This window comes from Oncorhynchus tshawytscha, linkage group LG05 (assembly GCF_018296145.1).
Source record: "Oncorhynchus tshawytscha isolate Ot180627B linkage group LG05, Otsh_v2.0, whole genome shotgun sequence".
NCBI classification, from domain to species: Eukaryota; Metazoa; Chordata; class Actinopteri; order Salmoniformes; family Salmonidae; genus Oncorhynchus; species Oncorhynchus tshawytscha.
The window spans coordinates 23,187,006-23,292,698 of record NC_056433.1 but is presented as its reverse complement, the minus strand read 5'-3'; the positions used below and the strand labels follow the sequence as shown (position 1 = coordinate 23,292,698).

The window sequence follows — 105,693 nt, the reverse complement described above, 5'->3', positions numbered from 1 at the left end:
ACTACATTCCTTAAGATAATAATGTACTTTTTAATTATTCATTACATTTTGAATGCTTAGCAGGACAGGGAAATTGTTTCAAGAGAACATCCCTTATCATCATGAGTCCGATCTAGGTACTCACTAAACACACATGCTTCATTTGTAAATTATGTCTGAGTGTTGGAGTGTGTCCCTACCTATCGATAACTTTCAAAAACAAGAAAATGGTGCAGCCTGGCTTGCTTAATATAAGGAATCTGAAATGATTTACACTTTTACTTTTGATACTTAAGTATATTTAAAACCAAATACTTTTAGACTTTTACTCAAGTAGTATTTTACTGGGTGACTTTCACTTTTACCTGAGTCATTTTCTATTAAGATATCTTTACTTTTACTCAAGTATGATAATTGGATACTTTTTGTACCACTGTATTAGTCCCAGGACATTTTTTTGTGTTCTGTCTGTGCTTTTTTTACATATAATTATTTTAGTTTTTTATTTAACAAGGCAAATTCTTATTTACAATGACAGCCTACCCAGGCCAAACCTGGACAATGCTAGGCCAATTCTGTGCCACCCTATGGGACTCCCAATCACAGCCAGATGTGATTCAGCCTGAATTTCAGCCTGGGACTGTAGTGACGCCTCTTGCACTGAGATGCCGTGCCATAGACCACTGCGCCACTCGGGAGCTACAGCACAAGTCTGGCTGACAAGGCCTATGGATTGTGTATGCCACAATGAAATAAACACATTATTGTTATTGGAAACTACTGCTAAATTAAAATGAGGGAGGACAAGACTGAAACAAGTTACATTTTGGACTGTAGTCCAAAATGAACAGACTTTGTACAATTAACAGACTTTGATTTGTTGGCTTTTTGATCCATCATTTGCTTCAAACGTCAGTTCAGATAATCTTCTTTTGTGATAATTCTCAACAGAGTTGGATATCTGAATTTGCATACCGTATCCACTTTTTTTTGTTGCTTTTTGGTCTCCACAGCCATCACTTTGATGTACATGAGGTTTATCCACAGCTAAAAGACAAAATTACATGTCTTCTATTGTATATAGAACTACAATAAAGTCACTGTAGTTCTATCAGCTCAGTTGGGTTGGGAGTTCAATAAAGATGAATGGGTATGAGAGATATTGGAATGAAACTAATGGGAAGCACTTTATCCACATTGACTCTTATGGGGTGATGAAAAAGTCAAACTAATTTTAAAGTATGGTTTCCAGTTGTGAGTTTCTTGTATAGCTTGGGACAGCACAGCTGTTTTATATGGCGGAGAGGAGAGGCTTTAAACTTTCACAAAAGCCAAAGAAGTGGCTGTTCTCCTACCAGTACATAACAATGAATCATGACTGAAAGAGATGATCAAATCCAGCTGACGTTCCCCACAGTACTGTCATATGTGAGCTCAGTAGAGCCAGTATTGATCTCATGTAAAGACAGTGTTTACATCGTGTGTGTGTAAGAGGGGGTATACTTTCAATATTGAATGCAAGGATTTAGAGGACATAACTGCCATGTGTGACATGACATTGCACTGCTATTCACAGTCACTGTCAGAGAATGACCTCTTTCAACTGACGGGTGACTTTTCTCCCCCAATGACCTTACAGCTAGAATAGACATGTGCAAGGAATCCACCTGATTTTCATTTGCATCAACACCATGCCCATCAACAAAGAGGAAGGGAGTCAGGAAAATACATGCTGATGGTGACAGTTCAATACCCTTTCTGTAACTCTTAAGGCAATAGGCAGGCAATGAAGATAAGACAATGAGCGCGATGACATCAAGAATCTAGGCATGATAATCACTTTGAACAGGTTGAGCAAAACAAAACGTGACCCGGACGACTAATTGATTATTTCCTTAATAAGTAAAGGGCTTGGGACACTCAAATGGAGTGGAACACAGAAACCAGATTAATTTACTAAACATAAGTGGGGTTAAACAGTAAATATGTGGTATTTTGGAAATGCACGACTCAAAAATGTCAGTCAGCAATCATGTAGTTCATTACAGGTTTACTTTCTATGCCTCTTGTAATGACATTATAAATATTACAAGTTCTTGTTCACACCTTTCATCTCATTTTCTCAAATTGCACATTCAAGCGTTCCTTTTAATGTGCCCGCAGAGTGAATATTCCACTATGAGGTCCACTCAATTATCTGCTCTTAAGAGTTTCAGCACATTTTAATAATGGTTGATGGCTATACATTAGTTAAATTACCATTATCCAAGGAGCAGTAAGAGACATTAGGGGATAATGACTTGGAGAAGGTCATTTTCAGAGCTTAGTTACATAAACAGAGAAAATTAGTTAAATATACTGAACAAAAATATAAATGCAATGTGTAAAGTGTTGTTCTCATGTTTCATTAGCTGAAATAAAAGATCCCAGACATTTTACATATGCACAAAAAGCTTATTTCTCTCAAATTTTGTGCACACATTTGTTTTCATCCCTGTTAGAGAACATTTGTCCTTTGCCAAAACAATCCATCCACCTGACAGGTGTGGCATATCAAGAAGCCGATTAAACAGCATGTTCATTACACAGGTGCACCTTGGGCTGGGGGACAATAAAAGGCCACTCTAAAATGTGCAGTTTTGTCACACAACACAATGCCATAGATGTCTCAAGTTAAGGGAGCATGCAACTCGCATGCCGACTGCAGGAATGTCCACCAGAGCTGTTGCCAGATAATTTAATGTTAATTTCTCTACCATAAGCCACCTTTAAACTCATTTTAGAGAATTTGGCAGTATGTTCAACCTGCCTCACAACCGCAGACCACGTGTAACCACGCCAGCCCAGGACCTCCACAAACGGCTTCTTCACCTACTGGATCGTCGGTGAGAAGCCACCCGGACAGTTGATGAAACAGGAATATTTCTTTCTGTAATAAAGCCCTTTTGTGGGGGGAAAACTCATTCGGATTGGCTGGGCCTGGCTCCCAAGTGGGTGGACCTATGTCTTCCCAGGCCCACCCATGGTTTGCCCCTGCACAGTCATGTGAAATCCATAGATTAGGGCCTAATTAATTTATTTCAATTGACTGAATTCCTTGTATGAACTGTAACTCAGTAACATTTTAAAAATTGTTTCATGTTTCGTCTATATTTTTGTTCAGCACACATTTGAAGTGGAGACAGCAATCGCAAGTTCTTGATATATTTATTCAAATAACCCATCAACTGGGACTGTTGCTGTCTCTACGGTGGAGCACTGGCATGCTTAATTACTTTCCAATTCAAAATCCTTATGGAAATGTATTAAATAATGAACAATGACCTAAACACTTCAATTGATTTGTTTTAATAATGGTCAAATGAGTCCTTCATTTACATTAAGTACACATTGACTAGAAAATGTAAAAAACAAAACAAGGGAGTTTAAATGAAAAATAAAGAACTCACAAACAGAAAACACACTAAGGAACTTTTGCATATTTGAGGATGGACTGATCAACTGCTCAGTCAAAGTTGACTACATACAAAATTACAAGTTTAGTGTTAAAGTAAGGGAAGCGCTTTCAACTAAAGTGACATTACCGTACCCTTGGAATTAGTTCTCTATGAGGCGGTTTCCTGGACACAGATTAAGCTTAGTCCTAGAATAAAAAACTTGCACAATGAAGACTCTCCATTAAAATAGTTTTTTAGTCCAGGACTAGGCTTAATCTACGTCTGGGGAAACTGGCCCCAAAGGTCCCCTCTCTGACTGCTCCCTCCCCAAGAAGCCATCACACAAAGTAAACATGAACAAGTCTTCCTCTTGCTTGGACAGTTTTGTTTGTACAGCTCTGTGTACTAAAGCAGACAGCATCAGTACAAACAGAGCACCAAGCATGAATAAATCACTTTAAAACATTTATTTAAATTGTGTTGATGCAGAAAGGACAGTCTTTCACCAAAGAAAAGGAGATAAATAGATACGGATTTGAAAACACAGTAAAGGGCAGATCAATAATGTCCCCTGATAATAATCTATTGAAGCATTGGTCTATAAATCAATTTTAACGAGAGAAACTGTGTAGTCTTAAAGTCTTATGAACTGCAAACGCTGAGCATGTCCCCAAAACATACATGCATACGGAGGGGGATGTGTGTTATCAAAACAGTCAGTTAGTTGCTAGTGGAAACTAATAAAGGTGGAAACTGTGCTAATAGAGGAAGGATGCACCGTTTTAATATACAGGCTCAGGAAGTCTTTATTGAGCGCTTCACTCTAGTCATGGACAGCCATGTTGGAAGCTACACAACAGGAGTCCAATATGGAGACACAGATGTCATTGTTGTTTACAGTGATGTTGAAGGCTTGGGACAGAATTGCTCTCTTCAGACACATGCCGTAGACTAGAGGCTAATGGTCTCTTCTGGACCAGATCAGCAATACAGTGACACCCGGGGACAATGGGTCTCATTCTTTTCCAGTGGTCAGTAAGTTGAGGGCCTTCTGCAGATTTTGCACCGCCGTGCCCACGTCTTCATACTGCAGGGCGCTGCCAGCGTACTTGCAGTACTTCTGAGCCCTGGTGTAGTCCTCTGGCGTGAGGCGCACGTCACCTGCCGAGACAGAGAATTAGGTGTTCCTTTGAGACGAGTAATTATTGAAAATGAAAGATACATTCTATGTGATCCCTTAATTAAGAGAGATTGTGTGTCTGAGTAACACACACCACCCGTTACTCTCTCACTGACCCAGCGTATTAGGTCATCAACTGAGTTATCACCAGCCTGACACAGCTCTCTGATTTACCCTTTAAATCAAAACATATTCCAAATCCAACCTCCCTATTCAATATCACCAGAATTTGAGACGCTAGCCATACGTCCCATGACTATTTTTCAATAGAAGACGCTATTTAGAACTCTTGAAGAACCATGTCAGTCAAGACCAGAGTATGTGAGCGGAGCGCGTTTCCCAAAGGCTGGAGTGTCGGCCTTCTCGCCCGCTCCAATTTAACTCCAGTACTGCTCCAGTAGCGCTCACTTCACCAACTCAGGGCATTTATAGCCCAGCATGCATTTGTAGGGTACTTGTGTGCTGCTATAGCCTCTTGCTTTAGCTACTGTCAGGAGTTTGCAAAATATTTTCATAAAGACACTTAAAATACTACACAGGTGCAAAATCAAGCTAGCTAGCACATTGTAGCTAGTTAGCAGACAGCTAGTACACACTAGCTTCTAAATCTAAATGTAATTTCACCACCTGTGCTGTTGGTAGAGATAACGCATCATCCTATCTGGCACCATTCAAGAATTTGGTCTCATCTCGTGTGTCTAACAGCGTGTGGCGTGAGAAGGTATCTGCTGGAGCCAGACCCTATACTCTTATTTTGCTTGGCTTCGAAAGGTTAGAGTCCTAGCTTAGAATTTGAATCTACAGAAACTCTAACTCAACCACTTAAGTAGGATTAGATCCAGCCAGATTATGGGTGATCTGCTTTTTGTAAATGATATTATACTGGACACTTTTATTCTATACACTTCAAGCAGAGAAAATATTTCATTTGCCTCAGTGTTTTTGGTAATGTTCCCCCCATACATTCGTCCTACAACACTATTAAACTAGACTCTGCTGAGTAAGCCATGTAATTATCACCTCTCATGCCAACCCAATGCTGTGTATTCTGCTCTCTATTCATTATGATTTATTAAAGCCACATTGCTATGACACTGCAATTGTTCATGTAGTCATTTTCTTTTCATCAGCCACAGACTGATTATTTGGGTTTGTCTGTGGTCATATTTTTCCCACCAGTGCTGGAAACCGAGAGCCCACAGTCTGTTTTCCATAAACCGTTTTATGAGGAGACCTGCCAGTCTCCCTCTCCATCCCTCACCCCCCCTTCGTCTCCTCACAGCCAAGAGGGGAACCATCTCATCCTGGCCACTTCAAATGAGCTGTAGGGTCTTCATGTTGTAAAAACTCAGCAGTCAGGATTTTCCACAGAGGTCTGTGGGACAGCAGGTGTGGCATGGTGTTTTTGGGGTGTGGGTGTGGTGAGCCCCAAGGTGCTTGGGGAAGGAAAGGGGGTACTATGCCGTCCCTGTCCTTACCTTCCTGAGTGGCACTCAGCAGTGAGGGGTCGACTGCCGGAATGCTTCGGGGAACAGGCACTGGTTTAATGGGCTCTCCTGTAAACAACACAGGGGAACAGGGAAGAGTTATTCTAGTCCACCCAGATCCTCTAGAGTCCAGGAAAAACCATACAGGGCACTTTCAACTTCTGCTACGCCACAACCAAGAAATGTGTTGGCTAGCGCTGTGATATGACTTTATGAAGTATAAAGAAGAGAAGTGGTTTGAATGCTGTTAGAGAGCAGAGAGCTGCTCAGGCCTCATTACATTTCTGACTCGAGCCAAATGGACGATTTACTGGTAAACTACAATGAAAACAAGGTCAGATTTGATGTAATCTGGAGCAATGTAAATTTTGCGCCTCAATTTATAGACCCCCCAAAAAACCTGCATTGATAGGTTCCAGATACATAGGTACAACAAAACAAGGGAGGCTACAAGGGAAATCTGCGCAGCTATATTTCATGTGTTTCTTCTGCAGGTCCTGGAGTCTGCATTGTGCCGCCCCTGATTCAATTAGCACCAGAGAACCTCAGGGGTCACTGCGTGGAGATGGGTCACTGAGGCTCTCATAGAATGCTTTTCCCCTGAGGCCTAGGGCCTGTCTGTGTCATTTGTGATTAGCTTACTGGCTTCCAGGCACAGAGGACACAGGCAGGCCCTGGGCATCCAAGGAAAAGCACCCTATCTGAGCCTCAGAGTGGACCCTGCTCCCACTGACCCCCTGCCCTCACCCCTGGCTTCGCTTTGGCTTTGATCTTTAAAAGGTGGAGAGAGAGGGCAGACAGACCTCTGGTACCACAGCCTACCAAGCCTGAGTCAATAAGGAATACATTTTGACTGTCCATATTACATCAACAACTACTTTAATGAGCCTGTGGCATATTAATAATAACCACTAGAGAATGAATAAACAAACATCTAGTTGGTCATTATCTGGTGGGGCTGTTACAAATGACAGTGTTTGCTGCTTTGTGTGAGGTAATTATTTTCTGGGTGATATGTGACAACACCCAAGTCAGCCACAAAGAAAGCAGTCATAGGGTTCATAGACACAACACTGTCCCTCCACTCACAAAGAGCTGCAAAGGAAAAATGATTAGGCCCTTTTTCTATGCTTGTCGACCATGCCAGAACATACAAAAACGGATCTAATGGCAAAGTTGATCCCACGGGCTTGAGCTAAGCTGTACTCAAGTTATGCCAGTGGATACAGTTTGTCTTAACTTCAACACAAGAACACCAGTCTATTATACATCAGGTTTGTGAAAACTTTCACAATGGTCAGATGAAGAATTAGTCAAATTAGCGGTTGGTTGCTGATCAGGATTGTAATGACATAGCAAGACTGCAGAGAGGAATTGATCAAGAGTCCATATGGGTCCTATAGATTCTGATGGTATTGTATCATTTCCTGAGGCTCCGCTGAGTGATAGGGTGGTGTGTAGAGGTCCCATACTCTACCTGCAGGTGTGTTAGCTGGACAGTGGGCTCCAGGAGGGATGTGGATGTTGTTGTAGTTGGTGGGGGGGTAGGGGGAACCCCCCATGGACCCCGGACCCTGAGGGTAGGGGGGACCCCCCATGGACCCTGGCCCCTGGTCTGGATCCCCAAAGCCGGGCTGGGAATGGGGTGGAGACTGGGGCTGAGCAGGCTGGGAGGACTGGTACGACGGTCCCCCTCCACCCTCAGCACCATACTCCTCATCTTGGGAGACAGGAAGACAAAAAGTGTAGTTTGTAGTCCCTCAGACTTTTGTCAGGGAACTCATATTGTAGATTTGCCCCAACATGTTTTTCAAGATGACAATACACCGACCCCATACCACGTCAGACATCTGATGAGGCAGAACTTATGCAAGACTGAGTGTTAGCTACATGAGGTATACATCTATAAATCTTTGCAATAAAATCAATTTTCCGCAGATGAACATGCTTGAAGACTACCCACTGAGTTACATCATTACCGTGCTGTGGCAACAATATCAGAGGCTGACTCAATATGGCTAGGAACTATAACAATTCAAGCTAGGTCATCAGAGTCCCTGCCCATCTTCTAACAACATCTGAAAGCCCAACCTCTTCAAAGAGTATCTTAAATAATCCAAGAGCAAAATAAATAAATAAATGCAAGAATTGTGAACTAAAGGAAACATTTACTTACTATGACATGTGGATGTCCAACCTATCTTAAGATGAATGCACTAAGTGTAAATCGCTCTGGATAAGAGTATCTGGTAAATGACACAAATGCAAAGTACGTGTTACAATTCTGTCAGGCTCGAAACACTTTTAGTCAAAGCCCAACAGACTGCTACACTTTATCTTAGTAATTCCCTTCCAAACATCACCCACATTATCTTTCAATCATGTGGATTTTACTCGCAATATGCCTTCATCTAAAATCGGTTTTGTTTAGTTCATTTTTCATTGAGGAGTCAGACCGTCGGTATGCTTAAAGTTTAAACTATGTGCAGCACCAGGTCCCAGACCGTGCAGCACCAGGTCCCAGACCGTGCAGCACCAGGTCCCAGACCGTGCAGCACCAGGTCCCAGACCGTGCAGCACCAGGTCCCAGACCGTGCAGCACCAGGTCCCAGACCGTGCAGCACCAGGTCCCAGACCGTGCAGCACCAGGTCCCAGACCGTGCAGCACCAGGTCCCAGACCGTGCAGCACCAGGTCACAGACCGTGCAGCACCAGGTCCCAGACCAGCCATCCTCTCCTCATGCAACATGAGGAATGAGTCACCAAGGAGCCACTCTTTTCTTTCATGCAACCACTGATGCAAAGGAATGCTACAGCTATGGAAGTGGATCTGAGCTTCCAACACACTGCGACAGCTTCTTGGCAAGGATTTGCTGAGATGAATTAAATGGCCACTTTGGGGCAATGTGCCAAATGCCTACATACTGCTCATTTGGAATGATGTACATACAGTACATAGGAACAGTAAGTTGTGGAAAAACATAAAGCATTAGCCTAAGTTTTGTTATGCAAAAGGGAAGCCTAAGATTAAAACACAAGTACTTGATTAGTGATGTATAGCAGACTAAACATATTTTACTTTAAAAGTCTATTCAGACAAAAACATGATTTGAAGTGCTGTGTGTACTGAACTTAAATCAGCTTGAATTGGAAAAAGTGATCTACTTTGTCTTTGAGCTACGATATGCACCATATGTTTATATAGCACAGTGAGCCAATTCCCAGAAGAAAAAGCTTAAATCCAGTACTGAAGAAAAAGGAAATTCCATTTAAAATGGGTAAGGCACCTATTCTTTAGACTCATTAAAAGTAATACGTTCAAAACATATTTTGGAGTGAGCACATTTAATTTAAAGAAAATATTATATTACATCCATACACTATATATATACAAAAGTATGTGGACACCCCTTCAAATTTGTGGATTCGTCTATTTCAGCCACACCCATTGCTGAAAGGTGTATAAAATCGAGCACACAGCATTAGCAGCAGAGTGGCCTTATAGAAGAGCTCAGTGATTTTCAATGTGACACTGTCATAGGATGCCACCTTTCCAACAAGTCAGTGTCATATTTCTGCCCTGCTAGAGCTGCCCCGTTCAACTGTAAGTGTTGTTACTGTGAAGTGGAAACGTATATGAGCAAGAATGGCTCATACGCAAAGTGGTAGACCACCCAACCTCACAGAACTGAACCGCCTGTAACACTACCGTGTTCCAAACTGCCACTGGAAGCAACGTCAGCACAATAACTGTTCGTCTGGAGTTTCATGAAATCGGTAACCATGGCTGAGCAGCCACACACAAGCCTAGGATAACCATGTGCAATGCCAAGCGTCGGCTGGAGTGGTGCAAAGCTCTCCGCCATTGGACTCAGTGGAGCAGTACAAACACTTTCTCTGGAGGGATGAATCATGCTTCACCATCTGTCAGTCCAATGGACGAATCTGGGTTTGGTGGATGCCAGGAGAACGCTACCTGCCCCAATGCATAGTGCCAACTGTAAAGTTTGGTGGAGGACGAATAATGGTACTGGGCTGTTTTTCATTGTTTGGGCTAGACCACTTAGTTCCTGTAATCTTAATGCTACAGCATTTCAACAACATTCTAGACGATTCTGTGCTTTGTGGCAACTGTTTGGGGAAGTCCCTTTCCTGTTTCAGCATGAAAATGCCCCCATGTACAAAGCGAGGTCCATAGAGAAATGGTTTGTCGAGATCAATGGAAGACCTTGACTGGCCTGCAGACAGCCCTGACCTCTACCCCATCAAACACCTTTGGGATGAATTAGAACACCAACAGCAAGCCAGGCCTAATCGCCCTACATCAGTGCCCGACCTCACTAATGCTCATGGCTGAATGGACGCAAGTCCCCGCAGCAATGCTCCAAAATCTAGTGGAATGCTTTTCCAGAAGAGTGGAGGGCATTATAGCAGCAAATGGGGGTCCAACTCCATATTAACGCCCATGATTTTGGAATGAGATGTTCGACTAGCAGGTGTCCACATACTTATGGTCACGTAGTGTATTTTCAGAGATTAAAAATCAAACATTCTATGTGCTATATTTGACACCACTTAGGACATACTGTAGGAAGTGTGAGATGAATGAAAAACAGACTATAACACATTTTCATATACAGTTGCGGCAAAACATATCAGCAAGCTAGCACTTTTCTTAAATAATTATGTTTCTTCTAAAATAAGTTGAAATTGGAATACTTTTGTTCCCCAAACCTTGTTATTGGATTTTCAACATTGCAGAACCAATTTTATTTAAAAATGTAAAAAAAATGTACATGGAAAAAATGATTGGCACCATGGAGCTAGTATTTGGTTGCACAGCTTTTGGCCAAGATAACTGCCAACAAATGTTTATTGTAGCCATCAATGAGCTTGCTGCACCCTTCTACTGGCAATTTGTCCCACTCTTTGGAAACAGACTGCTCTAATTCTTCAATGTTTGAGGGGTGCCCTCCACCAACTGCTAATCTCAGCTCTCACCCATAGATTTTGGATGAGATTCAGGTCAGGACTCTTCGCTGGACACTCCAGAACAGTCCAGCGTTTCTTCTTGAACCATTCCAGGGTGCTTTTTAATGTGTGTTTGGGGTTGTTGTCTTTCTGGAAGATCCACTGCCTTCTACACAGACACAGTTTTTGGACACTGGATTGAACATTGCACTCCAAAAGACCTTGATAATCTGCTGATTTCATGATGTCCTGCACATAGACAGGGGTGGTCTTAGTGATTTGGATGCCCCATGCAGGGGATTTACAACAGGTGTAGAGCCTAACTGGCATAGAGTTGAAGTCGGAAGTTTACATACACCTTAGCCAAATACATTTAAACTAAGTTTTTCACAATTCCTGACATTTAATCCTAATAAAAATTCCCTGTCTTAGGTCAGTTAGGATCACCACTTTATTTTAGGAATGAGAAATGTCAGAATAATAGTAGAGATAATGATTTATTTCAGCTTTCATTTCTTTCTTCACATTCCCAGTGGGTCAGAAGTGTACATCCACTCAATTAGTATTTGGTAGCATTGCCTTCAAATTGTTTAATTTGGGTCAAATGCGTCGGGTAGCCTTCCACAAGCTTCCCACAATAAGTTGGGTGAATTTTGGCCCATTCCTCCTGACAGGACTGGTGTAACTGAGTCAGGTTTCTAGGCCTCCTTGCTCGCACACACCTTTTTAGTTCTGCCCACAAATGTTCTTTCAGGTTATGTCGATATAGGACTCGTTTTACTGTGGATATAGATACATTTGTACCGGTTTCCTCCAGCATCTTCACAAGGTAATTTGCTGCTGTTCTGGGATTGATTTGCGCTTTTCACACCAAAGTACGTTCATCTCTAGGAGACAGAACTCGTCTATTTCCGGAGAGGTATGACGGCTGTGTGGTCCCATGATGTGTATACTGGTGTACTATTGTTTGTACAGATGAACGTGTTACCTTCAGGCGTTTGGAAATTGCTCCCAAGGATGAACTAGACTTGTGGAGATCTACAAAAAGAAAATCTGAGGTTTTGGCTGATTTCTTTTGATTTTCCCATGACGTCAAGCAAAGAGGCACTGAGTTTGAAGGTAGGCCTTGAAATACATCCACAGGTACATCTCCAATTGACTCAAATTATGTCAATTAGCCTATCAGAAGCTTCTAAAGCCATGACATAATTTTCTGGAATTTTCCAAGCTGTTTAAAGGCACAGTCAACTTAGTGTATGTAAACTTCTGACCCACTGGAATTGTGATACCGTGAATTATTACTGAAATAATCTGTCTGTAAACAATTGTTGTAAAAATTACTTGTGTCATGCACAAAGTAGATGTCCTAACCGACTTGCCAAAACTATAGTTTGTTAACAAGAAATTTGTGGAGGTTGAAAAACAAGTTTTAATGACTCCAACATAAGTGTATGTAAACTTCCGACTTCAACTGTACATACGCAGTGCGCAAGTTTCAAGTTTGGGGAAGATAATTTTCATCTTTATAATAAACGCATTACATTCATAATCGCATGTGGGGTCACTTTTGAGAATGGTGTTTTTCAGCAAATGGAACATTCTCGCGTATAGCCTACTGCAGTGTGCGCATTGCTGCACTTACAATGTGAAGAAATAGCCTAATAGTTTATCAACATTTTCAGCCAAACATTATCATCTGTTCAGTCAGGCTCACTGCTTAAAACAATTATTTTTTTATGCTAGTGGTTGTATTAATTTGGGATCTATTACATCCCACAACTGTCCCAGAATATGTTTGGAATATTTATATCTCGCACAGAATAGGTCAACTGTTGTACTATGTGGGATAGTAGATTAACATAGGCTAGTGCTTTTGCTGTTCATTAGGCCAACTCATCTTGAAGGCTGACGAAAAGTAAATGTGGACAGTTATTCCAATATCTTCAATATGCGGCTCGGAAAAGGACGCGCGCATCTTTGTCCCAGATGTGTCGGTCGTCACTTGTTGCCTGTGAGAAAGACCCGATCACGTGATGGAGAGCTATGTGAGTGAGGTGCTTTGGCACGCAGCTGGGAGAAGGGAATTATAATTATTATATTCAGCCCAAGGGCACAACGGCCACTTGCTGCAAAGGGAATGGATTTTTGTAAGGGGGCATTACGGCCACACAAGGGGATGCAGCCTGTAAATTCAAGGCATTATCAAGTGCTTGTCAATTTGTGAATGAGGGACTGATGAAGTATGTTCAGCCTGTGCAAAAAACAAAGCAGAGTGCATGCCTTTCACGCAACTTTTAAAAAAAGTTGTCATTAGAGTCACATTCTTCATACTATAAAATAATGCCACGAAATTCTAAGCAAATATTGCTGGCTGAATTAACTAGTGTAGCTCACAGCCATACTGCATAGCCAGATCAGGGCCTAACATAAGGACAACTCCGAGTACGATATTCTGTTCTTCTGAAATCAGAATAAATCTAATTCTATTTGTCACATGCGCCGAAATACTTACTTAAAAGCCCGTAACCAACAATGCAGTTAAGAAAATATTTAATAAATAAATTAAAAATTAAAAAAGTAACTATAAAATAACAATGAGGCTATGTGCGGGTCAATGTGCGGAGCTACAGGTTAGTCGAGGTAATTTGAAGATGTAGGTTAGGGGTAAATTGACTATGACTATCTATAGATAATAAACAGTGAGTAGCACCAGTGTAAAAACAAAGGTGGAAATAGTCCAGGTGGCCATTTGATTAATTGTCCAGCAGGCTTGGAGGTAGAAGCTGTTAAGAAGCCTTTTGGACCTAGAATTGGCACTCCGGTACCGCTTGCTGTGCGGTAGCAGAGAGAACAGTCTACGACATGGGTCTTGAGACAATTTTTTGGGCCTTCCTCTGACACTGCCTAGTACATTTTTATTTTATTTAACCTTTATTTAACTAGAGAAGTCAGTTAAGAACAAATTCTTATTTACAATGACAGCCTAGGAACAGTGGGTTAAGTGCCTTGTTCAGGGGCAGAACTTTTACCGTGACAGCTCGGGGATTCAATCTAGCAACCTTTCGGTTACTGGCTCTAACCACCTGCCACCCCAAGTATATATGTCCTGGATGGCAGGAAGCTTGGCCCCAGTGATGTACTGGGCCGTATGCACTACCCTCTGTAGCACCTTATGGTCAATAGACTACATTTTCTTCATATGATGTTTCTTAAAAGAGACCTGTCTAAAATAAATAATGGATTAATTGTGATGGTGTAGGCTATATTAAAATGGACTTATTAAAATGTAGAAGTTCCAAAGGTCTGCATCAGTGGCTTGCAGGCTGTGTGTGGAAGACAGGAGATGCTAAATGTGTTTATGTTAATTAACAGTCAATTATCGTGAGAACGGCAGTTATTTGCTTGACAATCACCTGCTGACAAAATTTCATGACCACCACAGCCCTAGCGGAGACCAAAGTTTTTTTCTCCAATTTCTGCTTATTTTAAATAGGGAATTATTTAAGAAAAGTGCAAGGGTGCCAATTTATTTGTCCGCCCACAACTGTATGCATCTGTGTCAGTCTTAAAACCAGTTTCTCTGCCAATATGTGTTTTTCTAGCCTATTGTCCCATTTCCCCCCAGACTCTAAGTTAAATAATATGGGTGGGGTAACTCAAATAAACCATCTTGGCTTATGTCAGTACGTCTGCATTTGTCATGATACGAAAAGGAAGTCTATAGGGAGAACCAGAGTACTGAGGGATAATATGAAGGAATGCGCAAGGGCCCAGATGGGGAGGGGAGGGCTGGTCCCCGAAGAGCTCTCTGAGATAGCTCTCCCTATGGAGCTGTGAAACAGGAACTGGATCGTTTCCCTGCAGACACTCTCCCCTGACTCCCCCTGCTCTGCTCCAGTCTGTCACAGGCCAGCCAGCCAGCCAGCCAGCCAGCCCTGCACAGCACAGCCGCCCCCTGCCTGGCCTGCACAGCCTCACACACTAAGCAGCTTTGTATCCTGCTTACTTACAGAGTGGGAACTTGATTGCCCTGAGATAAAATGTCTCTCCCCCCCTCTCTCTCTCTTTGGATCAGAGGAAACTCCCACGATTAGAGCCACGTGAGAGACAGATAGTGAAGATAAAGCCGCAGTTAGTCTCACATTATGTCTGAATTGGTTAAAGGAGGCAGAGAACTGGATCAGTGGTTGAGCGGTTTCGCTCATGGTCCACTTAATCTTGATTTGTGCCAATAACAGATGGGAGTGATGGGCATTTTAAATGGGTGTGGATAGGCTTGGAATATTGTTTCACATTTGAGTCGCCTGCTGCCTTGTGCATAGGACAGACAGTCCCAAAGTTTGAAAAGAAATGCACTGCTGACACTCTAAATTCAGTTCTGAAATCACAGACCATTGATCCACTGCACTGAAACTCGCCTAATATCCAAAGGATTCTCATAAATTATACATTTTCGAACCCAATTATAAGATTCAAACAAAGTAGCCTCGAAACATATGTGCTGATTCTTATCAGAGCTGAGCTGATGACAGTCCTCTGCTTGGCCAAAAGTCACTCTCAAAAATGTCACTGGGGACTCCAGAGGTACTGAGTGTTCTGAAAGAGCCATCCAATGATGGACTAGAAAAGAAACTTCAATACATTATTGATACCTTTGCCTATGACAGAGTGAGAATGTTGAGTATTTGCAGCTTTTGAAGTTAAATTGGAGAGAAACTCTCCCAAAATGTCACCCCTTTCCATACTTTGCCCTTAACACCTTTGTTATTTGAGATGTGACCTTATTTCTTATGAAATGTTAATGAATCCGTCTGTACTAGTTTCCATCTTTTGGTGGCATGGCTACAAAACAAACGTGCCTTCTCCGACTAGACTGGTGGGCAACATGGCATGAAGCTTGCACTTGTTTGTTCTACCCAGATGGAAGCATGGTGCGCTCTCTCTTCCATCAGAACATGTCAGTACCAGGGTTCAGCACCATGGTTGAAGCTCTGGGAAAATATGCTAATCAACAAAGTTGCTTATTGGCTTTCCATCATTTCAACAAGAGTGTTTTCCTCCATCCCTTTCCCATTGCTAATCATCTCCTCCTCGGAAGTGGAAAGTTCAGGAAATATGTATCTGAGACAATACAGTTACTGTGGCCTCTGAACAAAGCAAGATTTATTCCCACATGTTTCATTAGGATACCTAGTCAGTTGTATAACTGAATGCCTTCAACTGAAATGTGTCTTCCACATTTCAAATGTGTCTTCCACATTTAACCACTTTAACAGGTCAAACAAAAGGTGTTTTAACATAAGAAAATAATATTACTGGTTGTAAGAGTACAAGCAATAAAATGAAGAATAAAACGCTTCTCAAAACAACCTAATTGAATACAAAAACTCTGAAAATCTATCCCATATCAAAATACAGTAAACCAATCAACCAACTCAAGACTCAAAATGAAAGTCGAAAATACAAAATGACCACCTAAATTACAGTCACTGTTTATCATTGAAACATCCAATTTTCTTTTCCATTTTCACCCCACAGCATGTCTACATGTTTTCATATTTTCATTTGACGAGTAGCAGCGGGCCACCCTCTTCCTGAGGTGTTTGGCAGACATGTGGAAACAGGAAGATGCAGTGATAAGACTATGATGCGTGTGGACTGAGTTAGACGCAATACGAGAGAGAGGAGAGAGTATAATATCAGCTTTCTCTTGGCAATGTTACACCTCAGTGGGAATAACCCTGCATGTCACCACTTACAGAGGGAGGCCCAGATTCACAACAGGCGGGAGGGGAGGGACGTTGCTCTTCCCTAACAAAAGAGATGAACTACACCAGAAAGTAGGCTATGACTGACAACATGGCTAATAGGCTACACTGACAGTCATACTCTAACTTTTCTCACTTGTTCGACTGAAAACAAAAAAGGGAGCTAAAATAGGGGACAGGGTAGCGACACGTTGACTTAAGAGGTCCCGTCCTCAGTTTGTGCCTGCGTGCGGGTCGGCTCGCAGTGGACTGGAGGGCTACAGAGATGACTTAAATCTCTGACATGGGCTGCTCAGGTCAAATACACTGTAGCACATCCAGCAGATGTTCAGAGAGGAGGACAGTGATCTAACAGCTCTGCAGCGCCATGGTCGGCTTCTACCTCGTGGTTAGGAGGGTCCCCCTGCTCAACCTGGCCAAACGCTCTGTTCTTGGTCCGAGATCTAGTTGCTCTGAGAGTATCAGTCTCTGAAGGGTGTTAAAAACGTACACCGACAGACAGGCATGGAATCTGCACACAAACCAAGATGAAACTGAAGTATGTAACATAATCATACATTGTAAGACTGTTCTTAACCAGTGGGTTTCAGCCGTAACCTTCAATAATAGGTTTTGTAACATTATATAATTGTTACACCACAGCGGTAAAACCACCCTGCCTGATCCTCTCAGGATAAGGTGTTCGAAAGCATCATAAAATAAACATCAGCTCTCTCACACAGAGCCAACACCGCAAGTTCCACTGCGAGCCTCGGGTGCTACACTTGATACAGTGCCTTGCAAAAGTATTCATCCCCCTGGGCATTTATCCTATTTTGTTGCATTACAACCTGTAATTTAAATAGATTTTTATTTGGATTTCATGTAAATGGACAGACAAAATAGCACAAATTGGTGAAGTGAAATGAAAAAAATGTTTTATTTAAAAATGTTTTTTTTAATAAAAAATAAAAAACAGAAAAGTGGTGCTTGCAATAGGTTTTTTGCAATGAAGCCCCTAAATAAGATCTGGTACAACCAATTACCTTCATAAGTCATATAATTACCCCAGAGTCTGCAACACCACTAAGCAAGGGGCACCACCAAGAAAGCGGCACCTTGAAGACCAAGGAGCTCTCCCAACAGGTCAGGGACAAAGTTGTGGAGAAGTACAGATCAGGGTTGGGTTATAAAAAAAGATCTGAAACTTTGAACATCCCACAGAGCACCATTAAATCCATTATTAAAAATGGAAAGAATATGGCACCACAACAAACCTGCCAAGGGAGGGCCGCCCACCAATACTCATGGACTGGGCAAGGAGGGCATTAATCAGGGAGGCAACAAAGCTAACCCTGAAGGAGCTGCAAAGCTCCACAGCAGAGATTGGAGTATCTGTCCATAGGACCACTTTAAGATATACACTCCACAGAGCTGGGCTTTAATGGAAGAGTGGCCAGAAAAAAGCCATTGCTTAAAGAAAAAAATAAGCAAACATGTTTGGTGTTCCCCAAAAGGCATGTGGGAGACTCCACAAACATATGGAAGAAGGTACTCTGGTCAGATCAAGCTTTTTGGCCATCAAGGAAAACGCTATGTCTGGCGCAAACCCAACACCTCTCATCACCCCGAGAACACCATGTTTTTCCCATCAGCAGGGACTGGGAAACTGGTCAGAATTGAAAGAATGATGGATGCCGCTAAACACAGGGAAATTCTTGAGGGAAACCTGTTTCAGTCTTCCAGAGATTTGAGACTGGAACGGAGGTCACCTTTCAGCAGGACAATGACCCTAAGCATACTGCTAAAGCAACATTCGAGTGGTTTAAGGGTAAAGATTTAAATGTCTTGGAATGGCCTAGTCAAAGCCCAGAACTCAATCCAATTCAGAATCTGTGGTATGACTTAAAGATTGGTGTACAGCAACGGAACCCATCCAACTTGAAGGAGCTGGAGCAGTTTTGCTTTGAAGAATGGGGGAAAAAATCCCAGAGGGTAGATGTGCCAAGCTTATAGAGACATACCCCAAGAGACTTACCACTGTAATTGCTGCAAAAGCTGGCTTTACAGAGTATTGACTTTTTTGGGGGGGGGTGAATAGTTATGCACGCTCAAGTTTTCCGTCTTTTTTGTCTTATTTCTTGTTTGTTTCACAATAAAAAATATTTTGCATCTTCAAAGTGGTAGGCATGTTGTGTAAATTAAATGATACAACCCCCCCAAAAAATATATATTTGAATTCCAGGATGTTAGGCAACAAAACAGGAAAAATCCCAAGGGGGGTAACTACGTTCGCAAGCCACTGTAAGACACACAATGATGGCTAACCTTTACCAACTGAAGTACCACGTCACCCAGACGGAGGAAAGCAGGTCTAAAGGCTCCTGAAGGAAAGGCCAGGAGAAGAGGTATTTTCTTAACGGGAGACAGTGTTTGTTTGAGTCGCAGTGCTGATAGGCAGTGCTGATATAATATCAGTCCTTACCATACGTTTCCTCCTCATAGCCATCAGGGCCAGCCTGTGGGGTTTCACCGCTCTTCAGACAGTTGTGGATGTAAGTGGCCTTCCATCTCGCATACTTCCTGTGCTGGATGTTCTGAAAAAGGGAAAGGAACAAGGGAGGCAGGGAGGAGAGGGGGTAAATAAACACAGAAATATTCAAGATAAGAGATATGGAATTAAAAGCAATTAGTTAAACAATGGAGACTGGATGAAAGGCTTAAGGTAGGACTATATTTATTTTCCTTTAGCTTACGGTAAAGGGATGGAAGGGGAGTAGGTGAAGCAATAACTGTGGTCTAACACCCAGGTCACCAAATTCATTAGAAGTTCTATGCACCTAATTTAAAAGTTCTCCCCCTGTTAATCTTATCTGGAGATTAATTCAATGGAAATTCATTTAGGAGCTTCCTTTGGAGAAAACAAAACTTCAATGTTGAAACTACACATTCACAAGGGTTCTTCCAGGTGGTTCTTTCTAAATGACTTAGCAAAATGAATACAATGAAGACATTTCTTTCTGAAGCAACTAACTCACACAATCATATTTCTAATCTAAATGATCCCTGGAGATAACAACATGCTAGCCCTGAGGGGAAGTTTAGGATTGATGGTAGCTATGATTAGAGCTCACACTTAATAGTCTCACATACTCCCTCAAATCACCATTTTCTAAAAGTTTGGGTCCTCCACTCTCTGGTGATGAAATGTCCTTTTTTTCTGTATGAAATCCAATCCCCCACAATGCATCGTGACATGCTTTGTATAAAAAAAGTATATACAGCAATCAGCGAGCGGGCAACTGTGAGGCTCCATTGTCTGGGTTAGTGTTACAGAGGAAAAAAAAACTGAGTTGTAAAGCAGCCTCTCCAATGAGCTATCTGCAGCAGGAAAATGTGTGGCCCTTAGGGAGAGACAAGCAACTCAATGAAACATTGTCTGTTGTCTGCCACAGGCCACTTCCCTCAGTAGAAAAGCCATCTGTAGCCATGGAGAGAGAAGCTTTAATAAGCCCACAGCTGCTGAGATGGGGTCTATGGGTGTTTCTCAAAATGCATACTACCGTGCTCCGAGCACGCACATTGGAGCGCGGGTGGGTCGGAATCCAAATCAAAGTATTCGAAACAGAGCACGGAGGGTACTTCACAAATGCATACTCCGTTTGTACATATTTTGAAGCATGCATCGATGCAAGCTTCAATAGAAACTAAGCAAACAAATATGACTCAACCACGTAAAAAATGAAGCTACATTTCTTGAAATCAATGGCGGCCTTTATTTGAGCTGAAGCGAGAGAAAATACACACCTACTAAGGAATTAAATGTTGCCTATTCACATCTCATGTTGCCTGACCACAATATTTCATCTTGATATATTAATAAATACATGCTGTGTTAATTTTGGTATGTTTACCTGCCAACATACCGTAGATAGCAAGTCCAAAATAAGGCAATAGGGCTAACTGGCTAGCTACTAGTACTGTTAGCTAGCTATCCAAAAATAATTGATATCTTGTAAAATATACATTTTCAGTCACTTTTGCCTGTTAAACTATCTGGTTTGATATATTATTAGGATTCACATAGCTGACAGTTATGAAGTAAAACGGTTGCTTTGTGTGTGTGTGTCTTGTTTCGTCTCTATTGCCATTGTTGTCATGGCTGGAATACAGTTGGGGGAATGGGTAAGTCCATAGTAAGTCAATAAAGCTAACTGGCTAGCCATAAAGAATTGGTAGCTACACACGAAAAATGTACATCTACCTTGCATAACATTAGATTTAGGTCGTTTTTGCCTGTTTAACTAGCTGGATATCTAGATGATTAAAATTCACAAATCTAGCTGATATTTATGAAGTAAAGCGTTTGCTGTGTGTATATCTTGTTTCGTCCATTGTTGCCATTGTGCTGGCTGAAAGAAGTTCCAGTGAATGAGGGGGTGAAGCTTGAGGTAATACAGACACAGTAGGGTGAGTGCGAGTGCTTTTCAAATGTATGGTTGTGTGCATTCTCCACACTCTTGTCCTCAGAAGGACGTAGTCAAGAGAAAGTGGTCGGAGAATGCACTCGGAGCATGAGAGTGTGGAGCACTGTAGTATGCATTCTGAGAAACACTAGTAGTGTCTAGTTGTCTACAGTTCTAGACTGGAGAGGCTCTATATGTTACAAGCTGTTTCCAGGAACACGCCGTTTTCCAGTCAGATCAGTCAGTAATCTCACGACTGGAATGAGTAGATCAAATAGAAATTCCCCATATTTTCCCGTCTCTTGGATTTTCTATGTCTGAGAGCAGCCATAGACTGATGGACGGATGGCATTGTGGCTAGTCAGTTCATATTACCTCACACATATTAATTAATATGCTGAAATAAAAAGGTAGATGTAGTTACAGTAGTTTATAGGCCCTATACAGTAGGATGAGGGTATTCAATATAGAATGCGCTGCAGGTAGCCTAGTGATTAGGAGCGTTGGGCCAGTAACTGAAAGCTCACGGGTTTGAATCACAGGTGAAAAACATGTCAAAAATGTTTTTTTTTATTTTTTTACTTACCTCCTCCGATAACTCGCCGAAAACTGACAGGACATCTAACAAAAGGCTGGATGTATAGAAGGACTTAATCATATTCCTACAAAGAGAGACAAAAAAAAAAGTTAATTAAGGCATACTGAAGTCATTCGACCCAAGTGTTTTAAACCTGCCGACTGTGACAAATGTATTCTACAAGAATGGATTAGGCTGTGTCACAGAACATGGATAATTCTATAATTATCAAATACACTATATATACACAAAAGTATGTGGACACCCCTTCAAATTAGTGGATTCAATTTTTTTCAGTCATACCGGTTGCTGACAGGTGAATAAAATCAAGCATACAGTCATCCAATCTCCATGGACAATACAAATAAATAAATAAATAAATAAATAATAATAATAATTTTAAAAACGTTGGCAGTAGAACGGCCCTACTGAAGTGACTTTCAACGTGGCACCGTCATAAGATGCCACCTTTTCTTCAAATTTCTCCCCTGCTAGAGCTGCCCTGGTCAACTGTAAGTGCTGTTATTGTAAAGTGGAAACATCTAGGTAAAACAACGGTTCAGCTGAGAAGTTGTAGGCCACACAAGCTCACAGAATGGGACCACTGAGTGCTGAAGCACGTAAAAATCATCAGTTCTCGGCTGCAACACTCACTAATGAGTTCCAAACTGCCTATGGAAGCAACGTCGGCACAAGAACTGTTTGTCGGGAGCTTCATGAAATGGGTTTCCATGGCCGAGCAGCCACAGACAAGCCTAAGACCACCATGTGCAATGCCAAGAATCGACTGGAGTGTTGTGAAGCTCGCCGCCATTGGTGGAAACGAGTTCTCTGGAGTGATGAATCACTTCACAATCAGGCAGTCTGATGGATGAATCTGGGTTTGGTGGATGCCAGGAGGACGCTACACCTGCCTGAATGCACAGTACCAACTGTAAGGTTTGGTGGAGGAATAATGGTCTGGGGCTTTTTTTTTTCATGGTTCGGGCTAGGCCCCTTAGTTCCAGTGAAGGGAAATCTTAATGCTACAGCATACAATGACATTCTAGACGATTCTGTGCTTCCAACTTTGTGGCAACAGTTTGGAGAAGGCCCTTGGCTGTTTCAGCATGACAATGCCCCTGTGCACAAAGCAAGGTCCATACAGAAATGGTTTGTCGAGATTGGTGTAGAAGAACTTGACTGGCCTGCACAGAGCCCTGACCTCAACCCCATCGAACACCTTTGGGATGAATTTGAACGTGGACTGCGAGCCAGGTGACTTTTGGCCATGTAGTGTATGTGGATTTGTCTCTTATGAATTTGAATGATGAATTGGATCCAAGGAACCAAACAGGTCTGTAAATATCAAACTATGACACGAGTCATGACACTAAAAGAGAGGACTGTGGGTCTGGAGTCAGAGTTCAGAGGCGACACCACTTGTGGGAATTCAGTGTAGATCACAGGACAGGAAGCAGGGAGGAAAAATGTCATAAAATCCCACAGCTGGTTCCAGGAAGCATAAAACACAAGGCCGTAAAAAAACACAGAAACATAGGGGCTTGCTTTCTGGGGGCTTCCAGCACAGAGGTGTGCCATGTCAATGTAAGACTTGTCGTGGAGCAGAGCAGTGCAGAGTGGAAAGTAGACCAATGTATTGAAAAGCTGAAGGAAGTTTCCTATTCAGGATTAGTTCCCATAAACATTCAACTCTGCACCTCTACACATGACATAATGTAACATTTATAGCTTATTTATGTAGATCTAGTTCCCTGTAAATCAAAGCTTTTTTTGTGCCGGAGAGGAATATTAATATAGCCTACTTCTCGTTATCCCGACTTGAAGACAAGCGTGTTTCATTTGTATTTTCACATTTCTTCAAATGTGGTTGTACGTATTTGTCTACATACCATTGCTGGCACCAGTTTTACCAGACAAACAGACGTCATCAATAAATACTATAGGTATACTATATAACTCTCTCAAGATTGGCCTCAAGTGCATTCCTTGTTCAAATATCAATTATTAAACACTGGGTATATTTAATGTTTTCAATTTCCTAAGAAAAATAATTTTGTGAGCCAGAAACCATACTCTGTCCTTTCTTCAACACACAGTGCAGAGCAGCCACTCCCTCTCCGTCTGACCACACTTCATCCATTCCTATTTAATGGTCTGCAAAATACTAGTACTGCAGAGCACCGTGGAAACCATCCTGATGTCTGGGTTGATCACAGTAAATCCTTCCACACCGCTTCACCTTAACCTGAGGTTAACTATGATGGTGCTCACTGGGAGGGGATTCATGGCGTACAGCTACTTCAGCAGACCTTACTGAAGGTTGAGCAATATTTTTGTGGGTTTGTAGCACGTCTCACTGTCGTGTTGTGGAAACAAGATGGTAAGACGAAAAGGAAAGCAAAATGCATCTTGAATAACAATACATGGCTGGAAGGAAGACAACTAGCCTACGTTGACAAAAAGAGATCTAGGCCTATTACTGAAAGATTTGGAAGTTCAACTCTGCCCACTTCTCACTTGTACACATCTGATGAACGTCATTGGCATTTGGATTCTCATGACGCAGGGGGGCGGGGAAGGGGAGGCAAACGTGAAAACAGAAAGGGATGAAACAGCATGGGGGTTCATTTACAGCACACTCTAGCCTGCATTCTCAACACAACAGTGTGTGCTTTCATGGCTTTTATCTGGCTGGTTCTGCAGAGGTCAGCATATTGGACAGAAATTGGGCCTGCCTCAGGCTATTTACATGCATTATGTCAAAGGCTCTGGACAGAGAGCCTCACAAGACCTCAGTGAATGACTTCCACGCTTCCAGCTATGACATATTTTATCTGACCCTACTTTCATGCACTCTTTTTTTTTAATTGAAGGATAAAATCTTTCACTGGAATGGATGGATTTAAGCCTCCTGATCAATTTAGAAGTTGAAACCACATTAGATTTGTCAACACTTTGGCACTGACTCTATTTAAGCTTCTGAAAATACAAAGACCATAACCGGCCAACAACATAATAGCTGGATAAAAGTCCAATGCTTATATGATTACCCCTTTATACTCAATGGAATCCCCAAAATATCAAAATTTTACTTGTTGGGAGAAGAATATGAATCATCAGAACTATAGATTTGACTTCCACTCATCAGTTGGGTAGCGAATTCAATGGGGCATTAATGAAACATTGCTCATTGCTCAAACAAATTAGCGGATTGGTGAAAACCTGCCATCTTAAAATATAGGCGGAAAACATTTTTCATCCCAATTGCTACATTGCACAAGATGAATGGGCACACAGACATATGCAAAATGGATGAAGCCTTTAACTACTAGCTGCAAAACTCAAATGTTATTTCTCTCCCATGTTCAGGACTGTGTCTGGCGCTGTATCTGGGGCCTGGAATCAGCACACAGGAGACAGCATCCTGTCCCTGCCTACAGTACTGGAGACCCTGGCTGGCCTGGCCTGACCTGGCACCCACAGTTCCTGGAAAACTCTGCTCTACTGTCCAGCCTGCTGCTGACGTCAGTGCCCGACGACACACTCATTATGGCAGCCAGACCTGTAACACTACACCTGCATGGCCAATAGGAATCATCTCACCCTTGTGGCAATCTATTCACACAGACAGGGCTTTGTTGCTAATTTTAGACTCTGGAAGGGACCCTTCATGTGCAAAAGCAACAGTGGGATTATTTTATGTCAAGGGTCAGTGAAAGGAAATGGTAATCATGAGGGCTTACGTATTGGAATCAGAAAATTGGAAACAGTCCACTGCCATGCTGAGATTCAAGAAGCAGGGAGCTGTCTGCAGCTACAGTACAGTAAGACTTCTTCCCATGCTAAGCAGGTAGTAAGACAGTGAGTGAAGAAGTAGCCTTACTTGTGGAATCGTCCAGATCGATCCTCGTTGTCAGCGTAGAGGAACATTTTTAAGGCATAGTTTTCAATGTGGGCATTGCCGACAACTTCCTGGGAGATTGAGTCATTGTCAGTCAGCTCCTTCTTCATCTGAAAAACACACAACAGCATCAAATCACACAAAAGTAAATTATGTTCTGCAGGTAGGCACATTCAACCTGAAAAACCACAGGCTGTAAGTGGCAAACATTTTACAAAGGGCAAACAATCAATACAGAGTAGTTTCAAAATGCACATTCACTTGGACTTTTCAGCTTATCAATCTTTCATCAGACACAAAACATTCCTCCTAGGTTCCTGAACAGCACAGACATAGTCTATACATAGAGGGAGCCCGTGTACTGTACTGTGCATGAAACGTGTGAGGCGAGGCTTTCCATGGCGTGAATAATTAATTCCTGGGATGCAGCAGAGCGCAGACACTGATTCCACTCCAATGGAGTCTAGTATGTTGGAGTAGACGGTCTCTGGAGATGCACCCACAGATCATTACATGGACAATAACCAAGGGTGGATTTTACCGCTTTCATTTCAACAGTGCTGGACAATAAATCTTGTGCTGAGCACCACTCACCAAAAGGATATTTAACCAGAAACATCAAAGCCAGTTGCAAAGAACTGGCAGTTTACTTTACCACACCGCTCTTACATGGCAATTAATCATCTACGACAATACCAGTAACACAGACACTAGAAAACTCACTTACACAATTTTATTGTTTTTAACTGACTTGTTTGTTTTGTCAAAACTTCATTGTCTGTGTATGGTCAACCACTGCATGCAGCTGACAAATTAAATTATTGCTGTGCCCATAATGTGTCTTAATGGTTAGTTGTGGCCAGCTGCGAAAAATGCAGCCGCAAAGCCCACTCACTGTCACAGAGCCAGCCTCTCTCTGAGGTGTTACAGTCTGCTAGAGAGGTTTCCTTGTAAAATCAATAAAGCAAATCATACTGATTACATTTAAACAGGTGCCCTCTGCTCTCCTGAATGGACTTACTGTTCATGTTAATGAACTCTCAACCTATGTTTAAATTTTATTTTAAAAGAGGTAACACGCAGCACAGTACATAACTTGTGTTAGCGAAGGACTTTAAAAACATAACTTCGATGGAAGTGTGCCGACGTTCTAGAAAGTCGAGCCAGACGTTTCTAATTGAATCAAAGGATTCAGCTTGGATCACAAAACACCACTAAAACTACTCTGGGGTTCTCTAGAAGTCCCTGCTGTACTAGAACAGCTTAGCAAAACACAACAGTCATTTTCAATACGTCAGGACAATATTACCATGAAAGGCTGCATCTTCTTTGATGGTTTTGCTGTCATTGCAAAACAGAATGAGTGAGAAATGTGTTTCTTACCCTTGGGGTAAGGCAACCCTAACAGACGAGAACTAGGTCTACTGACACTCATCAGGTCTGTATAGGCACTGTAGGACAACAAAAACAAACAGCTAGTGCATTGAAGTGACTGACAATGCAATGTTAAAGACAGCCAAAGCGGCAATCAGGAAAAGAAAAACTGCCGTTTCCATGAAACAGAGGCCCATCAGCGTGTAGCCTAAATACAATCTCTTCCACCACACCTTCGCTCCCTAATCCACTGCTCTCCGAACGCTAATTTAACGATGGAGAAAATGAGCCAAGTGTGCTGGTCAATATGCTGAGGGCCAGGCTGTGGGCAGGCTTTAGTTCATCTTCAATACCAGAACAAAAAAGACAGATTGGCATCTTAATTATTCATCCTCTGCACAAAATAATAATAACTGGTTGTTTGTTTCCCTAAAAATGTGTAGCTTTAGTGGATATTAAACTGTCATGAGGTGAAATGATAAAGAACCACATGGTGCGATGTAAGATTTGTTTCTTCAAAACAAACTTTATTTGCCACATGCGCCTTTTACAACAAGTGTAGACTTTACCGGGAAATGCTTACATACAAGCCCTTAACCAACAGTGCAGTTCAAGAAGAAGAAAATATTTACCAAGTAGGCTAAAATAAAAAGTAACACAATAAGAATAACGAGGCAAGAGGGGGGGTGTCAATGTAAATTGTCTGGTGGCAATTTTTATGAATTGTTCAGTAGTCTAATGGCTTGAGGGTAGAAGCTGTTGAGGAGCCTTTTGGTACTAGACTTGCTCTGCTACCGCTTGCCGTGCAGTAGCAGAGAAAACAGTCTTTAACTTGGGTGACTGGAGTCTCTGACAATTTTATGGGCTTTCCTCTGACACAGCCTATTATATAGGTCCTGGATGGCAGGAAGCTTGGCTCCAGTGATGTACTGGCTGTACGGACTAGCGCCTTATGGTCAGATGCCGAGCATTTGCCATACCAGGCAGTGATGCAACCGGTCAGGATGCTCTCGATGGTGCAGCTGTAGAAAGTTGAGGATCTGGGGACCCAAGCTAAATCTTTTCAGTCTCCTGAGGGGAAAAGGGTTTTGTCGTTCCCTCTTCACGACTGTCTTGGTATATTTGGCCCATGATAGTTTGTTGGTGATGTGGACACTTGAAACTCTCAACCCGCTCCACTACAGCCCCGTCGAAGTTACTGGGGGCCTGTTCAGCCCACCTTGTCCTGTAGTAGCGATCAGCTCCTTTGTCTTGCTCACATTGAGGGAGAAGTTGTTGTCCTGGCACCACACTGCTAGTTCTCCGATCACCTCCCTATACGTTGTCTCATCGTTGTCGATGATCAGGCCTACCACTGTTGTGTCGTTAGCAAACTTAATGATGGTGTTGGAGTCGTGTTTGGCCACGCAGTCATGGGTGAACAGGGAATACAGGAGGGGACTAAGTACACACCCCTGAGGGACTTCAGTGTTAAGGATCAGCATGGCAGACGTGTTGTTGCCTACTCTTTCCACCTGGGGGCAGCCCGTCAGGAAGTCCAGGATCCAGTTGCAGAGGGAGGTGTTAAGTCCCAGAGTCCTTAGCTTAGTGATGAGCTTCATGGGCACTATGGTGTTGAACGCTGAGCTGTAGTCAATGAGCAGCATTATCACATAGGTGCTCCTTTTGTCCAGGTGAGACAGGGCGGTGTGGAGTGAGATTGAGACTGCGTCATCTGTGGATCTGTTGGGGAAGTATCCGAATTAGAGTGGGTCTAGGGTGTCCAGGAGGATGCTGTTGAGGTGAGCCATGACCAGCATTTCAAAGCACTTCATGGCTACCGACGTGAGTGACATGGTGCGGTAATCATTTAGGCAGGTTACCTTCGCTTCCCTGGGCCCAGGGACTATAGTGGTCTGCTTGAAACATGTAGGTATTACAGACACTGTCAGGGAGAGGTTGAAAATATCAGTGAAGATACTTGACAGTTGGTCCGCGCATGCTTTGAGTAAACGTCCTGGTAATCCGTCTGGCCCAGCAGGCTTTGTGAATGTTGACCTGTTTAAAGGTTTTGTTCACATCGGCTATCGAGAGAGTTATCACACAGTCATCAAGAACAGCTGGTGCTCTCATGCATGCTTCAGTGTTGCTTGCCTCGAAACGAGCATAAAAGGCATTTAGCTCATCTGGTAGGCTCGCGTCACTGGGCAGCTCGCGTCTAGGTTTCCCTTTGTAGTCCGTAATAGTTTTCAAGCCCTGCCACATTCGACGAACGTCAGAGCCGGTGTTGTAGGATTCAATCCTAATCCTGTATTGACGCTTTGCTTGTTTGATGGTTCGTCTGAGGGCATAGCGGGATTTCTTATAAGCGTCCGGATTAGTCTCCCGCTCCTTGAAAGTGAGCAGCTTGAGCTCGATGCGGATGTTGCCTGTAATTTATGGCTTCTGGTTGGGATATGTACATACGGTCACTGTGGGGACAACGTCGTCGATGCACTTATTGATGAAGCCGATGACTGAGGTGATGTATTCTTCAATGCCATTGGATGAATCCCGGAACATATTCCAGTCTGTGCTAGCAAAACAGTCCTGTAGTGTAGCACCCACATCATCTGACCACCACCGTATTGAGTGAGTCACTGGTACTTCCTGCTTTAGTTTTTGCTTGTAAGCAGGAATCAGGGGGATATAATTGTGGTCAGATTTGCCAAATGGAGGGACTTCTTTAATATTAGACATTGCGCACCAGCTGTTATTTACAAAAAGATCCCCCCCCACCCCGTATATTACCAGAGGTAGCGTCTCTGTTCTGCCGGTGCATGGAAAATCCTGCTAGCTCCATATTGTCCATTTCTTCGTTCAGCCACGTCTCAGTGAAACATAAGATGTTACAGTTTTCAAATGTCCCGTTGGTAGGATAATCTTAATAGTAGGTCATCAAAATTATTGTACGTTAGCAAGAAGAACGGCTGGCAATGGGAGTTTACTCGCTCGCCTACAGATCCCCGATCTGCTTCCCCTTTTCTGTCGTCTTTTCACGCAAAAGGTGTGGATCTGTGCCTGTTCCAGTGAAAGCAGGATATCCTTCTCGTCGGACTCATTAAAGGAAAAAGTGTCTTTCAGTCCACAATGAGTAATCGCTTTTCTGATGTCCAGAAGTTATTTTCGGTCATACGAGATGGTAGCAGCAACATTATGTACACAATAATTTAAAAAATAAGTTACACAAAACAAAACAAAAAAATTGCACAATTGGTTGGGAGAATGTAAAACGTCAGCCATGTTCTTCGGCGCCATCTTCAATTTCATACTGTGCTTCCTCTTCTGGAATGGAATGAAGTCTCATTCATGTTCCCATGATTAGGGAGGAAAAATAAAACAATGACTTCACATTAACTTCCAGAAATATGCAAGACATAAAACAAAAGAAGTTGAACAATCTGTCCCGAGTCCACATTGACATAATCTGCGACAGTAGGTCAAATATGTATTTCATAGAAGTTTCTTCACCTTTTTAAAGCCCTTTAAACTGGATGAAGGCCCAAGATAGTATGGGCTCTTCGCTGGCTGAGACACTAGCTCTATAAAAATCCCTGTGTAAACAGCATCCAGAGGTTGTTTCCTGCTCCTCTTTCAGAGGAAGACCATAAACCCAGTCTTTTGAACTCTTGATGAGAATACAGTGCTCTTACATTTTCTCAAAGGAAACAATTAACAGATAGGATAGATAAGAAATGTAAAAGAAATCATAATAGGATATAACCGTTCTCTTTCGCATAAGAATGTATTGGATATTAAAGTTACTTCCTTTCTATGACATCTAACAAACATTTCTTACCGAAGGATGTGCAAATGTGACGTATCAAGAGTTGGCTACAGTGTGAGGGAGAACACCCATGTTGCATTAAAACCTTAAGAAAATCAAGGAAAATACAGCGCCTTTTGAAAGAATTCAGACCCCTTGACTTTTTCGATGTTACAGCCTTATTCTAAAATGTATTAAATAACAAAATGTCTCATTAATCTACACACATTACCCCATAATGCCAAAGCAAAAACAGGTTCAGATTTTTTTGCAAATGTATTAAAAATAAAAACAGAAATACCTTATTTACATAAGTATTCAGATCCTTTGCTATGAGACTCGAAATTGAGCTCAGGTGCATCCTGTTTCCGTTAATTAATCATCCTTGAGATGTTTCTACAATTTGATTGGACATGATTTGGAAAGGTACACACCAGTCTATATAAAGGTCCCACAGTTGACAGTGCATGTCAGGGCAAAAACCAAGCCATGAGGTTGAAGGAATTGTCCGTAGAGCTCCGAGACAGAATTGTGTCGAGGCACAGATCTGGGGGAAGGGTACCCAAAGATTTCTGCAGCATTGAAGGTCCCCAAGAACACAGTGGCCTCCATCATTCTTAAGTGAAAGAAGTTTGGAACCACCAAAATTCTTCCTAGAGCTGGCTGCTAGGCCAAACTGAGCAATCCGGGGAGAAGGGCCTTGGTCAGGGAGGTGACCAAGAACCCGATGGTCACTCTGACAGAGCTCCAGAGTTCCTCTGTGGAGATGGGAGAACCTTCCAGAAGGACAACCATGTCTTTATGGTAGAGGGGCCAGACGGAAGCCACTTCTCAATAAAAGGCACATGACAGCCACTTGGAGTTTGCCAAAAGGCACCTGAAGGACTCTCATACCATGAGAAACAAGATTCTCTGATCTGATGAATGCCAAGCGTCAGGTCTGGAGGAAACCTGGCACCATCCCTACAGTGAAGCATTGTGGTGGCAGCATTATGCTGTGGGGATGTTTTTCAGCTGCAGGGACTGGGAGACTAGCCAAGATGATGACAAGATGAATGGAACAAAGTAGACATATCCTTGATGAAAACCTGCTCCAGAGCGCTCAGGAACTCAGATTGGGGTGAAGGTTCACCTTCCAACAGGACAACGACCCTAAGCACACAGCTAAGAAAATGCAGGAGTGGCTTCTGGACAAGTCTCTGAATGTTGTTGAGAGGCCCTCCCAGAGCCCGATCTAACATATCTGGAGAGACCTGAAAATAGCTGTGCAGCAACGCTCCCCATCCAACCTGACACAGCTTGAGAGCAGAGAAGAATGAGAGAAGAATGAGAGAAACTCCCCAAATACAGGAGTGCCAAACTTGTAGCGTCATACCCAAGAAGACTTGAGGCTGTAATCGCTGCCAAAGGTGTTTCAACAAAGTACTGAGTCAAGGGTCTGAATACTTGTGTAAATGTGATATTTTAGTTTAACACATTTGAAAAAAAATATATATATATATATAGTTTTTGCTTTGTCATTATGGGGTATTGTGTGTAGATTTATGATGGGGGAAAAAATGATTTAATCCACTTTAGAATAAGGCTGTAACGTAACAAGATGTAGAAAAAGTCAAGGGGTCTGAATACTTTCCTAACGCACTGAATATGCCGATCAGGTCTTACATTAAACACAGAGCTTAAAACTCAAATCAGATGCTTTTTTTAATTGCATGTCTCGCAATTCCACTCAAGAAATTTCGGAAGTACATTTCTGATGGAATCCATTATTCAAAAGGCATGGATTCCGTAACTAATGGTGGTTCAGATTGCAGTCTAATCGAAGCTTTGACTGAATGTGTGATCCAACTATCTCAAAGACTACAATTTCTCCTTGGATAACTTTAAAAGTAGACCTAATCGAATCTAGGGGCTACATTACCATCGATTAGAGACATGAATATCTGATGGACAAGCTAAAGAATAACTGCTAGACCCTCAAAACAAGCAGAAATTACATTTGGCATTCACCTTTTGAGAAATTTGACAATGTAAATCAAAAAATTCCTACTATATTTAGATCATACGGCAATTACATTACAGATGTTTGGAATCAAAGAGTATTTCACTCTTATAATTGAAAATGATGAGGTGCAGATATTTCAATCATGTTCGCAGAACTCAATCAAGGGAGGCTGACGCTTTGTTGTTAATGTCCTATATGAGAGGCAGTGCCAAAATCCACTTCTGAAGGGAAACTGAATCCACTGAAAGGCCTGTTCCTGACTAGCTTTGAAAATAGTAAAATGTCAAGACTCCTAAAGTGCACTTAGCGGCCAATGGCTTTGAAGACATTCATTACTAAACTGCCCTCAGACATTCACGACACATTTAGTGGATATTGGTACAGAATAGAGGAAATAGAATTAACAAGGAATATGAAGTAGTACATTATGATAACTACATTATAATATCTTACCCAAAAATCAACAAATCATGATGTGAAGACAATTGGGAAATAGTAGATAAATGTGTCATTGTGTGCAAACTTGTTTAAACGTTCCAAAGGCTGTATCCAACCTTTAGTGTAGCTGACTAAGTATCTCACCGTTTCTAACTGATCCATCAGTTGCACAAGAAACTTCCGACATTCTGGGGTTTTGCTGTCCAGTTTCATTCCCGTCTGCATGGCATAAAGCCGACCTGAAAGAGAAGGAAAAGGGTATCACTATTTTATCTCAGAGCAATGTGTCAGGGGTGATGATGACACTTCATGTTTCCCAGAAATACACTGAGTACCCTCAGAACTGCCTCAAATTCGTTGGGGTATGGATTACAAGGTGTCGAAAGCGTTCCACAGGGATGCTGGTCTATATTTACTCCAATGCTTCCCACAGTTGTGCCAAGTTGGATGTATGTCCTTTGAGTGTTGGACAATTCTTGATACACACAGGAAACTGTTGAGCGTGAAAAACTCAGCAGCGTTGCAGTTCTTGTTTTGTACACTGTGTTCAAACAAAACGTTAGAGTAGTCTCTCTTTATTATCCCCGAACAGCAATTCTTATGGTAAAATCAAATGTGGACTGGGCACATAGTTCTGTTACATGGTCAAACATTTTTGGGGTTCAGGGTGAGGTCTTTCGAAATAAAGTAGGCTACCCTAAATCACCCAAAGTGTCCATTTGTCCAGCATGTTGGGACGGCAGGTAGCCTAGCGGTTAGAGCGTTGGACTAGTAACCGAAAGGTTGAAAGATTGTTTTCACATTTTTTTCATTTCACCTTTTTTAATTTTTTTCATTTCACCTTTTTTAATTTTTTTCATTTCACCTTTATTTAACCAGGTAGGCTAGTTGAGAACAAGTTCTCATTTGCAACAGCGACCTGGCCAAGATAAAGCATAGCAGTGTGAACAGACAACACAGAGTTACACATGTTAACAAGTAAACAATTAACAAGTCAATAACACAGTAGAAAAAAAAAAAGGGGAGTCTATATACATTGTGTGCAAAAGGCATGAGGAGGTAGGCAAATAATTACAAATTTGCAGATGAATAACACTGGAGTGATAAATGATCAGATGGTCATGTACAGGTAGAGATATTGGTGTGCAAAAGAGCAGAAAAGTAAATAAATAAAAACAGTATGGGGATGAGGTAGGTAAAAATGGGTGGGCTATTTACCGATAGACTATGTACAGCTGCAGCGATCGGTTAACTGCTCAGATAGCAGATGTTTGAAGTTGGTGAGGGAGATAAAAGTCTCCAACTTCAGCGATTTTTGCAATTCGTTCCAGTCACATTCTTCTCTGAGTTATGATGCTCACTTTGAGTGAAATGATTCAACATCCCAACAGCGCAAGTCCGTGAATGAGGCTGTGTACATATTAGCATTATTGTTATTATATCCTTAGCATTGTTTCACTCAGCACATAGCAGCCAAGAGGGAATCTTGGCTCATGTTTTCAACACACGCTGTCCATCCACCCTCTCCCCCATGTTGACAGATCCTTGCGTCCTTTGATTTTATGCATCCAGGCTCAGGACCATTAGCGCTCTTCTCTCCATTTTCAGAGATTGAAAACATGCGCACACCCAGACATCTGGTGAAGGACTGTCCCATGAGCCTTAAAGTCTTCCCTGTGTGCAACTTTGACACACACAATGTTTGAGAGGCCATTGCCAAATCCAACAACTCTGGGTTTACAGCTGTTTCGAGTGCTGCAGTTTCCAACCAACAAAGAACTCTAAAGAGCCATACCTAATTGACAGACATTCTATTGAAGTGATACATGAATGAAGATGTGGGAAATTATACAGTGGGGCAAAAAGTATTTAGTCAGCCACCAATTGTGCAAGTTCTCCCACTTAAAAAGATGAGAGGCCTGTAATTTTCATCATAGGTACACTTCAACTATGACAGACAAAATGAGAGAATAAAATCCAGAAAATTACATTGTAGGATTTTTTATGAATTTATTTGCAAATTATGGTGGAAAATAAGTATTTGGTCACCTACAAACAAGAAAGATTTCTGGCTCTCACAGACCTGTAACTTCTTCTTTAAGAGGCTCCTCTGTCCTCTACTCGTTACCTGTATTAAAGGCATCTGTTTGAACTTTTTATCAGTATAAAAGACACCTGTCCACAACCTCAAACAGTCACACTCCAAACCCCACTATGGCCAAGACCAAAGAGCTGTCAAAGGACACCAGAAACAAAATTGTAGACCTGCACCAGGCTGGGAAGACAATCTGCAATAGGTAAGCAGCTTGGTTTAAAGAAATCAACTGTGGGAGCAATTATTAGGAAATGGAAGACCACTGATAATCTCCCTCGATCTGGGGCTCCACGCAAGATCTCACCCTGTGGTGTCAAAATAATCACAAGAACGGTGAGCAAAAATCCCAGAACCACATGGGGGGACCTAGTGAATGACCTGCAGAGAGCTGGGACCAAAGTAACAAAGCATACCATCAGTAACACACTTCGCCGCCAGGGACTCAAAATCCTGCAGTGCCAGACGTGTCCCCCTGCTTAAGTCAGTACATGTCCAGGCCCGTCTGAAGTTTGCTAGAGAGCATTTGGATGATCCAGAAGAAGATTGGGAGAATGTCATATGGTCAGATGAAGCCAAAGTATAACGTTTTGGTAAAAACTAAACTCGTCGTGTTTGGAGGACAAAGAATGCTGAGTTGCATCCAAAGAACACCATACCTACTGTGAAGCATGGGGGTGGAAACATCATGCTTTGGAGCTGTTTTTCTGCAAAGGGACCAGGACGACAGATAAGTGTAAAGGAAGTAATGAATGGGGCCATGTATCGTGAGATTTTGAGTGAAAACCTCCTTCCTTCAGCAAGGGCATTGAAGATGAAAAGTGGCTGGGTCTTTCAGCATGACAATCATCCCAAACACACCGCCCGGGCAACGAAGGAGTGGCTTCGTAAGAAGCATTTCAAGGTCCTGGAGTGGCCTAGCCGGTCTCCAGATCTCAACCCCATAGAAAATCTTTGGAGGGAGTTGAAAGTCCGTGTTGCCCAGCAACAGCCCCAAAACATCACTGCTCTAGAGGAGATCTGCATGGAGAAATGGGCCAAAATACCAGCAACAGTGTGTGAAAACCTTGTGAAGACTTACAGAAAACGTTTGACCTCTGTCATTGCCAACAAAGGGTATATAACAAAGTATTGAGATAAACTTTTGTTATTGACCAAATACTTATTTTCCACCATAATTTTCAAATAAATTCATTAAAAATCCTACAATGTGATTTTCTGGATTTTTTTTTCTCATTTTGTCTGTCATAGTTGAAGTGTACCTATGATGAAAATTACAGGCCTCATCTTTTTAAGTCGGAGAACTTACACAATCGGTGGCTGACTAAATACTTTTTTGCCCCACTGTATATGACTAGGCAACTAGATTCAGCCATGGGTGAAGTGGAGTGGATGGTTGGGGGGCCGAAACGTAATTCTACATATTTTTTATACTTCAAATTGACAACTAAGCCCTAATGAGATTGGATTGGAAAATAATCATTTTATCCCCCCCAGATCTATTTTTTTGATTTACTATGCAGATATTAGTTTATTCTGCCAGTTGTTTTGAATTTTCTGAATGGATGAACAACTCCTCATTGAACACTGCATGGCTACATCTGTTTGGTGAGTAACCCTACGCTTAATGATTCTGGTGAAAACATGCTCTGTCTTTATCAAACTATTTTTTGGTGCGTATTTTCAGTATGGAACCTGTCTATGTTTAGGGGGTTATAGCCAAGGCTAACCAATTCTAAAATGGCCGTTCGCAATGAAGCCTAAACGGAAAATACATGGGAATATTATTCCAACTGCAGCTCGTTGTTAGAACACGTTTTCCTACTTCAGTCAACCAGTCCATTTTGAATGTGTGATAAAATTGTTGTTATTTGGCAAGGAATGTAGCTTGTGTATCCCATCAGTCAGATACATTTTTATAGGCATTTATTTATGTAGGCCTAAAGGGAGCTTGTGTGCGCAGTCAGCACGTGTATGTATGGAGCGGTCAGAACGCAATTGAGATAATGAGACATGGAACTGTGTGATGCATGGCTTGGTTAATTTTTTGTTGTGCCCCGCAAATGCACATGCACAAATGGAACACTAGAGTCAACGCAAATCAACGTTGTCTTCAAAACAATTTTCAATGGCCCGTTCAGGCAGCCACAAAGCACATTCCACCAGATAGTTTTACAGTATTTGATTATTATTTTATGTTGTTGAATTTTTACCCCCTTTTTCTCCCCAATATTGTGGTATCCAATTGTTAGTAGCTAGTATCTTGTCTCATCGCTACAACTCCCGTACGAGCTCGGGAGAGACAAAGGTTGAAAGTCATGCATCCTCCAATACACAACCCAACCAAGCCGCACTGCTTCTTAACACAGCGCGCATCCAACCCGGAAGCCAGCCGCACCAATGTGTCGGAGGAAACACCGTGCACCTGGCAACCTTGGTTAGCTTGCACTGCGCCCGGCCCGCCAATGGAGTCGCTGGTGCGCGATGAGACAAGGATATCCCTACCGGCCAAGCCCTCCCTAACCCGGACGACGCTATGTCAATTGTGCGTCACCCCACGGACCACCCGGTCGCGGCCGGTTACGACAGAGCCACTGCGGCACCCGGGAGGCCCCAATTAGTATTTATTTTTTTTATCTCTGGACAGAGCTTTGACGTCCGTTCAGTACATGTCCATCCCTAGTAGCGCCGATGCAATAATTTATTCACCAACATTTCGACAGCAAGCGGTCTTCATAGAATAGGCTACACCAAACCATGAGCAAGCACAACATTTCAGCAAATGTGGCCTAATTGTTATCAAGAGGACAATGCAAAGTACTGTATTTTATTGAGATCTTCAGAGAGACCAGTGATGCAGTTGTCATTCTGACCTATAAGTTTTGACAACTGCCTGGCCAGCCCTCTTTGCCTTGAATGCGACAGGTTCCATAGGCCTGCCTGTGCGCTGAGAAAGTAGGCAACCCAACATCAGCTTCCAAGTCAGCAGCACATCAATAGGGCATTTTAGTAATAAAAAAAGAAAGTTATACTAAATCAGCAAATGTCACATTTCCAAGGTGGGATAGGGTATCATACAGTGCATGTTATGACAAAGGTTGAGTTTTAACTCCCTCATCTAACTGTAATTTCACAGTCATTACATTGTAAAACAGGGTGGACTAGCAATTAATACTTCCCAGCAGAAAATAAAAAAGCAAATATACCCAGCTGGAAGGTTCTCTAAGTATGGCAAAAACACTGATCGTTCATTTTAATGAAGGGGTCTGTGTCTTTGATACAGGGCTGCTCTAAGTATGAAGCCTATAAGTGGGCAAATGTTAATGTTTAATTGTAAAATTTCAATGTTTACCGATGGAATTTGGTAACATTTCTTGTCCAGATCCATGTGTGATAGGCATGTGTCAGTGAGTCAGTTATAATTGTAACAACATGGCCTTAAGATATCTAGCTAGGCTAAATTCTGCATTCAAGGCACAGATATTGTTGTAAGGCCTCATATAGTGAACAAAATTCTAATTTTGTTTTGTGTTTTCAACACCTGGGATGCCATCATAGTGTATGGCAGGTTGAATGCTGTTGCATTAAAAATGAACAAGAAAAAGCCTGGGGCTTGAAACCAATAGTGGGCCTGAGAACATGGTTCTCTCTCCTACAATAACACTGGCTCAATTCAAATTTCAACTGAACATAAAACACCGGAAAGACGTGTTAAGGTGACCAATTTACAAGACAGAAGAAAAACAGAATACAGTCACTACTTTTGGTTTGGGTGAAGCAGTTTAGATTTGATTCTAGTAGGTTCAGCTTAGATAGAGGCACAATATACGTTATGCTCAACATTAGCTTTTGAGAAGAGAATTACATGGCTTTTATTGTCAAAACATGTCAGAAATCAGAAGCATAGAACATTTTAGAAAACACTTTTCAAAAGTTTGAGCCAAGGTGCAGCTGTGTAAGGCACTGCATCGCAGTACTTGAGGCATCACTACAGACCCGGGTTCGATCCCGATCTATGACGCAGCCGGCCATGACCGGGAGACACATGAGGCGGTGCACAATTGGCCCAGCGTCGACCAGGTTAGGGGAGGGTTTGTCTGGCTGGGATGTCGTTGTTCCATTATGCTCTAGGGACTCCTTGTGGTGGGCCGGGCGCCTGCATACTGACTTCGGTCGCCAGTTGTACGGCGTTTCCTCCAACACATTGGTGAGGCTGGCTTTCAGGTTAAGCGAGCAGTGTGTCAAGAAGCAGTGTGGCTTGCCAGGGTCGTGTTTCAGACGAAGCATGGCTCTCGATCTTCGCCTCTCCCGAGTCCGTACGGGAGTTGCAGCGGTGGGACAAGACTGTAACTACTAATTGGATACCACGAAAATGGGGAGAAAAATTTATGGAAAAAGTCCATTAAAACTATACCACAGGCCACCTGTTGATATTTCCTAAACAGTTAGCCATAACGAAAGCAATAGGGATCATTTTTCTCAGATATGATGATGGTCACTGCACATCACAGCGTGCACTCACAATGTCATCCTTTGTCAAGCCATTACGCCCATACAGCTTAAAATCCAATTCTCCTCTTCTGAAACAATGCAACACTGACACCATTCACGACAGACGCAAGGCCATGAAAATAAAATCCATAATCCACTGTACTTCAGAGGGGGAAATTATTTTGCCATGGGCAGAACTTTCTGTGTGAGTGTGGAAGGGGGTTGGTAAGTAAAGGAACTTCATGGATGGCCAGGGGGGGGGTTACAGTATTCTCTCCCCTAGACAGAGATGTAGGAGAATGACAAACTACAGTGTCCAATGACACAAAAAGAGACAGTCAGCAGCATTCATTCCTCTGCAAGGCTCCACAGATGGTAGTGCGTGCAGCCCAGTACATCACTGGGGCCGAGCCCCCTGCCATCCAGGACCTCTATAACAGGCGGTGTCAGAGGAAGGTCCCAAGAATTTGAGGACTCAAGCCACCCAAGTCGTAGACCGTTCTCTCTGCTACCGAACGGCGGCGGTGCCGATGCACCATGTCTAGAGCCAACAGAAACCTGAACGGCTTCTACCCCCAAGCCATTCCTGATAGAAAGTTAAATAGGTAGCCAAATAGCTACCTGGACAATCTGCATTGACCCTTTTTGCACTAACTTTGACTCATCACATACGCTGCTGCTACGGTTTAATATCAGTCACTTTATTCCTAGTTATATGTACATATCTACCTCAATTACCCCTGCACATCTACTCAGTACCCTGTGTATTTAGCAAAGTTAACATTACTAATTTTCTATTTTTATTTTTTAACTTTTCTATTCGTTCTCTCTGTATTGTTGGGAAGGACCAGTAAGTAAGCATTTCACTGTTAGTCTATACCTGTTGTTTACGAAGCACGTGATGAATAAAATTGTATTTACTTTAATTTCAGAAATGTGGAATATAGCTAAAGGGGATGGTTGACTCTGTCCAATGTAGCTTGATTCACAGGGATTAGTGTCGTTCATGTAATACACTGAATGTTAAGAATATTTCCCATCTCAAAAGTGAGTCAACTTTTCCCCCTGCAGATGTTCTTCCACAGAAATAGACAGTGTGGTAGTTGAACTAATCCATGACATCCTTATTAATGTATGTTGAAGTAACAAATCGGCCTATAACTTTCAGTCAATCTTTCGGGTTTCAGATATGGTAGAATTTGACTAAAATCCTTGCCAAATGGAAATAAATGGGAGGAATACATGCCTGTCCTGGCATGCATCCCCAACGCAAGCTTGACATTAGTCATAAAAAGTGTGTGAGCTGAGTCCTCAGTTTGGGCGTGACAAAGTCTTCACTGACATTTGCAATGAGAACAGAATTGGGTATGCTGGGATGCTAACCCGCGCACTCAGCTCTCCTCACTACAAGGATGTTATTATGTACTATAGCTGCAGTTCAATCGGAAGACTAGATCAAGTCCCGGAAGCGGGAGAGAAAACAACTCAAAGAGAGCCTTTTCCATAGGTTAATACTATAGCACAATGCCAGGGCGCAGGGGCCTACACTAGGAGGCAGAACACAGGCCAATGGTGCTGCAGTCGAACCGGAGGTTCAGCAATTTTTACTTCTGTGCTTCAAGTTGGCCATGTTTTATACAATATAAAGTAGCAGGAGAACACAATGTTCTATTTGAAATGAAAGCCTCTGTGTTGGTTAAGGTTACTATGTGCTGCTAGGGCGGGATATTAAATCACTGTGGTATCCTGCTGCTAGCTTGGACATTCATATTAGGGAAAATGCAATCCATTAAGTGGAAGTTCGTTTGTAGTCATTGTTTGGCCTAGGGGTGCTTGGGTTCAATAATGGTGGGTAATTATAGGGAAACAAATCAGTGCTTTTGTTAAAACCATGAATTTCCCTAGTTGTATGGAATGGATCAAGTAAGCTGTAGCCTAGATGATGAACATTGCACAAATAGGCTTGGCGTATTTTGGTCAATGTAATATAACGGCTCGCCGATTTTAAAAAAGAATGATTGTTGCACCACTCTTTTGTAAAGCCTGCCACCACTAATCCACTAAATCAATCCACTAACCTATAGGTCTTGAGTCCTCTAACCATTGTCATGTGCTGAATGCTTGACAAAAGAGGAAGCTCATTTGCTATTCAGATGGTTTCATCCAGACCATCAAAATGTCAGGCTAATAACTGTGAGAAAATCCTTATTACATTAGGTAGATTAGTCCATTTGATCCTATTCAGTCTGATTCAAATAATGGCAGCCATTTTCCTCTTGTAAGTCTGATTTACATTGCACCTTTGAAGCTAGAATAGCCTGGGATATAGGATACTCTGCAACCAAGTAGAGGTACTACATCGTCTTGATTCTTGACAATTAGATTTAGAGCAATGAAGGTTCTCTTAACCATAACATTTCAAAACAAAGGCAAAATCAGTTTGAGAGAAAAGTCAGTCCCTATGGCCGTCAGCTCTACAACCTTCTTCCAAAGACAATGGGGTTGAGTCATTCAGAGATATGTCGATGCTGACCTCCAGTGGCATGTTGAATTACTGGTCCACTCTGATGCTCATGGGCCGTGAAACAAGGAACTTGTGCTGAAAACCTTCAACCATCTCTGCTTCAGTCCAAACCCCAAACCAGCCTAAATAAAATCAGACACAATTGGAGAACTCAAGAAACACCAAAGCTACCAGACTTTCTGTCTAAGCCCATCAACTGACAATCCCCAGCCATAATTATATACACAAGAAAAATATCAATAGGGCTTATTCCAATAAGGCTCACAAAAACAGAACAGATTAGTGTCCTTCATCCAAAGGACACTAATTTCTCTACTCATGTCCTTTCAATTCTACCAACACACCCACCATTGCAATTAAAATAAAAGAACCAGTCGGGCAGTGAAACTGCGCAGTGATGCCAAACTGGAAAAACATGTTCCTCAGCATATTTGGCTAATCCACCTCACAGCATGTTCTGCACATCCCATACATCCCTTTCAGCCAAAAGCAGCCATTGTCAGTCATCAGTATCTTTGTAATGAGCCATGGTAATTATATTTAAATTCAATCACTTTTGACAACAGCTGTTTTGATTTGAATGAAACCTTCTATCCATATTTGCCCATCATAGAAGTGCTCAGAAGATGACTTTTTGGACCTCAATGCCAAAACATTCAAGAGATAAAAGGTGCTCAGAGATGATCCATGTCTTCGTCACTGGAAAAGATAAACAATTGAGAATTATACAATTTAAAAGCTTACAAACAGGTCAAACTATTTTATAATTTCTTTAAATATTGTGTAAAAAAAAAATGTTTTAAACTTAATTATCTAAAAACACAAACTCCCATTGGGTTCATATTCGCATATGTTGTAGCTTAGTAGTGCTCAGCAATTAACCGACATTTGTTATTTTACGGTTTTTAAAACAACTATTTGACCGGTTGTTTCAATTATTTGAATTCCATTTAATTTGTTTCTGTTGCTCAATGCACATTAAACAGTTTTTCTAGAGATAAATCAGATCAAACCCGAAATGTGTGATGTAGTAGAGAGTTGTTTTCAACAAGCCAATATTCGACAGTTTAGTGCAGAAAACATGGTAATTAACTACAATGACCATAATCCTTTGCACGCATACTTGCCCGGCCTTTAGCCGTGGTATATTGGCCATATACCACAAACTCCTGAGATGCCTTATTGCTATTATAAACTGGTTACCAATGTAATTAGAGCAATAAAAAAATATATATGTTTTGTCATATCCATGGTATATGGGCTTATATACCACAGCTGGCGGCAGGGTAGCCTAGTGGTTAGAGCATTCAAATCCCCGAGCTGACAAGGTACAAATCTGTCGTTCTGCCCCTGAACAGGCAGTTAACCCACTGTTCCTAGGTCGTCATTGAAAATAAGAATTTGTTCTTAACTGACTTGCCTAGTTAAATAAAGGTAAAAGGGCTCGAACCACCCAGTTTATAATCTTTATTAAAACACTTTTTTCTCAATCTTACAGTACATGAATAAAAATGTTTTTCAAACACTTGTTTTGAAACATTCCATCTAACAATTCTTAAGCCTTATATTACAGAAGTTTCCAAAGGACGTTGTAGAATAACCAAATACGATTAATGAGAATGGCAGGAAATATTAACCCTATCACAAAAGGATTCTAGTGATAACATTGCATTGGATGGCAGCTAGCCTTATGTGTTAGACACTGCAGATGTACTGCAGCCTAGTAGTTCACTAAACTATGTTTTCAAGATTTTGTCAGAGAGTTTAGGAGTTTAGGCTAACAAAGTCTTAAATCACCCAGATGACCCAGACAGTACAGTGCCTTGTCGGTCACAGCATTTTGAAAGAAAACGTCCTTTGTGTAAAATAACTAGCTAGCTAACGTTACCTAGCCACAATCCACCATAAAGCAATTAGGCTGCGCTTGATAACAACATAGCCTAGTCATAGACCATGTAGTGGCACTTAATAAAATGTGCTTACTAAGAAAGGGTCAAGTAAAGTAAGTCATTTGTAGACGTTTCTAGACTTGAGAAAATATACCTATTTTTATTTTCCTGTCTGGCAAGCTAGATATCAAGCCAGGCTCTGGGGCCAGACACTGGTCACATGAACTGTGTCCCTACCATAGGCAGCTGGCAACGCCTTACAAATGAGTCATGCCATACCACAATAGTATAGTTAACTGGCATAGGCTTTTTCACAGAATGTGACATAGTTAGATAGAGTACTCTTATAGTACTGTTTGCAATACACTAACTAGCTAACAATTAGTTAGTTATGAATACTATGAACCTCGACTACTTTTGATAAAGTCGACTGAGAAGTCAGCAAAGTTAAGAAGATTTACAAGATAAACATTTGTTAGGTAACCACTAACATTAGTAAGACTGGCAGCAACAACAAAAAAGGGTGTCGAGGTTGTAGCTAGCAAGCTGTCATTCGTTAGCAGCTAACGTCAGCTACTGTACCTCTGGTGTTATTGTTGTTGATTCCATAACTAACTAACGTTAACTAGCTGTAGTTAGATAAATGACATGGCAGGCTAGCTATCGACCTCATACGTTATATTCACAGAACAGTTAGCTAACTAGCGAGTTGACGGTTCATGTCCCCCTAATGGAGTTGACAGCTGAACATAAACGGACAATAAAGGCAAGCTATCCGAGTTGGCTAGCAAGTAACGTCACAAACTCACAGTAGTAAGCCACGACAGGATCCCTCTTCTCATGTTCCTGTGCGGTTCTTAGATAGTGTTGAATGGCTTTTAGCTGTGGTGGGAGCGCCATCTCTAATAATGTAAATACACTAGCTAACTATGGCAGATTAGTCAACATTAATGGAAATGTGGCTTGCTAACTAGCTGGGTCTCAACAACAATGCTCTTCCTTGCGCAGAATTCTTCCGCTTTCGTGTTCAATACGTTTAGCGCCATCTGCAGGAAAGGAGGACTGTCAAAGCAAAACGGCATCAAATTGACATTGACAACATATTGATTACTGTGTGAGCCTATTGCAATGCGTTCCATGGTGATCTAGGAAAGCAGACAGATTTTTCAGAAACAGTACATTGCAGAACAATATTGTCTGAACATAAGAGGGTCATAAAATGTGCCCCTTTTATTAAACAAATGTGAAAAGTTGTATGCATTTTTATGAAGTACATATCGGAAAGTCAAAACAGACAAACTAGATGTAATGAAATGCATTTCAATTACCCTAAGAAAACTAAACAATGCAACTAAACATTAGTTAAATCAAAAACATACAAAACAAATAATATGTCCTTGTCGTGTATTTCATGATGTAGGATTAATTACTTTGTCAGCTAGTTATTCATAGTTTCATTTAAACCTGGAGTTTCTGATTAATAAAGATGAACCTGAAATGAGCTCAAATCAAGTTAACATCTTTTTTAAGCATACGATCCGCAGAATTTCTGACTGAGTGTATATCGGAATTAGCTTGCTAACTAATTGATCCCACTTCCCAAAAATACTCCTCAGATTTACTGACAACCAAATGAATGTCATTGCTTCTTTTAACAGTTACCTCAGCTTATTGTACAAAATGTAAGAGGCAAACATTAAAACCATCCATCTGTCACAAATACCAGAAAGTAGTGTGCCATATTGTACCTGAGATGATACATTTAGCTGAAAATAATAATAAAAGTTGGATGGATGCCTGATAATAACTTACAGATACAAAACAAAAGAGGTAATCATTTTCAGTACGGCTACAACACAGGGTTAAATCAAAAGCATTATACTACATGCTATGAAAAGCGTTTTAAAACAGTCAAATATGGTTTATCCATACACACTGTGACCAGCGCACTTATCAGCAATTACACTTAAACCTACAGTGGTTTGTAGAACTGAATGTTACATCTGGGAGCATGGAAACCCATTTTCTTTAACTGTTAATGATATCATTCCGATTTACAGTATTTCAAAACCTTAATTTAGTAATCATCAAAGCAGATGTTCCAAAATCGTTCAAATTCAAACTAACTTGAGCAACTTTATATACTCCGGTTCTTCAATGAATACACATTTTCTATTAAAGCAATATTTCAGGATTTGACATTTAGGCCCTTTATCCACTTCCCCAGAATCCAATGAACTCGTGGATACAATTTGTATGTCTCTGTGTCCAGTATGAAAGAAGTTAGGTTAGTTTTGCGAGTCAGTGCTAACTAGTGTTAGTGCAATGACTGGAAGTCTGCTAGCATGCTAGTAAATACCCACAGACTTCCAGTTACTGAGCTACTTCCAGTTAATGATGCTAGTTAGCAATGGCTCGCAAAACTACCTCTAACTTCCTTCATACTGGACACAGAGACATAAAAATGGTATCTACAAGTTCATCTGGCTCTGGGGATCTACATAGAGAGCCTCATTGTCAAAATCCCAAAGTATCCCTTTCATAATTTATTATGACCTGAACAGGCCAACTATTGAAATCAAATCTAAGCTTCATTAGGATACATTTTTGCCTGCCTTTTTTCATCTGTAGGCGTAGTTCAATACCTTAAAATGAACCCATTTTTAGCTTGTATCGTAGGGTATTAGGATGTTAACCTTGATGACATGACATTGGCCATATATTAAACTGGACAATTAGACAACATTATATGTCTATAGGCCCCTAAGAAGATTACAACAATGCTATAATACTTTTCACTGGGTACAAGTACTATAATCTTTCATAACAGGTTTCTTTCTGACTTGGGCCAATGATTGAAAGCTGCATATGATACAACTATATCCTTAGCCTACTGACAAAAGTAGATTTAAATCTGTGTTACTTGATTTTAACAATGGGATTATGGAAAGAAGTGTCTTTGATTGTCAACTCCCAACAAAAAAAGCGGAGGTATGTCGTTTTCGGCCTTTGTGTCCATGTCAGACCTGGATTAGACAAACAGAAATTTGAAATATGACCTAGAACTCTGTAGCAAATAACACACAGGTCATTGATTGGTCAAATAACCTAATCTCCTACAGAGTATCTCAAATATCTCAGCAACACACAGCAGCAACGTGATCACAGTGAAAGTGTACATTGCACTTAAAAATATGGTCTTTTCAAAGTGTTCCGGCACCATGCATTTGGTGATGTTGAACGTCTTTTCTAGGGCACTGGCATCACACATGTAGAGTGGGTGAACATGGAAACCAAAGAGATGGCTCTGTAGCCAAAAAGCGATGACTTCCAGAATAATTCTTAGCAGGACAGAGATGATGTAGAAGACGGTGTATATAGGTCTCTGAAGGATATCCTCCTGGTCAATGTTTTTACAGGCAGCATAGAGATGAAATACAGCTCCAGGGACTAAAACAGTTACCAGCTGCAATGCCCAGAATACCTTCAAGCAGAAGAACATTATGGTTATGGTCAGATGAGTGGAAAAACAACCTATTCACAAGTTCACATTCAATAACAGCTAATCTTTGAGTCCTGTCTGGTCATTACTTTGTTATTCACATTGAATAAAAGCATATATTTAAGTCTGTCTTTTCATGACTGGAATAAAATGTTTTGTCATTTGAATGGATGATGTGAAATGTGCACAAAATTCCTTTGTTCGCATATCACCATGGCATAGCGTGCAAATTGGTGATCTCTGATTCTTTACCAGTACCATTGATGGGATTAGTTCTCAAATGAGCACTGTTTTTGCGGATTCTGACAGATTATAAAAGGTTTCTGAATAGTTGAAGAGATGGACTTTCTCATGTGAAATCATTTAATGCAGGAAGCACTCTTACCTGAGGTGTTATAGGCCTAAATTGGTTGTAACAGTATAGGTTTAACTCCCTCCTGTCTGGATCGCAGCTGAAATGGAGCGCTTCATTGCCATACACTGCAAAGCCCAAGACGCCCAGAAAGAACATCCGAACAGAGCCGAAGAACAGGGTGTGGAACTGGCCTATCACCGTCGGAGGCCTGAGCTAAAACACAAACAACACACAAACACAGAAAAAGGTTTTAAAACAGCATTTGTTTGTAAAAAAAAGTTTTTAATTAATGTGTGAAAACTGATTGAGGAAGCATAAGTATGATTGTAATTGAATGAATTACACAAACTATCAAAACAGCTTGGAAAGGGACTAATGAACAGATGAAACGTTTGGAATGCATCCTCATCGACAATAGCAGATGGACGAAATATTATCTGAAGATTTAAATGGAACAACTACAAACATGCTTATAAATCAGTAATGCATGGAGAATGGCAGTAATAGGGTCATATTTCAACAACACACATCTATTCTGAGAGTAGGACATTTTCTATATTTACACTCTTATTTAATTCTGCAACAAATACAAGTCTATCCAGTCTATTATGCTACAGTCAGATAGATAAATAATTCAGAGAACTCACTGGGCTCAAAGTGACCACGACCATCGTCCAATATTCTATATATTCTTGGTATCACCATACTTACACATCCTTCGTAAAAGTTCTTAATGTAGTTTAAAGACATGACTTTGCTGCTATTCTCCCAGTTCAATTATATTGTAACCCGTGGCCCTCATTGCCAATATGCTGGCATCAGGCAAAGCCCACTATAATTCTGAAGCTCCTAATGACCTTTTGCCGCTGAAAGCCCTTGCCAATGCATATTTGTCTTTTATCCGCAGTGCCTTCATCAATTTACTCACTCAGTAGAAAAAAAACACAACAGGAAAGGGAAAACAAAGGCACGGGGCATGTGGTCGGCTCATAATCCCCATTGAACTAAGTCAGCGAAAAAACTTTTGTAGAACACAATGGGGGAGAGAAAACAAAATAGTACAATACAATAGTGGCACCTGAGGGCACGCTATTTTGAGCTTCCAAATGAGCAATTTGAGATGAAAATGGTGTTTGAAAGTTAGTTTTAGCACTACATCTAAAGAATTGTAATGTCAATTTCCACATAATTTCATTGGATGACAATTGAAATGACAATTGTAAAGAAGTGATATAGGACCTAGTAAACAACTTCTGACAAAATATGAGTCAAAAACAAAATATTTAAGCTGTTTTATCCTTTTTATCATCTTGAAATATATTAACACAGAATACTGTGACATATTTTAACTGACTTGAGGCACACGAAAAAGTTGTGAAAATAACTTTACGCAAATTCTCCCTGTTGCAACATCGCGGTACACACCCTGCACTGTAAATTTCTTATGGAAGATCATTCACCAAATTGTCCCAGCCTCGGCGAGCAAGAGCAAGAGCAAACACACAGCAGACAATAAACGACATAATAAACAAATAAGGTAATAAAATAAAGTTCACACACCAACCATAATCCAGGCGGAGTGCTGTTCATTCCCCCTCTCAAATCAGAGCTTGGGTCCTAAACTCATGTCACTCTTGCGCTCCCTGGGAGGTACCTGCTGGAAGAGTACCATGATGGATGCGTTTCTTTTACTTAAGGTGTTCTTGTGTCAGAGATCAAACAACAAACCAAAAAGCAAAGCATCAGTGAGATCAGGCATTTGTGGCAGTCAATAGAGAGCATAACGGACAGAGGCACTAATTACCTAAATAAAGCTAGCACTGTCCCACAAACATCCAGTCAGAGGGTAAGTGGTCCACACGACGACGCAAGCGCTTAGCTGTCGCTGTCCTCATCCGTCAGCGTAAAACCACACAGCCTACCCGAGGGAAATACCCTAAACAAGTGCGCTATGGAGTTTATCATATGGGCTAATAAAACGATACAATTTCATAATAGACTCGTTTTTATTAAATTCAAACATAAGCACTAAGCACATATGCTATAACTAGAATAGCCTACAACTACATTAACTAGATGAGTGGTTTGAATTTGAATCCGTTTTACGCACAAACTGAGAATAACAGTAGCCTAGACTTCATTGATTATGTACATTCTCAATGGCACATTGGCATTTAAGGCAGGTTTTTCTGTGATAGGATTACACCTACGAGATTTCTAGTCCTTATCATGTAATTAAAAACACTTTAAAATACAACTCACAGCCATACCCATTTCCATTGGCACTGTAGAATGCGCTGCATAGATGGACAGTGACGGGTAGATAGAGTTAGCATTGAATGACTTAATTCATATTAATCAGTCATGTCAAAGTACTGTGAATATTTCATAATTACAAATGAGATTTTCCGATTGCATTAACTTGGAAATACTCAATGCACTCTATATATCTATCTATCTATCTATCTATCTATCTATCTATCTATCTATCTATCTATCTATCTATCTATCTATCTATCTATCTATCTATCTATCTATCTATCTATCTATCTATCTATCTATCTATCTATCTATCTATCTATCTATCTATCTATCTATCTATCTATCTATCTATCTATCTATCTATCTATCTATCTATCTATCTATCTATCTATCTATCTATCTATCTATCTATCTATCTATCTATCTATCTATCTATCTATCTATCTATCTATCTATTTATATATATATCTATCTATCTATCTATCTCTATCTATCTATCTATCTATCTATCTATCTATCTATCTATCTATCTATCTATCTATCTATCTATCTATCTATCTATCTATCTATCTATCTATCTATCTATCTATCTATCTATCTATCTATCTATCTATCTATCGCTGTCTTATCACTTCAAATTGGCATTGACATTCGCCTTTCTTTCGGCTTTTAACCGCTGTGTGGGGAATACTCCTGATTACGTATTTATTGGATTTGTACCTCCACTCACTTCCCCTGGTGGCTGGTGACTCAAATAACGACATCATACAGCTCCTACAGATAAGGGCTGGCTGACAATGAAATACCTGTGCAGGAGATCAATATCCCGCTCAGTTTGAGAGGTTTCCTTTTCAAAAATGACATTGGATTTTTCTTAGTAGACTCAAGGAACAGTTCATCCTACTTCACAAATGTTTTCAAGCACAGCTTTCTGAACGTGAAATGGGTATTTGGTGGTGCTAGTTTAATTAATGAAATCCAGTATAACCTATTAGTTTATTCCGTTTATAGTCAATCAAATTACCACTATGAAATAGTATGTGAGTAACCTTGACAATGGTACACATCATATGCAAAACTGGTGAGAGTAATTTTCCGTCATCGGTGCTGTATGCGTGTTGAAAAAGTGCCTCCTTCTTTTGCGCGCCAGTCAGTGTGGCTTCAGTCGTGCGTTTTAGCACCCCGGCCGTTTCAGCACTTTGTTGGAGGGACAGCTCCCGCGCCTCAGACCTGCTTTGGCAGATGGTCAACATCTTCCGTGCCATTTCAGCAAAGTGATCATTGTACAAATCCCCGAGTAGCAATGGACGACATTTTAGATAACTTATCTTTTACTGGACATTCTGTCTTTTATAACTTTACTGATGATTGGATACCTGATGGAAGGGAAACTATTGATTTTATTATACGATGTGTCATACCGACTGTGTATATTCTGATCATAACGATTGGGTTGTTGGGGAACATTACCTTGGTTAAGATTTTTATCACCAACAGTGCAATGAGGAGCGTCCCCAACATATTTATTTCGAGTTTGGCAGCTGGGGATCTTTTGCTTTTGGTCACTTGTGTTCCAGTGGATGCATTCAGATACTTCTTTGAGGAGTGGATCTTCGGTGTTGTGGCTTGTAAACTAATTCCGGTCATTCAACTCACCTCAGTCGGAGTCTCAGTGTTCACTCTCACGGCTCTCAGCGCTGACAGGTAAGATCAATAGTAGATGAATGGGAAGTATTCTTATTGCCAATATTATTGTTATGTATACCTAATTGTAAATGTTAAGAATAATTAACATATGTAATTCATAATGATTCATCAATTGTTCTGATTATTTTTATTGACAACACAAGTTTTATCATAATTCAATGCTGTGTAAATGTCACTGACAAATCTGTGGATATTTTGATTGACAAACCAAGTGTGGCCTCAGAAATGTTTAAAAGGAATAAAATAGTGTACACCTGCTGGTTGTATTGACTTCAATAAGCCTGATTTGTGTTATATTGTTTTATTCTGGAGAGACACGGTTAGAATAGCCATTTATCCTCCCTGGAAGTAGCAGCATGAATGCTGAGATTAGAAAAAAATGGCACTGTACATTTGTCAAATCACAAGAATAAGAGTATTTTGAGTTTATTTCCAAAACACTATATCCACACATTTTTCACAGTTGTGTTTTTTCAACAGAAATTATTGCTTATGAGTACCGTCTTGTGTGTGCAAAATATTACTTCATAGATTTTAGGTGTGTAGTATTAAATGTTTTTTTTCTTCTAACACACGCTATATATCTATTCTTTAGCTGGAATGGAATGTTCATATGCTGAATATGTATCTGTGATATGTGGTTGTCTCAACTAGCTATCTTAAGATGAATGCACTAACTCTAAGTTGTTCTGTGTCTGCTAAATTACTAAAATGTCAAATGTTAATGTTTTACATACATATCTCATATTACTGTATGCATAATTTTTTTATATATTTTTATATTGATTTCACAAGTATATCATTTGTACAGTTCTTTATAAAAAAAATGTAGTTTTTTGTTACATTTGACAGTGTAAAACCTAGCAGTACTACTTATTTCTCTGAGAGTGAGGCAGATATACTGTGTTTAGCAAAAAAACATGTTTATTTGTCTCGGAAATACCTGTATGTCATTAAACAACCCCATGCTATGATTAGATAGTGAAAAACACAAAAATCTTTAAACATTTCAGAAAATGTACACTACCAGTCAAAAGTTGTAGAACACCTACTCATTCAAGGATTTAAAAAAACAAATTCAACATTGTAGAATGAGAGTGATACATCAAAGCTATGAAATAACACATATCTAATCATGTAGTAACCAGAAAAGTGTTAAACAAATAAAAATCTATTTTATATTTGACATTCTTCAAATAGCCACCCTTTGACTTGATGACAGCTTTGCAGTCTTGGAATTCTCTCAACCAGCTTCATGAGGTAGTCACCTGGAATGCATTTCAATTAACATGTGTGCCTTCTTAAAAGTTAATTTGTGGTATTTCTTTCCTTCTTAATGCATTTGAGCTAATTGTGTTGTGCCAAGGTAGAGGGGGTATACAGAAGACAGCCCTGTTTGGTCAAATACCAAGTCCATATTATGACAAGAACAGCTCAAATAAGCAAAAATAAATGACAGTCCATCATTACTTTAAGACATGAAGGTCAGTCAATATGGAACATTTCAAGAACCTTTTAAGGTTCTTCAAGAGCAGTCGCAAAAATCATCAAGCGCTATGATGAAACTGGCTCTCATGAGGACCGCCACAGGAATGGAAGACCCGTAGTTACCTCTGCTGCAGAGGATAAGTTCATTAGAGTTACCAGCCTCAGAAATTGCAGTCCAAATAAATGCTTCACAGAGTTCAAGTAACAGACACATCTCAACATCAACTGTTCAGAGGAGACTGTGTGAATCAGGCCTTCATGGTTGAATTGCACAATAAGAAGAAGAGACCTGTTTGGTCCAAGAAACACGAGCAATGGACATTAAAAGGTGGAAATTTGTCCTGTGGTCTGGAGTCCAAATTGGAGATTTTTGGTTCCAACCGCCGTGTCTTTGTGAGATGCGGTGTGGGTGAACGGATGATCTCCGCATGTGTATTTCCCACCGTAAAGCATGGAGGAGGAGGTGTTATCGTGTCGGGGTGTTTTGCTTGTGACACTTTTTGTGATTGATTTAGAATTCAAGGCACACTTAACCAGTATGGCTACCACAGCATTCTGCAGTGATATGCCATCCCATCTGGTTTAGGCTTAGTGGGACTATCATTTGTTTTCAACAGGACAATGACCCAACACACCTGCTCAATGTGTATGGGCTATTTTACCAAGAAGGAGAGTGATGGAGTGCTGCATCAGATATCCTGGCCTCTACAATCCCCTGACGTCAAACAAATTGAGATGGTTTGGGATGAGTTGGACCGCAGAGTGAAGGAAAAGCAGCCAAAAAGTGCTCAGCATATATGGGAACTCCTTCAAGACTGTTGGAAAAGCATTCCAGGTTAAGCTGGTTGAGAGAATGCCAAGAGTGTGCAAAGCTTTCATCAAGGCAAAGGGTGGCAATTTATTTTGATTTGTTGAATACTTTTTTTTGGTTACTACATGATTCCATATGTGTAATTTCATAGTTTTGATGTCGTCAATGTAGAAAATAGTAAAAATAAAGAAAAACCCCTGCATGAGTAGGTGTTGTAAAACCTTTGACTGTTAGTGTATATATAGTGTTTTGAAAATAAGCTCTTCATGTTGTGTTCCATAAAGAATGAGGGTGGCAAGCCCAGTTCAGTTGTATTCAGTTATCATCAGGCATTCAGGAGGAGTCATACAGAATAATCTGCACAGTGCATAATTTACTGTCTGAGTGTGTATGATTAAAAGGGCAACCATGCCTGAATCTGTGTTTGGGACCTTAATTTGACCTAGCAGACCCCACCCCATACCCTCACCAAGACCACTGATGCTTGGAGACAGCGACCTTCTCAAGTTACCATTCTATATCCCTACAAATAACCTGTCTTCTGGTATTAAGAGCTCCTACCTCAGCTAAAAGTTAACTAGTTTCATGAAAATACCTGGTCTGACTCAGGTCTAGACATCAATATGAAAGTATAAATGTTTTATTATCATATTAAAGTCCATGGGATTCTCTGATATAAATAATAGCCATTGTGCATGCCTTTATAGCAGTCCCAAAAAATGGTACAGTGCTTTCTAATGACCCTTTTTATGACACAGAACGTAATATAGAGCTCTATCAGTTGGCGGAAAAGTTTGGCTATGTCAATTGTCACTGGAGATGACCATGACTTTTGGCCATCCCTGTCACTAGGGGCCATATGGTGAGATTGCAGTCTACAGCTGTTCTCTCTATGGTTTCCCTAGTCCAATTCAGCATGTCATTTTGTGCTGAAGAGCAATGAAAATACGCCATTTGTATGCTTACTCGATGTGAGGGCTTAAATAATTTTATCTTGTTAGCACTTCACCCGGGCAATGCTCCCAAGCATGAAAACACAATAAAGTGGGATTACTGTGGTTTATTCATGTAAATTCAGACAATAAACCCATCCTTGTTTCTTTCTGGTGAGGTATCAATGTGTCCATTTTCTTTGCTTGTCTGTTGCTGCCTGAGGCAGCGTGGTCTATGACTATGGGGGATTTCTACACGGGCAGAGGGCAGCCGAGGCTGCTGGAACAGCACAGTCAAGGGCAGTGTACAAACCTCCAACTGCCAATCGAGATTCTCCTCCGGACCAGACATTTCAACAGCAGAAATATCGTTAGAAAACAGTCAGGATGTAACGAGATTCGTCTTCCTCTGACGAGGAGTATGAAGGATCGGACCAATATGCAGCGTGATACGTGTCCATGTTGATATTTATTAACATAGAACGCCAAAAACAAAATAACAAGGAGAACGAATGAAAACGAAACAGTTCTGTCTAGTTAAGACAGAGACAGAAAACAATCACCCATAACTAAAATGGGAAAAACAGGCTACCTAAGTATGATTCTCAATCAGAGACAACGAACGACACCTGCCTCTGATTGAGAACCATACCAGGCCAAACACATAAATACTACATAGAAAAAGGAACATAGACTACCCACACCAACTCACGCCCTGACCAAACTAACACAGACATAATAAAGGAACTAAGGTCAGAACGTGACAGTACTCAACCCCTAAAGGTGCGGACTCCGGCAGCAAAACCTGAACCTATAGGGGAGGGTCTGGGTGGGCGTGTGTCCACGGTGGCGGCTCTGGCACGGGATGTGGACCCCACTCCACCATAGTCTTTGCCCACTTCAGTGGCGCCTTTAGAGCGGCGACCCTCGCCGCCGACCTCGGACTGGGGACCCTTGCAGTGGGTCCCGAATAGATGGGAGACTCCGGCAGCGTCGGAGTGAAGGACGGCTCTGGCAGCTCCTGACTGACGGGCGGCTCTGGCAGCTCCTGACTGACAGGTGGCTCTGGCAGTTCCTGACTTAAGGGCGGTTCTGGCAGCTCAGGACAGATGGGCGGCTCTGGCAGCTCAGGACAGACGAGCGGACCTGGAGGGAGGAGACAGAGAGACAGCCTGGTCCGTGGGGCTGGCCTGAAGCCCACCGGGCTATGAGCACGTACTGGCGACACAGTGCGCTTGACAGCATAACACGGTGCCTGACCAGTACTGCGCTTCTTCCGGTAAGCACGAGGAGTGGGCTCAGGTCTCCAACCCGACTCTGCCACACTCCCCATGTGCCCCCCCAAAAAACATTTTTTGGGGCTGCCTCTCGTGCCTGTCGTGCTGCCGTGCTACCTCCCCATTTCGCCGCCGCTCAACTTTCGCTGCCTCCAGCTCTGCCTTGGGGCGGCGATATTCCCCAGCCTGTGCCCAGGGTCCCTTTCCATCCAAAATCTCCTCCCATGTCCAGGTGTCCAGCACCCTCTGCTCCTGGTTACCACGCTGCTTGGTCCGGTTGTGGTGGGTGATTCTGTAACGTGATTCGTCGTCCTCTGACGAGGAGAGACAACAAACGACACCTGCCTCTGATTGAGAACCATACCAGGCCAAACACATAAATACTACATAGAAAAAGGAACATAGACTACCCACCCCAACTCACACCCTGACCAAACTACACAAAGACATAATAAAGGAACTAAGGTCAGAAAGTGACACAGGATGTGGAAAATCTTCTATCATTGGAGCAACAAATCTCTTTATGCCCAAAAGAGCGAACATCCTCTGTTGCACCCGCCTTTCCTATATTTCTCCCCATTGTTTAACTTAGCTGAACTTCTGCTATTCTATACACATAACACTGAGTGTTGATTTACACGGGAGATCAGGCCAAAGTCTAACCTATACATTTGTTTTATTGATCAGCTTGTAAACATTTGGGTTTATATCAATATTTAGATGCACTTTGGCAGCAGTGCAGAAACACATTGTTGTTTCAGTTAAATCTTTCAAATGTAATTTACGGGCAATTATTGGAACCCTTGATCTCAATCCAAGGATATCATTATTTTGGGTGTGTTACGGTCAGGACATTCATTCGTTAGCTAGTGCAATCATCATGCACTCCATAGATATTTCATGTGTATGTAAAATATCCCCTCTAACACTCCAGAAAGCTTCTATTCGGTACTCATGGACTCAGAAATGCCTTGTCTTTGTCAAAGCCTCCTAAAGTTAATTAGATTAATTAAATATAATCACATAATTGACATTTGATTTTAGACAAGGAAATTAGAACAGTAAGGACAGCTGGCCATTTAATCCCATTTGCATGGAAAAGACTGCTTTGAATCTAATTTCATTATTAATATGAACATGTCAGTAAAGGCTTTCCATTAACGTTAATTTGTTTTATCTACATTAATGCTTCACTGAGGTTGAAAAAGGTTTGGAGAGTCTGAAAAAGGTTTTGTGAGTCTATTATCAGTGTGTGAGTTGCAGCGAACCATCAAATAATGAATGATCATATCTGTCTATCACTGCCTCTGAGTGTCATGTCTGTCCTGATCCTGGAGTTTTGCTGTAGCCTTTGACACCAAGATGAAGCAGCATTACATTTTTTGGTCTGGTGTTGTTGTGTTTTCAGGTACAAAGCCATAGTGAATCCTATGGACATCCAGACATCCAGTGCTGTGTTCTGGACGTGTCTGAAAGCCGTGTCCATCTGGGTGATCTCCGTCCTGCTGGCGGTGCCCGAGGCCATCTTCTCCCAGGTAGTACACATCCAGGACAAGAACGTGACCTTCACCGCCTGTGTGCCCTATCCCCTCTCCAACGAGATGCATCCCAAGATCCACTCTGTCCTCATATTCCTGGTGTACTTCCTGATTCCCCTGTGGATCATCTCTGTGTACTACTACCACATCGCCAGGACGCTAGTCAAGAGTGCTCACGACATGCCTGGGGAGATCAGTGAGCACACTAAGAGACAGGTAGGTAACAACAACAACATCCTGTTACTGCCTGTATATCAAACAAGCCACAAATGAGGTTTGACTGTTACAGTTATGGTTCTCAGGAATGGCATATTAAGAACATTAGGTAACTTGATGGATCCATTTGAATTGGAAATGTGGAATATCTCATTCCATGCTTTTAGGGTACAACACATCTGTTGTTTGGTAATACGGGTGTAGGGAGCATACAGCGCATTCGGAAACAATTCAGACCCCTTGACTTTTTCCAAATTTTATTACGTTACAGGCTTATTCTAAGATTGATGAAGTAATTTGTCCCCCTCATCAATCTAAACACAATGGCCCATAATAACATAGTGACAACAGGTTTTTAGACATTTTTGCAAATGTATTAAAAATAAAAAAACAAAAATACCTTATCTACGTAAGTATTCAGACCCTTTGCTATGAGACTCGAAATTGAGCTCAGGTGCATCCTGTTTCCATTGATCATCCCTGAGATGATTCTACAACGTGAGTTTAGTTTACCTGTGCTAAATTCAATTGATTGGACATGATTTGGAAAGGCACACACCTGTCTATATAAGGTCACACAGTTGACAGCGCATGTCAATGCAAAAACCAAGCCATGAGGTCGAAGGAATTGTCCATGAGCTCTGAGACAGGATGGTGTCGAGGCACAGATCTGGGGAATGGTACCAAAGAATTTCTGCAGCTTTGAAGGTCCCCAAGAACGCAGTGGCCTCCATCATTCTTAAATGGAAGAAGTTTGGAACCACCAAGACTCTTCCTAGAGCTGGCTGTCTGGCCAAACTGAGGGGAGAAAGGCCTTGGTCAGGGAGGTGACCAAGAACCTGATGGTCACTCCAGAGTTCTTCTGAGAAGATGTGAAAACCTTCCATAAGGACAACCATCTCTGCAGCACTCCACCAATCAGGCCTTTATGGCAGGGTAGGCAAATGGGTCTGAATACTTCCCGAAGGCACTGTATGTAGGTCACATTAACCTTGGGGCTTGTTACATGAAATCCAGTAACCAGGTTTCCTGAAAAATACCAAAACATTATTACATGTTATAGTGCATATTAAGCTAGAGTGCACATTTGAATTCAACGAAACTGAACAGCATCGCACGTTTTCTCGCTACACAGGATTTGTTTTATTTTTGACATAACCCCGGAACCCCAGTTACAGGTTTTAATGTGAAGAGGCTCTGGGTTTTAATGCAGACATTTCCATTTGTAGTCAAATACACCAAGTAAATATTTTAAATGTTGTAAAGGGCAAGTGGAAGACCATGTCAAGATGTATCACTGATCGTTGCATGGATGCCTGAGCTTTACTGTCTACAGAGGTAATACATTATAGATCAGGGGAAGGAGGAAGTAAATTCTAAATGTAAGCAATGATCTGGTCAGGTACATTCATTTGAGCGTCCATTGACCAAATAACATTAAATCAAACGCTGCTTTGCTTTAATATTTCATAAAAGGTTAAGAACTTCTAACTAATCATCAGACAAATCCAGATCAGAACCCAACCAAGAGCATGAGTAAACATATATAGTCCTATACCAAAACCCATACCCAGCTTCCAATCAATGAGAACCTGACTCAGACCTGACCTGAATCTAAGTCATAATACAGTATATTCAAGTAGGTGCTTGTTGACACTGGCCAAGGTGAGGCTGTTATCAATAATGACCAATGCATAGTAAACATTATTGATGAGTGGTGCTGGAAGGCCTCCATGTGTCGTCTTATTCCCAGCTGTGAGGCAATAAGAGACCCGAGACCCAGCTATCCTCTACAGTAGATACCCAGTGAATCTGGTATAAATCTGTGCGACACATGAAAATACGAGAAGCCTGGAGGATGACCAAATCATAGAACCTTCAAATGCACATTAGCTTTTACTGTCTCTGCCTCAAAGTAATCGCCGGCACTATATCCCCACTAATCAAAGTTATTGTCTCCAGATTTGTTTCTGTGCATTTGTATTTCAAATCAAATTAAAGGACTTAATAATTTGGGCGAACAATTAAAATAGAAGAACAACACAGACTATTGACGCTGTGGTTGTGTACATCTCCTATTAGACAGGGCCAGGGGGATTGGGCTGCAGAGGCTCAAGTCTCATTTAGAGGAAAACTCTGATAGCATCTGTCTCTACTGATAGGCATTTAAAGGTATTTAACACTAATTATATGACAAGTTGCATTAGCCTGATGAAAGACGGAGAGAGAGAGAGAGAGAGAGAGAGAGAGAGAGAGAGATTTGCAGACCCTAAACACATGATTCTGGTAATTGTTTGAGACATTATTGGTTGAATCCCTATCTATCATGTCTAACAGACATGCACTTCGGAAAGACAGTTTCTATTCATGGCTTTATGAAAAGCTATAGTAACAGTGGTCTTAAAGGGAAACTTCACAATTTTTCAACTTCCTATTCATCATCTCCAGCACCACCCCAACATCAACATGTGTGAAAATTGTGCGTTTCTATGTTTTGTAGAAGAAAGATGCAGGAAAATAAGTGTTTCCAATGACATCATTGGTGTGAATCGTGTGATTTTGACCAATTGTGAGTATGCATTGCCTACTAATTGTCTACTAATTGGTTGATGACGTCATTGGAAACAGTTACCTTTCTTGAAACTTTTTACTACAAAACAAAGAAATGCGTATTTTCACATATGTTGATGTTGGGGTGGTGCTGGAAATGATGAACTGCTGTACGGTACATTTTCAATACAGGCCGTAGAAAATAGGCTTTCCGATTATCATCTAATCTGTATTTATTTTAAATCACTTTGGAATAGAGTATGGTCCCTACAATGGTGTTTGCAGATTGACAATTGAATATGAACAATGACACTGTCCAGGCAGACACTGCTAGTGAATATGATTTCAGACGTGATATGTATGAATGTAAACATACAGTCCAACCATCTCCCTATGCCAGGAGTGTTATTGTGCTGTTATAATATGCAACAATCACTCTGGAAGAATTCATTTGGCATGCTTTCTACACAAAAGTAGGCTAACACACAAAACACAGTGACAGCATAATCAAGACAATATTAGTTAAGCCTACTGTATTTAGAACTATGGCCTTGGCTACCGTCTGTTAACTTTCCCTGGCACACAGTTCCATACATAAAACTCTCCTTGTCGGCTGGAGAAGTTAATAATAGGAATAGTTTATAATTCATACCCCACACTTCTTGCAGAGACCAGCAAATACAACAGTGAATAACATATTGTGACGTGATAACAACAATGTAGAGAATGACATGTTTGGCTATGAAAGATTGTTGATACTGTGCTGAATCATAAGCAAAGTTATTTAATTTGGACATCCATATCAATGTAAACCATCTTTACTGTCTAACTAACCAGATGTAACAGCTTGCTATTGACTAAGATTCTAATACATTTCTGAATAATGTCTGAAGTCCAGTTCAATACAGGACATAGAGTGCTGATCAAAAGAAAAGTTGCTGACAAGTTAGTGGATTGTTCAGGTTTTTGTTGAGGAACCTAAAAGGATTGTGGGCAGAGTGTCAGCATCACGTCTTGACAGCTGGCTGCCATTGAATGGCGAGCTAAATCATGACAATTACCCAGGATATAAAACCAACCCAGACTTGCATTTCAGATCTCAATCTCCTGTTCACTTCACTGATGGTTCAAATAGGATGACAGCAGTACTCAGAAGCTGTTATCTGTGCTGTTTGTCAGACACTCTATGGGATAACATGTTGATTGGACTGGACCTTCTTGTTTGACATTTCTGCTCATACGATAAAAGGTTATGACAGTACAGACATCTTTGGCCCTTCTGAAGAGTGCTGACTGCAGGGCACTTAAAGTACTGGTGGCTCTTGTTTGTTCATACTTGATTGGTGTCTGGTACATACTGTATTGATACTCAAGGACAATAGCCATACTACTTGTAGCCTGTAGCCTGTAGCCTGTGCACTATTATTCAAAATACAGAAGAGAGTGATTTGGACACATTTTATTATTTATTATTTATTTGGACACACTGTATTCTGTAATCCTTCTAGAGGGAAGCCTTCTGCATTTTGTATTCACTAGTCGTTCTGGAGGGAGGCCTTCTGCATTTTGTATTCTCTAGTCTTTCTGGAGGGAGGCCTTCTGTATTTTGTATTCTCTAGTCGTTCTGGAGGGAGGCCTTCAGTATTTTGTATTCTCTAGTCGTTCTGGAGGGAAGCCTTCTGCATTTTGTATTCTCTAGTCGTTCTGGAGGGAAGGCTTCTGCATTTTGTATTCTCTAGTCTTTTGTATTCTCTAGTCGTTCTGGAGGGAAGCCTTCTGCATTTTGTATTCTCTAGTCGTTCTGGAGGGAAGCCTTCTGCATTTTGTATTCTCTAGTCGTTCTGGAGGGAGGCCTTCTGCATTTTGTATTCTCTAGTCGTTCTGGAGGGAAGCCTTCTGCATTTTGTATTCTCTAGTCGTTCTGGAGGGAGGCCTTCAGTATTTTGTATTCTGTAATCCTTCTGGAAGATTGACATGGCTTTATGTTATATACTATGTATTTTGTATTCTGTAATCCTTCTGGAAGATTGACATGGCTTTATGTTATATACTATGTATTTTGTATTCTGTAATCCTTCTGGAAGATTGACATGGCTTTATGTTATATACTATGTATTTTGTATTCTGTAATCCTTCTGGAAGATTGACATGGCTTTATGTTATATACTATGTATTTTGTATTCTGTAATCCTTCTGGAAGATTGACATGGCTTTATGTTATATACTATGTATTTTGTATTCTGTAATCCTTCTGGAAGATTGACATGGCTTTATGTTATATACTATGTATTTTGTATTCTGTAATCCTTCTGGAAGATTGACATGGCTTTATGTTATATACTATGTATTTTGTATTCTGTAATCCTTCTGGAAGATTGACATGGCTTTATGTTATATACTATGTATTTTGTATTCTGTAATCCTTCTGGAAGATTGACATGGCTTTATGTTATATACTATGTATTTTCAAACACTGCATGTCTTTTCTTTCTTTTCCAAGATGGAGACGAGAAAACGGCTTGCCAAAATTGTTCTGGTTTTCGTGGGCCTCTTCGCTCTCTGTTGGTTCCCCAACCACGTCTTGTACATGTACCGCTCCTTCAACTACCGTCAGATCGACTCTTCCCTGACCCACCTCATCATCACCCTGCTAGCCCGGGTGTTAAGTTTCTCCAGCTCCTGTGTCAACCCGTTTGCCCTCTACCTACTGAGCGAGAGCTTCCGCAGGCACTTCAACAGCTCCCTGCACTGCAAGAGGAAGCCCCACCACGAGCGCAACACCAGCTACCTGCAGAGCACCTCAGCCATAAGAATGACCTCCATCAAGAAGACCACCCCTACAGTCTTCAACGGACATGGCAACAGGCAGGAGGTCTCTCTGTAGGTTTAGGAGTGGCACCAAAAAAAGATCATGTGCAAAACTTTACAAGGTGGACTATTCTGAAAAGGACATGCATGTGTGCTCAACAGAAAATGCTTGGCTTGAAGCTGCCTTGTCTATACATTTCCCACAATGCTACATATTGCTGCAGAGGAGATGGTCACATATGAACTGAAAGTATTGAACTGACATGCTTGTCAACAAATCTGTCGTAAACACTGGTATCCACAATGTTCCACTTTTCATGTTTTTTGGTCAATCTGATGCATGTATCATTTCACAGAGTTTGTATAGATATACTGTATGCTGTCTGTGACACATACTACCCAAACTCCAAACCTAAAGAGCAGGCAATTGCTTTTACAACAGGAAATCTGTCCATGCACTTAAAAACAACATTATAATGGCTCCCAAGGGGGCACGGGAGTTAAGGGTAATTTCAACAAAAATCATAATGTCCCTTTAAGTAATTATTATTTCCCTCAAACATCTGCCTGAAAGTGGATAGAAGTGCCAAAGCATACAGAGGGGACCACAGGAAATGTATGCTGGAAATGAAACCAACATTTACCAAGTGTTGATGGGAACCTGCATGCCACTATTTCAGGGCAGCTAGATGATAAACACCATACACATTTGTTCATGAGAAATACATTCACTTTGATAATGCCATTTACTGTGCTATGTTGTTTGAATGTTTATCTTCAGATGCTCAATGTGACACCAATGTATGCTGTTTTGTTAAGTAAAACATGTCCCAGTACGTTGAACTGCAAATGCTGCAGCAGTGCTGTAGATTGTATAATATTGTGTTGTTATTTTGCAAACTTTGACCATTCCATGCACAGCATAGCTTCATTGAACATGTAAAGGAATACGCTCTAAGAATTAGTGTGCTTTCTGAACATGATTAATCATGCTCAATTACAGTCAATTACATTTAAAGACATGCTTCTATACTTTGGAAACTAGTAAGTATTTTTAAAACTTTGGGCTGGATGTGTCAATGTGTAGTTCATTCATACATAATCTATGAGCAGAATTACTGTCTGACCTCAAGAAGCCACGAAATCCCTAATTTGAAAGCGACTGTTTTCTGTAAACTGTAGGATCCATTTCCCTACATTTACCCCCACGTGGACAAGCTCCGTAGCAATTTGAGTTCAGTCAATGAGTTTCAGCCCTTTGCTATTTGAGTGACAGTTAGCAACGTGTACACACAGTAGAGTAAGAGATAGAGAGCAATGACGTGGTGCACATATCTGTACACTTGTGACGGAGTATGCGATATTCGGGGGACCCTTTTTGGCTCCTGAGTGCTACTTTTAGAACTACTGGCTAAGAAGTATACAAAGTACCAGAGAATATCTTTAATTACACTTATCACTCAGGAGATCATGATTACTGGATTAAACCAACTAACACTTGACACATTAACGTCCTCAATCAAATCCTATCTCTTCCTCTTAAACAGAAAATCTGACATTTTTTAAACCAAATCAATCTGTTTAATAGGCTGCATTTACATAGGCAGCCCAATTTGAGTCTTTTGCTCAATTATTGGCAAAAGAGCTGAACTGATGTGGAAAAAGATTAGAATTGGGCTGCCTAAATGCAGCCTTAAGTGACATTTCCTGATACACTGATCTCAAGTGATAAGTCAACAGGTCCCTCAATGGAAAAGAGATCTGTGTCCGTAACAACAGAGAAAAGTAAATGGCTGAGTCTACAGCTATTTTCTATCGTCTGTCCCCTTTTCAGTGCCATGGAAATATAGCTGTGTTATTCTACCATAGTTCTCGACTCCTTAATCTTTTGTGATACCTTGAAACACTATGTACAATGTACAATGAAAAATGAATTTGTGTTTGAAATTCTTCATCTTATAAAAGACCTCGTCGCTATCGACGCAATGTGATACTACGCCCACCTCTTAATTTCTGTGGATTTACAATGTTTGTTGAACTGGAACGGGATCCTCCAAGGCTCCTGCTGTTTGTCTGTGTGATAATATATCCACAGCATGTAATATCATCACAACAAATGTGAAAGTATGTCATGTTAAATGTGCCAGGTGAAATTGTCTGTGAACAATTGTAATGTTATGATATGTATGCTTTCATTCAAATTTGTTCTGCTTATGAATTACATATTATTTGTGGAATATTGCTATTTGACATGCAAATATATACTTTGTGTTGCTATTACATTATTACATATAATATAAATGTGATGCAATTAATAAATTCTACTCACAAGATTTAGCCTGTTGGGTCTGTGGTGTCCATAGATGTTTGTCTGTATGCATATTTCACATTCCTCCCCAACATGCATTAGTCTTATTTATTCAGGACCATGCCAATGATAAGGTGAGCAACCTGTCTTTCATCATTTCAGAGAGCGCATGCAGTCAGACAAGAGAGACACAGCAGAGATAATGGATCTGTTGTAAATAAAACACTCTTTTTAAAGGGGCTTTATCTCCATCTACCAGGCCTGATTTGGTTTGAAATCGCAGTGGTTCATCTTGTTTTCATTTTCTTTGTCGTTTTCTGAATAGGGTGATTCCCAGTGCAAACACGGTGGGCTTATAGCCATAGGAGGTGGGAGGTCGATGTCCTGATGCATGAATATACTGTATGTCTGCACTGATAGAAGTAGACTGAAATATATAGAAACCTGAAGTCTCGCGTTGCCATACCTCCAAAATCACATCGTTGTCACGCCTCCCTTGGGGGTCGGGAGAATTTTGTATTGCAAAAATGTTTTGATTGGATGTTACATTTCAAGAACCCTCCCCCCACATACCGTTGGTGCTAGATTAGTGCAAATCCAGGACGTCCCTACACTAAACCCTACCCTTACCTTTACCCTTAGCCTTAGCCTTAGCCTTAGCCTTAGCCTTAGCCTTAGCCTTAGCCTTAGCCTTAGCCTTAGCCTTAGCCTTAGCCTTAGCCTTAGCCTTAGCCTTAGCCTTAGCCTTAGCCTTAGCCTTAGCCTTAGCCTTAGCCTTAGCCTTAGCCTTAGCCTTACCCTAACTTTAACTTTACCCTTAACCCTTACCTAACCCTAACCTTATTCCTTACCTTAATCATTTTAAATGTCACCTTCAGTGGGGTAATGTCAGAGTTGGGACGTCCGAAGGATTCCGGATGGCATGAACAGTTGGTGCTAAGTGTTACAGTACGTTTGTCACTGTTTTCAGACCAGGAAGGACCCATTTTTCAGAGAGTTTTTCCGTATGCTAGTTTGCAACATTGCAGAAAACTGAAAAAATCCGGGAGGAAAAACAGAATTCTGTTTTGCCAGCCAGAAGTGTGCTCTATACACAAAATTGACATACATCAACATAATTTGATGTGGTTTTAATCGCCGATTTAGACTTTTTTCAGGCTCTCAGGTGTATTCAACGAATAAAGACTCCTGGAAAGAAGGAAGTTTACTGCTGAATTGTGTTAATTGTGCTGTGAGTTGTTTATCCATCAACAATATGTACAACACTGGTTACACCTGCTTGACAAGGATATGCAAACAGTATACATCTTTGGTATAAAGTGAGAGACACAATGGATGGCTTGCTGGCAGAGTATGATTAGCTTTTAGCTTATGACATGATTTATGAACCAGCACACCATTGTGCATCTATCATATGAAATACTACTGGGTTGGAAATACACTGAATTTTACTTCCTTTTTCAAGTTTCAAGTTTTAATGTCACATGCACAAGTACTGTGAAATGCCTTTCTTGCAAGCTCTAAACCCAACAATGCAGTAATCGACAACTAAATAAAAATAACATAAGGTAGAACAAAAAAACACAAGAAATAAAAACAAGAAAGCAAGTAAGCATACTATATACAAGGTCAGTCAGTTCCAGTACCATATTTACAATGTCCAGGGATACTGGAGTGATAGAGGTAGATATGTATAGGGGTAAGGTGACGAGGCAACAGGGTATAAGATAAACAGAGTAGCAGCAGCTTGTGTGTGTGTGTGTGTGTGTGTGTGTGTGTGTGTGTGTGTGTGTGTGTGTGTGTGTGTGTGTGTGTGTGTGTGTGTGTGTGTGTGTGTGTGTGTGTACGTGCGTGCGTGTACGTGCGTGCGTGTGTGTGTTTTGGAGTGACGGTGTGCGTGAGTGTGCATAGAGATGAAATAAAATACAAGGAGAAATATGTATACAGTCTACTTTATAATCATTATTGTGCCACAACTAGGTGTTTGATGTAACATATGCTCATTAATGTAAAGGTAACGCAATATGTGCAGTGTTTGGTCTCAAGTGTTCTTACTCGCAACATTTGATAAAACAGACCATTTCAAGCATTCATTTGCCACATGCATGAGAAGACAAGGGTGCATTAAGTAGCCACAAACAAAGACATATCCTCAAAGGCAGAACCTGTGAAAACATGTACTTGAATGATGGATCCAAAACACTTTCAGCATATGTGTCAAAAACAGGCCTGAAGTTTGTTGATTTCTCTGGAAGAACCAAAGTCTGATTTGGTATACCACTGGTGAACATCAACTTTGCTATCAGCTTCATGGCCAGACAACATGGTCTGGAATTACTCCTGGCCTTATTCATAACTGATGAAAAACACTAAACATAAATCACATCAAATTAAAATAATTTATCCTACATGAGAACAGCATACTTTTTGCTAACGTAACTGACTTTTAAATAGTTAGAACAAGCCAGATATTCAATCCAGATATTCAAATTTTCATAACGATAGTAGCTATTGAGGCATGTCATTCCCGTTTGAACGTTACATGACCAGAATAACCTAATCAAAGCTCGTCGGTTAAATTAACATCAGTTGCCATTGAGGACATTATAATTCAACACATTAATATTGATGAAATAATTATATAAACTATGCATGACCTCATTTGATGCATCTACATAGCAATGATATTTTAAAAAGACCCATTGAAGTAAAGAACCAGAGTGCAGAGAACCTTGGCGTCACCCTGGACAACACCCTGCCGTCCTTTGTAAACATCAAGTGGTGCAGGTTCATGCTCTACAACATCTATAGTGTACGACCCTACCTCACACAGGAAGTGTCGCGGGCCCTAATCCAGGCACTTGTCATCTCCTATCTGGACTACTGCTAGTCACTGTTGGCTGGGCTCCCCGCTTTTGCCATCAAACCCCTGCAACTTATCCAGAATGCTGTAACCCACATAGTGTTCAACCTTCCCAAGTTCTCCCATGTCACCCCACTCCTCTGCACACTCCACTGGCTTCCAGACGAAACTCGCATCCACTACAAGACCATGGTACTTGCCTACAGAGCAGTAAGAGGAGCTGCCCTCCCTACCTTCAGGCTATGCTCAAACCCTACACCTCAACCTGAATACTCCATTCTGCCACCTCTGGTCTCTTGGCCCTCCCACCCCTACGGAAGGGCAGTTCCCTCTCAGCCTAGTCCAAGTTCTTCTCTGTCCTGGCACCTGAATGGTGGAACCAGCTTACCCTGGAAGCTGTGTCAGCAGAGTCCCTGCCCATCTTCTGAAAACATCTGAAACTCTATCTCTTCAAAGAGTATCTCAAGCACTTCCCATCAAACCAACTCATTGAATGCCCTACTCCTTGAAGTTTGCAGTTGTGTGAAGTGGCAGAAACACACAGGGTGCATTTGGATTGTTTCTGAGATGTAACTAAACTGAAATACGAAGCATGATCTATTAATCCATATTTATTGAACAAACTCACAATACGTTAGTGGCAGTTAATAATTTTCACCAAATGTTTCAGAGAATGTCCCATTTAGCAGATGTTCTTATCCAGAGCGATTTACAGGAGCAATTAGGATTAAGTGCCTTGCTCAAGGGCCATCAGGGAAAAAATCCACCTAGCCAGCTCAGGGATTTGAACAAGCAACTTTTTGGTTACTGGCCCAGCACTCGTAACTGCTAGGCTACCTGCTGCCACTCTTTAGGTAGAGTTTTGTTGACATTTGTCAAAAAGGATTCTTGTGCATTCTTTGGTAAAAGGAAGTAGGTAGCACTGATGTAGTGTCCTGCCCGTCAAAAACTTCCAGGTAACCAATAGCATTAGGAACATTCCTTTGCCTCAAAATACTATTTGAATACAGCCGTATACTCGAAAGAACCATTCCACTATACAGATAATGTGAGCCTAGGGCTCTGTGTTATTCTTAAACATGATTGTACAACACAACACAAAACACAAGTTGTAGTCCTCTTAACCTACGTATATTATGCCCTCTGATTAGCACACATCATGTAATTAGTGTACAAACCATCCCATTTGTTTATTTGTTGGTATCTCATCTGTAAATTCCAGGTCGGCCTTTCGAGGACATTATTAATTGGATTGAATTGTGAAAGGCTGTCATCACAGAGACCAGAGGCTTGCCAGGGGAGTTGCTCTAATGCCATCCACCCCATGTGGTGTTAGTGTGAGGAGGTGATGTGTGGTTCCTACTTTAGGTTCCTCTCTCTCCATCTGCCTCAAGCAAGCCATCTCTGTCTTGTCAGGCAGTTTCCACTTATTAGCGCTCTTATTAGATGTGACTGGGAGCCACTGCTGAAGTGGCTTATCCCACTTGTAGACAGGCAGGCAGTGTTCAAACATCTCCAGGACAGCAGCAGAAACAAACACCTTCCAAATCAAATCAAAGTGTTTTGAAACTATGCACAGATCATTCTTCCAACAATTGTTAACAGACAGATTATTTCACTTCTAATTCACTCTATCACAATTCAGAAGTTTTTTGTATTTTGAAAATACAAATTACAGCTCTCAAAAGTATCTTGTTACAAAATACATTGGAGTGTAGTTCAGCCTAGTGTAATACAAATGACAAATCACTCAGAAGTCATGTAAATACATATTTCAGAAATATAACAGAAATACTGCCCAGGGAACTTGAAGTTTTTGACCCTCTCCACTGCGGCCCTGTAAACACGGATATGGGCATGCTTTCTCTGCTGTCTCTGCTCTCTTCTGTAGTCCACCATCAGCTCCACGTCCCCAACAGATCTCTGTGGACCAATGCGCTTCACAATCAATTGATTGGTCTGTTGGAGAGATGATTGCTGTTGTTTGTGCACTTTCCATGACAATCCTTTATCTTCAATGCTATTGCAGCCATGGGAGGTCATCAATGAATGGGTCATCTGAGGAAAGCTTCAACAGGCTGAATGGAGTCTTGTTACCTTGTCACCAGCGCCTATAGGGAAAGCCAGCTGTGTACAGTAATTACGAATGTGTTCAACAGCACCTAAATGTCATGTTGTGTGAACTTAATTATTATGCATTGAGAAAACTGCTATTGTCATCATTGAATAAGGATTATAGACTTGGCAGTTCTGCTATTATTGCTGGAAATAATTAAAAGTGGATAAGTAGGGGATAAATCAGAAACAGTCACACTTACATAAAAAGCTTCACAATCCAAAACAAAGATTGAGAAACATTGTTATGCAGTACTTACATTGTATTACTGTAAGGTTCTGTATTTATTGTATTAGTCAACTTTATGTCCAGTTTCGTTGTGTTTTTGAACATAGCCCGTTTTTTGTGTGTTCTTGAACTCTTTCATTTTTGTTCATTGATTTCACCTTTGTTAGTCACTCACCTGATCTCATCTGCTCCTTATTTAGTTCAGTTCATTCTGTTTGTGCCTTTGTGAGGTATTGTTTGTTTTGACTCTACTAAGTCTTTTCCTAGCTTGTTTGTGAGAACCAGTTATAGCCTTCAGTCCTAGTTTTGTTTTACCTGCCTGTTTGCCTAACTGTGTATGACCATTGCCTGACTGTGACTACGATTCCTGCCTTCTGTGAAGGTGAAATAAACACCTGCCGCGCCCTGCGCGTGAATCTACACCTTTTTCTCCCTGAGTATTCATTACAATTACATTGCATAACCATGTCTATACTATTTTGCCAAGAGAGAAACTGTTCTTAGTGCATGAGATGTCCTCCTTCTTGACCCATATCTACTAACCTAACCTAACCTTACTAACCTGTGACTTGGCAGTCATAATCAATTAAAATGCAATTACTGAAGGATGATTCAAAGAAAACTTGCTGAGGAAGTAGCAGAGAATGAGAAAAGGAGCAAAAAAGGAAACAAATACCAAAAAAAGGAACCCCAAACTCAATCAACAAAGGCAGAGTGGAGGACAACAAGGGGAATCAAAGATGGTGCAACTCATTAGGAAGTGGAGAAGAGGATAATCAATCTTCACTTCTTTCCTACATCCAATCAGCAATCAAGAAAATGGCCTAGAGTACCAAGATCACATCAGAGTCTGGAATAGTGACACCTGATAAGAAGAGGGTGCTTATGGAGGGGAAAAACACAGTGAAACTTCCCCGCTTTGAGGACAATACAGTGCCACTGACACGGCCTGCAACAAAAACATGGGGACTCTCCTTCACTGCAGCTGAGGTGAGTAAGACATTTAAACGTGTTAACCCTCGCAAGGCTGCAGGCCCAGACGGCATCCCCAGCCGCGCCCTTAGAGCATGCGCAGACCGCAGACCAGCTGGCCGGTGTGTTTACGGACATATTCAATCAATCCCTATACCAGTCTGCTGTTCCCACATGCTTCAAGAGGGCCACCATTGTTCCTGTTCCCAAGAAAGCTAAGGTAACTGAGCTAAACGACTACCGCCCCGTAGCACTCACTTCCGTCATCATGAAGTGCTTTGAGAGACTAGTCAAGGACCATATCACCTCCACCCTACCTGACACCCTAGACCCACTCCAATTTGCTTACCACCCAAATAGGTCCACAGACGATGCAATCTCAACCACACTGCACACTGCCCTAACCCATCTGGACAAGAGGAATGCCTATGTGAGAATGCTGTTCATCGACTACAGCTCGGCATTCAACACCATAGTACCCTCCAAGCTCGTCATCAAGCTCGAGACCCTGTGGCACGACCCCGCCCTGTGCAACTGGTTACTGGACTTCCTGACGGGCCGCCCCCAGGTGGTGAGGGTAGGCAACAACATCTCCACCCCGCTGATCCTCAACACTGGGGCCCCACAAGGGTGCGTTCTGAGCGCTCTCCTGTACTCCCTGTTCACCCACGACTGCGTGGCCACGCACGCCTCCAACTCAATCATCAAGTTTGCGGACGACACAACAGTGGTAGGTTTGATTACCAACAACGACGAGACGGCCTACAGGGAGGAGGTGAGGGCCCTCGGAGTGTGGTGTCAGGAAAATAACCTCACACTCAACGTCAACAAAACTAAGGAGATGATTGCGGACTTCAGGAAACAGCAGAGGGAACACCCCCTATCCACATCGATGGAACAGTAGTGGAGACGGTAGCAAGTTTTAAGTTCCTCGGCGTACACATCAAAGACAAACTGAATTGGTCCACTCACACAGACAGCATCGTGAAGAAGGCGCAGCAGTGCCTCTTCAACCTCAGGAGGCTGAAGAAATTCGGCTTGTCACCAAAAGCACTCACAAACTTCTACAGATGCACAATCGAGAGCATCCTGGCGGGCTGCATCACCGCCTGGTACGGCAACTGCTCCGCCCACAACCGTAAGGCTCTCCAGAGGGTAGTGAGGTCTGCACAACGCATCACCGGGGAACTACCTGCCCTCCAGGACACCTACACCACCCGATGTTACAGGAAGGCCATAAAGATCATCAAGGACAACAACCACCCGAGCCACTGCCTGTTCACCCCGCTATCATCCAGAAGGCGAGGTCAGTACAGGTGCATCAAAGCTGGGACCGAGAGACTGAAAAACAGCTTCTATCTCAAGGCCATCAGCGGGTTAAACAGCCACCACTAACATTGAGTGGCTGCTGCCAACACACTGACTCAACTCCAGCCACTTTAATCATGGGAATTGATGGGAAATGATGTAAAATATATCACTAGCCACTTTAAACAATGCTACCTAATATAATGTTACATATCCTACATTATTCATCTCATATGCATACGTATATACTGAACTCTATATCATCTACTGCATCCTTATGTAATACATGTATCACTAGCCACTTTAACTATGCCACTTTGTTTACATACTCATCTCATATGTATATACTGTACACGATACCATCCACTGTATCTTGCCTATGCTGCTCTGTAGCATCAATCATTCATATATCTTTATGTACATATTCTTTATCCCCTTACACTGTGTATAAGACAGTAGTTTTGAAATTGTTAGTTAGATTACTTGTTGGTTATTACTGCATTGTCGGAACTAGAAGCACAAGCATTTCGCTACACTCGCATTAACATCTGCTAACCATGTGTATGTGACAAATAAAATTTGATTTGATGATTTGATTTGGTTCAGCCTCCTAGCCAAGAAAGGGATGTCCAGCTCTCAACCAAAACTATTAATCAGAGAGAGAGAGCAGATAGCAGGTAATGACAAAACATAAGAATACTACATGATTTGATAAATGTCTTAAATGGAGAAAATGTATATAACTTTCTCGTCTCCTAAGTGACTGAAAAAAACCTAGTGTTTTGTTGTATGACTAACACATTTTGAATGTCCAAGAGGGGAGAACATCGAAGAGTCTTGCAGGCATTGTTATATAAAAACAGAGGAAGCATTCATTTTCCTGTCAGTCAATCATGCTAAAGTGGTCTGAGATCCCTGAGTAAGATCAAAAGGCATATTTGGAGGACATCTGAATATAAGAAGTTAGGTCCCAAAGTATGACGAGATTAGATCATTGCTTACTGGGTCGAATCTAGATTTTTTTTGTTGATGCCTTAAAGAAACCTGGCTTCGTAGTAACATTTTATATGATTGCTAATTGATGTTCCTGGATACAAATGTTTTAGAAGAAATAGAACCACTGGGAGAGGAGGGGCGTACCAGTAAAAAGTTTTGACTCACCTACTCATTCAAGGCTTTCTCTTTATTTTTACTATTTTATACACACATCAAAACTATGAAATAGCATGTAGTAACTAAAAAAGTGTAAAACAAATCAAAATTTATTTTATATTTGAGATTCTTCAAAGTAGCCACCCTTTGTCTTGATGACAGCTTTGCATCAAGGCAAAAACAATACATGGAGTACTGGACTCGATTAAGTGCAAAGAAGTGAAACATCTATAGAATCTCTATGTGTAAGTGTGTCTCTGTCATCACAAATTAATTGTAATATTCTAGTTGTGTATAATCCCGCTGCATGTGATACTATGTAAAATTAGAAGAACTATTTAAATATTTTAAATCCAAGTCCGAATGGCTGGTTTTGGTGACTTTCCATATCAACAAAATGGAAAAACCGGGCAAAAGCAGTCATGACAAAGCTAGATTTCTGTCAAATGCTTCATGGGCCCACCAGAACCACCAGAAACAGTCAGACAGTATCCTGGCCTCAAAGCATTCGAGGTAAAATGTTTCTAACAAAGCACTAAGATGGTTTGAATCATATCTCAAGAACATGGAAGAAAATGTAGTGATCAATAGCATCAGGTCTACAGCTGGGTGTCCCACAAAGATCGGTTGTAGGTCCGATATTTTTGGTTTATACATAAATTATCTTCATGAGGTATGTCCAGGGGCTACTATTCAGATGTATGCTGATGACACTGTAGTTCGGCAGTTCCCAAACTAAGGGTCGCGACCCACCTGATATGAAAATAGGGTCACAGGAAAAATTCCAAAATCCTGAAAAAAATATATCAAAAAAATATATAATATCTTCTTAGTATCTCAAATTCATTGTAATGTGGTTAACCTTAAAAATCGAAAAGAAAATTATTCTAATTTAAAATGTAAAATTCAACCAGAGCGTGCCCTTAGATCACGACAAGAGGCTGCACTTGACCGTTGCACTTGAATCATTTCTACAGTGAATGGCTTAGTGTGAAACCACACACTATTGCAGAGTCTTTGATATTACCGGCCACAATTGATATGGTGAAAACAGTGTGTGGGGAGGCAGAGGCACAGAAACTCACATCAATACTTTTGTCAAATAACACTGTTAAACAAATAATTTATGCTATTGCTAACAATCAAGAGGAAACCGACTGAACAACAAACTCCCCAGCTTATGGTCTCCTGAGAGGGCGGAGATGCCCATGTACTGACTTTTGTTCGCTATACATATCGGGGGATGCTATTCACGAGGACATATTGTTCTGTCTCACGATTCCCGAGAATGAATGGGCACAGGAGATGTGCTGTGTGGCTATGGTGATCCAAAACAGATTCAATGGGGTCGTATAGTGGGCTTTTGCACAGATGGGGCTCCATCTATGTCGTGACGGTGGGCAGGGCCTCTGCACTCTAGTTATTAATGTGTCTCCCTCTGCCATATGGATGCATTTTATGATACACTGAGAGCAAATGGCGTCAAAAGAGCTGAGCACAACACTTGGAGATACAGTATATTGCAGCTGGTAACTTCAATTGTAAACTACATCAAACCACATCCACTGCGTGCACGCTTGTTCGCAAAACTATGCGGAGATATGGGATCAGAGCATGACCATGTTCTATTTGATACCGATGGTGATTATTGAGGGGGAATGTTGGAAATATTGAGAGAGGAACTGTTGTCATTCACAATGGGTGTAAAAAATAAAAACAGACTTGCTTGACTTTCTGTGTGCTGAAAATAATGTCTCTCTTTGCCTATGTAACAGACTTATTTGGGAAACTGAATGAGCTGAACGCAAGCATGCAGGGAAAATACAAAATCATTCTACAGATGAGTGAGCAAATTAGTGGATTCAGCGGAAATAATTATTATTGGAGAGAGAGTCTTTCAAAAGCGAAACATGCCCCCTTCACTCGGCTGTGTATGTTTCTAACAGAAAACAGCATCAGTAAGTGTCCCACACGAGGGATGACTGCTCACCTCCAACGCTTGGAAGAGCACTTTGGGACTTACTTCCCAATCCATTTGACTATGATCCTGGCTCAGTTGACATGCCAGCAAGTGAAATGGAACAGTTGATTGAGCTGTCATGTGACCGAATCCATTCACGGGTCACTACGGAGGAGTTTTAGTTCCTGACTCAAAGGGAATACCCTGCCGTGTTAAAATGCTGTGTTAAAAGCACTGAACTCGGAACTGGGAACTTGGAAATCTCAAACTTCTGATTTCAGTGCGTTCAAGACAACTGAAGACAAAACTAGCTCCGACTGGGAAAAATCGTTTGGAATGATCATCTAACTCGCAATTCCAACTTGGGAACTCTTCTGACTTTCCGACCTGAAGACCACTGACATCATGGTACCCTTCGTCAGCTCATATCTGTCTGAAGCTGGAGTCAGTGCTCTCGTCTGCATTAAAACCAAACATCCATCCAGGTTGGATGTGACAGCTGAGATGAGATGTGCACTGTCAACCATGCCCCCTGACTTCGATAAGCTTTGACACCGACATGCATCAAGCACACCCATCTCATTAGTGGTGGAGCGATAAGATACATTAATTTGCAATTGACTGTCAAAGTAGCCCCACATTAAAAGTATGCGATGGTGAGTTGAGAAGACAGTCAGAAATACTGTTAGAATGTATTTCAATTGACTGCCATAGCCCCAAATAAAAAAGTCTACATTGGATGTTAATTGCATATTTTTTTTGCACATGGTTGGGGTCACAAGAATGTTCAAATATCAAAATGGGGTCATGGGCCAAATGTTTTTGGAAACCCTTGCTGTAGTTTAAGTGGCAGGAAAAACATGTCTTGCAGTTACTTATTTGTTGACACAACATATGGTTTCTAGTGTAGAATGGCTTGATAACTCATGCTTGACATTGAATATCAAGAAGACTTTTGTGATTTGCATTTCCTCCAGAAAACAGCAAATGGTAGAGTCACTCAACATTATGATCAAAGGAGAGCAAATCAGGCAGATGTTCTAATGTTCAATATCACAGAATCATTTTAGACTCAGCTTAAGTTTGATAAACATGCAAAGAAAATCAATAGAACAGTGAAAACAAGTCTCAACTGTTTTAGGTGATTAATTTGATACTGCACTTATGTTTCTACACACAATGATGATTTCACAAATATCCTACTTCAAATTGGGTTAAACATGTGATCACTTATAGACCTCTTATTAATAGGGTTTCTGGACACAGATAATGCCATGTTCTGGACTGGAGGGCGATGGCTATTATCCATCGGGCTTGGTCATTTAGTTCTGGCCTTGGTCTGGGGCGATGTTTTTGTAACTATGTTTAGTTTTTGTTTGTTATTGTTTTCATGTATATGTACAGTATTGTGTGCATGTACAGTACCAGTCAAAAGTTTGGACACACCTACTCATTCAAGGGTTTGTCTTTATTTTTTTACTCTTTTATACATTGTAGAATAATAGGGAAGATATCAAAACTATGAAATAACACATATGGAATCATGTAAGCAACAAAATGTTAAACAAATCAAAATATATTTAACATTTGCGAATCTTCAAAGTAGCCACCATTTGCTTTGATGACAGCTTATCACACTCTTGGCATTCTCTCAACCAGCTTCATGAGGTAGTCATCTGGAATGCATTTCAATTAACAGGTGTGCCTTGTTAAAGTTATTTTGTGGAATTTCTTTCCTTCTTAATGAGTTTGAGCCAATCAGTTGTGTTGTGTCAAGGTAGGGGGGTATACAAAACATAGCCCTATTTGGTAAAAGACCAAGTCCATATTATGGCAAGAACAGCTCAAATAAACAAAGAGAAATGACAGTCCATCATTACTTTAAGACATGAAGGTCAGTCAATCCGGGAAAAAAGTTTCTTCAAGTGCAGTCGCAAAAACCACCGAGCGATATGATGAAACTGACCGCAACAGAAAAAGAAGACCCAGTTACTTCTGCTGCAGAGGATAAATTCATTAGAGTTGACTGCACCTCAGATTGCAGCCCAACTAAATGATTCACAGAGTTCAAGTAACAGACACATCTCAACATCAACTCGACAACGGAGACTGCGTGAATAAGGACTTCATGGTCTAATTGCTGCAAAGAAACCACTACTACAGGACACCAATAAGAAGAAGACACTTGCTTGGGCCAAGAATTACAAGCAATGGACATTAGACCAGTGGAAATCTGTCCTTTGGTCTGATGAGTTCAAATTTGAGATTTTTGGTTCCAACCTGTGTCTTTGTGAGACTCAGAGTAGGTAAACGGATGATCTCCGCATGTGTGGTTCCCACCGTGCAGCACGGAGGAGGAAGTGTGATGGTGTGGGGGTGCTTTGCTGGTGACACTGTTGCTGATTTATTTAGAATTCAAGGCACACTTAACCAGCATGGCTACCACAGCATTTTGCAGCGATACGACATTCCATCTGGTTTGCTCTTAGTGGGACTATTTGTTTTTCAACAGGCCAATGACCCAACACACCTAAAGGCTGTGTAAAGGCTATTTGACCAAGAAGGAGAGTGATGGAGTGCTGTGTCAGATGACACTGGCCTCCACAATCACCCGACCTCAACCCAATTGAGATGGTTTGGGATGAGTTGGACCGCAGAGTGAAGGAAAAGCAGCCAACAAGTTCTCAGAATATGTGGGAACTCCTGAAAAGCATTCCAGGTGAAGCTGGTTGAGAGAATGCCAAGTGTGTGCAAAGCTGTCATCAAGGCAGAGGCTGGCAACACTTTTTTTGGTTACTACATTATTCTATATGTGTTATTTCATAGTTTTGTAGAATGTAGAAAATAGTCCAATTAACTTTTGACTGGTATTGTATATCTGTAGGTATGTGTATTTATTTATTTTATTTTGTTTAGTTTCTTTTTCTTGTCATTTTAATGTTTATCTAGGGCCGGGCACTGCAAATTAGCTCAAGCTAATGTGTTATGGTACAATGCATCTTACTGTTGTAAATGACAATGTGCCAATGTTATTGCATCTGTGCCTACTCAAAAAAACTTTTAGAATAATAATAAACAAAAGTTCAATATTAGCTGCCCCTTTGGAATAAAATGGCCATTACTGTTGCCCTATTAACAGTGCAGAGAACATTAGGCCAATGTTTCAAACAGACAGAGAGAATAATCTTAACTTAATTTAAACTTTAAGTTAATTCTCTAGAATTGTTCTTAACTTGTGAATTAAATCTATTATTTTTGAATGTTATTTTCATTGCCAGATCTGTGAAACACAATATTATCCAATGAAAATGGATGTTGAAGGGTGAAACTCTGTCTTCTATTAAATTGAATTTCCTCTGAGGATGGTAACTGTAGTTGGAAACAATCTCTTCATTTGATATCAATTTGATTGAATTATAATTTTCCTTGTTTTGTTGGACACCATTATAAAATGTATGGCTAAGGAAGAGCTGAATTGCAGAGCACAAAGAATCAGTGAAAGGTGAAAATGAACCGTATTGTGTTACCCTGAGTATGAGCTCATCTTCTTCAGGGTAAGAAAATATAGACAAAATATTAAGTGCCAAGTCAATGTCAAAGTTGTCACAGTGAATGCATTTACCCAGCAGAGTAGAAGTACTGAGCTGAGGCGCCTGCGATTATTTATGAGTTAGTGGATCCTCCTATCCTGAGGCAGAGAGTTGGTTGAGGAAAGCAATAAGTGTGTCTGTATACGTGTGAGCATGGAGACATACACACACACAACAGATGGAATCTAGTCAGCATCACATTCTTTTGGAAAAACTTGTTTTTCTAGACAAATGTAGTGTTTTTTTAACATCAGGCCTGTTACTTGGTGATCCAATAAGTGCTGTTTGGTCCTGCTTAGGTAGCAGACTGTGATCTGATTGCTGTTGATAGCATTAGCCTGTGGCTAGCAAGTCTCAAAATGTCACTTTGAGAAATCTGGGAGTTATACTGCTTTACTGCAATTTCCCTGCTATGCTGTTTAAGGCGGAAAGACGCAACACACTAACGAGGCTTTACCAATTTTTGTGACATACAGTTGAAGTCGGAAGTTTACGTACACCTTAGCCAAATACATTTAAACTCAGTTTCACAATTCCTGACATTTAGTCCTAGTACAAATTCCCTGTCTTAGGTCAGTTAGGATCACCACTTTATTTTAAGAATGTGAAATGTCAGAATAATAGAGAGAATGATTGTTTTATTTCAGCTTTTATTTCTTTCATCACATTCCCAGTGGGTCAGAAGTTTACATACACTCAATTAGTATTTGGTAGCATTGCCTTTAAATTTTTTAACTTGGGTCAAACGTTTCGGGTAGCAATCCACAAGCTTCCACAATAACTTGGGTAAATTTTGGCCCATTCCTCCTGACAGAGCTGGTGTAACTGAGTCAGGTTTGTAGGCCTCCTTGCTCGCACATGCTTTTTCAGTTCTGCCAACACATTTTCTATAGGATTGAAGTCATGGCTTTGTGATGGCCACTCCAATACCTTGAATTTGTTGTCCTTAAGCCATTTTGCCACAACTTTGGAAGTATGCTTGGGGTCATTGTCCATTTTGAAGACCCATTTTAGACCAAGCTTTAACTTCCTGACTGATGTCTTGAGATGTTGCTTCAATATATCCACGTAATTTTCCTTTCTCATGATGCCATCTATTTTGTGAAGTACACCAGTCCCTCCTGCAGCAAAGCACCCCCACAACATGATGCTACCACCCCAGCGCTTCACGGTTGGGATGATGTTCTTCGGCTTGCAAGCCTCCCCCTTTTTCATCCAAACATAACGATGGTCATTATGGCCAAACAGTTCTATTTCAGTTTCATCAGACCAGAGGACATTTCTCCAAAAATGACAATCTTTTTCCCCATGTGCAGTTGCAAACTGTAGTCTAGCTTTTTTAATGGCGGTTTTGGAGCAGTGGCTTCTTCCTTGCTGAGCGGCCTTTCAGGTTAGGTCGATATAGGACTTGTTTTACTGTGGATATAGATACTTTTGTACCTGTTTCCTCCAGCATCTTCACAAGTTCCTTTGCTGTTGTTATTGGATTGATTTGCACTTTTCGCACCAAAGTACATTCAACTCTAGGAGACAGGACACATCTCCTCCCTGAGCAGTATGATGGCTGCATGGTCCCATGGTGTTATTCTTGCGTACTACTGTTTGTACAGATGAACATGGTACCTTCAGGTGTTTGGAAATTGCTCCCAAGGATGAACCAGCTGTTGGTCTTGGCTAATTTCTTTTGATTTTCCCATGATGCCAAGCAAAGAGGCACTGAGTTTGAAGGTAGGCCTTGAAATACATCCACAGGTACACCTCCAATTGACTCAAATTATGTCAATTAGCCTATCAGAAGCTTCTAAAGCCATGACATCATTTTCTGGAATTTTCCAAGCTGTTTAAATGCACAGTCAACTTAGTGGATGTAAACTTCTGACCCACTGGAATTGTGATACAGTGAATGATATGTGAAATAATCTGTCTGTAAAAAATTGTTGGAAAAATGACTTGTGTCATTTAATGACTCCAACCTAAGTGTATGTAAACTTCCGACTTCAACTGTATCTTTCAAGCCACTCACTATCTTTACGAGTGCCCAGCTTTTGTGCTTATACACATATTTAAAGTGACAAAGGCTAACAAAACCCAATATAATCAATGCTCTGATTCACTACCAAACTGATATTTCATCACAGAGAACGAGAGAGGGAGCAAAAGAGAGAAGAGACAGATGGGGTAGAGAAGGAAGCAAAGATGAAGAGAGTCAGGAAGATGCTGTGCAGTTTTTTCGGAATGTTAGTTATGAAATCAATGCTGGAAGAATTACTTAAAAGGAATACATTGGTTGGTAGGTAGTAAAATAAAGGCTAGATTTCGTATTTGGTGAATTTGACAAGAAACACATCCATAATTTAGATGTGATGTCAATATGAGAATTCAACCAGTGATGGCTTATCTTATTATAATGTTTACAACGGTTCATTAGAGTACATAATTTTAAAAAGTGTCTTACACTGTTACTGTTTGAGTGCACATTATGTTCTCAGCAGCTCCTTCAGTATAGACAGCTGTAGAACAAAAGGAATTTCTGCATCAGAGTGTATAGTAGCAGACTGAGGAGTATTGCTTATGGAAGATGGCCCTTGTTTATCTCCTCACACCAAGTCATAAGCTGAAGCTGCATTATACAGCTCTGGCCATTACAATGTTGCAGATACTGTGAAGCAAATGGTGTCACCCTCTGCGTCACAATGGGATTTGATTAGCTCTTAGCGTCCGTTGCTAGGGCCGTTGCTAGAACTTGACAAATTCTGGCTACATAATGAACATTAAAAAATCTATAACATTCGTTGCTATGCTGGTTTCTATGTTCTGATTGCATTGATTAGAAGAGGCGTGCAGAGAGGCACTTGCAGTCAAAATACAGAGTAAAATGGGATAAAGTGAATGGAAATTATTGCAGAGATCAGCTTTGTTTACGTAGCAGGGATAAAGAGTACACCCATTTATTTGACTGCAGTGATCTCCAAAATGTTTATTGACATAGCAACGGACACTAAGAGCTAATCAAATCCCATTGTGACGCAGAGGGGGACAGTATTTGGCATGACAGGCCACTTCAGTATGGTGCATACCGTATGTGAGGAGAGGTCTGTGGAGACTAGAGGTCTATGGTCCAGGATTTAAAGCGTATTAACTTGATTTCAAGCCTGTGTATTGACCCCTGTCTGGCTGAATCAACCTGCTGTGTGCACCAGAGCCTGGCAGTCCTCTTATCAAGAGTAAGCCCTTCTCTTTGTTCACCGGCCACAGGGCGGGATGCCTCCAGAGTCTATGTCAGACTTCAAATGGAGTAAGGCTTTATCTTTCAACTTTTTGGCTCCCGGTCCTCGACCACTATGATCTTTTACTTCAAAATAAATGTTCTCTGTCCATTGGCCTGGGTTAACCATACCACTTTTTGAGATTGATTACTCACTCACTCAGTCAGTCAGTCTTCAATCCACTAGCCCCTCATTCTCTGTTACAGAATGCCATTAATACACTGTGTTATGATACTCTGCTAGATAATCTGCATAAAGTCATTAAAGGTCCAACCTATCCGTTTTTCTCTCAATATCAAATCATTTCTGGGTAACGATTAACTACCTTACTGTCATGGTTTTCAATGAAAATGGTAAAAGAGAAACAAAAATAGCTTCTTAGCAATGAGCAATTTCTCAAACAAGAATTTTGCTATGACTTTCCAGGAGTGGTTTGAGTTGGGAGGGGAAAATTGAAAACTAGCTGTTATTGGCAGAGAGATTTGGAACTATCTTTCTTATTGGTGTATTAATTAATTGATTGCCAGAGGATGTCAGCAGACAGGCCAAAACTCCATCCCACCAAAACAGCCTGACATTTCAGACAGTATTTTTAAACAGCTCTTACACTAAAAGGGTAAAATTTTCACAAATTCACAATATTATTCCAACCTCATGGTGTGGAAAACACAGGGAAATCACGTATTTGACTGCACTGGGTCTTTAAAAAAAATGCACAAGAATGTGGATCGTATGAAATTCTACATCATGAAAAGTTGTATTTTTCAAAAGCTTTGTGATGACATAATCTCAGCCAGCACACAATTTCATGTCAGGTTTCAGCAGTAAATGCTCCATTCAGGGTCTGCAGCTCACAAACTCATGACTCACTGTGATTTTCTTCATCTTCCTTTCAGAGGCGTAACTAATCAGAGGACATTGTGTCCCAGTCAGACTGCCCCGGCAATGATGTGGACGCTGTATTTGATTACCAATTTAGCCGTATCACATCAGAAGATGAGACACCCCTATGCTAGCATCTTAATAATAGCTATAAATATTCCATGACCAAGACGGGGAGTCGGGGACGTCATTGAGGGGCAGGGGGATGTTGGAGTTCATATCGGTTGCTCCGCTGTATTTTGATTTAAGTTGCATTCAATGAAATAATTATGTGACACATGCTATTCTCCCGCAGCAAAGAGCCATAATATGATTGGGGTATAGTCACTGTGTGCACTGTATGGCTCTGCTACATCCAAACTGGCATTGAATGGGGAAACATAAGAGTAGTTTTGTAACGGTTTTCTTTAGGTGAAGTAGAGGCGGACCAAAATACAGTGTGGTGGTTATTCATGTTTTGAATAAAGACAACTATACATGAACAGACTAAACAAAACAAGAAAATTGAAAACCTAAACAGTCCTATCTGGTGCAAACACAGAGACAGGAACAAGGACAATCACCCACCAAACCCAACACAAAACAGGCTACCTAAATATGGTTCCCAATCAGAGACAATGACTAACACCTTCCTCTGATTGAGAACCATATCAGGCCAAACATAGAAATAGACAAACCAGACACACAACATAGAATGCCCAACCAGCTCACGTCCTGACCAACACTAAAACAAGGAAAACACATACGAACGATGGTCAGAACGTGACAAGTTTATCCATAAACTGTCTGTAATAGCTTTCTGTTGCTCAATTGGTATAGCAGAAAAGGTGGAATAGGTGGCTTTTAAGGCCATCATAGCTGTAGTGTTATTGTTGTGCTCAAATATGAATTTCAACTATTTCAAATACCATAGTTTAGAGATTGGATCTTTGCAAATTTTCTAAAGTAAAGGGTAGCGCTGCATGGAGTGTCCACTGCCTTAAAAGACAATGTGTATTGTGTGTGGATATCTCGTTTAATCAGAAAGTCTCAGCTCAGTGAGATAACAGACCCCATTATGTGTTATGTTTATTGATTAGCAATGAAAGGGAAGGATGGGAGTCCTTAATTGGAGTAAATTGTAATTTTAATGGCAAAGAAAATGAATTGATTGATGGCTATTGATTTTGGCCCCAGATGAATCCACATTTGTGTAGTCAAGGTTTGATCTGGTCTGTCAATATTTAGACATGTCCATGTGCATGCAGATAGCATGGTTCAGGTCTAACTGATGACATCATCATTAACATCTACTGGTAACCATCTTCATATTAATCTACCAGGCTCCTGGCCAGCCAGGTAGAATCAACTTCTGTTAACCATGGCCACACCATCCAACTGCTGATGTCAAATGTAGCTGATCTGGGTGTAGCTCAAGCGGGACTTGATATGGCAACCTTGCTTCAGTCCAACATCTAAGCAATTTTCCCAAATGGGATGAAACTATGGATGGAACAGCTGGTGTTTAGGATGTAACATGGTATGTTTACTCCATCTCAGTTAATGTACCATGTCTTACATTTATTTTGATGGGATCGATTCTGAAAATAAGCCTCTGTAAATTCCAGAAGATATATTGCTGCTATTTGAATGAGAAGAAAACGCCTTCTGGGTATTTTGCCCTTTGCTTGATTGCTTGATGTTCTCACTGTTAAATCAAAATGGAAATATTGATGTGAGAAGAGGAGGAATTTGCTTAATGTGATGTCAAATAGGAATGATATAATCTAATTAGATGCCTGGCTGATATTCAGAGAACTCATTAATTCATATTTATTGATGTAATGAACAAACATTAAAGTGGCAATCAGCAGTTGAAACAATAAAAAAACATCTCCCTACCTCTCTTTCTTTAAAAAGCTGAGGGGTGGGACTGGAGAAATGTAACCACTCTCAAATTCATAGACAGAGCTATGGATACAAGGACCGGGGGAAGAAGAAAAATCTGTTGGAAATAGAAACTAAGTAATAAATAAATGTCAAAATTGTGTTAGCTAATTGATGCCTGGTTAGCAATGTCATGTTTTATGGGATAGAGTGAAACATATTTTCTTGCTATATCAGTATCAACCTGTCAGTGCCACTGACTAGTTAGCTAGTGGTTAGTGCTCAGCTAGCTAGCTAACGTTATCGATCATATTTTTGCACAATTAATGTGATAACTAGCTAGCTAACTAATGATTTGCCCTATATTTTAAACGCTTATATTTTTTGGTGAAGAAGTTGCTGTTTTTTTTATACTAATGTGCATGGAAATATGCTAGCATGACTGTTCAGTAGCTAGCACAACAGCTAAGGTTGCTAATGTTATGAGTATCCTCTTTTAGTGAAATACTTACACTGTCATCTCTAACATGTAGGCTCAGCATTCCCAAACAGTCCCATTACAAGTCAAGTCATAATGTTGAACAAACTTAAATTGAAATGACTTTACCTGTTGTCCTCTGATTTTTGTCCCTATGTCAGAGATAATGATATTTTTTTTATTTCACCTTTATTTAACCAGGTAGGCAAGTTGAGAACAAGTTCTCATTTACAATTGCGACCTGGCCAAGATAAAGCAAAGCAGTTCGACACATACAACAACACAGAGTTACACATGGAGTAAAAACAAACATACAGTCAATAATACAGTAGAAAAATAAGTCTATATCCAATGTGAGTAAATGAGGTGAGATAAGGGAGGTAAAGGCAAAAAAAGGCCATGGTGGCGAAGTAAATACAATATAGCAAGTAAAACACTGGAATGGTAGATTTGCAGTGAAGAATGTACAAAGTAGAGATAGAAATAATGGGGTGCAAAGGAGCAAAATAAATACAGTAGTGGGAGAGGTAGTTGTTTGGGCTAAATTATAGATGGGCTATGTACAGGTGCAGTAATCTGTGAGCTACTCTGACAGCTGGTGCTTAAAGCTAGTGAGGGAGATAAGTGTTTCCAGTTTCAGAGATTTTTGTAGTTAGGGAAATTTCCATAGGGAAATGCTATTGTTTTTTTGCACGAGACAAACACTTGCACAATATGGCCGAGCCTTGGCTGAATTATCAGCCTTACTGTATATCATAGCGATAAAAGACTAATCAACTGTTTCAGAGAAAAGCATGGCCACCTGTTTTCAAATGAATATCTCTGTTCTTCCTCAAAGTTTTTGTTTTTATAATTATATCATTGTATAATGATAAAGGCAACTGTAGCCTACAGTTTGTCAAATATTATGACACATTTTCCCTTGAAGGTTTTCATTTTAATTTTAGCTTAAATTCTTTATATTGGGGTGGAGCTCGTTTCATTGTTATGGTTTCCCTTTTCATAATGTGTGATGTATAAATGAGGTATTGATGTTGGCTTTCAGAGTTGTTTGCTTAGTTTTGTCAACACAAGACAGTTCACTCTCCATTAATTGACTTTCAGTTTAAGTTCCTGTTGAGCAAATGTATACCGTACCATAAGTGGCAATAAGAGACTTCAGGGTTCAACTATGGTATGATAGCTTGTATTTTGCACACTGAGACAACATTCAGATTGTCATTCAGACTGTTTCAACAATGGCCTGCAGAGGTATCCCTACTGCATCTTTTCTGATATTGTTCGGAACTTGCTGAAAGCATGAATAAAACATTCAGTATCACGAATATGAAAAACTTGTTTCTACCAAAGTAGAGCACAATTCTGTACAGTTATACTGTATATGTTTGTCTGCTTCCTATGTACAACTTTTATATTATTCAGTTCATCAGGTATAGTAACGGCTGCCATTTATTCTGACCTAGTGAAACATGGGAAGCTTTTGACAGGTATACCACCTAAACTAAAAAAGGTAATGAATCCCCTTGTGAGTGTCTCTGAACACAAAACACAATTGCTGATGTCCCAGTTTTTTAACCTTTATTTAACCAGGCAAGTCAGTTAAGAAAAATTCTTATTTACAATGACGGCCTACCCTGACCAAACCCTCCCCTAACCTGGACGACGCTGGGCCAATTGTGAGCCGCCCTATGGGACTCCCGATCACGGCCGGTTGTGATACAGCCCAGGATCGAACCAGGGTCTGTAGTGTTGCCTCTAGCACTGCAATGCAGTGTCTTAGACCGCTGTGCCACTCGGGAGAAGTCCACCAACAAGTACTGGAAATAATAGAACCCTATGACAAATCTGGGAAACCAGGCTCGGTATTCATAGCTGACTATGAAAAGGCTTTTGATAAAGTACGACTGGAATTGATATATACAGTACCAGGACACACCTACTCATTCAATGTTTTTTATTATTTTTTATTATTTTCTACATTGTAGAAAATTCCACCAGTCTGCTAATGGACAGACCTATTGTCAATCTGCCTATCGGTAGACATTGTCTTCATGGGTAAAAGACAGAGAGAGTCCTGTCTCATCCCACCCCTGCTCTGCAGTATTCACGATCAGAAGCATTGTAACGTGTTGTAAAAGCTCTGTATTGCAAGGCGACAGGCTTTGCAACACTGCCTGTCTAAAGCCTCATCTGCACCATAGCAGTGGGAAGTGGCATCCTTAGAGTGTGAATAAAAGATAATATCACAAGCCTGACCAAGACACTATCTGTCAATCTCTGGCCTTTGTTTAGTCTTGGTGGTATTATAAATGAGATTGAACTGTGACTCCTGTCAGACAGCCAGAGAGGAAGTTATTCTCTCTCACACCTGAGCTCTGTATTGGAAATAATACTGCTAGTCTACCTAGGCGTCTCAAATGGTATTGTCCTTCCATATTCAGTGCTCTCCTTTAAGCTAGAGCCCTATGTTTTAGGCAACTTGCCTATACAGCTGTACAGTTAGTTATTCACCGCTACAGTCTTCATTTTTTTAACCATGAACTATAGGTCAATCAATCCAGACTGAAGTAATGTATATAGACAACTAAAACCTAATGACACTATTGTTTAGCTCAATAAATTAATAAATGTTGTTGACTGTCAGCTGAACTGAAAGAGCTTAAATCTTGAGGAGATCTGTATAAGGCAAATATTGAGACGTGCGCTGATGTCTGAAAGTCTGAGAGTCAAACTGAGGGATAAATTGTGTTTTCCTCAGTGCTCTGTAGTAGTAGACACTTTTGATGACAACAGCTACATCCACTTCTCTAAACTGATTTAATTCCAAGTTGAAGTAAAAAAATTATCCTGAGATGTTGTCTTTGTTGTGTATAAAGATTTGTAGAGTTTTTTTGAGCAGTTGAGTTGAGGATCAATGTGCCTTGTCAAACTATGGCATGCACATATTTTGTATTTAGGCAGAAGAATAAATAACTATGGATTGGTCAGTCCAAAAGCAGATGTACCATAACAATAGCATTTCTGACATGGTGTAAAATCTGTGGATGAATTCATAGAGAATTGTATTTTATCATAGAACCACACTCCAGACCCAAACGTTCACAAATAGTTTACAAGATCAAGTGTAATATATTATGAAAGTAAAGCAAACTGGATGGAATATGGGGAAAAATGCACCAAATAAATGTTTTAATCTTCAACATAGAAATGCTACCAAAAATGATTTATTGCAATTTATTACAAATAACGGGTCCCCAATGATTCCCCAAACAATATTTTGAAAGAAGAAGCATATTAAGAAGTATATTAAGCATATGTTTTTGTTTCAGACTCCTCAATCTCCACTAACTGAAGTGAATTGTATGGATTTCTTTTCTATTAATAATATAAAATTAACAGCTGTACAGAAAGACTCATGTGAAGTACCAGATTACGGAGGAGGAACTGGTTGATGCAATTAAAGCATATAAGCCTGGGAAAACTGCAGGGCTGGATGGCACACCAGTGGCTGTATACCATACCTTTTTTGATATACTCAGAGGAGCGTGTTTTAACCACTCCTATAAAAATTGAAGATGATCAGATATTCAATAAGAAGGTTTCATTTCATTATTACTGAAACAGTATACAATTGGTAAATATAAAGATTCAGACCATTTAAAAAATTGGAGGCCCCTTACACTTCACTGTTGTGATGCGAAAATTCTAGCAAAATGAATAGCTCATAGAATTAAAAAAGTATTGTCAGATATTTTTACATGAATGATACATTGGAGGTAATATAAGACAAGTACTGGAAATCTGTTTTATATGTGTTATTTAATCATTTTCATGTCTTCACTATTATTCTACAACATAGAAAATAGTCAAAATAAAGGAAAACCCTTGAATGAGTAGGTGTGTCCAAACTTTTGACTGGTAGTGTATGTTTATGTACATGTAATGTATATTTACAAAAAAATATATGGCGGGGTTGGAAATGATGCAGAGAATTACATTGATGGAAGCTACAATCTATCTACAATATTAAAGATGATCTATCCCCCCCCCAAAAAAAACCCCACTACAAATCAAATTGGTGACTGATACTGTACATTGCTTTGTTGATTTGTTTTAAAGATTATTCCACAGAAAATAAAGCTTTATCTTCATAATAGGCCAGCAACCAGGCATATTACTGCAGATAAATGAGAAGTAGATTCTAGTGGGTGTTCTCTTCTTTGTTAAAATTAATTTGCACTCCTGAGCAGGCAGGACCATGAGTCCCTCCACACTCAATATTGAAATGGAGGGTCTCGTTGTGGTGTTGGTTGTCCTAAAACTGTGAGGTGGGGATTAGTTGACTCATTCATGCACATTAAAATGGATCACAACTGACATCTTGTAAGGTCATTTCAAGTGTGTTGTGAAAAAGGACTACTGGCATGATACATTAAACATGGTGGCTGAGGAGACATCCACTGCACAGGGGCTGTAACACCAGACAGATGCTAGAAATGCAGATGCCAAAGCCAGAGGGTGTCTTGCATCGCAGGATGAATCAAATGTATTTTATTTTATGAATATACCTCTACATGTTTTGAAGCAGTTTTTTTGGGTGCCCTGAAAAACAGGCAAATCCTTGACAAAGTTCTTATAGACACCCAATTACAAATAGACAGGGTCAACGTGTAAACAGACTCGCTTCAATCCTTCAAACAACAAGACTAGACAGTTTCCTCTTGAGACAAAAGACACGTTATAAAAGCACTTAATAACCTTACCACAACCCTTCACAAAATCATTCATCGGCAGAAGTATCCACTGATTATGACAGCATCGCCAGAATAGATAGAGGGACATTAGCTTTGGCAGATAACCTGCATTTTGGTTCCAATATCACCTGTATAATTGCTCCCAAAAGTGGATTCTTGATTGTCTGCCCTCTTTCAGTCATTCACTTATTTCAAATACCTGAGTCAGCGGGATTATCAGAGGTCACGGACGCTATTGGCTCGTTCCATTTGATTTAAATCCCTTTTTGACTGCACCCCTTTTGATTTGAATGAAACTTACCATACCATGTTAGAAATTGTCAGAAAGTGACTTTTTGGACCTGAATGCCAAAACATTCAGGAGATAGAAGTGGTCAAAGTTGGCCCATTTTGCACACCCATCATACCATGAGACATCCATGTCTTCATCACTGGAAAATATTAACTGTTGAGTTTGCTATCATTTAAAAGCTTAACAGAGTTGTCAAAATATTGAATAATTTCTTTCTAAATGTTTTTCTTCAATAAAAGTCAATTATCTAAAAGCGCATAAACTCAGATATTGTATGTTGTTGTTGCTTATATTGTTGTAAAGTGACTTTCTGACCACTTCTACCATACGCAAATATGTATGGAACGTTTTGTTTCAATTAAAAGGGGGCGGTCAAAAAGTGATTGAAATCAAATGGAACAAACATATTGTCTTTTTTAGCATCAACGACTGCTGTGAGAGAGGCTGGTAATATCCCCTGCCGGTTTGACAGACTTACACCTAACTCCTCCAGACCCATCTTTGGCAGATCCTTATTTTATCCCCTCTCAAATTCAGCGCACATTTTTCACTGTGACAATGTTGTTGATCACCGGGGAGACAAACTCCCAGCCCTAGCTGCAATGCCATCATTCATAGATCCAGATCTGGGAAGCGGTAGGTGAAACATGTTCATGTATTTCATAGTGTCATTCGTCTTGCCAACAGAGCACCTTATCAGAACTATCAGTGCCATATTTACTGGCTCCCTGACAGGGCCTCCCTGTATGTAGAAAATGGAGAATCAATTCTAGTCTCCCAAAGAAATGACGCCTTCTGCTTTATTCTGTCCCTTTTGGCCTGCCGGGCGGCAGCATAGCAGCGGCAGCGTAGCCTAGTGGTTAGAGCGTTGGACTAGTAACCGGAAGGTTGCAAGTTCTCACCCCCCCTGTGCTGACAAGGTACAAATCTGTCGTTCTGCCCCTGAACAGGCAGTTAACCCACTGTTCCTAGGCTGTCATTGAAAATAAGAGTTTGTTCTTAACTGACTTGCCTAGTTAAATAAAGGTAAAATAAATATCCAAGCTGAAGCTCTCATAACCAAGATAAAGCTCTCTTAACCAAGATGATGTTAAACCAAACTGAAGATCTCATTACAAAGCTGATGTTATAACCTAGCTGATGTTATAACCAAGCTGATATTATAGCCACGGTGAAGCTCTCAATTAACATCAGGATTGAATAACCATGTAAGGTTACATTTACGAATTCATTGCCAGACTAAAAAAATATTGTTATTGTTGACTGTTGACTGATTAAAGCTTAAGAAATGAAAGAATATGGCTTCTGGCAGCGCGTGCAATAAAATCTCTTCAATTGGTGTTTTTTCTGTAATGAAAAGGTATTGCCGCATTCTCTTCAACCAATTGAAAGGCATATCCATAGCAGCAAAAGGCATAATCTAGATTCAAGTCTTAACTTTTTGGACAACTGCCATTCGCATTATTGAGTAGCTGTCCAAAGACAGAACATTTACAGTGGCTTGTGAAAGCATTCACACCCTTGGAATTGTTCCTATTTTGTTGCCTTACAACCTGGAATTAAAATGTTTTGGGGGGTTTGTATCATTTAATTTACACAACATGCCTACCACTTTGAAAAAGCAAAATATTTTTTATTGTGAAGAAAACACGAAATAAGAGAAAAAAAACAATCTTGAGCATGCATAACTATTCACCCCCCAAAATCAATACTTTGTAGAGCCACTTTTGCAACAATTACAGCTACAATTACACATTCAAGTTGGATGGGTTCTGTTCCAATCTTTAAGTCATACCACAGATTCTGAATTGTTGAGTTCTGGGCTTGGACTAGGCCATTTCAAGACATTTAAATCTTTCCCCTTAAACCACTCGAGTGTTGCTTTAGCAGTATGCTTAGAGTCATTGTCCTGCTGAAAGGTGACCTCCATCCCAGTCTCAAATCTCTGGAAGACTGAAACAGGTTTCCCTCAAGAATTTCCCTGTATTTAGCGTCATCCATTATTCCCTCAATTTTGACCAGTTTCCCAGTCCCTGCCGATGAAAAACATCCCCACAGCATGATGCTGAAACCACCATGCTTCGCCATGGTTTTCTCGGGGTGATGAGAGGTGTTGGGTTTGTGCCAGAAATAACGTTTTCCTTGATAGCCAAAAATATTGATCTGACCAGAGTACCTTCTTCCATATGTTCGGGGAGTCTCCCACATGCCTTTTGGGGAACACCAAAAGTGTTTGCTTATTTTTTTCTTTAAGCAATGGCTTTTTTCTGGCCACTCTTCTGTAAAGCCCAGGTCTGTGGAGTGTATGGCTTAAAGTGGTCCTATGGACAAATACCCCAATCTCTGCTGTGGAGCTTTGCAGCTCCTTCAGAGTTGTCTTTGGTCTCTTTGTTGCCTCTCTGATTAATGCCCTCCTTGCCTGGTCCGTGAGATTTGGTGGGCGGCCCTCTCTTGGCAGGTTTGTTGTGGTGCCATATTATTCCATTTTTAATAATGGATTTAATGGTGCTCTGTGGGATGTTCAACGTTTCAGATCTTTGTTTATAATCCAACCCTGATCTGTACTTCTCCACAACTTTGTCCCTGACCTATTTGGAGAGCTCATTGGTCTTCGAGAGCTCCTTGGTCTTCGTGAGATCATGTGACATATTCCGTGATACTTAGATTGCACACAGGTGGGACTTTATTTAACTAATTATGTGACTTATGAAGGTAATTGGTTGCACCAGATCTTATTTAGGGGCTTCATAGCAAAGGGGGTGAATACATATGCACGCACCACTTTTCCGTTATTTATTTTTTATAATCATTTGAAACAAGTAATTTTTTTCATTTCACTTCACCAATTTGTATTATTTTGTGTATGTCCATTGCATGAAATCCAAATAAAAATCCATTTAAATTATAGACTGTAATGCAACAAAATTGGAAAAATGCCAAGGGGGATGAAAGCTTTCGCCAGGAACTGTAAGCAAAAGTGCAAGTTTGTGGCTGTATACAACGCCTTCTGAAAGTATTCACACACCTTGACTTTTTTCACATTGTTTTGTGTTACTGCCTGAATTTAAAATGGATTCAATTGAGATTTTGTGTCACTTGCCTACACACAATAAACCATAATGGAAGTGGAAATATGTTTTTTGAAGTTTTTACAAATTATTTAAAAATGAATTGTGAAATGTCTTGAGTCAATAAGTATACAACCCCTTTGCTTTGGCAAGCCTAAATAAGTTCAGGAGTAAAGGTTTGCTTAACACGTTACAACAAATACCGACGTGTGTGCAACTATGGGGAAAAACAGATCGTTTTTGGCTTAGGTTGTTGACATTATATATTTAGTCTCCAAATGTTTATTGAAAACATAAATACATTTGCAAAATGAACACTTGTTGTCTCTCAAATACATTGTTACAGTTGTTGGTTAGATGGTGAATTTGAGCAATATTAGCATTGACATGAAAGCAATCAAAACACCTCAAAACAAGACATGGTATAAAGAAATGTTGTGATGTTGTCGGCCAACCCGTCTATAGGCCCTCCATTTAGATTCCATTATGTGTATGTCCTTCTCTGTTAGTATTTATAGCTGTTAAGTTATGAACTGGATACAATAAAATAGAATTTCCTACACAAACTATCAATTCTCAGGACAGAGAGAATACCTCTAACGAGCAATCCCTGCACAAGCAATTAAATGAGTGCTCCACCAGATCATCGCTGTTCGGCATTCAGCCTAATTTATCTGCCCATGGTAGGAACACAGTCCAGAGGACATCAGGAGATAGATGCAACTAGTACGTGGTTAGAATCACAGTTCTGACATAAAGTCGCCGGTGGTGAAAAGAAGCTGAGAACTAAGTTTTAATGACTTGAACGCCTTGTAGCAGCAAGTACCTGGACAGAGGAAGAAGAGATTGAGACGGACTCACATTGTGCCATCTGTATTGGATTTTGCCCAAATAAGTGCGTATATTAATGTGCTATATTCAAAGTGCTTTACCAGGTAAAGCTCCAAAAGAAAATGACTGTTAGATAAAAGGAATGAGATTCATTTGGATTTAAACTACAATTGAGAGATGAAACTGTAGAGCATAGCCACCTCTCCACAGGGGATATTGGAAGTGCACTGGAATACTACAGATACACCACCTTTATTTGTACCTTTTGTGTTTTCACACAGTATAAGTGTACAGGAAGACTGGAGCAGGGCCTATTCACACGGACACCAGGTGGTGTGTGGGCAACGTGTGAGCGTGCATAAGAAATGGCGGCTAATGATTTCACTTTCTTCCCAATTAAATGGTTACATTTGAAAATGATGAAAAGTACATTTGTAGGTAAAATAAGCTAACTGATGGCATAGGTTGAACAGAGGCCCAATCTCCCTCTCTGTGAAGATGTGTTAATGACTTCCTTGTAAATAATCTAAATAGAAAAACGAATTATGTTTAGTGCATGTCAGACGACCCATGACATCCCATGAGTGTCAAAACCTTTTTCTTAATGTTGATTGGGAGTACTCATAGATTCTCACATCACTTGTTGAGAAGTAATCAAATATTTGAATGGTGTGAAAATGACAGCCTGAGTTCTTCATCTAACCAGCCCTTCTGCTGGCTTGATGAGGCTGCCGTGTAAGTGCTGAGAAAATCAGAGAGGTAATAAAGTGCTGTGCCAAGACTGTAATCAGGTTCCGGTGAGAAGTCATGAAAGTGGATATCATTAGCAGTATGTAAAGGAAAAGAAAAGGTCACATCACTTCACTTCCTTAGACAAGTACAAGGAAGTCTTTTTTTTTAACGTCTGCCCTCAATCTGCTGCACTGCACAGGAGGATGACTTTTATCTCTTATTAGAGATGTTTTATTCGCCACTTATAAAGTTATCTTAAAATCAAAAAGACAATGTAGTATTTATTATATACTTACATAACTAACTGACTGAAGAAAGAAAAAATATAATTATCAAAGACCAAAATAACTTATTTATTCAAATCCGTATAGGCTAATCCGTTTCACTGATAAACACGCAGTCTTACTGACTGACTGACAAGTTCTACGCAGTAAGTACTGCTCCTACATTCCATTTAAGTGAATACAAACACTGTTACACAGGTCAAGGTGTACACTTCTGTCACTAAAATTCTCTCTCACACACTGCAGTTTTGACGACTTGGATTAAAGCCGTAAGCCATCAGTAGTTGTCAGATTTGACATTTGGCTGTTGAGCCGCTGAAATGCAGCTGTCCAGATATGAGAAGTGTTGTCCTACAGGGATCTAGCCTGGTGTTAACCAGTGACAATGTGACACACAACCTTTTCAGATCTCTGCCCTTTGCCATTATTCACCCTCAGGGTCATGAATAAGGTCGGGCTCTGTTTGGATTTGAACTGTACTCCAAATCTCAGCAATACTTTTACATGACAAAACGTGACACTGGATGTAACTAGGTTGCTGTTGAAAGTTCAAGTGGCCAAGGATGATGCAAAATTGAACAACCCATGCATGACACAGAGATTCAATGATACAGGTTTGAGCTATGTTGGTACGCCACTGACAGAATGGTCAGTGTGCAAATACAGTGCCTTCAGAAAGTATTCACACCCCTTCAGTTTTTCCACAATCTGTTGTCTTTCAGTCTGAATTTAAAATGCATTAGATTGAGATGATTTGTCACTGGCTTACACACAATACCCTATAATGTCCAAGTGGAATGATGTTTTTTTAAACATTTTTTACAAATTCATAAAAAACGAAAAGCTGAAATGCCTTGAGTCAGTAAGTATTCAACCCCTTTGTATTGGCAAATAAAAATGTGCTTAACAAGTTACATAATAAGTTACATTGACTCACACGGTGTGCAATAATATTGTGTAACTTGATTTTTGAATGACTACCTTCAAAAATCAGACATTGAATATCCCTTTGTACATGGTGAAGTTATTATTACACTGTCTATGTTGTATTAATACACCCAGTCACTACAAATATACAGGTTTGTGTCATGACATTGGCCTGATGGGGTGTATGACCCCCATAAATACCTTTCCCCTTTTTCCTCTCTCTACTCTACCGATGTGACTATTGAAAATCCCTTTGTTAACATGGAGTCTGGTAACATCAAGAGGTGGGAAACTGAACCATATTTTGGTAATCCAACCAGTTGAAAATATGCGTTGGTACTTAATGAATATGATGTCAGATCAGTTGGCGTCTGAGGCATTATTACTGATGATAGGACGACATAAACTGCATCTTGGAAAGTCTACACATTCTAGTTCAGATTATAGATCAGAGTAATTTTAGCTCCTAAATGAGATAATTGGTTTTCATGAGTGAACTATGCTCAACTCAATGGCCCCGCCCATGTGAACAGACACTGGTTGTAAACTATGAAACACGGCCCTCTCTCCCAACCCTATATAAGCCCCTTTAAGAAAATGTGACTTCCTGTTCCAGGGACGTGCAGACTTGAGGTCCCCATGTTGAAAGGACAAAGACCACCTACAGAACTACGCCAACCTCAGCAAGAACCTAATGAAATTAGCATTGAATTTCAGTGTGAAGGTGACGACCTACACGCCGGAAGGATGAATTTCGACTATACCAGCCAGAGTATAGCATGAGGTAAAAGTATGGCAACTTGGTATGGACTTTGAACTCTTATTCACTAAAGAAGTGATACCGTCTAGCGTTAGCGTTAGCGCAGCAACTGTAGACGTGGGCTAGGAGAGGACGGATAGAGTATTTATTCTACCACACGACGACGGTACTACCAAGTAACCGTTCTACCAAAATTCCAGGACTGATTTTAAACCATCATTCTTAATTTAATCTGATCTTTACATACAGTATAGCCTACTAATATATGTGTGGAATTATTTTGTATTACAATGGCCCACAAAAAAAATGGCATACGTAGCCTGCAAATAAAAAATACATGGACCTGATATATGTGCTATGTGCACAGCCATGCATTGAACAGTCTTTTTTTTTGCAAACAGTGATTAAGTTATATTATTAGCCTAAATTATGACTATCCAATCTACTCATCACATTATGAATAGTAGGCTATCTTACATAAGTCTGCAAATGTGATTATATATGTAATGCTTTATCATAATGGGGAATTTTTATGGTGAAAATGATGTTTCCCCAAACTTGAAACTCACACGGTGCCTATACTCTATGCCAGTTAGGCTCTACACCTGTTGTACAGCAGATTACTGTGCTTAATTTTATTTGGCCACTTTAGTTGTGATTACAAACCTTATCAAAACATATATTTCAATGTGCTTGGCTACATGAGTTGTGAGACAATGATTTGAAAAAGTCCTCACTGCACACACTGGGCATCCTTCACAAGTGATAGTATTGTCACCCATCAGACTATTCTTAATTTATTGTTGTCTTTACATATAGACTACTAAATAATATATATGTCTGAAATTAGTTTAGATTTAGAATGGACCATTATCCTGCACCTGTCGGACACGGGGGCAAGGGAAAAAAATACATGTCATCTATGCACTTAAATAGTGAATGGAGGACGCTTTTCCAGTGGTTCATTCTCATGCCAGACAGGTAGGATATACTCCAGTTGTAAAGCGAAGCAATGTGTTTAATATTAGGAACATTGAGAAATCAATATAGTAGACCTAGCCTATAGAAAGCTGATGGGATCCTTCTCTTTTTAATATAGGCCATCAAAACTCTGTTTTCTCATGCAATTGCATAGCCCATCGAAATGTTGTGCAACATGAGCTCATGGGCTCTCATGAAGTGTTTGATTTGATTTCCAAATACATTAGCATTGATGTTGGAGTGATTAGAGAGGCAATAGAGTACCAGGCCATTAGGGACTGGCAGTTAGCAAGTTTGGTAGGCTACTAATGACCATCAGCAGCATCAGAGCACAGTTTTGGGGAAGCCTAATTAGCATGTGGAATTTGACTGCTGTCATGACTTGTGACTGCCAGTAACAGCCTTAGGTGTAAGAAAAAATGCTTGTTAAAAAATGGGAAGATTTCCACTAAATTCACCAATTTAGTGTTTAGTTTCTTCTCAGCTGCATCCAATTCAGCAATAACTGTTACATGGTTGTAATCTCTTGTGGACAGATGCGTTGGGTGTCCAAGATGACAAAGGTTGGAGGATCAATGGGCTCTAATTACCTACCCGTAATTACCTTAACCTAGGTGGTACACAAAAAGTGTACCATCTTGGTTGAGTTTACAACAACCGATCAGATATAGGTCAATCTCACTGACTGGGGTCAACCATACGGGTGTCATCCCAGATTATAATTTTGAAAAAGCATAATTAATTTGTACATTACCCTTTATGACAACCTGATCCTCCTTGCCATCCAAGTGAGAGAATAAACCCACCAGTATACCACAGTGTACATGTAATATCTGCATAAGTACAATGTAATCACTATGTTTTACACAGGATTTAGCTAGTTAAAAGGAAGCGTATCATGAGGTATACTTACTTGTAATTAATGTGTACTTATATAGTACATTACCCATCCTGACAACCTGGCTCTTATTTTAAGGCTTCTGGAAGCACCATCCAAGTGAGAAAATAAACACTAGTACACAACAGAGAACATGTAATACCTTCATAAGCCAAATGTAATTAATAGGATTTAGTTAGTTAAAATTAAAAACATTTCTATGTAATGACATTAACAAGTGAAAATACCTGCAAACAAAAGATGAGCTTCTACTTTAGTCAACTTTATTGCGAGGTATAAATACCTTACATTTCTTACAAAATAATAAAGATTTGGATTGTTAATACATTGATTAATTAGAGTAAATAAAGATATACGCCTACTCAATAAGATACATCTGTAGCCTAGATCATTGTTTCCCAGCTCCAGTCCTGGAGTATCCTCAACAAAACACATGTTTGTTGTAGCCATGGACAAATACACGTGATTCAACTCACAGAGGGCTTGATGAATCAGGTGTGTTTGTCCAGGGCTTAAATGAAACTGTACAGTTGGGGGTACTCAATGACTGGAGGTGGGAAACACTGGCCTATATGCTGTAGCTAATTTAGAAGAAATAAACACATATATATGACAATTTAGTATAGACACTATTACCCCTAGTTATCATCATCATGTCTATAGTTTACGCATATAGCTAGGCCTACCTAGCTAAATGTTGTGTTATCCCGTTAGCAATAATTGTGCTTGCTAACACTAATAAGTTAGTGAGTGTTTAGTTCGATTGAAATGGAACTAATTTTACTCAGTGTGTTGACACAAGTAGCTAGCTAGCTAACATTAACATGCTCGGTGAGTCTCACGTAATACCATTGGGGAATGGATAACAAGGTTCAGGGAAGATGAGACCATCACGCCGTGCTAACGTGAGCTAGCTAACGAGTAGCGACCATAGCATAATTGGCAGCTTTAGTTAGCTAGCTAGTCAAGCTTAGAAAACTAAATAGCTACCTAGCGAACTAGCTAAAAACTCAACAGATTCCATGGAAAGTCTATTCTGCTAGCTAGCCAGGCTAGTAGGTAGGCTGAACAAAAAAGCGAAAACACCAGCTAACATTTGCTGGCTAGCTACAGCCAACACCAGGCAAGTTAACTAGCAAATGCTGTTCTTTGCGCACTGTTACATGATGTCAGTATCAACACATCTGGGCATGTTCGAGGTCGTTCTTATTTCGAGCGTGTTGCGCATATTGGTAGATCTTGACATGATGCCTAATTCCTAGGATATATAAATAATTGCGCCATGCATCCCATCCACAAGTGAGAATGTTCCTAAACAGTGAAACCCTTGCAAGGTTACATGGTGGAATAAGAGTTTGTCTTATGATCATTTTAAGTGCAATTATAAATCACTTTTCAACGAAGCATAATAGGTTTACAATTTGTCAAGCACGAATGACTATCTCACAATTTTTACCATAACTGTAAATTAATGTGCCATTTAAAAAAATTGCTGGTTAAAGTAATTGTCCCATTGCCAAATGCACCATTAAATGATTTAACAATTTAAAGTATTTTTTTATGTTAACCATTTGTGAACCCGTTTTTCCCGTTGGGCCTGGGAAATAGACTCAAGAGCCCTTTAATGCAGAGTTATGTCAATTAGGTGGTCAATTTTCAATTGGCTAACACTTATCACTGTGGTTTGTGCTGGCTATATGATACGGTCCCATCTGGGACATTCAAGTTCATCCGATCCTATTCTAACCCAATTCTAAAACAGTTATTTTTTTAGATCACTTGCAATGTGTTGGTCAGAGTATGCATCCCTGTTTAGATTTTTTTCCCAGAGCAAAACAAAATGCATTTATATTCCGGTCAGTAAAAATTGGGTCAAGGTGAGATTGTATCAGTATCATACATACTGTTTATTGTATCTCTATCAACTCAAGCCACAAAAGCAATTGTCAAAAAGTGCCTAGGATGACCAGCCTAGATTGAAGTTGCTTTGTATAATAACAATGGAATAAGATACTCCATATGAAAAAAATGCATGATGATAATATAGAAAGAAATCTAGGTTGATGGATGGTGATTGAATCAAAAATGATGCTGAAGTATAGTTGCTATTACAGTAGAAGCCATCTTAAAGTACGGCAGTCTTGCTAAGAGCCATGTCACATTCTGTGAGAGTGAAATGACTGGTGACACTTGAAGCGGGTCGCTACAGTATCACAGGGAATTGGTGGGTGTGATTAGCGTGAGAGGCTGAACTAGCCGGTTGGCTGTCACTGTTATTGCCCACTGTCCTCCAGGCAAGAAAGCCTAGCAAAGTTGCCTTTTGTAATTAGCTCACTGAATTCTATTTGATCCTGATTTGTTACTGCTGTGACATGTGGTGCTTGAAGTGTTACTTTGCATTTTGAGATTTGCAACAGACTGTAAAAGCAATGTATGCTAATTAATTCACCCACATGTGTAAAGACTGCTGCAAATGCATTTGATGTTTTGACATCAATCCATTTGTCACGAGAGTCACTTTAAAATTCTATATAATTGCCAATTGTTTATCAGCAAAGACTTCAGACTGACAGTGTGAAATAGATGGAATATAATGGAAATTGTCTGGCCGCATGGCCTGTGAGAAATCTGACCTTTATTGAGATGTTAACAGCATTTTAAGATGGCTCTTTACAAAGGATCAGCGTAATGGGGAAAGGTGAGAGGGTGAGTCATAGCTCTGAGCATATACCGGCACTTGCCTTTCCTCTCTCGGTCTCATTCCTGCAACAGCTGTGCTACGTAGACAGACAATCAGAACAGCACAAAGCCCGAGCAGCAGTCTGCTTTCATCTCCATTCATTGTGCCCACTATATACTGTTCATACTATTGTCTGACAAGGTTAAATGTCATTTGTGTCATGTGGCAAGGCTTACAGTACCACAATTGCTGGATTTCACTGGACTGGCTAGGAGGGTTAATTAACAGTACATTGGTATGCAATGTGTTGGGGGATGGAGGGGGCAATACTATCCAATATACAATTATGCGGTTTCAGATATTCTCTAACGGCCCGAGAATACAGTCAGTTAGATAATGTAGTAGGTGACAGTGACAGTCGGTACCATTTAAGATTAGGGAGGACCATTTTTGTGTGCCTTATTTATATTACAGCATATTGGATGACAGTAATTTATATTCCATTCACCCAGCTCAATGTAACATCAATACGTTTAGGCTATTACATGATACTCAAATTTTCCCTATAGACATCATGAGGTTGCTACAACCTAGCTTATGAATGAAAGTTTATAACATTGGCGAGAGACAAATTGGAGTTATCATGGTGACAGACAGTGTCACATTCAATACCGCCTTGCACACTCTTGCCTACATGCAGCTGATCTTGGGTGCAATCATTAGTCCAAACAGTTTCAACCAAGAGTTTCTAACATAGCTGCTAGAAGTAATGCGCTAGTAAACCCCCTACAATCAAACAGTGCAGTGTACAGCAAGCAGTTTAGCAGTTACACCAGCAGACCCTGGTGGCAATACATTTAGAAACCCAAAAGCTAGCTCACATAAGTAGCATTCCTCTTTGTTTGAGCTGGGTGTTTGAGTAGGCTAAATTAGCTAGTTGCATTAGCTAGCTAATTAACTGAAAGTGAATGAAAAAAAATACAATCAAATATAGCTAGCTCTCTCTCATTCTGCTGCTTCTCCTAATTTAAAAAAAGTATTTGTTAAAAACTGATCAACTATTTTTCAACTACTCACCACATTTTATGCACTGCAGTGCTAGCTAGCTTATTATTTCACTATTAGATTAATTATCTGAACCTTTGATTGGGTGGACAACATGTCAGTTCATGTCAGTTCAAGTAACTCTGATAGGTTGAGGACGTCCTCCGGAAGTCGTCATAATTACTGTGTAAGTTTATGGAAGGGGGTGAGAACCATGAGTCTCCTAGATTTTGTATTGAAGTCAATGTACCCAGAGGAGGAAGGAAAATAGCTATCTGTCGACTACACCATGGTGCTACCCCAGGGACTGCTGTTGAGGCTACTGTAGATCTTCATTGCAAAACAATGTGTTTTAATGTTATTTGTTGACGTGAATATATTTCGTATTGTTTTCTCTCTTTTCACTTAAAAGAAATGAAATTCACTGAGTAGGATGGTACTTCCCTTCCTCCATTTAGGAACCCATACCTCTTATCACCTCTCCAGTGCTATTTCTTTCTTCTTTTTTTGTGACAAACTTTTTATTGTTGTCATTTTTTATATATTCACTTATCATATTTGCATTTCATACTCGAAAGAAAAAATATATATCTGAGAAATACATACTAAGATAAAGAAGAGTATCAACAGTTTGTACTATTTTGTATGCAAGGAAAATAAACAAAAAAGGCTCTCCCTCCCCAACCCATTCCCCACTTCAGTCCCCATCCACCCGCCCGCATCCTCCCTCCCTGCCCAGAAATCCTCCACCTCCCCGACCCGAAGAAAGCATGCCTCCCATCCCTTGCCATCAGTCCCCCTCCCACTGATCCATCCCGAGTCTCCTCTTACATTCTTTACTATATTTTAATATTACATTTAACGAAGTGCACATCAAACTAGCTAAGTTTAGAAACTTGAATCTCTGAACCCCAGCCCCAACCGTGCACTCGTCTAAATACTAATAGGCTACCTTTGAGTTGGATCTGTCATGTGTGTCACTGTGGGTCCGAGAGGGGGGCAATTTGACTGCTTGTTTGTAAGAGGCAGATGTCAGCAGCAGCAGAACAAACTAAAATCAAGTAAAAATGAAACAGCATAGTTAACTAGTAAAAACCTTTAAAAAACTATATTTGTTCCGTTTGGGGTGATTGTATGGATGACTGCCATGCTGTTATGCAGATGATTGATGATTGGCTAGTTAATGCACTGGGCAGAGTTGTTATTTTTTCACAAGAGATTTTTCCACAATATTACTAAAAGTGCAGTTTTGTAGCTTGTATAGGCTATTTAACCCTGAAATACAGGACAACATGCCTCACATTAATTCTCACAACAGACAAATAATATGGGAATGGAAGTGTATACAGGTTAACCTAATGTCCTACTGTAGCAGCAGAGATCGGCCAGCATACGAATCTCTACCACACAACAAACATATGGATGAGAGTACACAGAGTAAGCCTTATACTTCCTATGTGACCAAAGTAGTCCCATGTAGCTCAGTTGGTAGAGCATGGTGCTGCAGCGCCAGAGTTGTGAGTTTGTTGCCCACGGTGGACCGGTATACAAAAGGTATACAGTCATTCTGGATAAGTCACTGTTAAAATGCAAAGATCCATAAAACAATCCTATGCGAGGACGATGAAGAATACCTTGATGACCATATTGGTGAGAGCCCCT

General features: G+C 40.5%; 3 protein-coding genes across 4 annotated transcripts; 1 reads left to right on the top strand and 2 right to left on the bottom strand.

The window, feature by feature from the left end:
- Positions 1 to 3,311: 3,311 nt before the first annotated feature.
- Positions 3,312 to 45,361, bottom strand: vta1 (vesicle (multivesicular body) trafficking 1). Its single transcript, XM_024420109.2, has 8 exons — positions 45,155 to 45,361; positions 33,494 to 33,588; positions 25,731 to 25,858; positions 21,854 to 21,929; positions 19,287 to 19,398; positions 7,561 to 7,803; positions 6,075 to 6,152; positions 3,312 to 4,577 (listed from the first exon to the last, which is right to left on the bottom strand). The coding sequence occupies exons 1-8, from the start codon at positions 45,243 to 45,245 to the stop codon at positions 4,432 to 4,434; spliced, it is 969 nt and encodes a 322-aa protein (XP_024275877.1). The 5' UTR covers positions 45,246 to 45,361; the 3' UTR covers positions 3,312 to 4,431.
- Positions 45,362 to 45,538: 177 nt separating this feature from the next.
- Positions 45,539 to 50,043, bottom strand: gje1 (gap junction protein epsilon 1). 2 transcript variants are annotated; one of them, XM_024422668.1, is made up of 3 exons: positions 49,763 to 50,043; positions 48,233 to 48,415; positions 45,539 to 47,829 (listed from the first exon to the last, which is right to left on the bottom strand). In XM_024422668.1, exons 1-3 carry the CDS (start codon positions 49,790 to 49,792, stop codon positions 47,434 to 47,436), a joined length of 609 nt encoding a protein of 202 aa, XP_024278436.1. In that variant the 5' UTR covers positions 49,793 to 50,043; the 3' UTR covers positions 45,539 to 47,433. The 2 variants fall into 2 exon arrangements, with proteins under 2 accessions (XP_024278436.1, XP_024278437.1); XM_024422669.2 differs by lacking the exon at positions 49,763 to 50,043 and adding an exon at positions 48,850 to 49,071.
- A 1,581-nt stretch (positions 50,044 to 51,624) lies between these two features.
- On the top strand, positions 51,625 to 66,107 carry nmbr (neuromedin B receptor). The gene is made up of 3 exons (XM_024420108.2): positions 51,625 to 52,168; positions 58,088 to 58,433; positions 63,484 to 66,107. Exons 1-3 carry the CDS (start codon positions 51,768 to 51,770, stop codon positions 63,865 to 63,867), a joined length of 1,131 nt encoding a protein of 376 aa, XP_024275876.2. The 5' UTR covers positions 51,625 to 51,767; the 3' UTR covers positions 63,868 to 66,107.
- The last annotated feature ends 39,586 nt before the right edge of the window (positions 66,108 to 105,693 follow it).

Coding starts and splice junctions, on each gene's coding strand:
- vta1 (XM_024420109.2), bottom strand. CDS start 45,245: ATGGCGCTCCCACCACAGCTAAAAGCCATTCAACACTATCTAAGAACC. Junction 33,589..45,154: donor TCCTGTCGTGGCTTACTACT/GTGAGTTTGTGA, acceptor CTTCTCTTTCAG/GTCGGCTTTATGCCATGCAG. Junction 19,399..21,853: donor TCGGCGAGTTATCGGAGGAG/GTAAGTAAAAAA, acceptor TCCCTTTTTCAG/AACATCCAGCACAGGAAGTA.
- gje1 (XM_024422668.1), bottom strand. CDS start 49,792: ATGAACAGCACTCCGCCTGGATTATGGTTG. Junction 48,416..49,762: donor CTCCGCCTGGATTATGGTTG/GTGTGTGAACTT, acceptor TTTGTGTTTTAG/CTCAGGCCTCCGACGGTGAT. Junction 47,830..48,232: donor TTAGGCCTATAACACCTCAG/GTAAGAGTGCTT, acceptor TTCTGCTTGAAG/GTATTCTGGGCATTGCAGCT.
- nmbr (XM_024420108.2), top strand. CDS start 51,768: ATGGACGACATTTTAGATAACTTATCTTTTACTGGACATTCTGTCTTT. Junction 52,169..58,087: donor ACGGCTCTCAGCGCTGACAG/GTAAGATCAATA, acceptor TTGTGTTTTCAG/GTACAAAGCCATAGTGAATC. Junction 58,434..63,483: donor GTGAGCACACTAAGAGACAG/GTAGGTAACAAC, acceptor TTCTTTTCCAAG/ATGGAGACGAGAAAACGGCT.